At 35.3% G+C, this 118,554-nt stretch overlaps 18 protein-coding genes across 19 annotated transcripts; 10 read left to right on the plus strand and 8 right to left on the minus strand.

Moving 5' to 3' along the window:
* Positions 1-8,349: 8,349 nt before the first annotated feature.
* On the plus strand, positions 8,350-11,275 carry LOC145598735 (cytochrome P450 78A9-like). Its single transcript, XM_081655122.1, has 2 exons — positions 8,350-9,425; positions 10,363-11,275. Exons 1-2 carry the CDS (start codon positions 8,412-8,414, stop codon positions 10,972-10,974), a joined length of 1,626 nt encoding a protein of 541 aa, XP_081511248.1. The 5' UTR covers positions 8,350-8,411; the 3' UTR covers positions 10,975-11,275.
* A 1,570-nt stretch (positions 11,276-12,845) lies between these two features.
* Positions 12,846-16,203, minus strand: LOC145598243 (methionine gamma-lyase-like). The gene is made up of 2 exons (XM_081654574.1): positions 15,331-16,203; positions 12,846-13,579 (listed from the first exon to the last, which is right to left on the minus strand). Exons 1-2 carry the CDS (start codon positions 16,127-16,129, stop codon positions 12,999-13,001), a joined length of 1,380 nt encoding a protein of 459 aa, XP_081510700.1. The 5' UTR covers positions 16,130-16,203; the 3' UTR covers positions 12,846-12,998.
* A 7,556-nt stretch (positions 16,204-23,759) lies between these two features.
* Positions 23,760-29,027, minus strand: LOC145599263 (embryogenesis-associated protein EMB8-like). Its single transcript, XM_081655660.1, has 8 exons — positions 28,585-29,027; positions 27,134-27,262; positions 26,875-27,006; positions 25,709-25,851; positions 25,433-25,530; positions 25,247-25,341; positions 24,845-24,898; positions 23,760-24,241 (listed from the first exon to the last, which is right to left on the minus strand). The coding sequence occupies exons 1-8, from the start codon at positions 29,014-29,016 to the stop codon at positions 24,023-24,025; spliced, it is 1,302 nt and encodes a 433-aa protein (XP_081511786.1). The 5' UTR covers positions 29,017-29,027; the 3' UTR covers positions 23,760-24,022.
* Positions 29,028-30,456: 1,429 nt separating this feature from the next.
* LOC145599264 (uncharacterized) lies at positions 30,457-31,000 on the minus strand. Its single transcript, XM_081655661.1, has one exon. It carries the CDS (start codon positions 30,964-30,966, stop codon positions 30,484-30,486), a length of 483 nt encoding a protein of 160 aa, XP_081511787.1. The 5' UTR covers positions 30,967-31,000; the 3' UTR covers positions 30,457-30,483.
* Positions 31,001-35,101: 4,101 nt separating this feature from the next.
* On the plus strand, positions 35,102-39,705 carry LOC145599262 (rab GTPase-activating protein 22-like). The gene is made up of 5 exons (XM_081655659.1): positions 35,102-35,844; positions 36,807-36,942; positions 37,094-37,143; positions 38,041-38,094; positions 38,184-39,705. Exons 1-5 carry the CDS (start codon positions 35,660-35,662, stop codon positions 39,412-39,414), a joined length of 1,656 nt encoding a protein of 551 aa, XP_081511785.1. The 5' UTR covers positions 35,102-35,659; the 3' UTR covers positions 39,415-39,705.
* A 1,872-nt stretch (positions 39,706-41,577) lies between these two features.
* Positions 41,578-48,439, plus strand: LOC145598147 (protein HLB1-like). The gene is made up of 14 exons (XM_081654457.1): positions 41,578-42,118; positions 43,355-43,465; positions 43,650-43,719; positions 43,985-44,098; positions 44,372-44,455; positions 45,167-45,217; positions 45,366-45,395; positions 45,547-45,609; positions 45,727-45,792; positions 45,953-46,081; positions 46,466-46,501; positions 47,142-47,261; positions 47,748-47,933; positions 48,082-48,439. The coding sequence occupies exons 1-14, from the start codon at positions 41,784-41,786 to the stop codon at positions 48,190-48,192; spliced, it is 1,506 nt and encodes a 501-aa protein (XP_081510583.1). The 5' UTR covers positions 41,578-41,783; the 3' UTR covers positions 48,193-48,439.
* Positions 48,440-48,556: 117 nt separating this feature from the next.
* On the minus strand, positions 48,557-52,843 carry LOC145596657 (metal-nicotianamine transporter YSL1-like). The gene is made up of 7 exons (XM_081652876.1): positions 51,792-52,843; positions 51,527-51,699; positions 51,336-51,430; positions 50,285-50,422; positions 49,993-50,182; positions 49,740-49,854; positions 48,557-49,606 (listed from the first exon to the last, which is right to left on the minus strand). The coding sequence occupies exons 1-7, from the start codon at positions 52,153-52,155 to the stop codon at positions 48,672-48,674; spliced, it is 2,010 nt and encodes a 669-aa protein (XP_081509002.1). The 5' UTR covers positions 52,156-52,843; the 3' UTR covers positions 48,557-48,671.
* A 1,401-nt stretch (positions 52,844-54,244) lies between these two features.
* Positions 54,245-57,851, minus strand: LOC145597310 (metal-nicotianamine transporter YSL1-like). Its single transcript, XM_081653445.1, has 8 exons — positions 57,401-57,851; positions 56,856-57,247; positions 56,570-56,742; positions 56,366-56,460; positions 56,073-56,207; positions 55,794-55,983; positions 55,568-55,685; positions 54,245-55,352 (listed from the first exon to the last, which is right to left on the minus strand). Exons 2-8 carry the CDS (start codon positions 57,211-57,213, stop codon positions 54,421-54,423), a joined length of 2,001 nt encoding a protein of 666 aa, XP_081509571.1. The 5' UTR covers positions 57,214-57,247; positions 57,401-57,851; the 3' UTR covers positions 54,245-54,420.
* Positions 57,852-60,757: 2,906 nt separating this feature from the next.
* On the plus strand, positions 60,758-62,325 carry LOC145598391 (transcription termination factor MTEF1, chloroplastic-like). Its single transcript, XM_081654738.1, has one exon. The coding sequence runs from the start codon at positions 60,822-60,824 to the stop codon at positions 61,710-61,712; it is 891 nt and encodes a 296-aa protein (XP_081510864.1). The 5' UTR covers positions 60,758-60,821; the 3' UTR covers positions 61,713-62,325.
* A 4,349-nt stretch (positions 62,326-66,674) lies between these two features.
* On the plus strand, positions 66,675-81,614 carry LOC145596621 (uncharacterized). Of its 2 annotated transcripts, XM_081652823.1 has the most exons (23): positions 66,675-67,160; positions 68,459-68,713; positions 68,805-68,929; positions 69,055-69,099; positions 71,066-71,147; positions 71,260-71,328; positions 71,561-71,731; positions 71,817-71,882; positions 72,027-72,095; positions 72,515-72,586; positions 72,666-72,727; positions 74,086-74,364; positions 75,723-75,859; positions 75,978-76,072; positions 76,141-76,179; positions 76,256-76,315; positions 76,752-76,853; positions 77,455-77,503; positions 77,587-77,645; positions 78,459-78,523; positions 78,640-78,691; positions 81,021-81,134; positions 81,304-81,614. In XM_081652823.1, exons 1-22 carry the CDS (start codon positions 66,987-66,989, stop codon positions 81,084-81,086), a joined length of 2,193 nt encoding a protein of 730 aa, XP_081508949.1. In that variant the 5' UTR covers positions 66,675-66,986; the 3' UTR covers positions 81,087-81,134; positions 81,304-81,614. The 2 variants fall into 2 exon arrangements, with proteins under 2 accessions (XP_081508949.1, XP_081508948.1); XM_081652822.1 differs by having other exon boundaries at positions 81,021-81,614.
* A 1,691-nt stretch (positions 81,615-83,305) lies between these two features.
* On the plus strand, positions 83,306-86,276 carry LOC145598989 (uncharacterized). The gene is made up of 6 exons (XM_081655402.1): positions 83,306-83,460; positions 83,544-83,774; positions 83,877-83,956; positions 85,068-85,143; positions 85,477-85,599; positions 85,767-86,276. The coding sequence occupies exons 1-6, from the start codon at positions 83,347-83,349 to the stop codon at positions 85,911-85,913; spliced, it is 771 nt and encodes a 256-aa protein (XP_081511528.1). The 5' UTR covers positions 83,306-83,346; the 3' UTR covers positions 85,914-86,276.
* A 277-nt stretch (positions 86,277-86,553) lies between these two features.
* LOC145598454 (uncharacterized) lies at positions 86,554-87,999 on the minus strand. Its single transcript, XM_081654809.1, has 3 exons — positions 87,508-87,999; positions 86,994-87,321; positions 86,554-86,908 (listed from the first exon to the last, which is right to left on the minus strand). Exons 1-3 carry the CDS (start codon positions 87,910-87,912, stop codon positions 86,727-86,729), a joined length of 915 nt encoding a protein of 304 aa, XP_081510935.1. The 5' UTR covers positions 87,913-87,999; the 3' UTR covers positions 86,554-86,726.
* Positions 88,000-92,746: 4,747 nt separating this feature from the next.
* LOC145598388 (uncharacterized) lies at positions 92,747-94,083 on the plus strand. Its single transcript, XM_081654732.1, has one exon. The coding sequence runs from the start codon at positions 92,830-92,832 to the stop codon at positions 93,934-93,936; it is 1,107 nt and encodes a 368-aa protein (XP_081510858.1). The 5' UTR covers positions 92,747-92,829; the 3' UTR covers positions 93,937-94,083.
* Positions 94,084-94,228: 145 nt separating this feature from the next.
* On the plus strand, positions 94,229-95,647 carry LOC145598389 (uncharacterized). The gene has a single exon (XM_081654733.1). It carries the CDS (start codon positions 94,491-94,493, stop codon positions 95,388-95,390), a length of 900 nt encoding a protein of 299 aa, XP_081510859.1. The 5' UTR covers positions 94,229-94,490; the 3' UTR covers positions 95,391-95,647.
* Positions 95,648-97,784: 2,137 nt separating this feature from the next.
* Positions 97,785-102,346, plus strand: LOC145597522 (uncharacterized). Its single transcript, XM_081653711.1, has 8 exons — positions 97,785-98,088; positions 98,448-98,592; positions 98,683-98,851; positions 99,124-99,394; positions 100,777-101,039; positions 101,160-101,375; positions 101,456-101,564; positions 101,755-102,346. Exons 1-8 carry the CDS (start codon positions 97,938-97,940, stop codon positions 101,814-101,816), a joined length of 1,386 nt encoding a protein of 461 aa, XP_081509837.1. The 5' UTR covers positions 97,785-97,937; the 3' UTR covers positions 101,817-102,346.
* Positions 102,347-103,797: 1,451 nt separating this feature from the next.
* LOC145599428 (early nodulin-like protein 8) lies at positions 103,798-104,754 on the plus strand. The gene is made up of 2 exons (XM_081655813.1): positions 103,798-104,058; positions 104,337-104,754. Exons 1-2 carry the CDS (start codon positions 103,866-103,868, stop codon positions 104,699-104,701), a joined length of 558 nt encoding a protein of 185 aa, XP_081511939.1. The 5' UTR covers positions 103,798-103,865; the 3' UTR covers positions 104,702-104,754.
* A 738-nt stretch (positions 104,755-105,492) lies between these two features.
* LOC145597808 (putative N(6)-adenosine-methyltransferase MT-A70-like) lies at positions 105,493-111,825 on the minus strand. The gene is made up of 7 exons (XM_081654053.1): positions 110,598-111,825; positions 109,416-109,514; positions 108,398-108,481; positions 107,954-108,309; positions 106,882-107,098; positions 106,718-106,797; positions 105,493-106,178 (listed from the first exon to the last, which is right to left on the minus strand). Exons 1-7 carry the CDS (start codon positions 111,708-111,710, stop codon positions 105,890-105,892), a joined length of 2,238 nt encoding a protein of 745 aa, XP_081510179.1. The 5' UTR covers positions 111,711-111,825; the 3' UTR covers positions 105,493-105,889.
* Positions 111,826-112,166: 341 nt separating this feature from the next.
* LOC145596639 (oligopeptide transporter 7-like) lies at positions 112,167-116,746 on the minus strand. Its single transcript, XM_081652850.1, has 7 exons — positions 116,540-116,746; positions 115,929-116,446; positions 115,576-115,673; positions 114,066-114,635; positions 113,581-113,836; positions 113,076-113,258; positions 112,167-112,922 (listed from the first exon to the last, which is right to left on the minus strand). Exons 1-7 carry the CDS (start codon positions 116,568-116,570, stop codon positions 112,308-112,310), a joined length of 2,271 nt encoding a protein of 756 aa, XP_081508976.1. The 5' UTR covers positions 116,571-116,746; the 3' UTR covers positions 112,167-112,307.
* Between the last annotated feature and the right edge of the window lie 1,808 nt (positions 116,747-118,554).

Raw genomic sequence — 118,554 nt, forward strand, 5'->3', positions numbered from 1 at the left:
CAATAATCTCATACAATTGATAAAGTAAGAAAGAGTAATTTTTTTTGCAATAAGGTAAATAATGAAATGAAATAATTAGAAAGTTAGCATCCATCATGTTGAAGTCATGATTTAGTTTTTTTTTTAATTTTATTTCTTTTTACTTTTGTACTTGGGGCCTTCCATCTTTCAAACTGAGGCTTTTGCTTATTGAGAAACATTTGTGTCTTCATTTGGTTGGTTTTCTGCCACTGTCACGCCGAACCCATATATATATATATATATATATATATATATATATATATATATATATATATATATATATATATTAATAATAATAATATCCCAATTTAGTAATATGAATTTAAGTACTCCGTAACATACAGGTAGTATTTGCATAACTTTCATAATAAGTAGTACTTGTCAAAAAAAAAAAAAAAAAAAAAAAAAAAAAAAAAAAGAATAATTTTATAATAGCTAATAGTTGAATTCTTATCTAAAAAGTGATAAATTCTAAGTGGTTTGGCAAATAATCTATCAACTACTTCTAATGGGAATATTTCGGAGTACTAATATAATTATACTAAAGCATGTGATTTTTTTTTTTTTTGACGGGAAGCATGTGATTTTAGTTAGATACAGAGTATTTATTTAGATTAATTAGTAAATCAAAATTAGCAAGCCTAACATACATCCCTTTGAGATGTCAGATTCACAATATAAGATCAGTATAAGAGCTTTTTAGTTTTTACCTCTCGCAACTCGCAAGCACCATCCCATCGATCTCTCTGCAAAACACACAATAATTTCCCAATTTAGTAATTGGGGGTTTCATATAATAACTAATTCGTCTATAAAAATTTAATAAAAATAAAAAATCACAAGGTGAGAGTTTCTCACTAAATCTGAATTTGCGTGTGAATGATAATGAAGTAACTTTGTTATATAGTGTTAGAATTGCATAAATTATTTTGGAGATATACCATAATACCAATAAATTATTTTGGGGGAAAGTGTAACCGAAAACTTGAGTAAAGATATTAATTGGTAATTTAATTCGAAGTGAAGCTAGATGAAGGAGTAGGAAGGTTGAGCCGGATTAATGCTAAAATTAAAGAGAGAATTGGAGAAGTTGAAGCTATCAATACTAAAATTAAAGAGAGATATGGAAAGGCTGGAGTGAAAAGATGAAGTGAGTCTGTTGGCTTTTTGTGGTTCTCTTTTATAAGAAGACACGTGGCTTTCTTGGGTTGAAATAGAAATGATGGGGAAATGTAGTAGGATGATGACACGTGGCTTCCTTGGATTTTTGTGGGGGTTTGTAGGAAATTAAACATTACTCCATTTTTTATTTGTGCATTAATTCATAAAATTGTAATTATAGAGTAAAAGATTTTTGTGTATTATGGAGTATATATATTTTGACATCAAATTTATAAAGATTTGATTTATCATTTTTTTTTTTACAACGAGTTGATTTTAATGCAAAAAAAAACTATTCTTATAGTCATACCAACTCATACAAACAACAAACTACTGAAGCTATCATCTAAAAATAAAATAAAATAAAATAAAATAAAATAAACCCCATTTAAGCTCTCTATGACAAACAAGCCAAAATATATATAGTTCGATTAAAGTAATAAATTTATAATGATCTGGGGCATCGCCCTGGCCCATAACTAGTTTTAATCTATAACCTAATGTTGATAATTGGTTATTGTCGTGGTTACTACAATTTTTTCCCAAAAATTTCTCTCTCCTCATTTTTTATTAGATTTCCGCTCTCTCTTTCATAATAACCAAGCAATATCCACTAGGATGTGCTCTAAAGTAATCACCAAATTTATCCTTAGAGTACACGTGTCGCATTTACAATAAAATTTTTCTCGCCCAAAAATTTTGTTAGTTTTTTCATTTTAATTGACTTTTATTATTTTCAAGTCTTATTATTATAAATCCGTGCATTTGCACAAGGCAAAAACTAGTATTAGAATATATAAAGCAATAAGCAAACGCAAATAAAAAGCTATACGAGTATTAAAATAAACATTTCATTTTACGCACTTTTTAAATTTGATATAGAAATAACTCGATAACTCAACTCATTGGATATAGAAATAAATTTTTTAAAGTATTATTTCTATGATTCTAAATTGATCAAAATTGGTCTTTTTAAATTTATTTGTATTTTTTTGAAGGAATTTCTAAATTTGTCTAGGAAACAAAAAAAAAAAAAAAAAAAAAAAAAGAAGAAGTAACTTCTTGATTATCTTTTTCTTAACATTATGTAGAATCCGATAACTAACGACCTCTCTTTATTTTTTGGTGCTTAGAAAGCTACAAGGGCGGGTGATGAAAATCTACCCCAATCTCTTATGATTTCATGGAATTGGGTGGAAATTTCTAACTACCTCTATCTCTCACTCTCTACCTAGCCTCTTCGTGAGGAAGTACGCACCTAAGGATTTTATTTGTAAACTCTAGCTAGCTTCTACTACCTCCGAATAGCTAGCTAGCATAGGGACCAAGCAAAGGCCTTCGGTATTACATTGATTACAAGTTAGTTGTGTGCCTCATTGACCAATTATCCTCACGCAAATCCTATCCTATGCCAAGCTGAAAATTTTAAATAAACAAAATGGAATTAACATACCTATTACCTAGTAATTTAGGATACTAGGTCGTCTTCTCATATGATAATTATAGGTTTATAATTGTTAAAACCCTATAATCCTATTAAAGCCTACATTTGTTAATCATTATTCCTCGAATATACAGTACTTTAAATGGATCAAGTTGATCTATCAAAAAAAAAAAATACTACACTAACCATATTTGCAATATCAGATATGAAAGCTTCTCTCAAACCCAAAGATCAACTACATATTTTATAATAATACTAAAAACCTCAAATGTAATTGAGAAAAAAGCATGATTAGTCAAAGAATCTCATCGATTAGCAAGAAGATTAATTTTAGCCTTTGTTCTTTTAGCAACTTGACCTATATCAGCTATATGGCTTAATTCTTTAATAAGATTTAATCTTTCCTTGAATAGATTATTTAATTTTCAGAATTTAAGGAGGAAACATTAGGCCTGTATTGATCCTATGTTGTAGGTTGATAATTGAAATTACAAATATAATTATTCATCAAATTAAGATTTTATGTTGACCTAATAAGTTGATATACATATTGATATAAAATTTGACGAGTTAATAAAGTTGTACGTGAGGATGCTAGCTTAGCTAATTAAGGTTGCAACTCTATCATCACTACAAAGTAGTGTGTGGCAATGATGTTACAAGACTTCATTAGACAATGTTTGATGTCGTTAACCAAAATGTGCACTGTCCTAGAATTGAGTTTTTTTTAATTAGCAATTTAGCATCAACCATACATTTGATTTGGTATATATTATAACATTGCTACATAAAATAAACTAGGAAGATTTTATAGTTGGTAGCATTGCTTTCAACTTGGCATATAGATAATTGGCAGTCATTATCTTTGTTAGAAATTTAGCATCAATCTTTTCGTACAAAAAGAGAACATCTCGTATAATTGTTTGAATCTAGTTCCAAAAACAGTTATAATTTTTTCTTGATCGTTGACTTTGACAGTTTGACTGATCCAACCAAGAAAAATAAGTCGATTATTAGAGTATAGACGAGGTTTCCTAATCAGTCTCTTCTTCTTTTATGTTATATCATCATGCAACTAGAGCAATATGCTATATTTGTAAATTTCAAAATTAGATTCACTTGTTGTTTTAATACAAAATATAGATTAGTATCTCCTTCAATAACGAATCATAATGCAATGAGCACTAAGATATTCCCACTAGTTAAGAATCCCACTTGTTAGCAAAAAGAAAAATGAAGATAGAAATACAAAATAATATTTTTAGTTGATGACTCTTAACACACGTTAATAGAAACAGTCCACTTTATAAATTCAAGTAATTGAAGTTTCATCAATATCCCAAAAGCATATGACATTGAAAGGAATAGCCTTTAACTTTATAAAGTGTTTAGCTCTCTCTTCTTTTATCAATATGGGATATTACATGTGTTTTGTTTAGAAAAGTTACACTTCAATATAGGTTTAAGAGTAATTTCACAAGTAATAAGCACCAATCCTTGCCAAAATAGCTAGAGTTTGACTACATACAAACGTGATCATAATATTCAATTTTAAAATTTATCAACGTAATCACAAGAGTTTATTACAAGATAACAATATATCCCTAACACTACACACACTTTTATTTTTATTTGAACAAATTACAAGGGCATTACAGATTGTAAATTAAGGAGAGGAATTAACTTGTTGTGGCATATCATGTACATACCCTTAATCTTAAATTAATTACTAATTCAGGACGATCTCATTGGTACATCCACACGCACTCACAAGTCACAGTACAACCACCTATGTGTGTGGGTGGGCATTGTATTATACTACGTACTGGATTTAGCTAGACACCTTGTCGCTGGCTATCTAGGTTATACCTTAAATCTCTTATATAAAAAGATAAACAGTAGAATGAAGCTGGCCATTTGCCCTTTGGTGAGGTTCATAGTTCATATTGGATTCTATTATACTAAAACATCGTTGCTAGCTAAAGGGGAAAAGAAAACGCTAGCCTAATCATAATGAGTCAAACCAAACAACAAGTTGCGAATAACCAGATAAAAACCAAAAAGTAACGGTCACCCATCGATCGACCAGAGAGGCAAATACGAGGAAACCTAGGTTTTAATCAAAGTCATTATATGTTGTATCAAATTTTGAAACAAGTGCAAGTTGGAGACTTAATTGGGGTCAACTTTTCAAACATCTTGTAATTTAATTAAGGCTAGTAGGCTAATGGCATGTAATAAGAACATTAAAATATTACTTCAACTCCAAAAATTAATTTTGAAACATTCATGATCGAAAAGTATGGGTGCCCCTAAGTCCCTTCGTTAATTATAAAGGGCAGTCAAGCTTTCTAATCTAATCGAGTTTAGCTACTAATAATTAGTATGTAATTACTGTTTAAATATATTGATGATTATAATTGTAAAAAAATAAAATACTATGGATAATTAAATTAAAGGATAAAAAAATTCAAATATAGATGATAAATCGTTAAATTTATATATTAAACTAGTTATTCAGGTTTAACAATTAAAGTAGTTGTTGTAACAAATGCAACAAAGATATAGATATCAACAAACAATAACACAAATTTTATGTGGTTCACTAACGATTAGTTAGTTCATGAACCCTGCCCAAAACCTAATAAAACGAAATAGGCCCCCAAAACTAGTGTAGCAAAACCCTTGTCATAGCCATTCAAAGGAGGCTAACCGATTTAATGCATATTCTATCATAAGCTTTAAAAATTTCTATTGTTTGGTGTTGTGTTGATGAGAGAAAAAAAAATAGTGATGGTGTCAACAGTAGAGAATGTTGTGTGTGCGAGTAATTAAAGTGATAGATCATTGTGATCATTTATAGAATAGGACAAACCTAAAAGAAACACTTAAAACAGAATTCAAGACAAATTTAAATGATATACACACCACATAGTTTGTTCAAAATCCAAAATCCAATTATATTTTCAGGCCATATTAAATCGAATTATGGGGTAGCAAGCTACAAAGCCTACAATGACCACGTTAAAATTGATCAATAATATTCAACTAACGTGTCCATTGACTTGATTTCTCCATTGACCACTAAATGTACAAGTGATTATCAATAGTTAAGAACAGAATCAGAGCACAGTGAAAGTTTGAATTGACCACCACATGATGAACAAGCGATAGCTACTAACATATATAGTCATTTTCATATAATCATATTTCCTAACATATTATGTGTGTTGGACTCACAACATTAGGCTATGTTTATTTGCACTTTTTAATTTGCAGGTAGAAAGAAAAAGTAAAGGGAAGTTCTACTGTACTAGTTGTAGTTACTCGATCAAGTAGTTAGTGCGGTAGTGTAGTCAATGAATTATAATGAAATTTAAAATTATGTGTCCAACTTTAGGTTAAAATTTAGACTAAAGTGTAATTGATGAATGGGGGTAGTGCGACGGAGACGAATCAATAAGGTTAGGTCACCTTCTGTGTTAATAATGGTGGCTTTAGCAATAATATTGCCAATAAGTCTAGAAAGCCATTATCATTCGGTTATACCAAGCTAAGGTTATAGCTTCAACATAGCAATGATTCATCTAATTTCTCTGGTGCAGAATCGATTGTATCATCTATACCCTCGATCTTGGCCTCTTTCATATATAATATGGTACGAATATATATAGTTTTACAATGATCTTCCGTTGCACTTGATGTGTGTTCTCCTTAACTAAAAAAGAGAGCACAAGTCCTAAAACTAATTGATAATAGAATAAGTAGTCTACTTGGGTTATAAATCGAAAGACCTTTACTTTCTTTTTTCAATGCGGGACAAGCAATACAATAATACTCACACCTGCACTTAGCATCAAGGATTTGATCTCTACCTTTTTTTTTTATTGAATATCATTATATCAACACTAATTAATGATTGAGCTATTTCGGAAGGGAGGTTATATGCACAAGAATCAATTGTGAGAGGCTTAGGCAACATATATATAACACTATTTTTCACTCTAAAAAGGAAGCTGGATGAGATTTAATGGGTGAACTTACCATCATATGGTGGCTCTAATACCATGAAAAAGGATTAAGTCGACTATTATTCGGAGATATGATTAAAATAGGAAAAGGCAATAGTCGCAATACAATAATTAAGCCTTTAAACCACTCTATTTATCCCCCCACAAGAAGGATTTTAAAGTATTATTACGTATCTTGATGGATGAGACTCCTCCTAGCTCTCCTTTGTATTTACGTGACATGAAGATGTAATAAACCTCTCATTGTTTGCAAAGAATGAGAGGTTACGATAGGACATTGTTAAAGGAAAGTTAATTGTGCGACTAGCTGGTTAGCTAATTATAAGGTACATTTAAAGCAAACATTAGTGAATTTCGTAAAGGTCTTTAAGAATTTTCATATTATTTTATTAGGAGATTAAGGGGAGTTCATAGTGTTCATAGATTAAAGGGATTATCACATTTTCATAGTGTTCTAGGAGTCTAGTAGTTTGTGATTTGTTTGTTATACTTTATGTTTGAATTAGATGTACTTTTTTAGCTCTTTGAGGCTTGCTCCTCTCTTTCAACAACAACCACTGCACTAAAAAAAAAGGTGGACTTTTAGATATTACGTCAGTAAATATAGATGGAAACGAAGGTAGTCTACGGAAGTTGCGGAGATGAATCAGCAAAACTAACAGCTTCATATGTGTTACATGACCTTAATGGTTAATTAAGATAACATAAAATAATTATAATAAGATTAATAACCTTTGCATGCATATTGCATGACATTCATATCAACGCAAATTTAGCTAATCACTTTCCGTATGTTGTCGATCTTACTATTGTCAATGGCGGCGCTTGGAACACCTTCTCTAAAACTAACTTACCGTTATACGATTTCTCTAATTCTCTATCACTATACTCAGCTTCAAGCACATAACTAATTTCAACTTGACTCCTAACCTTTTTATGGTCTAACAATGCAAGTACTACTTCGTGCATATCATTTATAGTATCAACTACTAACTCACCAGATGCAAATAGCGATGGGTATACCGAAGGGAGTTTTTTTTTTTTTTTTTTTTTTTTTTTGGGGGGGGGGGGGGGGTATATGTAATCAATCATTTTAAGATTTTAAAATGAGCAAATAATAATAAATGAGCAGAAAATACTTAGGGCCAACCACAAATTCACAGTCTATGTGGCCAGTCAACATAAAGGCTACTTCGTTAATGTTATAGGAAATACTCGTTCAATGTTATAAGGGTTATTTGTCAATGTTACAAGAGCAACTTGATCAATACTACAGGATTATTCGTTCATGGGTTACTTTATTCTTACACAAGCGGCCATATAGTGTGACCAAACGCACAAAAAAAATGTTGATTATATTCCTTCTCATTTTTAAGGACAACTTGTCTTAACTCACATATTATATATCATGCGTTATCATCTTAATAGTAAGATATAAACATACATAATAGACCTTAGCTTTAACGTTTTACAAGTATTGTATAATAATTATTATCACAAGGAAACTTGTAATAATTTAATTTTCATAATTTTTGGAATAAAACTAAAAAAAATACAAGTGTCATCTTACAGCTATCATTTATCAAACTACAAATAACGTATGTATCAATGTAAATTGTCTGCCACTCCTCTCTATATAAACCCACCTCCTTACCTTTGAACTAAACCATAAATAGAAAGCCGCACAAAATACTCAACACATACACTACTCTCTAATACCTCCATTCACAACACCTTCTTAACCCCTTTTTTCCATGGATTCCCAAACTGACAGTTTATGGTTAATAGCCCTCGCTTCCAAATGCACCGCCTTTTCACCACAAACAATAATCCTTTTCCTTTTCACCCTCTTATGCTTAGCTTCATTAACCATGGTTTTGTTCCACTGGGTTGAACCCGGGGGTCCAGCTTGGGGTAAATACCGTCACAAATTCACTTCACAAACCACCCCATTACCCCCGGGCCCTCGGGGTTATCCCATCATAGGAAGCATGGACTTAATGGTGGGCTTAGCCCACCATAAGTTAACTTCCATGGCTAACATCCTAGGAGCTAGGAGGCTTATGGCCTTTAGTATGGGTGACACACGTGTCGTGATCACATGCAATCCTGACGTAGCTAAAGATATTTTATGTAATTCTGTGTTTGCTGACCGTCCGATTAAGGAGTCTGCTTACAGCTTGATGTTTAACCGTGCGATGGGGTTCGCCCCGTACGGTGTTTACTGGAGAACGTTACGGAGAATAGCCGCCACCCATATGTTCTGTCCGAAACAGATTCACTTCGGTGTAAGACAGAGAGCTGAAATCGCCTCACAAATGATGAACATGATTAATAATAATACTAATAATAATGTTGGTAAAAATACAGCAGCATTTTCTGTCAGGGAAATGCTGAAGCTAGCATCTCTGACCAACATGATGGAATCAGTGTTTGGAAGGCGGTACGAGTTGGCGACTGCCTCGCAGAATAGCGAGGCAGCAGAACTTAGTCAGCTCGTACAAGAAGGTTACGAGTTGCTAGGGAAGCTCAACTTGTCTGACCATCTTTCTTGGCTTGGTTCTTTTGATCCTCAAAGGATCCGTGAGAGATGCTCTCAGCTCGTTCCTCGGGTTAATCGGTTCGTCAACCGGATTATTTCCGAGCACCGAGAGTATAATAAGCATGAGACAGGTGACGAGACTAGAAGCCATGATTTTGTAGATGTTTTACTGTCCTTAAATGGACCTGATAAATTGTCAGATTCTGACATGGTGGCTGTTCTTTGGGTAAGTATTTTATCATACTTCTTACTCCTTACTTTATTATACTATGATTATTAATTCAAATTATATTATTAAGACGAGTATACAACAATTATATTTAATTGTAAAGTTGTGCCAATTGAATTTTATTAAGAAAACATAAAATAAAGGCTTATGTCAACATAATATACCCTAAGTATATTTCATAGTTATAGACTTATAGTATTATACTATACACAGTAGTTATATACTTATATATGCAATTGGAGGGTCGATCATCTTTTAAATTATACACTATTTTTGTCTTTAAAATGAATAAATCAACTTATAAATTTCTTGGTGGTATCTTTCTTTTTTCGGGATGTGGGATTGTGGGGACAACAAATTCGATCCTATTATAATAATGCCAGAATAAGATGTGCTATGGTTGCCAAAAAAAAGATGTGCTACCAGATAAACAAATCTAACGTACAGTAGCATTATTGTAGCTATTAGCCTACTACTATGTATAATGACGTTTACATTAAGAATAAACATTCTTCATATATATAGTAACACTTATTAGATCTATCTCTATTTAGAAGAAGTTTCCTTCCCCACTCTCATAATGTCTAGCCAGCTAATCCGCGTTAGGTTGACTCACAAGAGGTTGTAGATTGAATGGACAGTTTTGGTGGTGCTACTAAAGAAAATTAGGATAAGTTGCTAGTAACAATAATTAATTGATGTAATAAGTTGAACATCATTATTTATAATTGATGTAATGATTATTGATATGTGACAGTAACACATAAAGCTTTACACCGTCTTTTTTTCTTGGGCGAAAATTTTTCCGCCACAGGCACAAAATATTACTCCGTACTCAATAACACTTCATATGTGATTTCAAATTCAATAAATATTGTCTTGGAAAAATTTCTTATTTATCGTAATTTTGAATGATTTCGTCTACGAATGGCAGGAGATGATATTCAGAGGAACAGATACAGTAGCCGTGTTAATAGAGTGGATTTTAGCAAGAATGGTCCTTCACCCTGATATTCAATCAAAGGTCCAAGATGAATTAGACCATGTGGTCGGAAAATCTAGACCGTTGAAGGAATCTGATATTCCTTCATTGGGCTATCTACAGGCCATGATCAAAGAAGTTCTGAGATTACACCCACCCGGCCCACTTCTATCGTGGGCCCGTTTAGCAATAACCGATACAACCCTTGACGGGTATCATATCCCACAAGGTACAACTGCTATGGTTAACATGTGGGCCATAGCCCGGGACCCCGACATATGGGCTGACCCGCTTAGGTTTTACCCTGAGAGGTTTATGGATAAAATGGATGATTTCTCGGTGTTGGGATCGGATCTTAGGTTGGCACCATTTGGGTCCGGGAGGCGGTCATGTCCCGGGAAAGCGCTTGGGTTGACTACCGTTACTTATTGGGTTGGGACTTTGCTTCATGAGTTTGTGTGGACACAATGTGATCAAAATCCTGTTACTCTTACTGAAGTCATGACATTGTCCTGTGAAATGGCAAACCCCCTTAGAGTTATGGTCCACTCTAGGCGTAATTGAGTGTACGACTAAGACGTGAGAGTTTAATTAGTTAGTTTGGTTGATATTGTACAAAAGTGAGTAAAACCAAATTATACTACTAATTCGGGTGTAATGTGTAAATATACTCTTTAAGACGTTTACTAATTAAGAACAAGAGGTTTGCCGTGTAAGATTAAATGTAAGTTTCATAAGGGGACATAGAACTAAGACCGTGAATAACAGTTTGTAGTACACTCTCCGTATGTTTCAATTCACACAATCTAGGTGATCAATTATAAAGTGTGAAATTTATGCTTGCTCCGTATGAAATGTATTTTCCTTGATAGATGTATACAAAACGTGGTAAAATATTTGCACTGTACTTTTAGTAACTGTAATATACTTGCTCAATACGTGCTAAATTAGTTCATCTTATACTTGTCTCATGAATGCTCTTGACTACTCTGATTGGCAACAACAAATAGAGAGAATTTATAACAAAGGCGGACTATCAATCGCATGCAGTCTAGTACAATAACATTGGACCGCGATTAAGTACAATGTGGCATCATAGTTCATAACATGGCCTAGACATCATGGAGGACTATATATACATTGACTGAACGAAGTGTCTAAACACAATACATGCTTAGCTTGTATAAGGCTTGTTAGTCTAAAACTCCTAAGTACCATAATTTTGTAAGATAGTGACTGCCGGTTAGCTAGCCTCGTTGCTAAGTGAATTGCTGAATAATTGAAAATGATGAATACTACAATAGACAAATAATTGTGGCCAAATATATGTAGGGTACTATAGACCAAAAAAGGGCATTATACTAGGTAGTGATTCTTACAATCTATGTCGGCAGGAACTAGAAGAATGACAATTGACAAAATGACAAGTTAATTGTAGATGAATTGCCTAAGGAAGAGGGTCTTTAATCCATACTTTGCCTAGCAAAGAGGGACTTCAAATCTATATTCGAGTTAAAACAGAGAAACAACAAAAATATCGAATTTAATGTGTAAGGTTGTTTTCTTCTAAGCTAGCTTTCACCTTCAACTTTTTTGCACACCGGCAATGAGAATGACCTGAAATTTAATTGTACCTATTACAAGAGTAACTAGACAATGTAGAGACATGGTGGTAGGACGTTCATTAATTTCGGATACCTTGAATGCAAATTACAAATTGTCCGTATACATTCTCATTGTTTAATCACTCTGCCAAAAAATTCGGATATAAGAAATGATTCGACCTAATCTTTTAAAGCTCTTTTGTTTGGTTTCGCAATACAAGTTCCTGACCTCAAAGGTGTCCTAAGGTAACCCCTTTCAATAGCAAGGTAGTTCGATCGATTTCACATGTGTTTAGTGTTTTCATATCATGGACTGATGGCAGGGGATATTTACTCCTCATTTGATTTGTGATCGTCGTATATGGAAACATCTCCTTAGGATACACTATCAAATTCCACTCTAGATTTCTGCTGCCTAATCATCAGTAAATCGTACTTTTCATCATTATCGACTGGACTTCATGTTATTAAGCATAAACTTCTGATGTCTTATCAACCTAAAGCGTGCTCGACCACAGTGCATAATGCGATGGTGCTAAGTCAATCAGTCATGTTCATGCGAGTACGGACTTACACACTTTCTTTCTTCCTAAATGTCCACTATTTGGTAATGCAATTCCCCTATACTCATTTAGTCCCAACACATACCATTCATTAATCCATACATTGTCCTCGACTGCACGATTTTTCACTCGTCGCCTTGATGTATGCTTACAAGTTTAAGTGCAGGGGAAAAACAAGTAGAACTATCTAAGTTTAAGACTTTTGACAAGACAATGTAAGAACAATAATACAAGTAGAAATGCACAAAGAAAATAAAGACAGGACACATAACGAAATATGGCATTGCCACAGTTGAATATGCCATTTATATAGACAATATAGCATGAAACCAAAGTTACTTACAGCATCATACTAATTGATGAAAGTTTATTCAATTCTAAGGCAGAGCTAAGCAAGAGTGCAACAACACCTTTGTTTGGTTCATTTGTGGCGAACACTAAACTTAACATCCTGCAACTTACCCAACGCCTTCTCAAATTGGGCCCACTTCTGCTCGAGCGTGCCAGTATAGCCAATAGACATCCTAACAAGCCCCGGTGAGATGCCAGCGCGAGCCTTTTCCTCCTCACTCATCTCACTACTAGTGCTGCTACCGGAGCATGACATAAGGGTCTCATAGTAACCCAAGCTAACAGCCATGAAGCCGAACTGGGTGCAGTTTTGGAGCTGGTACATTAACCGGTTGGCGCGCTCTTCGGTCTCCATATCAACACAAAGGATGCCACCATACCCATATTGTTGGCTGCAAATGGACTTCAAAAGCTCGTGTTGTGGATGATCTTCTAGCCCAGGATATATGACTTTTAGGCCCAATTTTTTCATCCTTTTGGCAAATTCCAAGGCCCGTGCACAATGCTCTTTCATTCTCAGCCCTAAATGAGGAAGTCTTTCAGAGAGTTCAAATGCTACTTTGGCGTTCATTGTTGGGCCTAGTAGCATTAAGGCCCCTTGGTGTAAGTCCATCATTGAATTCACTAGGCTTGCTGGTCCACAGACAGCACCTACATCAAGTCAACCAAAATATAAGTACGTCGTATTTAATTTTTCAAAATTATACGGAGTACTCATTTAGCAATGAAAAACTTTAAACAACTAACATAATTTACCAATTTTCACTTCTTATAAACGAGTGCGATATGAAAAGTAATTAAAGAGCATTATATCGAGTAGCGATTTAATCGTCTTTTTACATGATGTTAGTCACCAAACTAATGGATATCTAATGTATCACCGACTAGGCGAATAGTTGTGCATTGTAGCCATTGTCACACCAAAAAAGGTGAAGAAATTAAAAGTTAAGACTAAGAGTAGTACAATGGTGACAGATTTGTCGTACCTCACAAAAGTCATAAATAAAGAGTGAATCAAATGAGGGAAACGTGACTACGTGAGTTAAAGCTTATCCTATACCCAAAGTGTTGGAAATTTTGTGGGCCTGATAGGTACAAGCCAAAGATGGGCCAGATGGCAATTTATATGACACACACCACAATTAAGGCATCTTATGATTGAGGTGGAATATGTCACTTTGCTCTCTTTAACATGGTAAATAAGTACCAAGGTTTTCCCTATGTTTCGAATTACCCCTTATATACTCTTGTTCTCAAATTAGTTTTTAAACTTTTCTTGTTCGTATATTATACATAAGAGTCGATAAATTAGTTGTGCGTAGAGTTCAATTTAGCCTTAAGCAATTGGAATATGGATTTGGGTGACTTTAAATGTTGTAGGGTGGTTCTTTAGCTAAAAAATTTATATGCACCCTTCTCATATATAAAAGCTTAAATGCATATGTTCAGGCCGTTTAGGGAAAAAAAAAAAAAAGAAGTGACACAGGTGCATTGGGAACGACACACATAAGTACATAACTTATAAGGGATGAACTAATCATCAATTTTTTGAATTATTGTTCATTTTCTCCGTAAATATGTAAGCAAGATACAAAGTGAGTAATAACAGATTAACACAATTCACGGGTTTAAGTTCTCTATCTAAAATAATTGTGTTTGTGCATGCATGTATCTCTGTTTGATAGAGCAGATACTATCATACTCTGTATTTAATCAATTTTACCTCTCTAGCAAAAATCAATCACGCTTAATTTACAATTAGTACTCACCTTTTTCTTTTGTTTACAGAATAAGGGTTTTTTAACAAAAGTCTTACGGAATATGTTACTTACAAATATTATCATAAACCGAATTAAAATCGCAACTTTTCTTTGAAATAAAATAAATAAAATTGTAACCTTTCGTATATACTCCCCCCTTTCTACTCCATAATATATAAAATCAAATTAACACAGTCGACATATAATTAATTAGGATTTACCGAGAAAAAGTTAACGAGTAAATGCTACACTACATTATTCTTAGCATATTTGAATTCAAAAAAAAATAATAATAATAATAATAAAATAATTGTTCTTAGTATATTTTCAATATAATCAACGGAATCTAACCACCCAAAACTGATCCGAAATCCAAATTAGCCCAAAAGATGAACTAGATATAACACTAAAAAAAATAATGTCCTATTTGGCTATTTTTTAACCAGTGCATGTCAAACCAACTTACCAATACTACTGTCTACATTAACAAAAGACAGATAACAATTTCCAATCAATAATCATGCAGTAAATTCCAATCAAAAATCATGCACTAAAATTGCGACAAAAATAGGTAGAAACAACAAGACACATGTATAATTAGGTAAATTAAAAAAATTATTATACGATCATATGACAAATTACCTGCGATAATATCGGCCCCACCACTAATGTACTTGGAAATACTATGCACAACCACGTCCGCACCAAGCCTAGCGGGAGATATCACAACCGGCGCAAAAGTATTGTCCACTACCACAATCACCCCTTTCTCGTGTGCAATCCTACACACCTCAGGTATATCCGCCACCGTGAGAGTCGGGTTCGAAACCGACTCGAAATAAACCACTTTACTCTTTCCCTCCACAATCGCCGCCTTAATGGCGGCATGATCACAAATATCAACAAACGTAGTATTAATCCCGCTAGTACGCGGGAGAAAATGCGTCAGCAAAGCGTGAGTACCACCATACAGTGTTTGAGACGCTACGATATGGCCGCCAGCGCCTACGAGCTGGAGGAGGACGGAGGAGATAGCGGACATGCCGCTAGCCGTGCAATAAGCAGCCTCCGTCCCCTCCAAGGCGGCCATAAGGCGTCCGAGGTTAAGGACGGTAGGGTTAAAATGACGACTGTATATGAAATAGTCACGGTCAGGTCCTAATTCACCTGAAAATAACCGCCTCATGGTTTCTGGCTCCATAACCGTGAAGGTTGCGGATGCCTCTATTGACATATTTACCCCTCCGTGTTCTCCGAACTCGTGGCGTGCGCTTGCTAGCGCAGCCACGGGATCTTCCTTATTGGCCGCGATTGCGGCCTTCTTGGTTATGATCATGGAGTTGTACCCATATTCTTCATTGTCGCTTGAACGTTTTTTGTTATTATGGTTTAAGATTGATGTGTTGTTAATTGAAGTGGTTGGAGGAACTCCTGTTGCCATTTTGTTAAAAATTCAAGGATGTTTTTTTTTTTTTTTTTGTTTTTGGGTTTGTTTTGTGTTTTTGTTTGTAAATGTAATGGAGTTTGAGTGTTTATATAGAGGGGTACAAAAAAAATATCAAAGGAGATTTTAGAATGATATTGAAATTGGGTTAGGAAAGTTATTCATATGTTACCATACGTACGTCAGTCATTAAAAAGAAATTTTATCTCTTACACTTTAATTCTAAGCTAATGACTAAATTTAAACACGTTATTTGCTTGGGATAAATATGAATATAATAATCATGATCGTTTTTTCTATGCAAAATTAAGACTACCATATTAATTTAGCTATGAAAGGGATTGTAATAGTGATTGTTATTATGTCCAAATACATTAGGTACTTGGACGTGAATTTTTATTTCCCCCTTAAACGATTTTATCTCTTTGTAATTTATCCATTTTTACTTTCTCGAAAAGAGGAAAAAAGAAAATACTAATACTCCTCCATACATTTTTTGGGACTAGCTAACCCAATTCATTGTTGGTGCCCGATTATATTTTTACTCTTTATATCAATGCGCGTACATATAATTACACTACTTTTTTTGTTCGACAAAATTCTTCCCACTCTTTGTAACAACAGAAAGGGGAAGAAAGTGAGATCTTTGGGTTTGCTTGAAGAGAAGGGAGCGTGCTTTAAAATTTTAATTTACTATTGCCAAACAAAGAAATTAAACTTTTCACCTTATTATTAATGAGATCTAAAAAATTATTATTATTGACGAGATCTAAAAAAGTATTATTACAATATCATGAGAATAATATCATATCCTATGTGATATTATTATTTTGATATTAGGAGATTACTTACTATATTTAAAGAAATAAAATTAAGATGCTATTGTGAGATTTTTACCAAGACAAGAAGTAAGAGCTTGAAATCTATTTAGGAAAGTTCCTAAAGATAATAGGTGCAACCAATTTTACATATATTCAGACTATTTCATATAAGAATTAGCTATTTTGAAGAGGAATAATATCACGATCGCACAATTCTACTAATCAACTTTCGGTTTTATTAAAACATTTTAAAAACAATCCAATGCAAGCTTCAAATTTGTTCATAATCATATGTAAAGCATTAACTGATTAAACTTTTAACATATAAGTGAGTGGTCAAAACATAGTGATTTTACTATTTTAGTGGATGCAATGACGTAAAATATTAATATAATAGACATAATTATCCAATGATTAACCTTGTGTTGTGGCTTAGGATAAGGTACATGCCACGTGGTCTAGTGTTGGAGATTTGGAAGAAATTGTTGATAAATGGATGATCCGACTAGATGATTTGGATGGGTAAATCACTAAATCGTAATCGGTCAATTGTAGTATATATCATAGTTGGAGCCCAATATAAGGACTAATATTACAAGTCAAGGTAGCTTTGGATCTTTGGTTTACATATGGCTTTGTAATCTTCAATTCTCTCATTTATTCCTGAAAATGACCAAAATTTTGTTGACCCTTTTAAAAAAAAAAGACCGGTGTGGACGTGGAGTGTTTTGTAACTACTATCAATTTAGTAATTCTCGCATGTAATTACTATTTTTATAGCATGTGTTTGGTTGATAATATATATATAAAATTGGAGATGTGAAATTTATAAAAATTGATAAATACATAAACAGAGAAATAACATTAAATCGGTGATTTTACCATGCATAAGCTACAATCAATTGTACATCGAAAAAATCGCTCAAATTATCTTGGTTGGGGTTACCAAATTATGAAGGTTTCTCTAATATATTGCCCTATCAACTAGTTGTAGTAACTGGTATATGTCTGTAGTGTTTATGCATGTGCACGTGAAATAACCAAGTGCTAAGTGGACGGTGGAGAATTGATGATTTGTGGAAGCTCCATACTTTGATATTGAATGCTCACTTTTGTCTATTAGTACCGAGTAGTAATACTCGATCAAAGACCATTCCAAAGAGGAACTTAAAAAAATCCCTCTTTTCAATAAAAGGTTATTTTATTTACACGAAAATTCACTCTCTCTATTGTATATAAGTTTGAATGTTTTTCATAACATAGAGTAGCATTATCAATAGGTAGTTTGAATTATTGATATATAGAAAAGTAAATGTAAAAATATGATTTATGTATGTGGGGTTATTTATACATGGTTATTTTGATGGAAAATATATATTGCGAAAATGTTAGACAAACAAATAAAAAAAAAAAATTTTAAAAAAAAAAGAGAGAGAGAGATCACTTGTGATATCTTACAAGGACAAAAAGTATGTTCTAACAACGAACTTGTGTGTTTAAAAAAAAAACACAACGAACTGGTGTATGGTAGAATGAGTGAATAAAGAAAGTGTTAGAATTATTTTGAAATGAGCATAATGAAATAATGAGAGGGAAGTTTAGAGTGTCGTAATTAAATGTGTATTTAACATTTTTAGATAGACAATATGTAACAAATTAGAGCTAAGCCACACGTATGTAAAGTGTTTCTGTTAGTTCATGACGAAGTGCAACTTAAACATTATTCCAATTGAGTGGGAACTATGGAATTTGTTATGGTCCCTTTCCTACATCACTAGACAAAAATGAGATAGTACTTGTACTTATCAAATTCAATACTCAATATACACATTTGTTTCACTGATTTTGCATGCTAAAGATTCAATCATCCATGAAAGTAGGGACGACATTCATAACTTTATTAGTATGTAGATGACTAGTGATGAACATCTTATCGCATAAAAAATACGTATATTACACATGCATTTAGGCGATAGGTTTTGTTCGTTGTGGGCTCTAGTGTATAATTAAGGCACACGACAAACTCAAATGGAGTGATTATTAGATCCTATCTTAATCTCATATTTATAACTTGATAAGATTATATTGTTAAGAATTAGCCAATAAGTAGGTGGCTAATGCTATGCAATTTTATCATTGGAAGTTCCATAAGTTATAACAACGGCTATCATCATTCAACAAAATTTAAGGGGGCTAAAAGTAAGATTTTAAAATTTTAATTGATAGTGCTTGTTTTGATTTGGTGTGTAGCTACTAGCTAGATTGAATGTGTGTGCTGACATCAGATAAATAATTAAATGATTTTTTAAAAAAAACATTAAATAATATTTTATTAATGCATAAAAAATTCTAAACAAGAAGATAAGATAAAAATAAAACGAATATCGTTCTTTTTTTTTTTTTTTTTTTTCCTTTTGTTCAGGGTCTCTTGTAACCGAGAAAAAAGCTCTAACCACTTGAATTATTTCTCACTGCACTCTGAAACTTGTTACCATTAATTAATAACTTAATTTGAAAAGATAAGCTAGCCAGTTAGGATGGTTAGGGGGTTTATCATAAGTGATAAGTCCTTGTCATCGATGATAAAGAGGAATTCGGCCCATTCTCTCCATTTCTCCCTACTTCCTATGAACTGCATTTAAATGATATCTTTGTTTTTTCTTCTTTGCACAATGCACACAAGAACAAGAACACAACTACACACGTGATTAGTTCTTCCCAAAAGAAAAATTTAAAAAACAATAATAATAAATTCCTTTTTGAAGGTGAGTTTGGTTCTTTAATTTTCATTTAAGAATTGCATACATTTTTAAGTGACTTATTATGGAATAGGTTACTGGATTTCATAAAAAAAATTATGGAATAGGTTACTTGCAACTATTGCATAATGAAATTATTGCTAGTTATTAAAAATGTATGTGTCAAAAATATATGCATATATTTTCAATTAAGAAGTTAAATATTTACTTTAAAATATACTGGTATCATAATAATAATAACAAATTCATGAAAGATTAACCTTAAGCAATTCAGGTTACTTCAATAGTTCAAAGTATATACATTACACCTTGATAGTTTTGATGATTAACCTTATGCAATTTATGTAACTTCGTCTTTTAGGCGAAAATTTGTGCACTCCCAGCCCACATGTCGAAATTATTTGTGTCAAAAACGTCATAATGTCATATACAAGTACTATTAAAAGAAATTAACATAATGCCCCCTTTCAACAATCACCATGGTCTAAATGTTTAATGTTTTTTAGGCGAAAATTTGTTTAATGTTTATGACTCTGTAATTGTTTACTTCACGTGAAATCTAACAACCAACATTACTTTTCTTTACTTCATATTAATTGCATATAACGATTTATATTTAGTAGTATTATAAACGAATGTACTACTAATCCTCGATGTATCCTTAATTTATTTTTAATATGGATCTCTGTTAGTTAAATGTGAATTTATTAATGTCATTTTCCCCTAACATAAATTGATTAAAATTTTCCTCCCCTTTACTCTTTGAATCTCTTTCACTAATATTATTCGTCTATAAGTTTAATATAAATTAAACATTAGGCTATTATTAAAGGGGTAGCATGAAAAATACAAGAGTTGAATACTAAAATTTTCTGATTAAACGCAGTTTTCTTGCTTTGTGTGATGTTTATATCTAGGGCGTGTATGACATCTAAATATTAGTAAATACTTCGTATTACAAAATGATATATTGACTTTACGTCAATTACATGTACACACGACAAGGTCGACAATAAACAAGAAGGGGCTTAATTTTATAAAAAGATTGTACCCACTTCACTATCTAAACATACTTATCAAGCTAGAAACGTTTTTGTGACCTTAGTGCTTAACTGCTTATTACTAAGCTTAGACAAGATTGTACTCAATTAAAGCTCAAAATATGCACGCAGCACATGCAAGTACATTGTTGTCATTGTAGCAATATTGGTTGCGAACTTCCTATGCGTCACATTAGCACCACATTTGATAGGAACATTGACGTGGCCGCCACAGCATAGTCCAAAATGTACAATAAAATTTATGAACAATTTGACTTGAATCTAATTAATAGATCCTTAATTCATTGCTAACTTGTTATTGTTCTTACTAATTTTTTTTTTTTAAAAAAAAAAAAAGTACTTGCAATATTCAAAAAGTTGAATGTTAATAGACTCTAATTATAATAATTATTTTTAAAAAATAGCATGTATATCTTGTAGTGCCACTTAATTTTTAAAGATATTAAAGCTTCATTGTATGTATTGCAAACTATTGACTTTTGCTCCTTGTATTTAATTATCAGGGTTGACCATACAATTTGAATTTACCACGTGACAAGATCAAGAAATATTTCATTATAATAAAACAAATGCAAGCATGTGATACAAAGACTACTATTTTTGGTTTTGTTTATAAATCTGTAATACGGAGTAGATGATGATGACCGATCAACATAAAACTATACTACGTATTTCGTATGTACCCATCATAAATTAAAACATAAATTAAGATGTGGCTTGTTGTATAAGGAATTGTTGACCTTGTCTAGCAATCAGCAAGATGGTTTTACCGTATTTTTAGTTCTTCACAGCTAGTTATTGGTCCAGAATAAAAACTCTTTTGCAAACAAGTTTCTATTGCAGAATGAAGCAACAAGCAACTGCTTGTTTTGATTGGCATGGGCCAAACACATTGCAGAATTGCGAATCGTATCCATATTTCAATCTGTTATCTCTACTCGCAGAGACAAATTTGGAAGGATTATCAAAACCAATTACGAGTAATGTTTCACATCATAACCATTTAACATGCATGTAGCACAATAACATGGTGGCGTATTTAAATGAAATTGTCACATTATTATCATTTTGATCTTCAGAACCTCTCCAAACTAAACAAAATAGTCATATTGTGATACAAACTTCAATACATTTCAGGGAAAAAAAATCTAACATTTGGTGATCATTGCAATTAAGCAAAGAATACACTATCATTACAATTAAGATGTTGCAATTAAGGAAAGAAAACAATTGGTTTCACAACAGCTAAGTATAACCGGCTGTGCCTCAGCTCGGCTGCTACCTAGCCACACTCAGCATACATCAGGGCCTCATACAACTGGCCAGGCAACGATGAGGGTTTCGGACAATCTCATAATAAGATGTTGCAAAAAGTCTACCACACACGGATCCGTCCATGGTGCTTCATTACCAGCAACCCAACCCAAATGACCACCATTGGGTGTAACAGTTAGCATATGAAACGGACTAACAGACTATACCTGACCCATTTCACAATTGTAGAAAGAGCTGAATTGAATTGATTGTGCTTTTCTGCTAGTGGCCGAGGAGTAAATGGTAATGCTACATATCATTAGAGGATGAAATTAAGTGTATAACAAAGCATGTTCAAACTAATTTGCATTCATTACTAATTTTCAATTTACATCTCTTCTAGCTTTAATAGCCTTACATTGCTTAATTTTACAAAAGAAAACATCTAAATAGATAGATTAACTAACTGTTAACCGATGTAACAAATTAGTAAGCTGCTAAGCTTAAGGAGTTGGTTTATTATCAATAACCAATGAAGAGTTTGACAACCCAAAAATACAATTAGCTAAGATAGCACCAAAAAACACGAAAATAGCTAAAGTAATAACAAAGATCAAACCAAATTGGCTAAATCTATTACTCTTATTAGCAGGAGGATTAAGTGTGCACTTAGTCTTGAATATCTTCAAACACTCTTCTTTACTTTTATAGCCGCTATCGAGATCCAGAAAACCCCAGCAAGTTCCTCCAGTACGGCATTTGTATGACTGGCACACATACTTCGGATCCATCCATATATTCCCACAACGCCTCGGCGATTGATCACCATTGTCGCTGTCATTTACGGACGAATTCGTCGGTCCACCTAAAACAACAACAATTAAGCTGAAAACCTACTAGAATTACAGATAATTAATGACAACATAGAAATTGTTAAAGAGGACTTACAGTTTGCCAAGATCATTACTATGATGATAGTAGAAAAAAGGGTGAATGATGCCATTGTTTATGTTACTCTGTTTTGAAAGAGGGAGAAAAATGGAGGAATGATGGTGAAGAAATAATGGAATTCATTACTCTGTATAAATTAATCAATCAGAAAGAGAATCTAAACATTTTTGGTAAAAGCAAATGCAAAACTTAGCTTAACCCATTTTTTCCATTTTTGTCAAAGTTTTGGAAACACTCTCTTTAATGGAGGGAAATTTTGGGCAATTTATACTTTCTGCTGTACTGTTCTGTTCTTTACAGCTCACTATTCAGACAATGTACCAAATTTATCCTTATTTAAAAAAAAAAAAAAAAAAAAAAAAAAAAAAAAAAAAAAAAAATTACTCCGTAAGATTAAGAGAGAAAAAGTAATTACAGAAAGCAGTGGCTTGGAAAGTATTAGCATGCTTTTTATTGTGTGTGTATTTGTTCATCTCTAAATACTTAAAGTATATGTCACTCGGACTCTTTGTTTCACCTCACGTACCTGTGTCGGACCCTTGACGCTCGGATATGAGCATGACACCCGAACACCGCATTTGTAGTTCAAAATCATGGAATTTTTTTTCGCAAAATAGCCGAGTCCGACACTTGGACACGTACTTGTGTTGGACGTGGGTACCCGAATCCAAGTAACATAGGCTAGAGTACAGCACAGTGAGGGTAGCCAATTTAAATGAAATGGTTACATCAGCATTTTAATCTTCATTAACTTCCCAAACTAAACAAAATAGTCATACTGTAATGCAAACTTCAATACATTTCCAAAATAATCTAACATTTGGGTCATTTGCAATTAAGCAGGGAGAATACACAATGGTTGCTGGATTTGTCTCAGCCAATAAATCATGCCTGGAGCTTCCTATAAGGAAGACTAGTGAAGGAATCGAACTATCTACAGAATCTTTGGTACATCTGAAAGAATTGAGCAATCTGATTTTACAGAAGCTATGTATTGCTAAATGCTAACAATCATTACAGCAACAGAAATCATTTAATCACCAGCTATACCTCGGCTGCTACCAAACCACCCTCGGTACACATTGGGGCCTCGTTCAATTGGCTAGGTGACGATGATGTTTCGGACAATCTCCTATCAAGATGTTGCAAAAAATCTATCACACATGGATCTGTCCACGGTGCTCCAAATGGAGCTTCATTACCAGCAACCCACCCCAAATGACCACCATTCGGTGTAACAATCAACAGACAGTTCTGATTTTCCTGATAGAGGAAAACAAAGTTAGATAAAGGACAGTTTGATCACCATTGTACAGACAAATATCCATCTTTCAGAGCTAAACAATCACATTACAAAAAAGCAAACATCAAAGTCATTTCCTGCACAGATCAGACCACCAGATCGGTGAAATCAACAATATTAGCTCAATATTATGTTCAATACTGGGTTATATCAAGGGGCTGCAATAAATAAATTCGAGTAGCAAATAGCAACTTTCATAATTTGAGGCTCCAGTTCCCATCCCATGATCCTAACAAATAGTAGATATGCTATTAGGTAGCATGAATATACTTGTATTTCATAGAAAACAAAGAGAACACAACCAGCTATCCCACCAAACTGTATGGAACATTCAAAATCTAACAAAGTATGATATTTCGTGGCAATCTACTTCAAAATACGCACCTCTTAAGATTCAGTGTATAATCATTAAACAAGGACCCAAAAATAACATCCAAATTACACGTAATCAAAGACAAGCGATTGATCATCTCTCTGTATAGGAGATGAGAATATGTGCAAAAACACACCAACCTGAGTATTTATTAAAGATTCAGTAAAATTATTAGCAAAATAACACAAACCTCAATGTCCTTGCGAGGAATACCCCTGGCTGGAGCAATGGGATCATTTGCAGCCTGCAAAACATGCAAATTATGAAAACTAAGATTGTTTATTGATTCCGGTAAAACGTAATCCACTACACTCAGGCCGCATATGCTTGACATAAAACTGTATACATTATACGCCTTATATCTCCCTTATCACACTAATTTAAGTACTTTCTACTCTTCTTTATAGCAGCATACTATACTTAAAGTACTTTGCAATTGCAGCAAAGGCTATGCATACATTCTGTTTTTTTTTTTTTTTATACCCTTTATTTCCGGCTTGTTTAAGTGCTTGTAAAAATAATGCCCTACACTTTTCTGTCATTCTGAAACGAACGTTTATATACAGATGCATACATGTTAACAAAACACTACCTGAATACATAGCAATGGTGTACAAACATCCTTAATTGAATCTGCACTACTTGAATGCAAGTAGTAGTCATCAGCTGACTTGAACCCAAAAGATACTGCAAGATGTTACATAGGGCAAGCAAATTAGACATGAAGAACAAATTGAATTAAGAAATTTCTACTTCTACAGATAAGAATCGTACTTACCTCGAGTCAGCCCTTCATCAAAATCCCTTACAGTCTTCGCATTTGCAACCATTGGTATGTTATACTCCCCATCAATGTCTTCAAAGAGAGCTGCATGCCTGAGAAGCAAGCAAACTGGTCTTATAAAAGAAATTTCTGACAAAAACCAACAAAAGTTGCTCAACATCATCGAATATCTCAAATATTATAAGTAACTATTATTTCCGGGAGAAGAGAGTATATAACTGTATATGTATAACAATAAAGAGACAGCTAAAAGTCGCAGGTTGTCATTACTTCTTGAATATTCTTCTAAGGCTATTTGCTAATGCTTTGTCATAAATATTATTAAAGCCTTTGTGGAAGTCCTCATCTGCAATTGGTAGATTGAAAGGGTTACATAGGCTCACAGCTCCAGCAAGGGTGCATTTATGAGATTCCTACAAACGGATAAACACAGTAATTAGAGAGAAACTGAGAATATTTAAAACAAATAAACAGTATTGCTTAAAAACACAGAATGGTGAGCGGCAATCTTAAGGTGCCTTTGCAAGTGAACATGATCTCCAGTCAAAACTGATTCATAACAAACACACATAATACTCATCTAAAATCTTACGTTTGATGAAGGAAAGTAAAGAATGCAAAATAGATGCACGGATGTACCTAATACTCTCATCAGCATGACAACTTTTGATACTAGTTCAGGTTTGTTTTTTTTTTTTTTTTTTTGACAGAAGGTTTGATCTTTTCACTTGAAATAAGGTCTGATTTTGCAGAGTGTTGGTCAGAATCTTTCTATTGTATGTTAAATATGTTTACACTACTATATAAGAAAAACATTGTCAAGTGGAATCTAGTTAAAATAATCTCAGTGTACATTTTCCATATATTTCATGTTCATAAATTTGATTAATACACAATTAGAGATATTTAACAATAAGTTAATGGAAATAAGAAGTTTAAGGTTGATGTGGTTTGAATCTTTTTAGTTTGTGTATCTAGTTCTAAAAAGAAAATTCACAAGTTTCTAAAATAAGGTGAAGAAAATATGGTCTTCCTCGATTCAATATATACTACAAAAGAAAGAGAGGGGGGGGGGGGGGGGGGGGGGGGGTTGAATAGAGAGGCCTACTAGTGAAATCCAATAATGTTACAATTACTGTGAAATTTCCTTAAACGATAGGTGTTGCAGCTATTATGCAATTGAAGAACTACATGCCAGCCCTATGTTTTGATAAATTGACTTATGTAGGTTATGGCTACAATTTCCTTAACCTCACCAAGGAATCTACATTATACATTAGATGCATTGTACACATCATCATGAGGAAATACAACTCTGATGAGTGTTAAACTAAAGTAAATAATTCAAAAATAACACAACAACAGTTATTGAAGGAGCTAATAGAGTAACTATATCATGTCAGTAATCTAAAAGCATATAATGAAATAGACCATACCTGACCCAAGTATCGCACAAGTATATTAGCTCCAAGAGACCAGCCGACAGCATATAACTTAGCTTCCGGATATCTACCACTGACGTGTGCAATCACTTCAGTAAGATCCCCAGTGAATGATGCTGAATAAAACTGCCCATATCAACACTTATATCCTTTCAATTTATGCAGTATCAACCTTTTTCTTTCTTTCACTATAGTTCCTTTTTTTGATAGAGGGAGAGGGAAAAGTGAACATGATGAGTAAGGAAGGAATTACCTGAGGTGTAGTAACGGGGCTATCACCACAGCCACGGCTATTAAAGACAACCACTCGCCAACCCAGCTTCCTGGCCCTAATCAACATATGTCTCACATAAGTATCGCCACTTCCTCCTGTAAGACCTGGCTGTACAATATGTTCATTACTCATTAATCTTTATTACCATGCTTCATCATTCTCAACACTCTTCTCCAACCTACTTAAGCAATAGTCCTTGACACAGCGTTCCATTAATGGGTACAATAAGAGTTTGAAAAAAGAAATTAAACTCCTTTTGCTTGATACTTCGGTCACGAACATTTAGTCCCTTGTTGATACTTCCACTCCATTTATCAGTAAGAACACTTCCTTTGCCAGTTTAAACATTTTTATAAATATTTCCTATTGATGCTCTCCTTCAATTTTTGTTAGCTAGGAATTTCTACAACTTGCTAGTTACACATTAATGATCCCCTTAGGAAAGATATTATCATCAGAAGCACATCAAGGTGAGAAACCGGCAGCCAGAGTTCTAGTTATTTTGTAGCAGAGTCTGTTTTGATTGTACACTTTAGCTTACATTCTAAATAAGCAAGTACCTATAATGTTTCCATATGACATTTACCAATAAGTCAATAATCTATGTCTAGAAAAGGTTGTCACATGCTAAAAAAGTCTGGACTAAGGTTGAGTATTTAGAGTTTGAAAATAAATCAACTTATAAATATGGGACTTTCAGTAACATTGTGTCATATCCTAATGAGTTGAAACAATGCGACAATTAATTCAGATACATGCACTAGTTTTCCTTCTTCATTAACTATGAACAAAGTAGCTTCTTACTTACCTTTCTCATTTGGTCAGTTTGCTGACTTTGCTCTCATTCTCTCAACCAATGAAGAACAACCCACATATAGAGAAAATAGAAATTCCTAGCTAACAAAGAGATCATTAATTGAGGACTAAGAAACACTCTCTTTTATATGTTTTCACCCACTTGGCAAAGATGGCTTTTGAAATTTGGGCACATAAACTTCCATTTTCAACACTAATCTTTAATTCTTTATTCTAGAAAATCACAATTGAAAGTAACTAAGACCAAATTCCACCTTAGTTCCAAATCCCAACTACCTTATTAATTCATTATACAATTGGGTGCACCACGTATGTCCCGTAAAATGTACTCGTAAATTAAAAACTCAATTTTTTTTTTTTTTCTACAATGATTGGTACACGCGGGTGTATAATAAAACTGGACAACCTCCAATTTCCCCTAAACTAATACATCGTACATCAAATATTTTAATAGTAATAGAATATTCTCATCTTAGGTAAGATAATCTTATACAAAATATATCCTAAACCTAAGATGAGAATATCTTCTCTATCAAATAGTTATAGAATCAAGTAATTAGATTGAATTAAATTGAAGATTAGAATTTGAAACTAAACATTAGAAATGAACTTACTAGCAAAATGAGAATCGGAGAGAGAGGAGGAAGCTTTTTATGATCATCGGCAACCCAATCAAGAGCAACAGCACCATCATCTTTAGTCCGTAAACACTCACGCCGGAACTTAACATCCGGCAACGACCGGTAAAACGACGCAAAAATAGTTTCCACGTGTCGGTTTGACCCGATTAACGGAAACGGGTTATATGGGTGCTCCAGATTCTTCTTCAAAGCGGGTAAATACTTGTCTTTACCTCCTCCGATGACTTCAAGAGATGGGTGGACTTGAACAGTTTGTGGGGGCCCATTTTCTGACATTTGGGTTGAAGATGACACGTCGGATTGGGTGACGTGGAGGCGGAGGTAACGGTGGGTTGTGGTGGTGAAGGTGGAAGGAAAGTGTCGGAAACGGAAGAGTGAATGAGCGTCTAAACGGGCCATGGACATGGGTGGTTGGTTTTGTGGGAAGTAAAAGTATAATGTAGTCAAAGTATCAAACTAATTTTAAAAATAATTGACGAATTAGCGGGCTTGGTTTGTCCACGTCATGCATTGATTCGATTTCTCATTTTTAATTATTGTTATATGGAATGGAATTTCATTTTCATTTTCATTTTCATTTTCAGTTGAAACATTTCAAAATTATGATTTGAATATCAGTCTTTTCGATAATTAACATGTATTCTATTTAATAGTGAAACTTTGACCAATGTTGATGATTGGCTATAACATAAAACTAGTATGTGACCCGGGCTTCACTCCGGATGATATTTTAAATGATTTCATTTTTATATTAGATGCTTTAAAAGTCTTGTTAATTTTTATATTATGGGTAAATTCGAATACAATAAATAAAAAAAAAAACTTATTTTTTAATTTATTTTGTTTTAATTTTATATTATAATACTTGTATTTAGGTATAAATGTGAATCAGTAGAACATGATTTATTTCTAGCTAAGATGATAATACATGCATGTTGTTTTCATTCAAAGAAGTTTTGGGTATGCATTTTTTACATAGTTTTTTTTTTTTTTTTTTTTTTTTAAACGGCATTTTTTACTTAGATCATTGAATAATGATTTGGATGAGTTGTTGAATGATGATGTGGCATAGTTACTGTGTGAAAAAAATACATGTGGCACATGCGCAAATTTAAAAACGCTTTTTAATATATAGTATAGATATACTTTTTTTTTTTTTTGAATAGTATAGATATACTTTATAATCATTTTGTAAGAACAAATTAGAATCATCTCAGTTTAATATTCAATTGCTATAATAAATAAATAAATAAATAAATAAAAATCGTTTCAATAATGCTCGATTGGTATTACTATTTTGGGAAGCATTGGGTACATACTCTTATCCCATTATGGCATTATCTAGCCATCAAGTCCCACCGGCCAGCCCATATATTTCACCACTCGAATAGTTAATTAAGGATTTTTATTCTTTGCAACACCCCTATCAAATGTGCTTGTTTGGTAATTGGCACTCCGTACTCCGCTGTTCAATTCAAAGTCTTTGCTTAATGACTAAAATCTTGTATTGGTGCAACATATTAAGGAAAATATAATTTGTAATTGGCATGACATACAAGTATATACTTATACTGGTGAAGAACATGATTTCTATCATAATGTAGAGATTGGAACAACAAAAATAAGATAATTAATGACATACGTAGCATAATTTATACTCGATCCTCGGCTTCCATTAAAGTTCAAATAGTCATTTTATTTTTGAAAAAATAAAGGCTTCATTCAACCTTCAATTTCCAAGAAGCCAAAACCATATACTCGTACATACATAAAACATAGAAAATGATACTCGTAACATAAATTAACTAAAACGGGAGATAGATTTCAAGCATATAGTCGAATTTAATCGAACAAATAGAGGAAACCAATCGATCACTTGTTGTTGTGATCAGATTTCTTATTCTCCAAGTACTTAACCTTCTCTTCAGGCTCCATAAAAGCAGTAATAGGAAAAGACTTTCCAATACCAACAGCAGTCTTGAAGTGAATCTTACCCGAACAAGGATCATCAACACTCATCTCACTTATTGTAATCCACATTAACAATTGCTTACTCTTAACCCCTGTCATCTTCTTCATCTTTCCTTTCTCTACATACGACGTTACTTCCGTTGCGTAGCTAGTCAAAGTCTTGCTCTCTTCGAAGTAATGTTCCGAGGGAGCCTTCTGTTTCATCCACACGAACCCGGTTTCGCGTACTCTTCCACACTCTACAAGATCCTTTAAGGGCATTACACCCTTAGGGAACCCCATTTCTTGTAGGAGCTCATGGGATTGCTTTTGGCACTCTTCTGCCCCGTACACGATCTCGGCCCCGGTTCGCTCGTCTTTCACTTGTAGGGTAGTGCTTGCCATTTTAGGGTATGTATGTAGTGTTTGTGTTTTGAGGGATGGATGATGGATGATGTGTGGAAGAGAAGAGGGAGGAGGGGTATTTCTACTAATATTGCATCAAGGTGGGATATTTAGTTGGGTAGGGGGAGGTTGAACAAATTAAAATGGTCGACTCATTAATATAAATGGTAGCTCACCTAATATTCAAATTTTTAGACGTAAATTGAACTTACATTTGTAGATTAATCAGCTTCCCAATGTGGGTATGTTTTCTCATTTACACTCGTCATTACATGATTTAATCACTAATATTCCCTCTGTTTTTAAATGTTTGTTTCAATTGGTATTTATATTATACGGTTTTCAATGTAATATTATAATTAAAATATTTCAAGTTACACATTATAAAATGGACAAACAAACAAAAGAAAAATATATAAGATTTTATATTCGACATGACTATGCTTTGAATTATAGAAAAACCATTAAATTTCCAAGTAATAGATTTCATGTTTTTTAGAATTTCTCAAGTTAAGATTTCAAATAAGACAAACAAAAGAAAACGAATGGAGTATCTTATTTTGACTAATTAATGTTATCTTCAATTTTTTAGTAACTAACCGTTATTTAAAGTTGATATATTGTAAATATTACACTTAATTATTTATATTCCTTTAGATATAGGGGTTGTTAAATATAATTTGAATTGTTACACATATGTTAAAATTAAAGCGTGCAAGTCTTCCACAATTATGAAACTTTAAAAAGTAATTTTGATTAGTTTAATACTCCGTAGGTTATGATCAGGATTACGCATTACGATACGGATATGATTGTGAAAGAATTGAAAACTAAAGTATGGAGGGAAATTAATACCGACTTCCGATTGAAAACTTAAGTATGGAGGGAAATAAATACCAACCAACGATTGGGGGTTTGTCCCAACAAACTAATAATTTGTTGGGCTTATATTGGGCCTCTACTGTAAAACTAGATTTTAAGAAGATGTCATGAATTTGGGCTGGACATAAATTTGGGATGTCGAGAATATAGTTCAAGAATCATGAATTTCATGATGGCTTTTAGATGTTCAGTAGATCAGGATCTAGAAATTGGAGACTTGAAGTTCCAACATGTTGAAGCGTACTTCAATGACTTATATCGATACTCTTGAAGGTTAACGCACTAATCAATACCTTTACAGCAGTAGCGCTAGCTTGTCCGCTTGATATAAAGTTTTTCACTCAATTTTATAGATGTAAGAAAAAGTATTAACTAAGACGCGTCTCAACAAAAGATAAAGGTGAAATGAACCTCAAAGTTTTGACATAAGATCTCATGTTTTGAATATAATGTATAGCATATCAGTAACAAAAGTCTTAGTTTAGTGATCATCATTTATCTCATTGGTTTAGTAATCATTTTTTATCTCATTGATTTATGGTATAATGTACAAGAACGTCATTGCTAATATGATATGTAGCTGTCTTGGAAATTCATGAAGTACATCTTCTTTCTTCATTAGATTTAGTTTTATGTCTTGTGCATGAGTTTTTACAAAGTTCCATAACTTTACTTATGATGATAGTTGTGTTATACTGGTATCCATGGGAAATAAGTTGGCTATTGTGAATAAACACCCCCAAAAGGGTTGTATCTCCTTTTTAAGACAATAATTGGATAAAAAAAATGTCTTCATTGTCTTTGCTACTTGTTATTAGCCTTCAAACTCGATCTAAAACCTCACTGGTCACAAGGATGCAATCAAATTGAAACACTAGGCGAATAGCTCAAAAAATGAACTCACAGCTTATGACTCACATATATCTATTTTGTTAACAAATGAAGCGAATTTGAACTAATTGTAAGTATAGATTTAAAAATTAGTTCACGGTGTGAAAATTATACTTCCTTTTGCTGTCCCCAAATAACAGTCTTGATATAAATATTATCCTTAATAATAGTACAAGTGTGTTTTTTTTAAACGAGTTTAACCACCTATGGTTAAATGGGCTACAAAACCCCAACCTAATCTAATGTTTTCGGTTAGATTCTTGTTCAACTCACTAGTCGACTAGCTCACCCTCTAGGCCTCGAGTCAATATACTATTCAAATGTTGAACACAAAAGGAAAAGAAAAAAATTCCAAGAAATGGGCCTAAAAATTTGGGCCAAATAAAAGACATGGATGGAGAATTTAAGCAAAAAGACACACAAAGCGAAAGTAATAAAAGGGCATCCTTGTACTACTACCGTAGATTATAGGGCTTCGGCGATCAAAAACAAAAAAAAAAACGTCGATTTTGAAGTCAAATATGGATGGAGTTGTTGGGCCCCTTTATCACTCATCATCTTTCATCATTAGATTTCCTTGTCAAGCACAAATTTTTACGTATGCTCTATTTTTAAATTAAAAATCTTATCAAAAAAAGCTTAAAAAAGAAAGAAAGGGGAACTTGATCCACTTGGTGTTTTGGAACTGCGCATGATAAAAGTGAAGTGTGTGAAAGGGATGAATTCCCCAATATATGCGCTAATTGCCGGAACTTATTTTCCTTCTAATCACTACCATGCTTCTATTCCGCCTTTAATTTCTTTCAATGATAACTTGTACTCCGTATACGGATTTTATATTTACTGTATATGTGAGGGATCGTGTTGTCTTATTGCTATTTCAATGCGTGTATACGGATTTTATATTTACTGTATATGTGAGGGATCGTGTTGTCTTATTGCTATTTCAATGCGTGTAATACTTACGATTATAACATTGGTCTAATTCTAATTTTATTGATTATATCATGTACTTGCTCCACTTCTAATAAACCCTTTTCATTTCTTTTACAAACAACTAAATTTAGCTTCTCAGTTGGTAAGAAGCTCATCTTTAATCTTAGATGTCCAAAGATTTCAACAAGCAACGGTACTTGGTGGAAATCCTAAATTTTATATCCTACCTACTTTCAAGTATTTAATTCGACTATTCTAGAATAAAAATAAAGGATGCAGAGCAATTTACCAAAAGATAATGTTATAATTAATTTAACAGAGTTGGAAAAAGGATATGTAACCACTAATTTTAGAATGGGAGATTGGAATTTGGAAATAATAAAATTAGATTAGACATATTAATGATATAAAAATACATCTCGGATTCTTGGGGAAAGAATTTTTGGAATTGAATGAAATGGAAGAATAATGAAAATTGGCTTATTAAAACTCAATGACAATAAGTTGAGTTAAGAAAGAAAAGGTTATATGTTAAGTGGATTTTTTTTTTTCTTTCTAATAAGCAATAAACTAAGTAGAAATGAAGGGAAATAGATTATTTTTTTATTTTTTTTTTTAGGAAGGGGAATAATCCATAACATAGTTTTAATTTTTTTTTTTTTTTTTTTTGGTTTTTCTATCCGGTTCACCCTTTGAGCTAATCTGGATTCGGAGATCAGAACACGGGTCCTCCCTACCAAGTCTAGTCCCAATCACCACTACACCAACAACCAATTGGTGTTTTAAGTTTTAACAAGGAACATGACACTTAAAATATAATGAATTCATCACTAAAATTGTTTACCACAAATATGTAAATTAAAAAATTGATATAATAAAGCCAAAGTGAATCTAATGAGATAACAATAATTTTATTTTTCCTCAAAAATTCTTGAACAATAAATCATACTACTCGTCTTATAAGTCAAAGTATTGCATATAAAAATGTTGTAATAAATAGTGTATAAGGGCCTGTTCTCATTGACTGAACTCAGCTGAACTGAACTGAACTGAACTCAGCTGAACTGAACTGAACTGAAATGAATATTTTATAAGAGAAGGAAATTAGGAGCTGAACTGAACTGAACTGAACTGAACTCAGCTGAACTGAACTGAACTGAACTGAACTGAACTGAATTTCAACATAAGAGAACAGGCCCTAAGTCAAAATATTGCATGTAAAAAGGTTGTAAATTGTAATTAAAAAAAAAAAAATCAAACTACAATTTAGTAACGCGTAAGATTTACATACAAATACACTTATTGTGTACTTCGTGTAGTCATACACAGACATTGAAATACACTCGTCTTATACAAGACATATCGGTTCTATCCTACACTTCATCAAGCGGGCAAACCGCATATAAATATGTAGTAACGCCGTGACGGTAGTAACCAACAGAGGAGTAAAGAGAGAGAAAAAAAAAAAAGAAAACAAAAAAAAAGATAGTGGTGTAGAGAGAGAAGTAGCAGTATAATTGAAATAAAGAGAAAAAGCGAAGAAAGAGAGAAAGTGAGTAAAGGGTAGTTGGGGTACTTTGGAAGGAAGAAGAAGAACAACAAACAACATCATCAACAACAAGGTTGGGTTTTTCAGTTGGTAATGGTGGTGATTCAATCCCACTATGCTAATTTCAACAACAATTTGACAATTTTACCCTTCTCCATCTCACATGCTGTTACTCCTCCTCCTTCTTCTTCCTTTTCTCAACTCATCAATTTTTCCGGCGACAACGGCGGCGGCGCAAGTGTTACAGTTTCGTATCATGTTCGCTTAGCTTCCTCCTGTGACGGCCACGGCTTGTGTAGCCGTGGCCGCCTCCATTTTCACTCTTGAAGATTTGATTGATCATCGATTTATTGAAGATAAACCAGATTTGGAAGTTAATCAGAGAGTATAATTATTCAGTTAGGAGTTTAATTTAGTAGTAATTAAGATTAAGATATGATTTCGGAACAAAAACATTTGTTGAGATCTCTCCGGCGAAGTCATACTTCTACGCCGTCGTCTTCTTCGTCGTCTTCTCCGTCGCCTTCTTCTTCTTCTTCTTCTTCGTGGATTCACTTGAGATCGGTGCTTTTCGTAGTTACTAATTCGTCTTCTTCTTCTTCCCCAGTTTCTAATGATCGGTGAGTTCGTTTTTTTATACTTTACTGATTTGATTTGAGATCGAGATCTGGAATTTTGTTACTAAATTGCTTTGCTTTGCAGTTGAATTGCTTACTTCAATTGTTGTTTGTTTTTAATTCGTTTCGTGTTGACCCGTTTAATTTCTGGAAATGAGCTTAGTATTATTACTTTGACCATTTTAATTCCCACCTTTGTATATTTTCTAATTATAGATTTTTATTATTTACACAATCATGAAATTATAGATATATGCGGTTGAAGGTTGCATAGCAAGAACAATAAGGCCCTTTTTTTGGTTCGGGTTCGGGTTTTATTGTATGGTATTCAAGTGGGGATGATTTGCAAAAGTTGATAATGTGCTTAGATGTCTAACCTAGTATAATCAGTTTAGTGTGATGAAGGTCTAATCTTTCGTTGTTGACCCGTTCTGTGGATGAGAATTGCTACACAAGACTCATTCAAAGATTTGGAACTATCACTCTTAGAAAGGTCAAATAATGTTTGACAAACAAACTTCACCAAATTTGTCATTGTGTATCTCAAGCTTTATGATTTTCCTATGAAAGACTTCTACTTTGGATTCAGTATGGAAATGTATGCGGAGCGTTAATCAAACCGTGCCAATGCCTTCAATGCCACCACCATATCACCACCTCACCTAACAAAATGACCGCTGTTGCATTGTACAAGTTTGGGATTGAACACTGATGTACTCCGTATCTTATTTGGACAATCAACCGTTCCTCCTAGATTCAAATGAACTTATTTTTGTAGTCATAATACTAGAAATTATAATTTTGTTAGTTGTGCTCCTATTAGATGTGGATAACTTTAGTTGCAAATCATTTTATTCTAGGGTGAGATATGCTGATACTTGAGTGATTGTATTCATCTGTAATGTTTGTATTCTGAAGCTAAGTTCAATCCTTTATTGATTCTTTTTTGTCTTTTTTATGTTCAGGTTAAGTCTTAAATCTCCTTGGTCTAGGCGGAGGAGAAAACACGCTCTTCTATCCAAGCAATGGAAACATTTATTTGGACCCGATGGTAAATTGATCAATGGTGGAGTGAAGCTTTTGAAGAGAGTGAGAAGCGGAGTAAGTCATTTGCTTAGTCAGTGGTTGAACTTGTGGTGCTATTTTCAGCTCCATTTTTGAAATACATTGTGAATTTATTTATTTATTTTATTTTATTTTTTTTATTATTTTTTTTTTTCCTGAATGCTCATGTTTTATATCATTGTTGCAGGGTGTAGATCCCAATATCAGAGCAGAAGTTTGGCCCTTTCTTCTTGGAGTGTAAGTATAGAAAGACTAGAAGTCAATTGTTTTGTCTTCACTTTTTGTATTAACCTCAGGATTGCTTTCTTTTACCTGATTTGATTTCATAACTAATTACTGTATCTGATTTATGTCCCCACGAGGCAAAAAAAAGCTGTATCAATGTCTATGTTAATTATGTCTCCACCAACAAGCACTTTACTGTCTCTCCAAGCAACTCTTACCCTTGTGCTTCTCATGATTATTTCTATAGATTCCCGCATGTTCATATTGTCATGTTTAATCCTATTGTCCCCTGATATCTGAGTCTGCTGGTTAACGCTCGCTAATTTTGACTGTGAATCAGTCAAATCAAATATGTATTTTGGTTATGGTATGAAAACAATAGTGCTAGGTTAATGTCAAAAAATAAATTTCTTAAGATTTTACTTACTTACTATAGTGAGTGTAATAATGAAATTTGGCAATAATTTTGATACCGAAGAAGTAATATGTCACTGTTTTTGTTCTGTATTTATAGAAATTATATTGCAATAATTGTGCTCCTTAAGATCTTTTGTTTTACAAGTGGTGCTCAAGGCTACAGTTTAGTTATAGTTTCTATGCGTTTGGTGGATTCATTAATAAATTACTATTTTTAGCTGTATCTTAATTACACCATACCTGACCTATACAACTCTACGAAGAGTCCTTAAGTTCTCAATTGTAAAGAGGCTCCCTTAATCTAATTCCAGCAACTGCAAAGAGGCTGTTCTTGTAATTCCATTGTCTTGGCATAGCTATCTGATTTTTTATCTTTGATGTTGGTTGTAGAGATTTGGTGCCTTGCTACGTGTATCAAATTTGTGGCTTTAATTTTTGATGCTGGTTTTTGTTTGAAGTTTAGTAACACTGAGTTCCTTTTTATTGGAGCAGTTATGACTTGAACAGCACGAAGGAGGAAAGAGACTCTGCTAGAAACCAGAAAAGGTACTTGGCATCCTTTGTATTTGTGATATTCTCCTTTATCCCTCACATTGCTCATGGATTCATTGCTTGATGTTTTTGCCTCTGATCAGGAAAGAATACGAAAACTTGCGAAAACAATGTCGTCGAATTCTAAGACGCAGTGCTGCAAGCTTCAAGGGAAATGACACTGTTGAAAATAGCAATGGTGGTAGTGGTGGGTTTTTCAGCCAAGTTTCGGACACTCCTGATTCAGATGACTTAAGCAGTGCAAGATCTTCAAATGGCGGGGATAACCCTTCAGACTCTGATGGACCTATCTGGGATCCTGAAATTTTACCCTCTGTCGCTTCATTTGAAGAAGCTGAAAAGATTGTGTTAACCTGTGAAGAGGGTTCTGGTGCCAGTTCGGAAACATCTGATTCTGAGTCGTCTGAAGTTGACAGTGTACCTTTTCTTAGTGCTGAAGAATTTGAAGGAAACGATCTGAATGAAAATACAATTTCCTCTCCTTCAAAAACCGGGGGTGGGTTGAATTTTTGCTCTTCTGAAGATTTTGCCACATGGCAGAGGATTATCCGTGTTGATGCTCTTCGAGCAAATCCTGAATGGATCGTATACAGCCCCTCTCAGGCTGCAGTCTCAGAAGCCAAGGCTGTGCAACAAGCTGAGAAAGTTGGCTTGAAGGAATACGATCACTTAGAACCATGCATGATATACCATGCTACTCGTCTCGTTTCTATACTAGAAGCTTATGCACTTTATGATCCCGAGACTGGCTACTGCCAAGGGATGAGTGATCTTCTCTCTCCAATCATATCAGTCATAGAGGAGGATCATGAGGCATTCTGGTGCTTTGTTGGTTTCATGAAAAAAGCAAGGCACAACTTCCGGCTTGATGAGGTAGGGATTAGAAGGCAGCTGAGTCTTATATCCAAGATCATCAAGTGTAAAGACTCACATCTTTATAGACATTTAGAGAAGCTTCAAGCAGAAGACTGTTTCTTTTTGTACAGAATGGTAGTGGTCCTCTTTCGGAGAGAGTTGACTTTTGAGCAGACACTTTGTCTCTGGGAGGTTATGTGGGCTGATCAGACCGCAATTAGAGCCGGGATCAGCAAGTCAGCATGGGGGAAAATGCGGCTGAGAGCCCCTCCCACTGACGATCTACTTCTCTACGCTGTAGCAGCATGTGTGCTGCAGAGAAGGAAGCTAATACTGGAGAAATACGACAGCATGGATGAAATAATAAGGGAATGTAATAACATGGCCGGGAATTTGGATGTCTGGAAGCTGTTGGATGATGCTCATGACTTGGTGGTGACTTTGCATGACAAAATATAACTACACCCTAATTTTGGGTTTGGGACACTGTTTTTGTTTCTTTTCTTTTTTCTTTTCCTGATTTATTTGTTGTATTTTACTATTTTGGTTAGGGGACCTCCCCTTAACCAATGTAGACTTATGTATCCATTAGATGATGCTTTGGAAAGAAAAAGCACTTCATAACTGATACACCTCTGTATGCTCCTTATGTATGGAATATGTCTTATGTTATACTGCCCGCGCTCAACTGAGCGATGGAGGCGGAATTCCAAAATCAGTGAAACTGGTAAGCTTTGTAGTCTTTCCACATTCCTTGATCCATTGATTTTACTATTACCTGTTTATGTGGATGAACATAAGCACCTATCCGTCTTCAGTATTTCTAAAATCTGGTCGGAAATAGTCCATAATCCATCTCTATTGCATAATATTTCTAGGATGATCATTTTTGTACTCTTACCAATACTATAGAATTATATTTTGAACTAGTAATACACATGATGCATCATGCTAATAAGATGAGGTAAGGTCAAACAATATACTTCATAAATAAATTTTAAAAATATACTTGGAAGATGATTTTTGTGGCTTGATAAACAGATAAGGATAGAGTAGTTTGTTTTTATGAATAAAAATGACAGACTGCCTACCTATTTTTGTATGCTCAAAGAGTCAAAGTTATAGAAAAATCTTGTCCAAAAAATTGGAAAAGGACGTGAATAAACAATTGAATTATGTCTCATTGCAAAATAAGAGTAGTTGTCGAAGAATATCATCACATTCACCACATAATCAAAATCTGTCATTTTGTCAATTGTTTAAAGCTAAAGATCTCCGCATATTTTTGTTCAATCAACTAATGCACTAATTCTTGATCATGTGATAAAAAGTGTCATATAAATTTAGGGTATTATCCCTTATATTTTCAATAAACTAGCAATTCTCATTCGATCATATGATACGATAAATTCGTCAGAATATAAGCTTCGTACTTGATTTGATATGCTCATCAACCACTTCTACTATCACCACCTATTCCCTTATCCCAATTCCAAATATGGTAAATCACATTGCAAGTGGATGAACGTTAGAATTCTCTTGACCTTATTTCACTTTTCCATCAATGATCAATTAATGAAGCGTTGACCTTCCTTAATACTCGGGACGATGGAATTGACTGGTTGTGATGGTGGTCATGGGGCTCATGGTTTGATGGAGTTCAGGGGTGGTGGCCTGGAGTTCGGGGTTAAATGGTAATTTTCTTAATGGAAATTATTTTTTTTTAAATGGAGAAAATTAGCTATGGCTAACACATGTTTAAGTTCACTTGTATAATTGTATGAATAATTTATTTTATTTTGTCCCAATTTATTTTGTTGAATTTTATGAACTAATTTTGTTTAAACTTTTTTCTAGAGGTAATTAACATCGGTCCGGTTCGTAAATAGGGCGTGTTTGGGCAAGCTTAAAAACCGAATTTGGCTTGAAAAAAAAAATTGAAATGCTCGCTACTCTTTTGCGGGTCTGGGCACACGATGTGATGTTACGGCCTGGTTCGGCCCAATTTTTTTCATACTTGTATTGATTTTTCAGAACTAATCTTATTTGTAATTATTTTTCTACACTTATTTTGTTTAACTTATTTGGTTCAAATATTTAGTATTCTCTTCTTTATCACCCCGTTTCAAATCCTCGATAGTCTCCTAAATAAAAAAACTAACAAACTCTAAAGGTGGGCACGACTATGCCGTGTATGACATATCATGTCAGCGTACCTCATGCTCAAACAGGTCGTGCTTAGAATGAGCAAAAAAATAGTCATGATGGGCCACTTGTGTTAGTCTTTCATAAATGTAGTGTTTTTGCTTGGCTATGTCATGTCAATGGACCTCAATATAGGCTAGAGGTAAGTGACCCAATCGGTTGTGCTCATGTTAGGCTTGTACTTCATAATAAATTATACGGAGTAAAAATGATGTCCATGCACGACCCATGATCCACCAGCGTGCCTCTCATATCATATTAAACTTGTGAAAGACTAGTGACAAATCGATTCATTTTCATGCCGTCCCTAACCAACCCTCGTGCTATGGTGCTACCCGGCCAGGCGGCCATGCCCATCTTCTAAGTTCTAACTAAGATCCATCATTAAGATTTTTTTAATTTTTTTTTTTAAGCACATATCCTTGCAATGTTAGTTTTGTGAGTGCAAAAGCCAAAAAAACAGTCTACTCCAGATCTCATTCCTTTTACTACACCTAGTAAAGTTCTGAACAAACCAAACACATCACCATATTTAAACTTCACCCTCACCTCTCTTCTCCTTCCATCTTTCTCTCTCTTCCCCATCAATCTCCAAACTCCATCAAATCTCCAAGCTTTCAACAATGGCGGTACCTTCCGAAGAATCCCCCGAACATCATCCCACGGCATTAGAACCAGCAACAGATCCGCAGGAAAATGGCGCCATTGAACAATCAAACGACGCCGTTGAAGCCATACTCGAGCCAGTTGCTTCCGACAAGGATCCGAAACACGAGGTACCTGAACCCGAGTCTCTTCCTTCCGGATCAAACGACAAATCATCGGGTCAACCCGAATTGAAGAAGGATGAAGGTAGTCGAACCTTCACGATGAGAGAATTGTTGAGTGGTTTGAAAGGAGATCAAGGAACTTCTAACAATTCTACTCCTGTTGCTGCTGATTCTGCCTCTCCTCTTAGGTTTTCTTCTTTCTCTCTCTTTCTATGATTTTTCAATGTTACTCTTGTTTAATTTCGATTATATTATATGGTTTCGGAATATGATTATGAATTTTATGACGGAAATAGTGGAATTGTAATTGATTTGTTGGGAATATTGGGAATTTGTCTTAGTTTTGGTTTATTCATCAGTTAGTTTGGAAATTATAATTTTGCTAGGGTATCTTAGAATTCAGCTTATTGATCATATCTCTGATATCTGCATTGTATCAGCAGTTGAATATAGGATATATATGTCCTGTTCTGAAATAATTGGTTGCAATTAGCTTTCGTGGTCGAACCTTGTTAACTTTTACCATTGTTGTTACTTATTTGGGAAGTTGATGATTATCTTTTTGATAAAAGATATATGTTTAGAGTGTGTCCGTTTGGGAATTTAAGGGTGGAAGTTAACAATTTTAGACCTTGAAAGGCAGGTGTAGCATATTATTGTAGGCTGGAGGAAGTGTTCTGCCTACTCGAGGACTTTTTGATCGAGGGATTTTTGAGGGGCAGTAGATGAGTTATCTTCAATTAGGGAATGTGCTCATATTCTACAGTGACCCCGACCTTTCACGGTGGGGTGTGTGTGTGTGCCGGGGGGGGGGGGTTGTTGTTGTTTTACTTGGTTGACTGTTTGGTGCCAGGGTGCCAAAACTGTCTATGGAGATAAAATGTCGGTGTACCACAGATGTTTGTGACGGAGTTATGGAGTGACCTCCATCGATTGCTGCTTCACGGTCTCACGGATATGGGGAATTAATTTAACGTCTGGTGCTTCTTTAAGTTCTTTTACATGTAGCAAAGAAATTCTGCGTGCAAAGTTATAAAATAGAAGGGATTAATTTCTTGTATTGATTGCTAACTAGGAAAGCACACCAGGAGGATGCACCTTTTAAGATTTGCACCGTGTATTAGGCCTAAGATTGCAGTTGAAAGACCTGTAGTTACCGGTTTACTGCCTTGTTGTTTCTTTTGTCACCTAATGAAGTAATTTCTTGCAATTAACATTGTTTCAAAACTCATCTGGTCCTGTGTCTTCTTTCCCCTTCCTATTTCATGCACACTATGTTAAACAATTCAATCCTAAACCCTAAAGGCCGTTGCACGAGTTAGATTAATAGACATATCGTGGCTGCATACTCATTTTTTTAAGATTCAGCATACGAAATATTAATAGCTATGGAGCTGAGAATTTTCAAAAATTTGTTTCATCAGTGAAGATAGTTCGTACCAGAACCATGCCGCTATGGAACTTATCAATAGTGTAACGGGTGTTGATGAGGAAGGTCGATCTCGCCAAAAGATTCTTACTTATGCTGCCAGGAGGTAAGCTATGCTCTTCTTGTAGATTACTTAGAGCTACCATGATGAATATATTTTTATTTCTTGTAACATGCAAAAACATATTCTGTGGTGATGTGGATAGGTTTTGGGCCTATTTGAACCTTTTCTCATCTTTATAATTTGTGCTCCTGAATGGCATAGTAATCTTATTCTGACCACAATGCAGATATGCTAGTGCGATAGAGAAAAATTCAGGAGATTATGATGCCCTTTACAACTGGGCTTTGGTACTTCAGGTTGATCCTTAAATCACACTGTCTTCTCTTGTTTTCTAATTACAACCGTGCTTCATTGTTTTCTTTCTGAGAATTTCAATTCATGATAGTAAGCAACTATATATCTTGAGCTGTCTTTGTTTCCCCTATAAAATATTTGATTGACAAGGAGTCAATGACTATGGTACCAGGAGTTGAATCTGCAACCATATTGTCTTTTAGGTCAAGAGTGGGATGCATTAGATCTGAGTTACTTTTCTGATGAGCTCTGTGAATTTGTGTTCAGGAAAGTGCAGATAATGTTGATCCTGATTCTGCCTCACCTTCTAAAGACGCACTGCTTGAGGAGGCTTGCAAAAAGTACGAGGAAGCTACTCGTCTTTGTCCCACCCTTCATGATGTATGTTTGCATGTTCTATTAAGTGATATTTAGCTGTTGATTACTAGGTCAGTAGGTTTTGATTCCACCATTTCAAACTTAATGTGCTCTGCACTGGGTGATGAACTGGTGATAATGTGGTATTGTGTCTCCTTTCATCCTAATTTTGGTTCTGGTAGTGGCTTGTGCTATGCAGCTTCTATACCAATCGTATAAAGTAAGAGATGTGGTATCTGAGAACTATTTTAGAGCAACATATTGCCATGCTGAATAATCTATCAATATATCATGCAGGCATACTATAATTGGGCCATTGCTATCTCTGATCGAGCAAGAATGCGTGGTCGTACAAGGGAGGCTGAAGACTTGTGGAAGCAGGTGCAATAGCGTTCTATCTTTACAATAGTTGCTTTGTCATCTGTATATGTGAATGTCTGTTGTGCAGTCTGCATCTATCATTGTTTTCTAATACTATGTTTTGACCATGGTTGATATAATCTTGATCGTTTGATGGTTAAAACAACAACACCCTGGTGGTCAGGCCTGTCATGGCGTTTGGCTTTCAGTAGGCTCCCAATTTTTGAAGATACACTTAAGCTGAACCCTAGCTCTATACACTGGCTATGGATAATTCAACTCTGTTACTGGCGCACTAAGAAATTTGCAGATTTGCTCTATACAATCTATTAGTATCATAATTTGCATTCCACCCTTCAGCAACATCCTTATACTCTTTACTCTGTACATATATAAGTGGTTTTCCTGCAGATTTACACACCCTTGCAAAAATTTCTCTTCTGTCTATGTTTTGCAACTTCCAAATCTTTTTTCTCTCTTGAGCTAGTTGAGTATTAAGTTCAAACACTTAATTTTTGGGGAAAGGTCTGGACTCAGGAGTGCTTATTTCTGGTCATATTTTCATGTTAAAATCTTCTTGTGTTTTTGTGATCGTCTTTTAGTCCCATTTATGTGTCATACTATTTCCAGAGGCCTCTCAGTCATAAATCTCTGAAGCACAGTGGTGACAGGCTTCTTCTTTGCATCACTGAATAATATAGTAACCTGTTGACCTCATTGTCTTCTTTTCAGGCCACAGAGTACTATGGAAAAGCTGTCCAGTTGAATTGGAATAGTCCCCAGGTAAATTGTCTTTTTGTTTTGGTTTATATCCAGTGAAGAAAAGTATGATTTTTTTCCGCTGTGTGTAACATTGAATTATTGGTTTTTAGGATTTCTTTCATATATTATCGGCAATCATCAGTGTGATAATTTCATTCTCCCTTTTCAGGCACTTAACAACTGGGGACTAGCGTTGCAGGTAATGTATATCATCTATCTATATGAGCAGTAAGAAGTAACTAAAGGATTCACCTTTTGGAACATTGTATATATTATTATACCATAGAAAGGTATTGGCAATATAATGCTCTCAGACTTTGGTATTTACTATTCCTTCTTTTGTGATACAGGAGCTCAGTGCAATAGTTCCTGCTAAGGAAAAACATAATATTGTTAAGACAGCAATTAGTAAGGTGCGAACATACTGCTTGGAAGAACCCAAGATAGCCAAGTGATTTTAGTTATGTGATTCATGAGTATTACTGAATCTTTGTCACTATATTGATTCCCTGTTTCACACCTTGATGCAGTTCCGGTCAGCAATTCAATTGCAGTTTGACTTTCATAGGGCTATTTACAACCTTGGCACTGTTTTGGTTTGTCCTCGATAATTCTTTTATTTTAACAATTTTTTAATGTCTAATGCTGCTTCATCTCTCTTATTATTATCTGAATATACCTTTGCATAGAGAAGGAACAGGATCAGTGAGCCTACTGTATGAATGGACAAGTTATATATGATTTTTGGTTTTGCAGTATGGTTTAGCTGAGGACTTGTTAAGAATAGGAGGGTCAGTCAGCCATAACGATGTTTCACCTAATGATTTGTATAGTCAGTGTGCCGTCTATATTGCAGCTGCTCATGCATTGAAGCCAAATTACTCGGTAAGCCCTCTGCAATTTTGATTTGCTCTTTTTTCCACCTTCTTAAGGGGTCCTTATGGTTTATAATCTTGAAATTTACTGTTCTTTATGATGGGCTATGGCTGCATATACCTTATCCTTCCTAGATTTGCTTTAGCAGGATTCTCAGTATGTTTTGTCTGTTCGACCTATTGGGCTCTTGCACTTCATCTTTTTCATCTTGGTATATTGTATAATCAGGATGCTAAAATATATTTTATGTATATGGAATTAATTTGCAAAATAGCTATGATAAGCGAGCATGTATCCCCGTTGCAACCAATCTCACTATAATTATTTACTCTTTGGCATAGTTCGTTGTTGAATTGTAATTATGACAGTTTTTTTTTTCCCTCCTGTTTGTAGGTTTACCGCAGTGCACTGAGGCTGGTTCGTTCTATGGTAAGAGGTTTTGTTTTGCATATACATAATTGAAAGCGTTTGGGATTCTAGTAACATTCACCATTAAGTTGACTGTGAGAGTTGTCAATGTTCATACTCCATTTCCTTGATATTGCATTCACTTTCCATGCTACTCTGACTCTCTGTCCTCCCCTCAATAGATATTCCCTATATTTGAATCAAATTACCAAATACTCTATGTTTAGGGAAATCCCCAGAGCATTTCTCATGGATGTGAAGAGAAAAAAATTAGGGAAAAGCTGACATTTCTTGAAAATTTTGTTTCTAAAGATTGACAACCTCCTATTGGGCTATGGCTTGTTGATAGATTTCTTTTCACTTCTTGCTTTCATGATATATGTAGTGTATCAAGGAAGGGGAGTTGTTTTAGACAGATTCTATAAAATTGCATTTCTATGCAGTAACATAAGATTGGCAGTGATAAAAAGGAGTGTGAGAGCTTAAGCTAATGACCTGAGAATCTGAGATATGTCTTATGGATAAGTCGAATTGATGAGCTACTTGCTGGTTTGTTTTATTCCCTGATATTAACACAAGCTTCACTTTTTTCTGTGTGTGTTTAATCTTCTGTCGTAATATGATCTAAAATTCTAAACCTACTGCTGCTTTTTTTTTACAGCTTCCTTTGCCCTATCTTAAAGTGGGATATCTGACAGCACCTCCACCAGGCAATCCAATTGCCCCCCACAGTGATTGGAAACGGACTCAATTTGTCCTTAACCATGAGGGTCTTTATCAGGTAATTTCAATATCTCTTGGCTGGGGGAAGTAAAGTGAATGTTTGCTTTGCCACTTCTGGATTTGGACAGGCAATAATGCTGAATTAATAGTTTATAAAAAAATTAAGGTTCCATGCTTTCTGCTTGAACATATCTGATGTTTCAGTCACATTGTGTTTAGAGCATTATATAGCCAAATACTCTCTGTTTTGTAAACCTGTTAATATTTGACGTTGGGATGTCTTGAAACAGAATGCCCATTAGTCTGTAAATATTTCCTAAGTTTTTTCTTTTGCTGTAATCATACATATGTAAAGTTGATTTTTTTTTGTTCCCTGAGAATATATTTTCATTATGTGAGGAGATGTATGACATACTTTTCAGCACTTCACCCCAGGCAGTTCTGGTGTGGGGTTATGGAGATATGTTGAGAGATTTAACCATTGTGCCATATTATGGTTTGCTGAGAGTAATAGTTCTCACTGAACCATCATTTTCTAATGCAGCTTGTACCTGAACCAAAGACGTCACGACAAAGTCTTTCTGGCAAGCCAGTAGATGCAGCAAATTCTAAAAATAAAGCTGTCAAAGTTGACATTCCTGATATTGTTTCAGTGTCAGCTTGTGCTGATCTTACTTTGCCACCTGGAGCTGGACTCTCTATTGACACTGTACATGGACCTGTTTACTTGGTTAGTAACTTTCTTCATCTTTTATACGTAGTATTTGAAAATTTCCATACATCTCTCAATTCTTTTTCCCTCTCCAAGAGTCAGAGTTGCTCATTTAACTATGATCATAACACGGTACTGACTACTATTTTGTCATTGGACATCTTAGGTAGCTGACTCATGGGAATCTTTGGATGGTTGGCTGGATGCAATTCGTTTAGTATACACAATTTTTGCTCGAGGTAAGAGTGATGTTTTGGCTGGTGTAATCACTGGATGATTAAATTAAGTTAAATGTATCAATTGTATTATCAGGATGCTTTATTTTCCCCTTTAATTGGGTTGTGTAGCATAGCTTTGTTTGATCACAAAAGTTAATGTATATTATGAAGAATTTCCGGAGGAAATCAATTTTACTTGTGTAGCATGGCACTTAGTATTTTGCCAAATATGTCTCTCGTGTAGCCTGTGATGGCGGAATTTTCATTTGATTCTCTAGTTTATAAAGGAATAATTTTTGGTGCTCACTTTTGAGTTGTGGCATATGTTTCTAGTTTATTTTTTCATGGTATTGTCCCCAGATTAGTTTCAATATGCTTTGCTGAAATTGAATGTCTTAAAATTCTGAGTTGAGACTCAACAGATACTAACATTAGTGTTAAATTCAGAATTATCTAAAGTTTGGAGTTAATTACTCCATTGTCACAAACTATGTCTATATGTATAAATAAATTTTTAAAAAAGCCTATAAAAATTCATCTAGGAGGCCGAGGAAGCCAAAAATTTCATACATATTGGAGCTTTAACTTTGGCTAAAGCCAAAAGAGCAGCGGGAAGGCTCCAAATCCCTTCCCCACAAATGAAACCTGATGCAACAACTGGAATCATAAAGTTAGCCTTCTTTGGGTTAAGTTTTTGCCATGAAAAGACTATTAAACTTCCAACACACATATCAATTGCAAAATATCCCCCCACCAAAAATGGCACTGCCATAACCATTGGAAGTGGCATCAATTTTCCAATCCTGGATGGTAGTAGGTCTCGCAGCAGATTTAGTCCTACTGCAATTGCAAAAAACCCGTAGCAGAGCTGCAAACAATGTTGAGGAAGTGCCGAGAATCCCTGGACCCCCAAAATTGCCATGTTCCTGTAAATTAGGGCATAAGGTGCTTTGTATTCTCCGGTAGGATTTCCCACATCGAACGCTTTGTAGAATAGGAAGAAGCTGAGAGAAGCTGCAATGCATCCAATTGCGGTGCCCACCGCTTGGCTGATGAGCATTGAGCGAGGGGATGATAGGGTCATGTGGCCTGTTTTGAAGTCTTGCATTAGAGTGCAAGAAACAAAGGCAACTGACTTGATAACACCACAGCCTACAAGCCCTACTACCAATCCGTTGTCTTTCCCAGCGAGGGCAACCAGGATGAATATGGCAACTTTCCCATAATTGTATGCCATGTTCTGATCTGTTAAACCAGCTCCATATGCATTGGCAAAAGATATGATTGGAGAGAGAATATATGCTACAATGACATAATACCATTTAATTTGGGGAAACATGATAGGAATCACGATGGTGGAGATGATGGAGAGGGGGATGTATCCAGCGCCAGAAATCCACATTGGAATCCTTTCCCTTACAAAAAGTTCATCTTGTTTATGGAGATCAGGATTTGTGTTCTGATTATTATCATCTGCAACAAAAACAAATCTTCTGTGCATTAAAATGGAGGGTTTTTACAAATTGGTACAGATGATTTTCTACATTTAACACAAAATCAAGGGACTTGTATTAAAGAAGTGTGAACTTCTTAAGATAGAATCTACCTTTACTGGGGGTCTGGTTTTTCGTTCTATCATGAATATTTTTGATGATGATATAAATTACTTTGAGGAAGATATATAACCCATCGCCAAAAATGAGGGCAATGGAAATGAATACCTGCAGATATTATCCTGTTAGAGATCAGTAATGGAATAGTCTAGAACCTCTTCATGTTTCCCTATTCATATGCTTAAAAGGTGTATGCTATTTGAGGTTTGTTGGTTTTTAAGACGGAGCTGTGGCAGAGAAAGTCACCTTGTAGCCACTGAGTCCCTGCATGCTGTAACCTGGTAAATCTGCAGGAAACCAATTTCCTTCAAGTTTATTGATGAGTGGCCACATAATACCCCATGAAATCACTGCTCCCAGAAGCAAAGACAAATTAACTAGATGAGAACAAATCATTCCTGTGCCGATGTAAGTCAGGCTGAAGTCAAAGTAAAATCTGCAATGATATGTGCAGAAAGTAAATCAGACAAGTCAAGCAGGAATGTGGTTGTATGGTGAATATAGGATTTCTAGTTTGAGGAGGGAAGAGAGAAATTACGATTGTTTCCAAGCTTGAAGGCCAAAAGTTGGGAACTGGCTGAATCCACAGTCCCCTGCTTTCCCAGTGAAAAACCACTGGAAAAAACCCCAGAGGAAACTGAATGAAAAGTACTTCATGAATCCTCGCACCTGCTTCCTGGGAACAATGTGCAAAGTTTTGATACAGTCTAAACTATAGGATTGAATTGAACTAATAAAATGTTCGGAAACTTTTAGATGATTTCTTTGTTCAGTGAAATTTATACTAACAGATCCTGCTTCATGAGCAGGATTTTGGTTAACAGAGTTGTAACCTTGAACAGGCTTTAGCTTCTACTGTGTTCATCATAGTTGGGCATAAGTGTTAACTCTTAAGTGTCAATGGATGAAAGACTTCAAAAAATAATAATAATAAAAAAAATAACATAAAAATCTCCAGTACAACTTAAGAGGTTTCACAATTTGATGAAATCTGGGAGACTGGGACAATGCTTTGTACATTGCTGGATGATACATCATGCATAGGGGGTGGACTCTGAAGCCCATCCACATTGCATTCTTTTTTAAGTTTAATTTAAGGCATACATAGTGACCTTGCCGGAGAGAAGGGTATCCACTATATGTGGATGGCTTCTACTTCTCCGGGAGGGAGGGGTAAATCGTTTAGGCTTTAGGTTTGGTCCCCTTGCGATCCCTCTTCTCTGTTGCTTATAGAGGTCATGCCCGAACTCTTAGTTAATAACCGAGATCTACCTCCCCCTTTGCTTGTTGAGGGTCACCACTTTGCCTTACCTGTTCTATGCCTCATGTTTATTGAGAGATAAGCACAAGTACATTGGTACTTCTTGTGCCAAGTGCCAACTAATAAATACAAGCAGTGGCAACTGACAAGAACTTTCTTGTTTTTTATTTTTGGCGGTTTGATGTATCAATCATGAAAGTGATTGAGCTACTTCAAACTTTCAAAGCATTTTAATGAATTTATTATCTAAAGTTTAATGAATATAACACCTAACAAATCCACCAAAACACCTTCAATTTTGCCAAACATAAGGAGATGGTGGATATACCTTGACAGTTTATCTCCCTTTGAATGAAATCCATTAATTAGAACTGCAGTTGCCAAGCCACTTGGGAAGGGCAATTTGTAGTCAACTATCAATATCTTCAAGACATCAAGATTGAACATTAGAGAAGCGATCATTTTCGCCATCGTTGTTTAGTCAAGTAACTAAGTGTGAAAGGAAGAAACTTAATTTACCTTCCGAAGTGGGATCAACACAAACAGTCCAACAAAACAAACAATCAAGTTATAACCAATCACCCAACCGAGTTTTAGCTCCATGTAACTTCCTGGGTGGTTCCCTGGTGTGTTTACTCCGGCAAGCTCGTAAGTTTTCTTGTTTAGTGCCAACAAATAAGCCCCGTATCCACCTGCAAATCAATCAAAGGGTGAACAAAGAATAACCGATGAGCTAAGTGGCTTCGTTGTTCTGAACAAAAATGACAGCATTGTATTTTCAGACCTGAAATAGATATGCTGTAGCAGGCAACAGCACAAGTCTGAATCATGGTATTTTCCTGTCTAGTGAAAGGCACAGACGAAAACGAGGTCTTCTGAAGGATCTTAGTCCATGATTGTATAAAAATGAACGCGAGAAGAGCAACCGAGACATTCAGGTTAGGACTCAAACCAGTAGTGAGGCTTATCCTCATTATAATGATGCAGTAGAGAACCCCTATGATTGTACTTGCAACCAAACCTCGTATCGTAATCTGTTTATTCCAAGGTGGGATTTTCTTCCTCGAGTCGAATTCGGACTCCTCCTTTTGATCCCCCTCCACCTCCAACCGCTGTATCTCGCTTTCTGCCCTCCTCTCATCCCCCATGTTTTCTGAGTGATGTTGGTCAGATCAGAAAATATGAGTGATAAAAGAGTGGGAGTTTTTGGAGTTTGTTTTGTGCAATAATAACTCTTCCCTACTAATATGGAGTATATGTATAACAACTTCGTTACAAAAGGACTATGATGTGAGACTTGGTGACTTTTCAACTCTATAAAATTGTAAAATTGGGAAAATATCAAAAAATTATGATAGAATCAAAATTCAATTCCACATGTCAAGTACTGTTGTATAGTTGACTCAACTGTGTGCTGTATTAGCGGGATTCTACCAAGCACTTGCCTGCTGCTCCTGCCGCCCGCTTGGCGGGCGGAGCGCTCGCTCGAGCCGAAAATGGAGTATTCCTTGCCTAGAACCCACACCCGTGGAAATAACGATTAACAAAAGATTTTTTCGATGCGAAGAATAGTCCCGCTCCTATAAAAATTATCCACTCAGTCCACGCTTTGAATAGCCTTAGTTTCTAGTAAAAAAGATCCCTCTTTATAATGAAGTTTTAAATAACTCATTGATAGTGGGCGGATTTCCCGGGGATCTAAAACCCAAATCCCTTTTGGGGGCCAAATACCTCCGATCTCTACCGCAGGTGCCAAAGAAGAATGAGAAAAAGCCCAAAAAAAAGCAAAAAAGAACATAACCTCCGATACGATGAACAAAATAAAACCATATCGAAGTCCTAATTGTACGGCTTTGTTCCATAGTTTTGGACAGGACAGGTGGGAACCAGGAGGGAAAGCGTCTGTTAAAGCAATATCGGGCAAATGCGTGTATACTAGCTTGTGTACTAGCCTGTTTAAGGAGGGGTACTTTATTTGGGCTGCTAAGTAGAAGTAGAAGCTATAGGCGAAGACTTTCGCGCTTTGGCGGTTGTGCTCCCCCCGTGGGTGGGGGTCGCGTCCTTCGAAAATCCGAATTCGAGGTTGGGGCGAATTCGGTTTTCTCAGGGCCGGCTACGGACTGCTATGTACATAATTCTCTCCAAGCAATTTTCTGGAGACACTGAATTATTGTTTGGCTCTGTAGTTTCTACAAAATTCCGGTTTCTCATCTCATGGCACGCACTTTGAAAAATGAATTAAATGATGTATACCGATACATTAATCAAAATAATTTATACATGGTGCACAATTAGGTATTTGAATTAAACCTCAATCAATAGATAATACTAGATTCTTTTGTTTTTTTTTCAGGAAAATCTCTAATAGATCACTTTTAATATTTTGTATGGTTGGTTTTTTTAACTTTATCTTTTTAGATTTTTCTAATTTTTTACTTTAGCCAATAATTTTATTTTATTTTTATTTGTAGAGCATTTTTAATGATTGAATAAATTTTAATACGTAGTACGAGGTACTCCGTATATGATTGTTGAGATTTTTGTGGAGACTTTATTTTATATGGAGTATGTCAATTTGTGTACACTACTGTTACAGATCAGAGTAGTCAATAGTACTTCAAAGAGTGATACAGATAGTAGGAGATATGCATGGGGTATACATTGACTATCTACCATCTATCTTATACATCATGAGATAGACAAATTTGTTTTGTATTTTCATTATTTAACACTATGTATATTGGCTTCATGCATGCATAGATAAGATTATTTCATATTGTATTAATGTATTTTATGTCAGATTTTAATATGGATATGAAAGTCCATATATATATATATATATATATATATATATATATATATATATATATATATATATATGTAATAGATCAATCCAATTTTATAATAATAAATCTGTGAGAAAATTCCCAAACCAATGAAAATCAAAGCCCTCCAAACACTACCTCCAAATTTCTCAAATCCTCATCAAACATCTCCAATTTTGCCAACAACATGAAAATCCATACAATACAAAGTTTCAAATTATCAAATGAATTATCACTCTAACTATTATGGTCAGGACGGTAGTTGTCCCGCCCTTCCCTGTTATATTCCTCGTCAAAATTTAATCTATGGACGAATAGTTTAACTACGGAGTATATATTTTTTTTCCCTGCATTATCATGAAGGATAAATCCTTTGAATTTAAACATATTATAGAATTCATCAATGCATAAGACACCAGAAAGTCTAGAAAATTACTGAATTAAGGATGAAATGCATTTTATGCTGCATCTAAAATTCTGAATAGAAAATGTGTACATTATTGTGAGAGTTAAAATAGAAAAAAAAAAAAAAAAAAAAAACAAAACAAAAAAAAAACATAAGTATGTGTGTTCCTAGTACAGAATGTCCTATTTCTTGGAAGACAAAAATGTCATGCAAATTGGAGGATTAATATTGGCCAAAGCAAGAAATGAAGCAGGAAGTGACCAGAGACCTTCACCACAGATCAAACCAGAAGCCACAGCCGGAACCATCAGATCGGCCTGCTTCGGATTAATCCTATGCCACACATACACCACTAAGCTCCCTACACACATGTCAATGGCAAAGTATCCACCTACTAGAAATGGCACTGCCATAACCATAGGAAGTGGCATCCATCTTCCAATCTTTGTTGGACATAGATCTCTAATTAAGTCAGCAAATATTGCAAACGCGAAAAAACCACAGCAAAGCTGCAAACAATGCTGTGGTAAAGCAGAGAAGCCTTCAACCCCTAAGATTGCCATGTTCCTATATATCAAAGCATAAGGAGCTTTATATTCGCCGTTGGGATTTCCCACATCAAATGCTTTGTAAAACAGAAAGAAACTAGGAGGTGTGACAATACATCCAATGACTGTCCCAATGGCTTGACTGATAAGCATTGATCGCGGTGATGATAAGGTCAGATGGCCTGTCTTAATGTCCTGCATCAATGTACAAGAAACTAGGCCCATTGATTTGATTACCCCTGCACCTACAAGTCCTGCCACCACACCATATTTCTTCCCTGCTAGGCTAGCTAACACAAATAGGGCCACTTTGCCGTAGTTGTATGCCATGTTCATGTCTGTTAGTCCAGCTCCATAGGCGTTGCAGAAGGCCAATGCTGGTGCAAGAATGTAGGCTACGATAACATAATACCATTTGATTTCAGGGAACAACATTGGGAGGGCAATGACAGTTATAGTGGAGAAGAAGAGGTAGCCACTGGCTGCTACCCACATTGGTATGCTTTCCCTGATAAATACCTCGTTCTGCCTTTCGATGCTAGGAGCTTTACTTTGACCAATTGTTTCTGCAATAAATAAAAAACAATACACTTTCATTTCAATCAGATCAATCAATCAATCAATCAATCAAAGCCTTAATCCCAAAAGTGGGGTCGGCTAACATGAACCAAATTTGATTATTCCGTGTAGTCATCAACATAAATCTTTCTCCTCCATTTCAATCAGATGATGTATTAAAAGGACTTGTCTGTAATTTACAATAGTAAAGCAGAAAGGTTACCTGCATTCAGGACAGCTTTCTGTTTCATTCTACCGCGAACATTTACAAGGATGATAATCATCACTTTGAAGAAATTATAGAAGCCGTCTCCAAATATGAGAGCGATGGAAATAAAGACCTGTCAAAAACATGTTCTTTGAAGAGTAAGGTACACTAAGATGGAAATTTGATGTTTTGGTTGAGCAAGTGATTAAGATGTTCAGGTGAGAAATGAGAGCTTAATAACCTTGTAGCCATTCAAACCCTGCATGCTTTCTTCTGATACGCTTTCAGGGAACCAATGGCCTTTTTGCTTGTTAATGAGAGGCCACATCAGTCCCCACGAGAGAACGGCTCCAAAGAGCAAAGACAAGCTAACAAGATGAGAACAAATCATCCCTGTTCCCACATAAGTCATGCTAAAATCAAAGTAAAATCTGCACAAAATTGCAACATAATCAACACATTTTTTTCTAGTAGTTAGCATATGATTATTGAGCTGAAAGATATGGTGCAGGAAGCTTACGTTTGCTTCCAAGCTTTCAGTCCGAAGGTAGGGAATTGAATGAACCCACAGTTCTCTTTAGCAGTGTAAAACCATTGGAAAAACCCCCAAAAGAAGCTCAGCGAAAAGTACTTTAAAAATCCGCGTACCTGTTTCCTGTACCAAATTAGAACCTGTCCTGTGAGTATTTTCCCATAGGAATCAAGCACAACTCAATCTACATCTGCAATTCCACTAGACTACAGAAAGGATAACTGCTAAGATTATTAAAGCATAAAGCAACTTGCCGCTTAAGTTATGAGTTATGTGCGTACTTTGCCATTTTATCTCCCCTTGTATGGAATCCATTTATGAGCACAGCAGTTGCCATACCACTTGGAAATACCAAATTGTAGTCGATTATCAGTATCTGCAGATACATACCGAAGTTTAGCTTTTATAAGCACATGTTGTCATATACAATATTGTAAGCTAGCAGTTTCTTTGGAATCACCAAAACAAAGGAATATCTTTCTTACCTTCCTTAGAGGGATCAACACAAAGAGACCAACGAAACAGACGAGGAAAAGATAAGCTGTCATCCAGCCAACTTTTAGTTCCTTGTAACTTTCTGGAGAATTCCCTTCCATGTTAACTCCAGCTAGCTCATAGGTCTTCTTGTTCAATCCCAAAAGGTAAGACCCGAACCCACCTGTTCAGCAAAGAAAGGAAAATACAACAGGATGATCACAATTCATAAATCTGAATTCGGGTTACAGCAGTAAGCATTAAAAAGAGATAAACAGATAGTGGGGGTTTCTGAACCTCCAATGGCTATGCTATAGCAAGCAACTGCACAAGTCTGAATCATGGTATTTTCCTGCTTAGTGAAGGGGACAGGAGAAAACCCGAATTTCTTAAGGACTTTGTTCCAAGACCTAACGAAAACAAAGGCCAGAAGAGCAGCAGAGACATTGAGATTGGGACTAAGACCAGTAGTAAGGTTGAGCTTCATTGCAATGATGCTATAAATCGCCCCAATGATTGCACTTGTCACTACTCCTCTCACTGTAATCTGCTTATTCCATGGTTGCAGTCTTGTTAGTGTAACCGCCTCATCTGATAATCCACCTTCTATCTCCTCTTCCCTCGCGATCTCTCTATCATCTTTCTCCTCTCCCATTTGTATCAAATCCCTCTCAACAGTACACAATTCACTGAAGAAACAAAAAAAAAAAAAAAAAAAACTTCAAACACAACACTACTTAAAACTACTGCTAATATATAACACAGTATTACATATATCAAACTTCAGAGCATGTCAGAAATTCCCTGGTGGTAAACAAAGTATGTAAACAGTTCTTACATACCTTAACAGAATTAGGATGACAAATTAGGCACGTCCTAAGTACTCAAATCATTATTGGTTCGTCTTTTTCCTCTTCGTCGATCAATCTACCCACTAATGCAGCAAAGGAAGGTAAGATCACTAAAGAATACCTACCTTTCTCACTTTATAAAGCTATTAAGTTCTTGAATCAGCAAGCTAAGACTAAGCAAACATGAATAATGTTCCTTCTGTCTGTCCTAAAATATAATATCTTTATGTAAATCTATTGATCTTTGACGGTTATATCAACTTATAGATAATTTTTAGATTAGTTGGTATAAGATTTCATTATAATTATAGCAATATTCTTGGTTTAAGAAGAGAATTGCCTAGGAAACTCATGTATAGACTTGACGTTGGAATTATATGCCTTAATAGGGATATTTTGTCGTGTGGTTACAAAGGAGTGTGGCCAGCACGAGATAAGGCTGGATGAGAATAATCGAACAAATGTAGCACACTCATACTCATCAACTAACACAATTTTTAGTCAAATTGTTCAAATCAAACTATATACTAGAGGTCATGACATCTCTATAGATATTGTGGAATAATAATACAGGGTCGCAATAATTGTCCATCCCACGAGTCTTGACTTATGGAGTATACGCCACTTTAAAATATCTCTGCGTGGTTACATATCAAGAATCAACCATCTTAAGGTTTCTTTGTTAATTTTGAATATCGAACTTTTTACTTTCCCAAATTACCCTTAATGGTTATTTATATGGAGTAGTAGTGAATGATCTTCGTCTAAAACCGTGAAGAATCAGGAATTAGGTTCATCTTCAACTGAAAGAATAGAACCAAACTAGTAATAATCATGTAATGTAACAAAAGATGAAAGTGATGTCTCAAAGATAAGCATACACTATGTAACTAAGTTACATGTCATATCTTTTTGTGGTTGTCAATAATTTTTAAATTAATCAAGATTCTGAATTATACATTTTCACATGTACTAGACCTTTTTGTTACTTCAAATTAACACTCTTCCACTATCAATGGCTTGGACAAACTCTAGGTGTTTTTTCCTTTTTTTTTTTATTTTTTTTTTTTACAATGCTACATTTTTTTGGCCTTTTTGTATAGGCCATTAGACGTTATTCGTATTAGTTGCCAGATATCAATCATATATTCATATATATGGACCAAATTTAAAAGTTACATTGTATTCCATATTCTTTTGGCAACTTTGCAATCAACACATCAATTCTCAAAGAAAAAATTTCAATATTGTCTAGATTGTAGATAATTCTTGATAGTTGATAAGACAGGTACTCATTCGAGACGATTTTTGTATTTTTTACATATTTTCCAAATTCTCTCTAGTGAGATTTTAAGAGTGCTCCATTATTGATAAAGATTTGCCTACACTTGGAAGACCATAGTTACCTTTACTTTACGCTATAGAAAAATTATGCTGGTTTTCAAAAACGTTAACATGGACCAATCTAATCACAGCAATTGGATGGGAGAAGCCAATTGCTACGATTGGATCCAACTACAATGGAGGTCCACCCTTCTCTATCCTACGAACAGATTGTTAAGTTGTAAGACAATCAAACAACTTATAACAAAGTAGATAACGTCCGTAAACTAAAAACCTTGATAATTTGAATTGACATGTACGTGTCAACATGTTATGATCTCTTTATTCCTTGAAATATGGATACATAAATTACACCAATGCCATTGAGGAATATATTAGGTACTACTAAGTTGGTTTGATTATGCCAAATTGCCAAAATAGGAGCGAAAGATGCGGCCGATTATAAGCTTTGAAAGTGTTTTTTCTTAATAAACATTTGAAACCTACGTACCATTATAGTCTGCTATCAGTGATATGATCTAAGAATTTGTCACGGGATTATGAGTGTACTTACATAAAATATTTTCTTTTAGGAAAAAACAATTAATTTGGCAGATGATAATGACATACAAGTGGTATATTGTTTAGCCAATTGGATATTATATTGTCAATTTCATCCCTATGGAAAAATAATGGATAATATTATTACGCGTATTTTATTATTACTTAAGACTAGTTGGCAATAGGAAGAGTAACCTACTTGGATTATAAAGTGAAAGTTCTCGAGTTTTATTTTTCAATGTAGAACACATAACATTCACACACTTGTAACGAAAATAATCTCTCAAACAAAGTGAAGGGTGAAGGATTCTTATTACAAGTTGCAACATCACCAGCTAAAAGCAATAATCTCTAAGCCCCTTTAAAGAGAAAATTATGACTGGTAAAGGTTCAAGTTGGTAAGAATTTGTTATGCATAGAACTTATGCTACTGCTGGATTCTTTGAATTTATAGTCCGGGGAAAAAGATATGTATAGCATTTCACGGCTTCTCTGCATTATTTGTAAAGTATTTTTTGATTGATGATTAGATATTTAGATTAGATGGTTGTTCAACAAGTATAAAAGGGAATTCGAATACTATCACTTCCAACTTTGTAAAAAAATCAATGCACCTAGCATGGATTCCATTATTATGGTGATATACATATAGCATTCTCCTTTGAATTGGGAAGGCTCGGGTAGCCTTTTTTTTTTTTTTTGACAGCTTAAGTTTATTCTCAATTAATTAGTCCAAATTATTAGAGGGATTATAGATTTGGATAATACTTTTCTACTACAAGTATGTGATGGAGTTTTGGAAAGGAAGCATATGACCAATTATAAAATGCAAAGTAGATAGACTTATTAGCTAAAAAGAAACTAATAAATCTTCGAAAAAATGATAGAAATTGTAAAAAAAATTAAAAAAAAAATTAAAAAAAAATAAAAAAAAATTGACAGAAATATACAAGCACAAAAATATTACTAACCATGCTTGGATCCCATAAATTCACACAATAAGTACCGGCTCGGATCAAAAGCACACTTAAGGTAATAAAGGCTAATGTGGTCAACCAAGGGTTCGGGAGAGAATTAGGGTTATTGGATTATCCTCCAAGTATACTAATTATTTCATGTTAGATCAAAAGATGAACTTGAAAATGAATTTCATGTTTTGTTTTGTTTTGATCGATTTACACTTTACCTATATACTCACTTTTCATGTCTTCCCTTATCCTCATACGAAATCCACCCATTTCACCAAAACTTAGCTTCAACTACATCCGGATTTCAAGATTTGATCCATATTACATACGAGTACCTGACTTATGATAGATAAGTCTCCCGATAAGAATCTTTGCATACGATGACGCTTAAACCCAAAATCTCCTTTAAGCAGTATCAACTATCAAGCTGTACCACTCGAGTCGACCCTTGTTGGTGAATAGAGCACTTAAGACTCTAAACTCGAGCATCATCAACTTTGTAGACTTGTAGTGTTATCACTCGGACACTCACTTGAGTCACTCCCAATGCTACTCCAAAGATGATACCACATCTCACCATCACCTCCCTATCCCACCCTCAACCCTTGTTCATCCCCCTCACTCCTCCCCTTAAACCCTCACAAACCCCCTCACATTCTCTCTCCGCCGCCTCCACCGCCGACACCGGCCTCCAATTCCGCCGGAAACTCATCTACCTCGAATCCCTAAACGTCAATTCCCTCAAAGCCCTCCGCCAAAACCCCCAATTTCGTTCTTCTTCTCTTGAAACCCTAAAATCCGTCGAAAATTGCCTCCTTTCTTTCGGAATTCCTCGTTATTCTCTTGGCCGGATTCTTGACATGTACCCTCAACTCCTCACCTTCGATCCCCACCTCCATCTTTACCCAATTTTCGATTTTCTCATTAATGAGCTTCAATTACCCTTTCCTGACGTCAGCAAAGCCATTATCCGTTGCCCTAGGTTGCTCGTTTCTAGTGTTGATCTTCAATTGCGTCCCACTTTTTTGTTTTTGCGGAAATTAGGGTTTGTGGGTGACGATAAAATCGATTGTCATACCTCTGTTTTGTTGGTTTCCAGTGTTGAAAATACCCTAATTCCTAAAATGGAGTTTCTGGAAAGTTTAGGGTTTTTGGAATTTGAGGTGGTTAATATGGTGCTCAGGTCACCTGGGTTGCTAACGTATAGTATTGAGAATAATTTTAAGCCGAAAGTTGAGTACTTTGTGAAGGAAATGAAGAGGGATTTGAAGGAAATTAAGCAGTTTCCACAGTATTTTTCATTTAGTTTGGAAGGGAAGATAAAGCCGCGGCACCGGTTGTTGGTGGAGCATGGGTTTTCAATGCCGCTTAGGGATATGCTGAAGGTTAGTGATGGTGAATTCAATGTTCGGTTGCTTAGGATGAGATTGCAGCTTATTAAACAGTTGTAGTAAGTTGCATTCCCCTTTTTGTACATTGTACTCATAGACTTGTAGTTAGACTTATATTGATTTATATGTTTTGTATGGTCCTTTTGTATATTTTGCCTCAATTAGAAAGTTTTCCTTTGTAAAATTGGAGCAATGCACTATTTTGTGTATCAATATGCTTTGTATTTTGTAATTGTGCTTATATATTACATTGAGTGATGGTGATACGCACGATTTCTTAGGTGTATAATACTGGTGAATTATGAATGTGTGCTTATAAATCTTGTTACTTTGTTTGACATCATGGATGAAGCTTATGTAGTTATGTATAGTATGAGCATCCTTACTTTTATAAAGACTCATTTCTTGTAGCAAGATCTATGTAATGTTAATTTTAATGCCTTAAGTCCTGAACAATAATATGTTGATTGCATTTCATATGACTTGTGCTCAGTTTAATAAGCTTTAGGTTGTGAAGCCTTAGACAACTCTAATTGTAATATTCATCTGTCTTTCTCTTCCAATCTGTCCAATTGTCCCAGATCTCATCTAATTCTTAGCTATTTTCAAGCTTTACATCCATGACATAGTGTCCAAAAGCTAAAACGTGAATTATTGGTCTATTACTGCTTGTTTCAAATGTTTCTTGCTTAATACCAGCAAGATGGCCATGTTTAAGCGTTGTAATATTCAGTTCAAATACATCTCTATCTTCCATTACTCTACTAAGATTGATCCTGTTAGGGAGCTTTACGGTACTCCTTCCTCTTTCAACTTGATGGCTTACCCTTCTTCATGATTGGTTGCATCCTCGAAGAAGGCTGCTGATGGAGATTTACATTATCCTCTAGAAAATCATAGTGTGTTTTGTGATGTTGGTTTTTTAAGATCTACTTCCTGTGAACTATGCTGGATTTTTTCTTTTACCTTGTTGGCATTGTTGGAGAACGGGAGAACCACATCTTAAGTTACTCTCCTCAGTTCCTTTCTATTTAACTGGGTGTATTTTATGTAGATGTACCTTTATTTGGTTTTTTAGATATTTATGATTGGAAAATGCTCTCTATATACTCTGCTGACTATAGTGTTGTGTCATAGAGCCTAATTATATTTATCATGTCCAACTTAGATTCAAATTGCTTGTGCTAGTATTAAGTCACTATTATTCTGGAGAGTATTGTTATGAAGTACTGTATGAGATGCTGAACTAATACTTTGGTTATTGGGAATAAATTTATAGTTGGAGTGATCTTGCAGAAAGTCCCCATGTGTTGTAATGAGGGCTCATTAATTTGGGTATCAAATTAAATGTCGATATGAAATTTCTTAGTCATGTCCCTTAGACTCAATTCCTTTGTTTAATACTCTAATATAGGTCCTTTTTTAGCATTTTGGTGATGCCAGAGTTATAACCCGATTAGGGTTACCGTAGAGTTAGTTCATCCATTTATATACTCTACAGGGGGTTTAAAACGTGAATAGATGTTAATCATGTTATCTTCGATTGGCTTAATATTAGTGTTCTATTTAATGATTCTGGTTGTGCTTAAACTGAAGTAAACTTGTGTGTAAGACCCTCTATCCATGGTACTAACTACGGATTACTCTAGATTGTGGATCATAGTTGTACTCTGAAAACTATCTTTAGGTCCTGATTGGGTATGATTGTATTTGGGAACTCAAATATGAGTATAAGGTATTCATCTTTGGCAGGTCCTCTAATTATGAGTTTCCAGTTTTTTCAAAGTTGTAAGATTCACAGTGCAGGGCATGCAGGCTGGTTAAGTTATTACTCTGTATTTTCGAAGGTTATTATTCAGTTATACTGTAGTATTTATAAGTCTTGTAAACTTGTAATGGTTGTTGGCGGCCAAAGATGAACATAGATGGAAGGCTGAAGACATGAACTTGTGTCCAGAAAGATTGAAGACATGTACTATGTAGTGGTATTGGGGCTTGAGTGCCTCGGCGATGTAAAGTTGCAAACTTGCCTTTTTGGGAGTAAGCCTTTCTCAATTGTTTGAAAATCTGGCTATAAATGATGCATCGGTGATGAAAATCCCTATCCTACCATGTTAGTATTATACGAAGTAGTGTACTAGTATGTATTTTAACTCCTCTGTATAATTGTATTAAGGAATTCTGTTGTATTTATTTTTAAATTTTTAGTTGGAACTTGGAAGTGGTCGTTGTACACCCTCAACTTGTATCGGTTTGTAACTTTGTATTGTATTTTTGTATGTGCATATTTTTCAAGTAGAAACACACAACCTTATTATTTGGTAATTGGCCATATTTTTAATAACATGGGATTTTTTTGTAGTCCATCAATAAATAAAATGAAAACAATATCACAAACTTTTAAATAAATCGGATGTACAATAAATATTGTACATCCGTTATAAAGTTACCCCTAAAATAAGCAAAAGTTACCCTAATATGGATAAATGTTACCCTAACATAAATAAATGTTACAAAGTATTTATACTTTATTGATAAAAGTTACCCAAAAAATTGTAAAAGTGACCCTAAATTTGATAAAAAGTGACCCCCGATGTACAGTAAATTACTGTACACCGGATGTATACAAAAGTTATTCAAAAAATATATGGTTGGAAAATGGCTTTTAAAATGGGTAAAAGTTAACTGATTTATGTACTCCGTAGCATTGGTTTCAAAAAAAAAAAAATTGTACTCCGTAGCATTATCTCAATGGCTTTTTTTGTTTCGTTTATTTTTTATTTTTTTTAAAAAAAATTTATTTGTTTTCTCCATTTTTAATTAATATGCTCATAAATTACATTATACATGAAAGAAAATTACCTAAATTGAAATGTTAGCGGTTATAATCAAATTTTAAAATAGTGGTATTGGTAGGGTAGTTATTAGTGTTTACAAAAAAAATTTAAAAATAATAATAAAATAAAAAAAAAGTGTGATCAACCCATTTTATTTGTTTTTTCCATTTTTGTGTAAATACCATCTCACATGTTTCGCAACACAATCAATACGGTCACAAACACACACCACAATAACTTACACCTTTCTTTCATTTACCTTACAAACATTTAAAAAATTAAATAGTTTTTCAAAAGTGTAAGCTATTTAGAATCATGTGTATGTTTTCAACATCTTTTTCCCTTAGGGGCCGTTTGGTTCACCCGGGGTAAACGAAATGGAATGAACAAAGGGAATGGAATGAAAATACTCAATATTCTCTATGTTGTTTGTTTTTAAAACAAAGGGAAACAACCCCATTAGCCCACCACCACACAACCACCTAATTCATTCACTTTCCACCTTTTTCAGCCACAATCCATCCACCAAACCACCAGCCGCACCTACACCACCCTTTGCCGAACCTTTGCCGCCCTTCACCGCCCTTCTCCGACCTCGCGCAACTCTCTCTTCCCCAAAAATCAACCCAGAAAAACCCTAGAAACATCCCAGCCCCTAGAAAAACCCGAGAAACCGTCTGACCCTCCCCCACCCTCGAAACCCTAGCAACTAGAGTTTCGAGGGTGGGGGAGGGTCGGACGACGGTTTTGAGGGGAGAGGGAGGGATTTCTAGGGGTTGGGGATGTTTTTGCGTGAGGAGAAGAGAGTTTTACGGGGAGGGGGAGAGGCAGCGAGGTTGTTGGAGGTCATCGGAGAGGCGGCGAAGCGTGGGTAGTGCGGTGGTTGGGTTTCTCGGTGGTGTGTGTAGGAAGGTGGTGATGTGGTGGTGGTCAGGGAATGGGAATGGGAATGGGAATGTGAATGGAAACGTCTAGAGGGGTATGGTGGGGACTTAGAGGGATTTGGGGTAATGAAGAGGGTAAAGGGAATGGAAAAAATAGTCTAACAAACAACAACAAAGGGAATGAGGGCAGTTGATTCTCATTCCCTTTGATGATTAATCCCAACCAAACGGCCCCTTAGTCTTTTGAATAAGTAGTCACTCGTACCTTGTTAACTTAAACACATTAGCTTGAAATGAACCTGTGATGACTCTGATGAGTAAGCAAGCAACAATTAAAGATATGAAATGGAAGAATAAATTGAAATTAAAAGGCATATATGACAATTTTAGTTATAAAATATAGAGTAATAATGCATGATATTAAGTTGCTTTCATCTTTCAATGAGAAATTCAAATATATGTATTCCCCTTGTAATTAGAATGATGACCATAATTACAGGCAAATTGTAAGCAGTCAAACTATTATAATTGTGCTCGATCTTTTATGAATGTGCGAATCTTGCCAAAAGACATTAATAACACACGTGAAGTTTTTAATCAGATCCCGCGATTATTGGTAAAGGTAAAATCCACACTTTTATACAAAAGTCCATCTATTATGAACTTTAACGACTTTAAAAATAGCAATAATCATTACAGGCTAGAAATTTTTTGTCATTAAAAACGCTCACATATCTCTGCAAAGTTCATGCTAGACATTCAAAAATCAAAATCACAACCTCTCAAAAGTCCAATAATATTTCTACTATAATATTATTTAATCTATACATCTCACTATTAGAAGATATCAAACCATACAATTATCAAAACCTTGGAATCATTATAGTGGCGTGAAACACACACACACACCCTAAACACAAAACACAACATTACAGCATCATTAGCTTTTCCCTTTTAAGCAACTCATTTTACAATCCCTAAATTCACATTAAAAAAATCACCTTTTTAATGGCCCAAAATCACCCAAAAAATAATTTCCATAATTATCAATATTACACCCTAAAATTACAAGTTTTTATTTTTTATTCCAAAAATCCCTAGAATTTGCCACGCCAAGTTGGCCAAAAATTGGCATTCACGTGTTAAAGAAGAAATCAACGACCTTTCTTTTGACACGTCAAAAGTACTTCTTCCCTAGCCCTTGGATCTGCTTAAATATCAGTCAACGGGGTCCGTTTTCCTTAGCTTATTTACATACACAATTACACACCCAAATAAATTATAAATAAAAATTCATAAATACAATAAAAGCTGCAAAATTCCCAAATATCGCATTTTTTGACGAACTCCCCAAAAAAAATTATTCAAAATTAAATTAAAAAAGTAGGTGGTGCTCCTGCTAGTAAAAGAAATCCCAGAATCTTTAATTTTAATTTTAATTTTTTAATTTTTGGGTTTGAGATATTCAATTTGTAGGAGAAGAAGGGGGAGGAGAGAGAGTATATAAATACCCCGTGAAATTCTGAAAAGAGGTTTTAGTTTTTGGTGGTATTGAAATCCAGTAAGTGGTTTTGGAGTTGGAAATTGAGTGGTTTTCCGAGCGGTTTTAGGGCATGGGGAGGTCCGGCCATGGTATACGGAGTTATTCTGTTAACTCTAATGACTATAAGCTTCTAGAAGAAATTGGATTTGGTGCAAGTGCGACGGTTTTCCGAGCGATCTATCTTCCGTATAATGAGGTCGTTGCTATCAAGTGTTTGGATCTTGATCGATGCAATAGTAATTTGGTTCGTTTTCTCTTTAATTTTCTGTTGACTACTGTTTTTTGATCGATCGTTATTTTTTTTTAATTAAATTGGGAATTTTTTGATTGATTTTGAGGTTTTTAGTGTAGTTTTTAGTGTAATTGCTTCAATATTGGATAAATTTATCGATTTTATTGTTTTGCAATGATCTGTTTTGCTTTTTCTGCATTGTATTTGATTTAATTTTGGTCTGATATACTGAAAGTTTGGAAATTGTGGCTGTGAATGCTTGAATTTTGGTTGCATGCATGGAAATTGGTTTTGTTTTGCAGTGTAAATTAACGGTTTAAGCTATGTTAGTTGAAATCAACAATTTTTTTTACTCTTTGTTGTGCTTATTAGTTACTTGTATTTAATTCCTCGCAATCAAGGAGGTTTAATTGTTCTACGAAATGACCTTTTATAACAGTTGAATCGTTCTCACGCACTCTATATCATTCAAGCTCAGTAGGGATGTTTTGGATATTTCTAATATTAGCAGTACTAAGGAAAGGTGACAGTTTTTCCACGGACATTGAAAAATAGTGCATGTGACCATCCTTTCTGGAAGAAGGGAATGGTGAGAAACCACATGCACACAAGGCGCTTAAGGCGAGGACAGAGTGAGGGAGGGAGGGAGACTTTCCTTTTCTCATTAACCATTTGTAAATTCTTTTAATTAATCCCTTCCTCTTTCTGTAGGTTATTCAATTTTCTGTTAGAGGTTTTTATCTGGGTCAGAGACGACGCCAAACTGATTCAGTAGGGTTTAAGGGCTAACCATAATGATATGTTAACTCCTGATGTTTATGATTTGACACGCGAACTTATAGCATACTAAATCATCATCTTGTGTCATACCATGAAATAACATAAAACCTGCTTACCCCTTCGAGTGCCCAGAAGCTTCTGTCTTTACCTTTTGCACGCAAGTCGTATGTTCCCTTGAGCCTTGATCCATAAGGGAACTACTGTTCTGCAACTTCATGGGAAAATTTGGCAAGACGTTTGATTTAGTCCATTGTAATCGAAATTTCAAATTTGGAACGATTTGTTATTTTAATGAATTTAATCCTAGTAATAATTAATAGTCTGGCCTGTTTATTGAAAACTACCTTAATTAAAAAAAAAAACCCCTAGTCCATCTTTTTTACAGAATAGAGAGCTTTACATCTGTTGGTTATTGAACATCTATAAGAAACAATGGTAGTGCCTACAGCATCTTTATTCAGGCAAATGAAAGCAAACAGTTTGCATATGTTAATATCCATTTCATCTTAAATAATGTCGATCTTATGCAGGATGACATTAGAAGGGAGGCACAAATGATGAGTCTGATTGATCATCCAAATGTAGTCAGAGCTTTTTGTTCATTTGTTGTGGATCGAAATCTGTGGGTTGTTATGCCATTCATGGCCGAAGGTTCTTGCCTACACCTGATGAAGACAGCGTACCCAGATGGCTTTGAGGAACCTGTGATTTGCTCTATATTGAAAGAAACTCTGAAGGCTTTGGAGTATCTCCATCAACATGGACATATTCATCGTGATGTTAAGGTTATTTACTAATGCTGTATTGATGAGTATGCAGTGCATGTTGAAAATAAGAAGATATTGACTTTATTTCTTTAATTCTACTTTTTTTCAGGCTGGAAACATTCTACTTGATACTAATGGGCTCGTGAAGCTTGCTGATTTTGGTGTTTCTGCTTGCATGTTCGATAGTGGTGATAGGCAGCGGTCAAGAAATACATTTGTTGGAACTCCATGCTGGTGGGAGCTGTTTGCTCAACTTTTTTTTAGTTACCATTTGTTCTAGTTTGTGAAAGTTTTCCATCTGCTCATTTTTGAATTGGCGCTATGCCAGTATAAATGCTTAATTTATATTCTGTTTTCAGGATGGCCCCTGAGGTTTTGCAACCAGGAAGTGGATATAATTTCAAGTACGTCTTTTTTTTTTTTTTTCCTTTATTTATTTATTTTTATACTTCCTCCGTTTTTTTAGATGCATCACTTTCTATAAATGGAAGTTTCAATTTAGATGCATCACTTTCCTTTTTAGATAATAAATGCTCTCTATCTCTCTCATATCACACGGGCCTTTTTTTTTCCCTCTCTATCCCTCTCTACTCCATAAATTGCTTAGGAGTACGTGAATTCAAAAGTGATGAATTTAAAATACGGAGAAAGTATTATATTTATGAAAGTTATTAATTTCTTTGTCAGTTTTACTTGCAAGTAAACCATCATTATTTTGTATGGTTGGGATGTGTTTTTTCAATTTAGTGAACTTGGTGAGTTGTGAGTCCATTTTTCATTCAAGTATTGATAAGAAGAGAGATTTTTTTGGTACTCTTCAGCTGTCCAGCTACACTGCTATGCATAAATATAGTAAAATGATAGGAGGGTTTAAAATTGAAGCCGCCAGTCCACCTCATAGAAGATACTTATGGGTAATTATGGTGCTTGAATTAATATGTATGAATAATTGTGCACCCCCACCCCCTACCCTACACACAAACACATGCACACACAACCAGGAAAATAAAATAAAAATCAATGCGAAGTCATCTCAGGTTTTAGTCTCTAGCATATATTATGATGGATCAGATAAATCTTTCTCAAGTTTCAAGAAGTTTAAATACTCCCAAAGCAAGCTAAAGTATAATTGAATTCATGGCCTCCTTTTCCTTCACTTTATTTTTATCTCTCCAGTCCCCACCCCTATCTCTTATAAGATTCTCTTTGTGTTTCTGCCTTAAGCAACTCCTAACTGAGTTTAATAGTAATATCCACAACACTCCCCAAGCTTGGCCGATGTGAAAAGTATCCTAGATACCCCTCTAAATGAATTAATATTTCCATATTGACTTTCACATGTGTTGATGCACAACTTTCACTATTAATTTATCTAATCTAATTATCCATTCATTGAGAAAAATCCAACAATTTCTCCATTTCTAAGTGCGATTTGTAGGGGAAGTATGATTTTTTGGAGAGGAAAGACAGAGAGATAAAAATGTGGTCTCATGTGATAATGAGATGTCGAGAGAAATCATCGCCAAAAGTGTTGGTGTTGCACCTCATTATGTAACTTCTAGAAAGGGTAAATGTTGCTCTTGTAAGAATATAGAGGAGGTAATTTCTCTCTCTACCTTTTTCTTACACCCGCCAGCCTTTTCACTCCATCTCTCTTACTTCACCTACTATCTTTTTACACCCACTCTACTTTTTTGAAGTATTATTAATCTACATATATACTGAGTTGTACAAATAAATGGGTAGTATTAATAGGAAAATTTGTATGCAGTAAGACATGTGATTGGTGCAAATGTCTATGAAACAAAGTAATATAAATTGAAGATCGCTAGATCAGACATATGAAGTAAGACACCTGTTGAAGTATCCACCAGAATGTAGGACTGGTTTACTATTATTTACAGCAAAGATGCTCTTATGACTAATCTATGCTCATTATGCAACTATTGACGGACAAATGTCAAAGTTTCACAACCAATAGCTGAAAATTGCCAGAGATACCAAAGAGGCCGTAAAGCAATTGTTTTGAATTCAACTAAGATTACTACAGTAAATTCACAAGAAGGATTGCTTGATGTTTCAACTAAGACTACTATAGGACTGATTGTAAAAGTGAAATCTTTTACCTTCCTTATGTATGACAGAAGTTACTTCAATCTGCTCAATTGTAAAGCCTCTAAGTACCATTCTCGGGACCAGATGGGCATTACCCTTTTTTTTTTTTTTTTTTTTTTGAGATTTGTAATCAGCATGAGGGATTAATTTAGAAACAGAATCAAGTTTTTAAAAGAGGAATTTTCTTTTTAGGGTGCATAAGTTACTGCTTTGATAATAATTGAACATGTTGCTGAGTGCATTCTGCTTGTTCAGGGCTGACATATGGTCATTTGGAATTACTGCACTTGAGTTAGCTCATGGTCATGCTCCCTTCTCAAAATATCCTCCAATGAAGGTTCTTATGTGATTACTTAATTTCTATTACTCAGCAATTTTATGGTCATTTGGAATAACTGCACTTCAGTGATGCTTGATTCTGAAATTTTTCCCCTGCGTGTCAATTTTAGGTTTTGCTTATGACTATACAGAATGCTCCTCCAGGACTTGATTATGATCGTGATAAAAAATTCTCAAAGGTTATTTGTTTCTTCATGTCAGTAACTTTATCTATTGTGTTTCTTTCAGTAATGTTGCTTTATGGTTAAAATACGTCTGAATTAGGTTGTGGCTTGTATTGTTTACAGTCATTTTGAAGTTTTCTTAATCAATCAACATGGGTGTTGTTGGGCTCCTTTATTAACCTGTATTACTAGTCTTTTGTTCAATGCTGACATTTTTCTGATTAGAGTATTTCTAGTTGTTGATCAGTCTTTTAAAGAAATGGTTGCAATGTGCCTGGTGAAAGATCAAGCAAAGCGACCAACTGCTGAGAAGCTACTCAAGCATTCTTTTTTTAAGCATGCCAAGCCACCTGAGCTTTCTGTGAAGAAACTGTTAGCAGACTTGCCACCATTATGGGATCGTGTGAAAGCCCTGCAGGTCAACCTGTTAGATCTTTGTTCTGTTATGTTTGGTAGTTGTTTTGATGGTGCAGGAGTTTATTTTGGTTTTTTAAATTCTGCAGCTTAGAGATGCTGCTCAACTTGCTTTGAAGAGAATGCCCTCAGCAGAGCAAGAGGCTATATCACAGGTACGGCATCTGTAGTCTGTGAATTTTAGTTGCATCTAGCTTTATATGAGTTATGATATTATGTTTCTCTTTCACTTTAATTAATTTTCAAATGGTTTGTCATCTTATCAATAGCATTAACTGTTTTGTGCTCTTTTACGCCAGAATGAATACAAGAGAGGTGTTAGTGCTTGGAACTTTGACATTGAGGACTTGAAAGCACAGGCTGCACTGGTGAGTACTCCCTATGACCTCCGCCCCATAAAAATTGCCCCAATTTTCATTTTTCTGTCTCTGCTTGTCTTTCCACTATGCTCTCTCATTATAGTAGGAAAAAGACAATATATCCTACCTGCTTCTATTATGCTGATGTCTTTAAAAAGTTATGTGAAAAAATCATTTGGGGCAATCTAAAAGGATAGAGGAAGCAATATCTTTGTTTTGTTGATTCACCATCACCATAATAATCAATACCAATTTAAGGACAAGGTGACTTACTTCTCGATTCCAGGTAGCACATCATTAGTTAGAAAATAAATGTATCAGCATATCGCTGCACTGAAACTTTGGCTTGAAACTGATACTCTAAACCTGTTTGTCACTAAACTTGGACATCTTTCGCCTTGATCTAAGCCATCATGTTTGTCTTTTAGGTGCAAGATGATGAGGATCTGTCAGAAATTAAGGAAGCTGATGAAAGTGTAAAATATGCTCATAACAGTAAGGTATTAGTCATGTGAGATTTTTTATTAATTATATAGAAAGTGTGATGCTTATCTTGTAATTGTCTGTAACTTTTGTCAGGATGCATCAGACTTTGGATCTGTTTCAGGAAAATCTATTCCATCAAACAATTTTGTTCGCAGGTATTAAGTTTTGAGGATTGAATATTTTCTCTGAGTGAATAATTTGGGATTTTATTGAAAAGACCTAGAATTCGAAATACGAAGTACGAAGTAATTGCATCCATTTCTTAATTTGTTGAAAACTGAAGATTTCTGCCATACTACTTTTGAACCTGTTAAGTTAACCTGTATTGCACTTTTACTATTGGAAGGATTTAGATTGGGTAATCAGAGTATGAATGTCAATGGTTTTAGGTATGTTAAAAACTACAGAAATGTAGTACTTTTTATTTTTGCAGGTGGGAATTTGTCAGATATGTGAGAATGATTGTAGATATTGTTATTTTCTGTGTTGTTAATGTTGTCATTATTGGCCCTCCAATATCCGAGGGCATGTTGCACAATAAATTATGTTAACTGCTGTGAGAAAATTGTTAACTTCTAGAAGATCATACTGTTATGTTATGTAGTGATTAGTCAATGCAGGCAACTGATCTTGAGGTATCAGGATAATACAGTGATATAACCAAAGGGGGGGATCAGGCAATTGATTGATTTTACTGAGGGCATCCTTAATTGTAATATTATATTCTGAATCTGGGTAATTGGGACTAGGAGAAAATTACCATGTGCCCTAATATGATTGCTGATTGCTATAATGACTAATAGTGCAATCAGCTGCGGTCATCAGATTTGAAATCTTGGGCATGAAAGAGGAAAGTGAAGATATTAGAAAAGGTAGACTGTGCAAGAAAGAAGGGGGCAGTATAAGGGACGAGAAAGGGTTGAAATCCTAGTAAAATATAGTAAAATAAGCTGCATTTATTTGCTAGTAGCCTGAAATAATTAAGGCTGATCTTTGATACTAATTTGGGCTAGAGAGTTATTTATGATATCTACTTCTTATTTATCTATTTACGTGAGCTGTCAGCCTGTCACAGTCATGGATTTTTTGGATGCATTTTGAATATGCATGCTGCGTAAATGTTGAAGTTGTAACATAAATTTCAGATATTAACTATGTTCTAACAAACATAGAAATTATATTACAAGTACCATTTCCCAACCTGTGTCCAAAAATCCAAATTTATTCGACCGTTACTTTGTCCCAATGTTTTGGGTCATGGTGAGTCTAACATTATACATACCCGCATCAATAACATTGTTCAAAATAGAGGGAAGATTAACCGTGAGAGCTTAAAAGCATTTCATATTGAAGTCAGATCATAACGAGGCTGGTGCCGAACAAACCTTGATACGTCATGGGGACATTGGGTTATGGAATTTTGTATTATGGAATGGTAGTCCAATCATGGAGCTAATAAAGTTGATTTTGAGGTGGATATTTTTTTTGTGTGATTAACACCTCACTGTTGCAGAAAACAAGGTTATGCCGATGAGGCTGCTGTTACGCCAACTGAAGATGGTATGTGTAAAGTCGGAACTGGAAATGAGTCTGATGTTGGTGGTCATGGTAAAAATATTCTAGAGAAAGATGGAGCAGATCTCGGGTCGGGAGCACATGCGTGTGAGGTGGACTCAGTACAAGTAAAGGCTAATTCTCAAGTAGTGAAAGGTCGTCAAAGTCAGAGTGGGCCACTTGTGCCTGGAAATGTGGTAGGTCAGACATCTACAGACAGGGGCCGTTTTTGTGAAAGGTTGGTTTTAGTTTCTTCCAAAATATTGATGATGATGCCTTTCATAAAGAAAGGGAAAGGAGAAAAATGTAAATAGTTTATTTGCAACTTTGCTTCAACGTGAAGCTTAAAGCATAAACACTTATCTTGATGTACTTCCTCCGTTCTTTTTAATGCAACATTTAAAATTTTACACAATTCAAACTTACTATTTTGATCATCTTTTGTGATTGTATGTTTAAAAAAATATAGCCATGTGGGAACTTGCTAGATTCGTTTCGTTATAAGTTTTTCAAAGTATCAAGTTTTTATTACTTTTACGATAATTAGAGATATCACAGGTATAAAATGTGCATTGGCAAGTGTGATATTCCCAATGTTGCAGTAAAAAAAAAAAACAGCGGAAGTATTATGCATGCAAGGTTTAATTGTGGATGTAATATTTTTTTCCCCTCCATTTCATTTTGATTTTTTGCTTAAAATCTTTAATTCCAGCTAGTTGCAATTTGAGGGAATATTTTTAATGATTCACGATATGTATTATAATAAAAAAAACATAGTCATGTAGGGTCTTGTTTAATTTCTTTCAATGTGCTTTAAAAATATCATTTAAACTTTTCATGTAGAAGGGGTTTGACTATTTTCCCCTGAAAGCCTGGGGCCTTATACATCTTACCAGGCAAACTCCATCAACACATTATACTGTGAACATACATGTTTCATTGCCAAAAATCCTTTTGACTGCTAACATTTAAAAGTAAAACAGCATCGAGTATTAAAGGGTTATTTAAAAACAATTCAAAAAAAAAAAAAATCCCCTACACTCACTTCTCCTTGCCTAAGGCACCTCTGATCACTTCCCCTATCCTCCCCATTATCATTGGAAGACCAGTACTGCATCCCATCAGTGCCATTAACTACTTTATAGGCTTCTTGAGATAGAGGAAAAGGAGTGAAACAGGAACTTTTTTTGGTGATGGAGATGGTTATAGTTGAGAGATCAAAGACATAGAGAAATGAGTTTCAGAGGTTTGTTTCACAATGGCATTAACTTTTTTTTATTAGTGTGGGTAATTTGTCTTTTAAACAACCACCTTCAGGGTACCAGAATGTATTCAAATTTGCAGGGGCATTTTGGCTTTTTTGTAAAATCTATAGGGTACCATTGGAAATTTCCCTTAAATTTATCCTCTTTTTAAAGGACAAATTGTATCCATCTTTTCCCTCCTACGAGCTGTATGTTCATACAACCTTTGTACGTTTCAAAAATTGTTTCAGCAATGTAGTTGTGCTGCATGTTAGTTCATATTCCATTTTTTTTTTTTTTTATGTTAAGTTCTGCAGATTTGAAACTCTGGCATATTGGTTTTGATCAACAGGCCTGAGAATGAAAGTCACTCTATAGCGGAGAAAAGTAACCGTGGTTCACGCAGGGCACCAAGCTTTAGTGGCCCACTGATGTTACCAACACGAGCTTCAGCAAATAGCTTGTCAGCACCGATTAAACCTTCAGGAGGTAACACATATCTTATAAGCTTGCATTATTTTGTTAAGGAAATGTTTTGCTGGCATTTTTGTGCTGTAATCATATCTGCATTCATTTTCCTGCAAGTTTGAAATATTTGTGGCTCCAGGATACAGAGAATCTTTAGACGAAAAATCGAAGGCGAATTTGGTTCAAATAAAGGGCCGCTTCTCCGTAACATCAGAGAGTTTAGATGTTGTTAAGGTAAGGGTCCACAATGATGCATGGCCTCTTTTTAAATGTGTGTGACTCTGACACTTATTATTTGTTAGGATATGACATCTTCTTCTTCTGCTCGGAGATCTTCACAGGTAAGTTAACTCCATTGTATGACAATTTTTACAACACTGATGTGATGCCTACCTAACTTTTACCCGTCCTTTTCAGGGCTCACCTTTGAGAAAGTCAGCAAGTGTTGGCGATTGGATTTCTGAATCAAAGCAGACCGTAAGTCTCATATCTTTGTATCTTGAGATTTTATGATTTCCCCAAGCATTCTTCTATGATATTTTTTATTGCTTCGAGTTTTTAAGAAAATATCTGTTAGCTATGTGTGCTTTTATGAATACTGTAGTATATGTTTTCTTGTCCAATGCTGACTATTTTTGTATAAAACACACAAATATATGAACAAAATAATTGGAGGTAGAGTTCTATTGATGTTGCATTTTTAGATGATATCGGTTTTGAAATATTTTACAATTATATGGCTTAGTAAACACTTAGGCTTAATTTGATGGACCTTATAAATAACAGTTAATCTCAGTAAAAGCTGTATCTGAAACTTAATTCTAGATTATTCTAAACATGATGACCTAGATATGTTGTTTTCTGCTCTGTTTTCCATTATCAATCTTTATTTTTTTTTGTGAAATATTGTCAGATAACCCGTCAACCTTCTGGAGACGTAAGCAGTTCTAATGTGTCTGCATCGCTTCTCTTGCCTCACCTTCAAAATCTCTTTCAACAGACTGCAATCCAGCAGGTAGAGGATGAAAATGCCCTGATTTTTAATCTATCATTAGTTGTATTAAATTTTGGATGCATTTGATGAATACCAACGTACCACAACATTTCAAGCCTTTGTTCTGGTTTATTTTTTTCAGACCAATTTTACATTAGTATTACCTCAGTTCTTTTTTTTTTTTTTTTTTTTTTTGGTTCCATTTGACTTTTTCTACAGTTTATAATTCAAGAATTTGCTTACTTATAAAATATTATAAAATGTCCCACATGAATATGCCATTTCCTTTATTATTCAATGAAAACCCTATGGTCTAAGACTCTAAGCTTCTTACTTTATAAGTAGAATATATTAATTGGGTCAAACTAGAAAGAATGGAGGGTAGTTAATTTTGTGTAAGGCTCATTAACTTATATATTTTTTAATCGAGCACTCTTGTAGAATATTCTCTTTGTATATAAAATATATCAGAAAATCTCTCTTTCTTTTTTCTTTCTTTGGGCGTTTGGGGTAGAATCATCATAAAATCTACTCCGTAGTAAGAGCTCAACCATTGTTTATATATTTATATGTACTTGAAAGCTGAAAAGGTACTGAAACTTGTTTTTTGAATAATGATCAGGATCTGATATCGAGCTTGTTAAATAGCTTGCAATCAACTGAAGTCGAAGGTGAGTGCAAATTATGCCAGTTGCTTCTTGTATAACTACATATTGGCTATTAAGTGAGGCCCTCTTAATCTGTTTTCTTGTAGGTTGTCAAAATGGAAGGCCTCCAACAGTGCCACTATCTGGAAGTCCAGAAAATGGAAGTGTAAGTTTTGAGAGCTATTCTATTGTCACCCAAACTTCCAGACTTTTGGTGGAGCAACTTCAATTCAATTATGTTGGAACCTATGTTAATATTAAATAATGTAACCCTACTTTATAGTTTGCTTTCATATTCTTTTCATGTGATTACAGATACTACATCCGTTCCTCTTTTAATGTTACTCTTTCTGTTTACATCCATTCCTTTTTGTTTGTTACACATGTACATCCCTATTTTGGCAAAGTTTTCCCCCTTACCCCTCCTGCAACACTCTCTTTCCTATTTGTGCCTACACAAACTCCACTCAAGTACTTAACAGTAATTTCTTTCCTACTTTTTCTTGCATTAAGCCCACTTACAACACTCTTTTTCCTACTTTAAATTATACATGCCCCCTCACCTAATCCCTCCCATACTCTTCTAATTATGTGTATCTAAAATAACTGTATCTATTCAAAGGCAAGATAGTTTTACTTAGCCTTCTTTTGAGTAAACCTTGTTGTATTTGGCATGATGTCAAGTAGTGAAGTTTTGCCATAAGATGTGGCACAAATCTCTTAAGAGCAATTTCATGCTTCTTCTTTACTATATATATGTATGTCTGGAGATCAAGTAGCCACTCTGATATGAAATTTGTTGACTAGAATGAGATGTTGCCTCTCTCCCTCTCCCCGGGACAGCATGTATCTAGCAATTATGAAGCTGTTATTAAATTATCTTTGTGCAGCATGATTTACAAGTCTCTTTGATATCTCAACAAAAAATTTCTTTGCCTTGTGTTATCATTGCTAGTTTCTAATATCATATTGTTTACAGGTTGAGACAGTCGCTTCAGAAAGGGAACGATTACTTCTTAATAAGATATCGGACCTTCAAGCCAGGTTGAGTGACCTCTTATGAGTTTCGTTGTTTATAAATGTCATTGCCCTCCTCTTATATACGTAGTATATTTTCAGAAGGATTTTTTTGTATTTTCCTTATTCGATATGTTGTGCAGGATGGCTAATTTATCTGAAGAATTAAATGCCGAGAAACACAAATATGTGCTGGTAAGTTATATTTTGTTTGTAGTTTACCCTTCAATTTTGTTTGTCAAATCTGGGATTAGCTGGTGTTGATATAAGTATATAACTAGTACTTTAAATTTACCCTCCCTCTATTCCTCCAAGATTTTCTTAGATAGTAGATATTGTAGATCAGATACTAAGGAATGGAGGGAGTATGGTGGTCTCCTTGTACTTTTTGGGTTTTGGGATAGGACAGAGAAAGTGGATTAGAGTTGATAATCGTCCAAATTAGGTTTCATGTGTAGTGAGGCAAGCAAGAGTTAGGGGGGGGGGGGGGGGGGGTTAAAGCACGAGTGAAACTAAAGTCAGAGGCTTCATGAAATGGAAAGAAGATCTTTGTGGAACATGAGTGATACCCAAAAGGGAACATATAGAATGCACGAGGCCATGTAATTTGCTTTCACTCTGTAACTTTTACTTCCTCTGCTCCAAATTAGTTGACATGTATTCCTTTTTTGGGAGATTTCTTTTTAGTTGACATGGTATCTTTGGCAAGTTTTGTTTGGTTAAATTTTAATATCACCCTCACTCCTTAACCCCTCTTTCTCACAGTCATTACCATGGCTTATTTCCTCTCTCTTCCCTCATAGACACAATTACCCATTTTCTATGCCCTTCCATCTCCATCGTACTTCTCTCTATTTTCTCTGCACCTGGTTTCCCTCCTCCCCTCGTCAATCGTCACCGATATTCTCTCTGTCTCTCTCCTTTGAAGAAGCATTTTCTGGTGGTTAGGGCGAAAATTTAGATCAAGGAGACCGAAAACACCCAATCTTTTCCAAAACTTAGAACCAAATTGACGCATCTTTGTGTTCTCTACCTCCGCCACCGCTTTCCTTTCCTCCACTTCCAACATAGAGAATAAAAGCTCATCAAGGCTTTGAGCATCAAAGCCTATAATTATTGAATATAGCCCTTTACGAACGCAATGTGTGCGTGAGTTTTTATTTTTATTTTGGCATTATTAATTGCAAGATTTACTGCCCAATTTTTACTTATTAATGAAAATTCCTTAACCAAGAATCCAAGATGATAAAAAATCATGTACTCGTATCCCTACCTTTTAAAATGTTTGAGATAGCTCTTGTAAATAGTGTTGGGATAATTTATGCCCTCTAAAGTGATTATTTGCTTATTTGCCCTCATTAATGTTGATTGCCTCTTTGGTCACTTTGGAGCATATTATGTTAGTTCAAGCGTGTGCAGAAAGGGTTGTACACTGTTCATTGAATATATGAGCTTTTTTTTCTATAGATTATTATAAACTTTAGTAGCTATGCTTATAATCCTTTCCCAAAAAAAAAAAAAAAAAAAAAAAAAAAATAAATTTTTTATTTTGGCAAGGTTATAGAGACCCAACTGAAAAGTATTAAATATAGTAAATTCCTGCTTTCCCTGTTCAATTGGCCATAGCTTTCAAAGATTACTGTATTGGCTTTGGTGTGGTGATTTTGTTACCACACGGATATGGCCTTCTGCATTTATTGGTAGTCTGACCTTGTGAATTGCAATTGGTGCTGTCAGTTGGAGCTTTACTTTTCACAAAACATGAAGTTTTGACCCCCTCTGTCGATTCGGCCTGTATTCCTCATGCATATTGATGCATTTAAAACAGTCATACCTAGACACGGTTTGTGATATTGTTCTTTATTATGCTATCTTAAGCCTGGGCTAATTTTACTTTAAACCTTAGCATTTTTTTCGAGTGATGATTTTGGATACTCTGATAGTTGGTGGGCTCAGTGTAAAAATTATTATGCTGGAGAAAACAGAAATTTTTGTATTACTTAATTCTGGCATTGTCTATTTTCTCTGGTCTGTGGTCTCTGGGCTGTGGTTGTGTGAGAACCGAGAAGTCCTAGGTTCTACTAAATAACTAAATAATGAAAATGTGGCCCCTTTACTTCCCCATATTGCTTCTTCTCCAAAATCAAGGAGTTGTATTCTTGCTGGTCCAATCATTCTGAAATTGTTACAATCCAATTTCTCCTAATATTTAATTTGTTAACTGATAATATAGCCGAATCACATATTGTATCTTTTGGCGCATTGCTCTGGCCTGGTCAGTGACTGAGTGAGAAGTCCCTAGGTTGTGAGTGGCTGAATTGTCATGCAATTTCTGCCAACATTTATTTAAGTAACTTGGGAAACAGCTGTTGAATTGCAATCAGTATCTTTCAGCTCATTGCTCTATTGAAGTTGTAATTATAGTGAAAGGTTTATATAATACACTTTAGACTGAATGTAATTGATTGCTCCATGGAACATCCTAATCTTATAAATTAAAGGTGTATGCTTGTTTGCATTTCAGTTGCAACAACAGCTATCTGCAGTCTCCAGTCAAGAAGACGAAGATGGTATCGAAGTGGATACTTGAGGAAGCAACGTTAGTTTCTTGTACAGTGCGAGTATAGTGTATATTCAGGTAATAGGTCTTGATCTCACAAACCTATCCTTTGGCATGCTACAAGAGTAACTCAAGCTGGTGCCTTGTTTTGGTGAATATAGAGAGAAAATAGCTGCCGGTTCTCTGTTCTGGGTCTGGTTTCCATCCTTAGTTTTACAAGTATTGTATCCGAGCTGCTTTTTTGCAGATCCCTTGGCTTCTTGGAAAAAGAATGATGACGACGACAAATGATGACAACTAAAATTGTATTCTTGATTTATTTGTTCAAGGGATCTACATGAAGCTGATTCTGTTGAGTCTCAGTCTGAGAGGAGTGTGTATAGGCTGTTTCAAATACTCGGGGGTTGGTATTGATTTGTATTTTATTAAAATTCTATTTATTTTTTCTTCAATGGTTTGAGTAGAGCACCATATTGAATGCCTAGGAAATTAGAATAAGTTTTATGTGTATCTTTATTTTATATGGAAATTCTACCTACACCATTGTAGTTTTGACAATTCTATTTGGTACCAGAGAGAGAGAGAGAGAGAGTCAGATACCCCCTTCCTATTTAACATTCCTGTAAGTGCAAAGTTGGAATGACAAGCCACCACCATCACCCTCAGTGGCTGGCTGGCAGCTGCCATACCGCTTTTCGCTTCTCCCTTAAAGCCTTACCCTCACCTCAAAAAGCTCTGCAAACCCCCTTTTCTTCCACCGTTGTTCAACTCTCTATCCAAACAAAAGTCAATTTTTCCCTGCAAATCCATTTTCCAAATTAACACTGCATGCCTCCCTATCGTAACAAATTTTCCCTCTACTCAACCCGAAGAAGCAGGTTCTGTATGTTAATAGTGGATACCAGTGGTTCCTTCAGTTCTTCCATTGATGTTTGTTGGCTTCCTGGTATTTAGGTATCAGCTTTTGAGATTGATCTTTTGGGAATTGTGTAATGGTCTTTACTTTCAACATGATCAATGTTACTTGTATTATACTTTGAGGTGACTTTTTGACCGCTTCCATGGTTATCAACTTCTATGTTCATCTGTTAGACACATTCAGTGACTCAACACCTTGTTTGCAGAAAAAAACATAAATTTGGCGATTAAAAGTAGCCTCTTGGTTTGCGACTTTACAGTAGGGCCAAAGCAAGGCAATACAAAGTCATGCCAAGGCATAACATCTTAGTACATGATAATGAGGGGTGAGGTAAGGCATGAATGAGATGGTTCTGGTTTCCTTAGGAACCTTAGACATTACCTTGATGCTTAACAAGATTAGTCTGAAAAATAGTCTTTAGATGCTAAATTTGAAGGTTGTAATACATGTAATTGGACCATATTAAAGATTTTAGGCCAATTGTAAAAAACTCAATTGATGGTAGGGGATACATCCTAGGGTTCTTTAATGTTGTTTGAAACCATATGTAGTACAGTTTTAGACATTCGGTTACATAATGGCTTGGGGTAGCTTTAACTTAATGAAAGTAGGCGTGAGTATAACTTGATAAATTAAAAAAATAAAGGCAAATTGAACAATTTTAACCACCTAAATGACCTTATAGGTTCTCGTGGGGTCCATGAGAACTGAGAAGTGTCTCATTCTCTTTCCTTTTCGAGCTTGGAAAAATCGAAAGTTAACCAAAACTAACGAGTATAATCCACACATTCGAGCCAATTCCAAAAGAAAATTCTAAAGTTAAAGTGAATATAGAGATTGTTCACCGAGATCATGAAAATTTATTTGGAACCACAACATGTCGATCAATACATGTATAAATTCCCGAGAACAAACTATCTTTTCTTATAATTTTTTAACACCCATCTATCTCACATTTTATTAAATTCAAGTCAATTAATCAGTTACTCCGTAAAATATAGCAATAAAAAGTTGGTCAAAATTTGAGTAGCGCTAAAGTTAAAATGTAAGGCATGTTCACTTTAGCTTAATTCAGTTTAGTTTAGTTCAATTCAGCTCCATCAGTTCAATTCAATTCAGCTCCATCAGTTCAGCTCAATTCAATTTAGCTCTAATCAGTTCAATTCAGTTCCTAATTTGCTTTTCTCTTAAAATACTCAGTTCAGTTCAGCTCCAATCAATTCAGTTCAATTCAGCTCAATTCAGTTCAGTAATGTGAATAGCCCGTATTAAAAATAAAAATTAAGAAATCATATTTCCGGCAACCGTCGAAAATGAAATATGAATTCGGAACCCTCCTGAGCATCCTAGGTAGCTCCAAACTCCAAACAAATGATCTCTCTCATCCTCACTCTCTCTCCTCCTTCTTCACTTTCTCCCTCCTCTCCCTTTCTTCCTCCTTCCTCTCTTCCTAAACTCAACAATGGCGGAATTATGCTCAATCAGGTATTTATCTCTTCAATCTCCATTAACACTTTTTACAGAAATATCACCAACTTTTAAAATGGAATTTCTGAATTTTCTTGCAGAAGAAGAAGAAGAATCAGCTATTGCAGCTGAGAAGAAGAGGAATATGTAGGGCTGAACTGCAGCAAGACGCGCCTTTTGCAATTGCTATCGGCGCGTGTGTGTTGAATTCATTGCTGTTTTCTGACACCGCCGTTTCTTCGCCGGAGGATGAAGACGCCGCCGTCAGCTCCACCGATGCTAGGTTTACTGTTATGACTATCATTGGTTTCATCCCTTACTTCAATTGGTTGGTAAGCTCTTACTTTTCTAGGATTTTTGTGTAATTTTCTGCAAATTTTGGGAGCTTTATTGTTCATTCTAATGGCTGATAATGTGAAATTGAATGTTAATAGAGTTGGATTTTTGCGTTGATGGATACCGGAAAGCGGCGCTATGCTGTTTATGCACTTGTATATTTAGCCCCTTACTTCAGGTTTGTTTCCTCACTTGGTATTTGAATTAGTGCAGCTCCTTCGCTTTTTAATTGCTTGTTCCGAATTTAGTTGTCATGTTACTAGTTCATACTTCGTATAACACTATTTGTCAACGACTCAATGTGTTGATCTTGGATGGAGGGATTAATAAAAGTATTGGATATTTCATATTTTATATTTGGCTTGGCTTTAAGTCATCACTTTCCCAGCATTTTTATGAGCTTATTGTGTTATTGCTATGTTAACTTTGTAAGAAATGGTTATTTCATCATAGTTTTCTAGTGTATTACTAATGTGTAGTAGTAGCAATGGTGTTAAACTATATTTGTTGGTCAGTTGACTTAGAACCTCATTAAGAGTAATACACCCGCTTATAACTATGTTCTCCAAGCTTACATGCACTAGCCCCTCTGAAATTTTGCTCTGAAAACAATAGGTTAAAGGAATACTCTGGTGCAATTTTCTTAAACCGACCTCTTGCTCTATGTATGAGTTGAGGTTATATTGGCCTATGTTCATCAAGAACAAGTGATGAAAAATTGCGAATGTTCTAATTTGTTAATTACTTCGTAGTTTGTAGCCGATGTAAATATATACTTCAAATTGGGATCTATATATCGCTATACACTTAACTTCTGCTGTTTTGGATCTGTTGCAAACTTGGAATTGTGTCTCACAAGTGTCCAGACTCCAGAATTTGTGCTATAGAACCTCTGTGCTGTCATGCTATTAATGGACTATCTAGAATCATTGACTAATATACTGCTGATTGCATTCAGCATTGTTTGGTAATTTTGGATTCATGGTGATCCAAAAGGAAAATCTCAAGGATTTATTGTGATTTCTCTAATATAATTAGACTGATTTATTGTGATCTCTCTGTCAATCGAGTTGACTGATTCTAATCTTTTGAGGACCAAATATCACAATATACTTGTAGTAAATATTGTGGCCATGATTGTTTATGCATTTCCTTATATTCTAGACCTTGATTGTAAATATAAATAAACTGTTAGCTTTGTAGCATTTGTTGTATTTGATACTTCTTACATTCTTACAAACATAAGGGCATGTGTTCTGTACATAAATTTTCTCTTTGCTACTTAACAGGACCAACCTCTCACTATCTCCAGAGGAGAGTTGGCTGCCAATTGCAAGCATTGTTCTCTGTGTTATCCATATACAGGTATTTTGTGACTGTATAAGTGTAGTTAGTAACAGTCGCTTTCTACTGTTGACCTATATCAACAATTCTCGCATATCCGTTTTATGCTTAGGAAGTCAGAATCCACAATAACATCACCCTTCCACAGCCCTTCCACTCTTTCCATTTTGCATAGTTCTGTTTTGTAATTTATATTTTCTGAATTCATTGCTGGTATATTGAGTGGGTACAGGAGTGTGCCCATATTGTAGTCACTTACGTTGAGTAAGAATATTTTGGTTATTGCATTACTAGCATGGTGTTAATTAATTTTTAAATTTCTTTACTTAATGTACCAATGTCTCCATTTCACAGTTAGAAGCAAGTATCAGAAGTGGTGATCTTGATGGTTTCAACTTCTTTAATGAGGCAGTAAGGCGTAGTGGTTTGGCCAAGAAACATGGTCATACTAAGCATCCAGAAGAAATGCAAGAGGAGGTAGCTACTGATATTCTCACTCTCTCCAACCCTGAAGCTCTATTAATGGTGTTACTTTTATATTATATTGGGTGTCTCCAAAGCGATTTCTTATAATTCTTTTTTTTTTTTTGAAACCATTTCTTATAATTCTTAATGGTTATTCTTATTTCTGACAATTATGTCAGGCAAGAAGACAAGGAAACATGAAGTTACCATTAGGTCAGCAATCTAGGGATGAGATTAGAAAATGGAGAGTCACTAGAAAGCCTTCCCAAGATATCGAACATGTGGGTGATGATGCTGGTGATCAAGATGATAGAATGCAACACTAAGAAAAAATGGATGATAAGGGATAACACACGGACTTCTTCCATAAATAAAATATGAGCAGGTTGCCTGAAGACTGGCCGACTGGTTAGGTGCAAGCTCATGTAAATCAAGACATACGATTAAGAGAGTAGGTTGCCGATATTGAGTAGTGATAGCAGGCATTTCCTTTGTGTGCAGGCATCTTCTGAGAAATATGTGGATGCTATTTACTTGAATTTTTAATTCACATTTCTGTAGGAATACAAGTATTTTTCATGAATATGGCTCATAGTTTCTTCCTGTGATAGTTTTCTGCTGTCATATCATTGTATCAATAAAATGTTTACTGAAATATTAATTTGGTCCTTGCTTTCTGGGCTTTGACATGATCTTGTGTTGTTTAGTTTTTACAGTAAATAACAATTTCATCATAGCAGATAAAAGTCAGTCTAAAAAAAAGGGCCTTTGTTATTGCAGGACCTAAAGATGGATTATGCAGGTGCAAGCAACTTAAATTGCTTTTTGCTGTGCTTGTGGAAAATGATTAGATTCCAAACTTCCAAAGCATAATAATAACTGGCTGCTGTCAAATAATATTGACAACATCCATCTGCTGTCTGGCTTCTGTGCAACAACACAAATGCAGACAAATTCAGAATTCGAAATTTCTTTTGTCATTTATGATTTCTGCTCCTATACTACAAGTATTAATGGTTTAGACATTAATAATCAAATATTCTCAAATGCTGAAGATTTAACAGCCTCTGAAAAACAATGTGCTGTTGCGGGTGACATGAAGTATAACAATGTCAAGTCATTTGATTTGTTCCTCAGACCTAATCTTTCTCAAGAGGAAATGGACTTACAAACCTGGATTTAAAGCAGAAATCCAAGCTAACAGCAGCAAAAGTGAAAATAAACAGATCCTGGAACACCAAGAACGCGCCATCCACAGCATGTGATAGGAAACTTGCCGAGTTGAACTCTAAAGGGGATCCTCCACTCAATGTAGCAAGACCTGGCATAAGAGGAACAAAGTTCTGAGAATTCCTTGAAAATCTTATCATCCACATTAGTAATTACAAAACATGTCAATTAAGTACCTTTGACAACGGCGAAAGCTCCAGCTGCTCCGGTTTTAAGATGAGTATCATCAATATCTCTTCTCACTGCATACCGGAAAGTGACACCAAACAATGCACAACTAGCAAAGGTGACTCCTAATTGAAGCAACAACTGAGGACTGTCTGTCACCCTTGAGAGATAAATTGGGACAGCAGCAAGGGTTCCAACCAAGGCACATACTGCAGCTGCTTTCACTGATTCTAACCTCTCCTCATTTCGGGTGATCTCACCCTTCTCCCCCAAAGCTCGTTCCGCTTCTTCAACCATTGCTTTTGCTTCTAATACCTCCTTCTGACACTCTGCAATCTTAAAACAGTTACACTGTCACAAAAGAGTACAGCACAATTTCGGCAGCAGAAATATCAGGTTCATAACAGTTATATTAATTCATTTATATTCATATTCATATTCATATTGACAGATTCTTTGATTTTCAAATAATGAATAATCAATCCAATGCAGCAGTAAATTGTAAATAAAAAAGAGTGAGACCTCAGCTGCTCGAGTTTCGAGTTGATCAATATATTTCCTCATTTGTTGAGCTTCAAGTTCTTGCCTTTGAATATCAGCAAGTTCTTTCCTAGCAAGCTGTACTCTTTCAGTAGCCTTATTAAGTTTATCCAACATTTCCTTGTTCTCTTCTTTATCAAGCAATTCTTCAACTCTTTTGTCCACTATATTAGATAAGGCATTCTTCAAGCTGCCGCCGCCATCCTCCTGGTTTCCCGGAGTGGAGCTACATTTAACCACCGTAATCTTTGACTTAAATGGCGTAACGCCACCGGTAAATTGTCTGCTAAAGCTTAGATAGCTCGGTATGATTCGCCGGAAATTATGAAATGAAGTTTTAGAAAGAGAGAGACTGAGCTTTGGGTCTAGAGTACCTGGCAAAGCCATCCCGCTTTTCTTTGATTTTTGACGCCAAACGAGCGGAAACTTATCTTGTGTGGATTGAATGATTGATTAATTGTTTCTCCAATTTGTTTCCAGCGTTTGGGTTTCAAAAGAACATGTGGTGATTGTGGTATACTTTATTATCTACAACTAGCCTTCTAGCCGTGCAATGCACAGGTTATTCATATAAAATTGTACTAAGAGATAAGTGAGGAAATATCAGTAAGTCATTATAGAATATAATATGTAATCGGAATCATGATTAAAGAATCGGAAACGAGGCTTAAATAGAAGGTGGAAGGGCTAAAATTAAAGAGAGATTAGGAAAAAGTTGAATTAAGGGGGAGAGATGAAAATGAAAAGATGAAGTGTGTATGAAAGATGAAGTACTCCCTCCGTTTTTTTTATATGCATCACTTGGTGATGCGCGGAGTTTTAGGAGGGTACTACGAAATACTTCCTCCGTTTTCTTTTACTTGCAACACACCTTTTAAGCACGCAGTTTTAGGAGATGATTAGTGAGGGTAAATGAGCGATTTTATCAATATAATTTTTACATGAAAATTAGAATAGGGTTAAGTATCATTTGTAAAAATTATAATGAAAAATTTGTCCGTTTACATTACATAAACCCGACCTCAAAACACGTGCCACAAGGCTGTGTTGCAAGTAAAAGAAAACGGAGGAAGTATAATATTGTGAGTGGATGAATAATATATTATAGTATAAGTAAGATGGGGACCATGAAAGAGAAAGAATGTGAGGGAAAGTAGATATTTATATTATATAAGTGGGGACCATAAAGGAGAGTGAAATGATAAAATAATTTAAGTAGGGTTTAAAGGAAGAGAGAGAATTGATAAAATAAAGTATAAAGTTTCCAAATAAGGAAGTGATGCATTTAAAAAAAAAACACTCATAAAAGGGAAGTGATGCATTTAAAAAAAAAAACACCCATAAAAGGAAAGTGATGCATATAAAAAAACGGAGGGAGTATAAGTTTAAGGAAAGAATTAAAAAGAAGACATGGTGTATGCATTTAAAAGAAATGGTGTAAAAAAAAAAAATTAATAGTGTAAGATGACATGTGGCACTATGGTTAGAGAAGTGTAATAGAATGGATAGGGACATGTGTCTTTCTTAGTTTCTTGGTTATAATTTTTAAATACTAAAGTATAGAAGTATAGATATAGATATAGATAATAGCTACATATATATATATATATATATATATATATATATATATATATATATATATATATATATATATATATATATATATATATATATATATATATATATATATATATATATATATATATATTTTATAGAGAAAAACATGCCTACATATACATAACCCTTTTATTTCTTTTTCTCTTTTTTAACACAATTACATAACCATTTTTAAAATAATAAAATAAAAATAAAATGGACTGCTAACCATCTAGAACTAATCCTCGAATCCGGATTAGCCCACAGGGTGAACCGAGTAGAACACCAAAAAAAAAAAGGTCACATTTCATTCCTATATTGAATTTCATATTTTTACTCCATTCATTTACTTAATTTTACTTCCTTAGTTTCAAAAGTATTCTCAATTTTCATTTTGTGGGTTTCAAAATGATCTTTCAACTTTCTAATTTCTATTTTAATTTTTAACTTCTCATCATTTTCCTATTAGCTCATCTTGTGTGCGGCTGACCTCACCGTGTAGCCGCTTGTAAAATAACAAAGTACTTCAACACTTAAAGTCATTGATCGAGTAATCCTTGTAACGTTGACCAAGTAACCTTTATAACACTGACAGAATAACCTCTGTAACACTAACAAAGTAACCCCTGACTCATCCAACACATTCAGTTCATTTTTTGAAAAATATCAAAAATTGATCCGAAATCATGTATTATAGCATTCAATTTTGGACAATTTTCCACTTATTTTGACCCGGAAATAAAAATTTCCGAGATGCTTACCATGGACCCTAATACTCCGCGGGAGCCTATTTAGTTGGGTGCAACCATCCAATATGCCTTTAAACAGTCAATTTACCCGTTCGTAACTTGCACCGATTTCGTGACCTCAAGCCTACCACGGACTTTTATGACAACATATAATGGTCATATATAGTTCCAAATGGCATTATATGACCCTAAGATATATCCCCTAAGGTTTCAAGTCTTTTCGTCGCCGGGCCTGGTAACCTAAAAAATTCCTCAAAAAGCGTGAATTATAGCCTTCAGTTATGAAATTTTTTGACCTTTTTTCGCCCGGAAATAAAAATTGTCGATATGTTTACCACGGCCTTAATACCCTCCGGGAGTCCAATTAGGTGGGTAGAACCATCCAATTTGCCTTAAAACGATCAATTTATCCGTTCGAAACTTGCACTGATTTCGTGAACTCAAGCTTACAACAGAACATTTTTGACAGCATATAATGCTCATATATGGTTCCAAACCTCATTATATGACCCTAAGATGTATCCTCTAGGGTCTCAAGGCTTTTCGCCACCGGGCCCCGTAACCTCCAAAAACGTGGATTATAGCCTTCAATTTTGGAATTTTTTGACCTATTTCGCCCGGAAATAAAAATTGCCGAGATGTTTACCATGGTCCCTAATACCCTCCGGGAGTTCAATTGGGTGGGTGGAAGCATCCAATTCGCTTGAAAACGGTCAATTTACTCGTTTTCATACACGCCTCTTGTATTGGCTATAAGCTTTCATGGGCCTGTACGTAGCCGGATAATGGTCATACATGGGTCAAAAGTCCTTATATGACCCCGAGATGCATCCCATAATGTTCTGTGACATTCCGACACCGGGTCCTGACACCTCCTAAATCGCTCCGATCTCGTGTATTATAGCCTTCATATTTTGCTTTCGTATATCATTTTTTCACCCGTTGAGATTATGCATCCAAGTACTTCCAAGGATTTCCAAAGGGCTTTGGGAGTCATAAATAGTGGCCAAAAATCAGTATGCCTTGTCCTTAGGTGCCTTGTGCACATGTATGTCTTGTGCACATGTTACACAGCCCCTTGTACCATCCAACATCCCAACACCTAGGCTTTGTCACTTGTCTTAATCTCGTACTTAGCATTTTTTAGCATACGAGATGCATCGCTAACCTCGTTTTTCAAAATATAGGTGTTTTTAGGGAGGGGGGGGGGGGGACGAATCAAAGTGACATAGGGCTGAATCTCAGTGTATCGTGGCAACAAGGCCACTCTGCTACTTACAATATCCCGTCGCGTATTTAAGTCACTTGCAAAGGATTCAACCCGCCACTCGGTAGAAATTGTACTTCAAGGCGGCTCTCACGGCTCATCCACCGCACGAGCTTAGCTTACAACACGTGCCTTTGGGGGCCTAAACACCTACTGTAGGACGACAATTGGGCAGCGAGCGCATACGTCGCTTTTGGCCCGAATTATGACTTAGAGGCGTTCAGTCATAATCCAACACACGGTAGCTTCGCGCTATTGGCTTTTCAACCAGCAAGCGCAATGACCAATTGTGTGAATCAACGATTCCTCTCGTACTAGGTTGAATTACCATTGTGACACTGTCATCAGTAGGGTAAAACTAATCTGTCTCACGACGGTCTAAACCTATCTCATGTTCCCTATTGGTGGGTGAACAATCCAACACTTGGTGACTTCTGCTTCACAATGATAGGAAGAACCAACATCAAAGGAACATCGATCACGTGACCCCTAAAATACTAACAAAATAAACCTCATTATGACTGGCCACATAATGTGAGATCAATAACTAATACTTCCTCCGTTCTATTAATATTGCAACAAGGAGGAAATTACGCATTCCAAAACACATTTTATATGCTAAATATCTATAATTATATAAGAGTAAAAATTATAAAAAGTTGATATTGTGAAAGTATTTTATGATACGAATCCAATAAGATCCGACATGACTATATTTTGCTTAACGTATAAATCTATATTATATGGTCAAACAAGAGTGATGAATAGTGCAAAAAGTCCATTGTTGCAATATTAATAGAACGGAGGAAGTATATGAGTGGGATCAATCATTATTCATCAATTTATAGATACGAATTATGATTTATTTATACTCATGTGAAATAATAACCCTAAATGCAATAATTTAGGCTTATAAATCACAATTAGGCTCCTTGTCTCAAACTTGCAATCAATGAGAAACAAGAGCATTGCCATTAAATTAATCATCTAAAAATTATACTTCCTCCGTTCTTTTTTACTTGACTCGCTTTAACTTTTATACTATTCACCACTCATCCTTTGACCATTTTTTGTAAATAATACTCCCTCCGTTTTTAAATACTTGCTCCATTTCTCCATGCGCGGAGTTTTAAGCGAAATTAGAGGAAGTATTGAAATATGGAGGTAGTGGGGTTGGTGGAAGAATAAAAAACTGTAAAAAGCAAAAGTAGTGGAGAAATTGGAGGAGAGAATATGAAATTAGTAAAATATGATATTTGTTGGATCCACTAGATGAGAGAAATGAGTTAAATATTGTAAAAGCTTTCCAAATAAGGAAACAGAGCAAGTATTTAAAAACGACCGAAAAAGAAAAGTGGAGCAAAAATTTAAAAACAGAGGGAGTATGTAAGGAAAAATACGTTCATGTGGAATCTTTTTAAATTCGTCTTAGTACTATCATAATATATAAAATTTTACATCAGCAAACGAGTAAAAAAGAACGGAGGAAGAACGGAATTTAGTGAAATTAATTTAATCAAATTCTATTCTTAAAGACAAACTTAGTTTTCTCCTTTCAAGGCGATTTTAAGGGGAAAAAAAAGGTTAGCTTTTCCAATCTGACTCACTAATTTATTCATACTCACACAGTCACACGGTCACACTTGACTTCACACAGCACAGTGAGTGGTCAGTGAGCTCCTCTCTGAAACAATGTCAACCATCATTTCCCCCAATTCCTCTCTCCTAATTCTCAACCCTTCTTCCAAATCCAAATCCCAACCCCAATTCCAAATTTTCTCTTTCAACAATCCCTCCAATTTCTCCCCTTCAATCACATCCCAAAATCATCCCCAATTCACCCCAATTCCAAAAACCCTAACCCTAACTAACCCCTCAAAACCCCGAATCTCCGCCATCTCCGCCACCGCAAACGACGCCGCTAAACCTACCGAAACCCTAAAAACCCGCCTCAAAAATGGCGAAACCCTTTACGGTCTCTTCCTCTGCTCCTTCTCCCCCACCCTCGCCGAAATCGCAGGCCTCGCCGGCTACGACTTCGTCGTCGTCGACATGGAACACGGCTACGGCGGCATCCCAGAAGCCCTAACTTGTCTCCGCTCCCTCGCCGCCACTGGAACTCCGGCGATTCTCCGGTTACCGGAATCCACCGCAGCATGGGCCAAAAAGGCCCTCGATTTGGGCCCTCAAGGGATCATGTTCCCAATGATTGAATCCCCAAAAGAGGCCCAAAAGGCCGTTTCATACTGCCGTTACCCGCCCAATGGAGTCCGTGGGGCGGCCCATTCGATTGTCCGGGCTTCCGGGTACGGAATCGACGCGGGGTATTTAGGTAATTGTGAAGATGAGTTGCTGATCATGTGCCAGGTGGAATGCGAAGATGCGATTGAGAAAATCGAGAAGATCGCAGCCGTTGAAGGGGTGGATTGCGTTCAGATGGGACCGTTGGATTTGAGTGCGAGTATGGGGTATTTGTGGGACCCGGGGAATAAGAAGGTGAGGGAGAAGTTGAGGAAAGCTGAGAAGGAAGTGTTGGAGGGTAAAATGGGAAAAGAGAAAAATGGTGGTGGTGGTGCCTACTTGGCGGGGTTTGCAATGCCGCATGATAGTCCAGAGCAGTTGAAGTCACGTGGATATCACATGGTGTCTGGTGCGGTGGATATACTGTTGTTTAGGAAAGCGGCGGTTGAAGATGTTAGGAAGTTTAAATTGAGTTTGGAGATTGGTGATGGTTCGTCCGATGTTGATGATCCAACGGCTGAGGGTGTTGATGCTGATGATAAGTATTGGAGTGAGTGATCTTAGTTTAATAATATTGTGTTATTTTTTCATATGATTGTTATTTAGCCTGTCATTGTTTTAGATTAGTGGAGTATTTAGCTTTAGCATAATTGAACAAGTTGTTAGTAATTGGAACATGTCAAAATAAAGTTCGATTTTTTGGGATACTCTTTTTGTCTCTATTTGTTAAGTATGGTTTAATTTATATCCGTAATATGCATAGTGACAATTTTAAGCCTTTTTTGATGAAACAATGTAATTTGAGACGGGTCATCATGATTCCAAATAATAAACATTAATTTCATCGTTGTTCAGGCACCTTTACAATACTTTGTTAAGTTTAGCTACGTTTTGATCTTGATGGATTGTTTTAGAGTGAAAAGGTTGTTAGCAAGTAGTGTCATGTCTTACATATTGTCCAACACGAAATGTGTCATCTTGATAGCAAATGAAAACAACATTTTCCTAATTACTACCACCACGTTGTGCCTAAACCATATTTTTCTTGTAGTTGCATATGACAAGCATTTTGCGGAGTGCTTACCTGTTACCTCAATTTTTACAATAACATAATGCATGCTTTAAAATTAACATCACTTTCAAACTCCTTGAGTGATATTAGTAGGATTACCACCAGAATTCTGTCCACAAAACAACTTGTAGTAAGAATGGCTACTTCAGTTTCTCCATCAATTCCCTCCCTCAAATCGCGTCTTAGAAACGGGGATTGCCTGTATGGTATCTTCTTTGACAGCTTCTCTCCTACTATTGCTCAAATTTCTGGCCATGCCGGTTATGATTTCGTTGTCATTGACATGGAACACGGCTATGGTGGGATATCGGAGGCTCTCTCCTGCCTGAACGCCCTTGCAGCTTCTCAAACTCCAGCTATCCTCAGATTGCCTGAGTGCTCTGCCATGTGGGCTAAGAAGGCTCTTGATTTGGGTCCTCAAGGACTCATGTTCCCCATGATTCACACCCCTGAGTTGGCCAAAGAGGCCGTCTCTTACTGTCGCTATCCACGGGCTGGTATTCGTGGGGTGGCACATCCCATCACTCGAGCTTCCAAGTATGGTCTTGACCCAACATACCTGGACTGGTGCGAAGAGGAGCTGCTCATCATGTGCCAGGTTGAGTCAGAGGAGGCTGTGCAAAAAATCCAGGAGATCATGGCTATCGACGGGCTGGATTGCATTATGCTTGGGCCAACTGATCTGAGTGCTAACTTGGGTTACATTCGAGACCCTGGTAACGAAAATGCTGTGAAGATGGTCCAGACAGTGGAGGATGCAGTGTTAAGCATGAAGCCTAAGGGTGACAAAAGGGTTTATCTAGCTGGGTTTGCTATGCCGCATGATGAACCTAGTGAGCTCAAGAAGCGTGGGTATCATATGGTTTGTGGCGCGGTTGATATTGTACTCTATAGGGATGCTGCTGTAAATGATGTCCTTAAGTTCAAAACTGCAGTCTAGGTGGATACTAATCCGAGTATCTACTGTAATAGCTAATGCTCAAGTGTTGTGGGTTTAGTGGTCAACCTGCTTGTATGCTTTGGTGAACCAATTTTCAGTTTTTACTTTTGTACATAATTAGTTTTAAAAATTTTGTTTAAAGTGCAAAAAAGTCCTAAATGTGAATGCCTAAAAGGTATACTGGCAACTGGCACATCAAGCAGGATCAATAAATAGCACTGCGTCGGTGTACAGTATACTAAATTATTGAATAAATATCTCCCATAACTCGTGCAAAGATGACAATATTACTGTTAAAAATTAAAATTAAGAGAAAAGGATCTTTAAGCAATGTACTTTGGTATACACGCTTTTAATTGGAAATTCAATTACGCGGTGGAAGACACCACCAACTAATAACAAATTAGGAAATTTTAATTTAGTTTCTTCCCCTTTTAGTACCAACTAGGTTAAATCCCGTGCCACGCACGGTAATTTTTAATACTTAATACTTATCATTAGTTTAACACTATTATTTAATTATAAAAATTTATACCTAATTGCAAAATAGGATGAAAGTTCTTTAGTTACAAAAAATATTTATCACACTAAAGAAAACAGAGAGAATAATATATGCACGACTAATAAAAATAACTATGAATTTCATTATAAAGTTATAGATAGCAAACTATTATATTGTATAAAAAAAAATATATATATCTTTGTTTGAATGTGTACAAATGGAATATACTTATCAAATAGGAAATGTAATATTATTGTATTTTGTATTAAAAACTTCTCTAAAAAGCTTTGACCAAAAAAATAAAATAAAAAAAAAAAAAAACTTTTGGAGGGAAAATTTTTAACCAGGAGATGACATGTGTCATTCCTGGTTTCGCCTTTAGTATAAAGTTATAGTAAAAATAACTATGAATTTCATTATAAAGTTATAGATAGCAAACTATTATATTGTATAAAAAAAAATATATATATCTTTGTTTGAATGTGTACAAATGGAATATACTTATCAAATAGGAAATGTAATATTATTGTATTTTGTATTAAAAACTTCTCTAAAAAGCTTTGACCAAAAAAATAAAATAAAAAAAAAAAAAACTTTTGGAGGGAAAATTTTTAACCAGGAGATGACATGTGTCATTCCTGGTTTCGCCTTTAGTATAAAGTTATAGATAGATTTAGTGAGTTTGATACATTCATTATTAGGGGATAATCGTGGGTGTTTATCATACCAAAGCTAGTATGCCTTAGTTCCGTTATTGAAAGTTTCATTTGGCCTTTATGAACCATAACCATATTGTTAATCTTATACAAATATTTATTAATTTTTACTGTATTATTATAAATAAGTTATCCACCAAAAAAAATGAATGCAGGTAAAAATAAGTGAAAAAGAGGCAGAAATTATTTTAAGTTTTTTAATTGAAACAAAATTATACAATATATGTTATTTTAGTTCTCAATATTTGAGTAGGAATTTAAGTAAGCTTTCAAACTAAGGGCATGTTCTCATTGACTGACTGAACTGAACTGAAATGAATATTTTATAAGAGAAGGAAATTAGGAGCTGAACTGAATTTCAACGTATGAGAACAAGCCCTAAAATTAATAATTTTTAGTAGTAGCATTTTTTTAGGGAATCGAGTACTGTGCTTTGGTAAACACGCTTATTATTGCAAATCAAGCTCCGCCAAAGTTAAAAGACTTTTGGGGGAAAGAGTTCATACATACAAGTTTCGAACTACCCTTAGTATCTCATCTCGCTACTAAATGGGCTACCAAATTGGCTACTCGTTTAACATGAGAAATAACAAAAGCATAAAAACATTAGCTAGAGAAGTAATGCCATCATAGAGAAGCCAAAGAGGAGAGTAAACATTTTTTAAAAGCATGTGTAATTGATTTAATTATAGTGCATTAGTATTTCAATTTTTTAGCTAACTTATTTATTTATTTATTTATTTTTGTGTCAAAAATAACAACTAACAACTATAAGTCAATAAAAATTGCAAACATGTATACACGATTATACCATTTATTTTCCACAGTGTTCTAATATTTTCTCGAATATATTAATCTATCGGCTAACATAATAACCTATCAGCTAGTCTATTTTTAGACGATTTTTCGATCACCTACTTTAAGAACACTCTTATATGCACTAACCTTGTTACAATATTACATCTTACATGGCTCCTTCCCTCTCTCGATCAACAACAAAATTAACAAAGCTAATTAAAGCTTTCTATTCAAGCCAAAGAAAAAAAAAATTTGCATGAGATAAAGTATTTATGAAGCTAATATCACTTTAATTCTAATCTTTATAAATTAAAATCCATGCATTGAAAAAAAAAAAAAAAAGATTATAAAATAATTACACACCAATTTCTGTTCATCCTTTTGCCTTTTACACTCCATCTCTCCTTTCATATTGGCACTCTCACACTCACTCTCACAATAAATTCCCAATCTCATTCTCTTTCTCTCTCCTCTTTCTCTCTTTCGTGAGTGTATTGCAGAAATCAGATCAAGAAAAGCTTAACATTAACAATGGAGATTTTCTACATTCTGGTGTTCGGTGCCATGGCTGCTGTTGTTGCAGCATTAGAGCTCAGCAAAAACAGCAAAGATCGCATCAATACTTCTTCTGCTTTCAACACTTTCAAGAACAATTACTTGCTTGTTTACTCTCTTATGATGGGTATCTTTCTCTCTCCTCAGATCTGCCTCTCTTTCCCTTCACCCCATTTAATTCTACTTTAGTATTTTTGAATGATCATTTTATGTTCTGTATTTCAGATCTTGGATATAGAATTGTTTCAATTTTTTAATTTTGAATGATTATTTGAAATGGGGTTTATGTATTTTGTCTTTTGATATGTGTAATTGATCTATTATTGTGCGTTTGTATGCTAATTTTAAAATAAATTATAGTAAGACATTCTCTGATTAGATTTGGTGATTGTCATTTAGGGGTATATTATATATTGTAGATTATTATTTAGGGTTGATTTAATTTGTAGTGAAATAATTGAGCTGATTTTAAATTATTGTCAACAGCTGGGGATTGGCTACAAGGCCCATATGTGTATTATCTATACACTACCTATGGTTTTAGTAAGGGAGACATTGGGCAGCTTTTTATTGCTGGGTTCGGATCATCCATGTTGTTCGGGACGATTGTCGGATCCCTTGCTGATAAACAGTATGATTATCTTACCCCCTTTGATGGTGTTTGAGCTATCTTAAGCTTTGTTGATGGTTTGACTGATTATCATCGGGTTTTCGTTTTCAGGGGTCGTAAGAGGGCATGTGTTACTTACTGTATTACTTATATCTTGAGTTGCATGACCAAGCACTCCCCACAATACAGAATTCTGATGGTCGGGCGTATTTTGGGAGGCATTGCCACTTCCCTTCTGTTTTCGGCCTTTGAGTCTTGGCTTGTTGCTGAGCACAATAAGGTTTGAATTGTACTGTCATTTTGCTTTGTAGTAAAACTCAAAACTTGCAGTTTCTTCAAACTTAAAAAGTATTAGTTTTTGGAGAAAAATTGGTAATCATCTATGTTTAGCTGTTTTCTGGAGAGAAGTGTGATTGCAATTGTGTATTTGTATTTGACATGGTTAGTACAAGTTATGAACAAACTGTTGTGAACCAATGAGCTACATGCTTATGTATTATAATGTGTTTGATTTATTTGTTTGTTAATCTTAATCCTTGTGGGTTTATGCAGAAAGGATTTGAACAGCAGTGGCTTTCTCTGACTTTCTCTAAGGCCATTTTCTTTGGCAATGGCCTAGTTGCCATTTTGGCTGGATTATTGGGCAATCTGCTTGTTGATACTCTTGGGTTGGGTGCTGTTGCTCCGTTTGATGCTGCATCCTGCTTTCTTATCATTGGTATGGTAATCATAATAACTTCATGGGGTGAAAACTTTGGGGATTCTTCAGAAAGTAAAGACTTGCTCACACAATTCAAGGGTGCTGCTGTTGCTATTGCTTCTGGTAAAGTGCTTTTTTCTTTTCCACAATCTAGTTCTCTAGTTTATAATTAACTAATTGTTATGATGCATCATGATCAATAATGGTTGATTCAGTCAGTCAATGTGAAGTATTTTTGTGTATAAGAGATGTATAATTGGTATTGCTATGCCCCTCAAGTTGCAATTTATTGCTGTGACTGGTGTGTGAGCAGTTTCTTATTTTGGGTCTTCATGTGTCATAGTAGCCAATGATGGCAGATGCTTTATTCATGTATGGCTTCTATTATTTGTCGGGAGAGGAAGAAAGTATACATTAACTATTTGAGTGCAATTTTTATCCATGTAATGAAGCCTCAAACTGTGTGCATATTAGTCCTGAATCTCCTGACAGCAGCAACTACATTACAGAATAAACTAAACTAATATCATGACACTTGACAGTATTGGAGAAATGTTCTTTCTTTTGCTTTTTTTTTTTTTTCATCAAACTGTCAAAATCAATTTTTAATTTTGACTTATGTACCACAGTACCACAGATGTATTCTTCTTATGATTTATCTTCTACTCTAGCCTGTTTGGTAGGTAGTAATAAAATTGTATGGAAAGTTTCATCTCAATGAGCATGGTAATGCAACCCCTTCTCCAAACTTCTACTGTCCTTGTTAAATTTTCAATACCACTCAACACCTCCTATCAAGTGCTAGTGAATTTTAATTAAATTGATAAAGAAGAGAGGTAGTCGGGGTGATGTACAATTACCATGGGCATTGACATAGGGCTTTCTTCTTAAAAAAAAAAAAACATACAAATGGCATTCCCATTAACACCGTTTATAACAATTACCAAATGGGCTGTTAGTTCTTCCTCTAGTTTTACCCAACTTCTTTTTATGTGGAGGACAACACAATTACCAAGTCTTTTGAAATGACCTTTCTGCTATTCAAAATATCGTTGTGTACATAATCATTGAGATCCCATTATCGACAGGAATCTCTCTATATTAGTTTACTGTTGATTGATTCCTTCAAAAATCCAAATCCGGTTCCTGGATAAGATAACCAAAGGGCACTATTCATATTGTGCCTTGTTTTGATATATTGTTGTTTATATGATCATGGCATTCATGTCTTTTTCATTCTGATTCATGAAGGGATTAGTGTTTTTGTGAATATATCATATTTTGCACCCATGCATTTCATCCACAAATTGAAGGAGTTGTTTCTGATATGAGTTTGACATGTATAAAAAGAAGTATGAAGATTTGGAATACTTGTTTTTAATGTTATGCTCCTCTATGCTTTCCCTCAGCTACCTGAGTTGCCTGATCATCATTTGTTCATTTTGCCCCCACTCCCCCATGTACAACTTGGAAGTGACTTATAAATTCTGCTAATTTGGTTACAGATGAGAAAATTGCGTTGCTGGGTGCAATACAGTCCTTGTTTGAAGGTTCCATGTATACATTTGTGTTTCTATGGACTCCTGCTTTGAGCCCAAATGATGAAGAAATTCCTCACGGTTTCATTTTTGCAACATTTATGTTGGCCTCAATGTTGGGAAGCTCCCTTGCATCACGATTGCTAGCCCGTTCTGCCAAAGTTGAGAGCTATATGCAGATTGTCTTTACCATATCTTCTGCCTCACTCACGCTCCCAATTGTGACCAGTGTATGTTGTTTCTAAAATGTTTTGTACTCTATAGATTTCTGATTTCTCTTGTCTTGTATTTCTGTGATAGCCTTTCTTGCATGTATCTAACCTTGGTGATTAATCTGTTCATGAAAAAAGTTCCTGGTAGCACCATCCAATGTGAAAGGTGGAGGTATGTCATTTGCCGGCTACATCCAGATGCTTGGTTTCTGTGTATTTGAGGCTTGTGTGGGGATTTTCTGGCCATCAATCATGAAGATGAGGTCACAGTATATTCCGGAAGAGGCACGAAGCACAATCATGAACTTCTTCCGTATTCCTCTGAATATCTTTGTTTGCATTGTGCTGTACAATGTAAGTTGGGCCTTGTTTCCCTAGTATTCACTTATTTTAATGGAAGGATGAGTGCTAACAAATTTGTTTTGTTTGGTCAGGTTGAGGCATTCCCCATAACAGTCATGTTTGGCATGTGTTCCATTTTCCTCTTTGTGGCGTCCATATTGCAGAGGCGGCTTTTGGTCATTGCTGATAGTCAAAGACCAAGTGAGTTGTAATTTAGATTGATATAATGTTCTTTTCTCCAGATTTTCTTGTCATTGTACACCAGGCTTCATGGTAGTCACTGGTTACTTTTAATACTGGAATTACTGCAATCTTGAAGTCAAAACTTGGTATTTTTCAAATGGAATTTTGTGCTTAGAGCTTTATTAATGAAGAATCTATATTGATGCAGAGCCACAAGAATGGACAGATATGAAGGAGAGGGATCCAGAAGACGAGCCATTAAATGCTTGATTTATTGGTAAAGTTTGTAGATTGGGCAAATTTCACTGCAAGTGATTCAATGTTCACAGTCTACTTACTTTTTGTTAAGAAATAAGATTATTTTATACGGAGTAATTCTTCAAAGATGACTAATGAGGTGAGTCAATGACAAAAACTTGATGGTCGTCATGGTAGCTTACTGGTATACTGTGGACAAGGCTGGATTCTTCCCCATGTTGCTGCTGCAATATCTGCTATTAGTGCTCCGACCCCGTCAGAGATATAGTTGGGCACAGCTGGTAACTGGGCAAGAATCTGCTCTTATTTTTGAGTAGCTTAAAATCATTGAGCATGTTGAAGTAGTAATAGGTCTCTAATTCTTCTCTTATATGTCCCATACTGTATACCTAGTAGTAAGTGTGGTTTATGGCAGTTATTGTTTACTACTGTAGTATATGCCCATATGTATTCATAGAAGTAAAATGTTGATGAACCCTTTTCCATATTTTATACTTTCCTACAGTTTATATATACAAGCATGTCTATTGTCTTTATGATTATTGACAGTATAGTAACTATTGTGGAACCTTTTCCTTTTCTGTCATAGGCCTCATAGCTAATCATCTAGATGGACTAGATCTTTCCATTGTTGATTTGTTGCTTACTATCAGTGTCTCCAAATGCAGATCTTTAGAGGAATGAGTAGATAGAGGGATAGTTAGTCCCTCAATCTTCCCTCAAGTGGTTGGTCGTTCGACCCCCCCCCCCCCCCCCCCCCCCCTCTCTATTCCTGTGATAACTTCCTGATTGAAAAGTTGATGGAAAATATACGTAGTATACTAAAATAATAAACAAAGAGACAATGTGGACGATGCAAGAGTATTATTGAATAGCTGAAACTTTGAGAAACCATGTGATTTGGCACATGAAAGAAGCAACTTGCATTTGTTTTGGATAATACATTGAAACATAATGCAAGTTTGGAACTAGCCAACCTTAGGGGGTTACTTCTCTAGATAACTTAGAAAACTACCTGACTCACGCGACTGCCATTATTTAGCTCCAAGAAGTTAATCAATTTTTTTTGTTAACCATGTCTCTGTCAACTTTGAAAAGTTTCCACAGACTTAGGTAAATCCTTCATAACCAGACCGGTTGAAATTTTTTTTTTTTTTGCATCTAATTTGACGATCTTGGTAAAAATCTTTGTAGATGTCTATATCGTGTCAACTGTCAAGTACAAGGTTCTCGATGATGACATATAACATTCAGCTCGTGCTTAAGCACTAGTGTAATGAGGCTAGAAGGATGTCACGAGCATTCCTATCATATACCATCCAACACTAATGCCATTTTGCAACGAGACCGTGCCGATGAAAAGGTGCTGTATAAATAAAGAGTGAAAAGCTGTCCGTATATTCTACTAAAGTGACTCTAATAGTCTAATTGTTACTCGTAAAATTTTCCACTATTCCCTACTTGACTACTTGAGCATTCCTTTGATAAATCACTTACCAAGTTCCCATGTTAGCTTGCTGTCTTCGAAGGGTGCTAACCCAACTGGCCCATGTGCAATTATCTAGCTTATCATTGATTGATTTTAACAAAAGCCTCTTCATTTCAAGAAAGTCATTTTCTATCCTAGCACTTCCTAATACCTTTCCACTAGATCTGGTCTTTTGAAGTAATATATAAAAAAAGTCAAAGCCGAGTTAGCATTACTAATTAACCATCACTCAATTAGCAGAGGTTCCAAATGCCAACTAGGGCCATAGCGAGTCGAGTTCAAGCTTGAGAAGGTTAGAATCCTTAGGCTTGGTTTGTCATTCATCTCGATGGGTCATGCCAACATTATTGGAGTTTTATTAGTCCAGTACAAGATGAAGGGTATTTTAGTAAAACAGCTCACGCGAGCAGTGTCTTCTTTTGAGAAACCAATCTGTCCTACCGCTGGCATTTCTCCCTCCTAAATCCCTTATTATAAAATTGAATCAATTATAAACATGAGTGAACACATTGAGCAACTTTACTTTGTGTAGAAACTAAAGAGTTTGAAACTTGAAAGAAGAGAGAAAAAACATGTTGAATATAATGAGTCCAAAGTGCTTATTCTTCTACACTTTGCAGCTTCTAATCTTATTGCAAGCCAAAGTGTTCTGTTTTCAGCACAAAGTTGGAGACTTAAGCGCTTGGAACATCCCTACTGCTGCTAATCCAGATGTCTACGTCAAATGGTCCAATAAAACCGGTTTCAGAGTTGGCGATTCTCTTAGTAAGTCTATACTACTCCCTCCGTCTCTAAATATTGTTTCCTACTTTGATTTATATTTATAGTGAGACGATCACCATTTATGTAGTATCAACATTTAGAGATAAATGAAACATTTTCATTAGGTACAATTAAGAATTAACTTATTCCAAAAATAATTTCTTTGATCTCTCCAATAACTAAACGGTCCATAACTATATGATGGTCTAGTAATCGGAGAGAATCCTCGTAATGCTAATTAGTGTGACTAATAATAACAATATGATGTTGCGGTAATGCAGTGTTTTTGTACCCACCAAGCCAAGATTCAGTAATACAAGTAACACCACAATCATACAAAACTTGCAACTTAAAAGATCCAATCTTGTTTATGAATGATGGAAATTCATTGTTCAACATAACACAACCTGGAGATTTCTACTTCACAAGTGGAGAAGCAGGACATTGCCAAAAAGGCCAGAAACTTCACATATTTCTTGATGGAAAAGGCGCTATTGCTTATGCACCATCAGAGGCAGAAACTGCAGCTGATGGACCTTCTTATCAGCAAAATTTTGGGTCTATTCCAACTGCATCTGCATCTTCTATCAGATATTCTGCAGTTTTTGGTTCTTTGATTGTTTTTGCGATCTGGGTTCTTGTTTAATTCATGTAATTGAATACAAAGAGGCATATTCTTCAATTTTTTGTCGGTCGATTTTTTTTTAATTATATATTATTGGACTTAGGGTCCTACTTTTGATTTGTATTGATTCTTTTAATGACATTGTTATAGTGCATAATCATGCTTTGTTTTTGTGTTTGTCGGTGTAATGTCTATGGTTTAGATGTATGTGTAAAATACTTAAGTGGCTAATTTTCAAACTCAATAAAAATTAAAACTACTAGTATAGAGCAAAAATTTGAGAATGGAGAAAAAATTCAAAGACTTTATTTTTATTTTATCATGTGAGTGTATGTATGAGACATTTTGATTTCCCAATACAGAGGTGTTTTAGATGAGTACTTGAAAGTCCTTTGATTCATTTAGCTTACGAAGGACATAATTTTAAACTTTGATAATGGATTATAAAGATAAAAAAAATAAAGTCAGTCATTCTATACATAACAATAAATAGTAGCTAAACAAGATGTAAAGAAATGTTTGACCACTTTGTAGGTTATATTTAATGATGGTAAGATGATCTTATACAAATGCTTCAATGCTCCTCAACTTTAAATCACCAGACTAATCTCATTTACGAGATTTTAGCCAAGTAACTACTGATAATTCATAATTGTAGCAAGTTTACTAATTAATTTGAACTTGATCTCATTCGATTATATCAAATGAGCTTAACATGAACAGGGTTATACTCGAAATTATTCCAGCAAGTATTAGTTATAGGTTGTACCAAAAAAAATATATTAACCTTATAAATATAGTGTTATACACTATCAGAGGCTTTTACTCTAATATCTCAATAATGGGTACTTTGGAACATCCCTAATTCATTATAACTGATCTACTGAAAAACCATCCTTGGTCAAAGATAATGTGTGTATAGCCTCAGCTGCTCAACATAATATCTCAAAACCGAGTAATGTACAACAAAAATATTGCTAAGGATGAGATAGGGAACCACTTGGGCAAGGATCCTAAATCAATATAAAATTATCAATTTTCTGTATTTCGAAGCATCATCATATTTCTCCTAATCTTAGTGCATTTCTGGTATTGCTCAGAATGCTCACACAACCATCTCCTGTCTAAATTCTACTCCGTACCTAAAAACTCAATAGGATATAGGATGCTTTCAAAGAATACAAACTACTGAAAATTGAGAGTATGAGACTAATCAGCTTTTACCATCTCAGCATCTTGATTGACCAGAGGCTTTTCTTCTGAAACATAATTTATTTCTGCAGCTGCAGCCTGAGTAAACGATTGTGGTGCGGGTGTAGTTTCAGCCCCTGAAAAGGGTGTTCTTGGTTGGGTACCACTAGGGTCTACATCCAAAGTGGAACTCCTTGGAGGTGATAGTGGTTCGATCTCAACATCTGGATATGCAGCTTTAAACCTAGCTCTTAGTCCTTCATCTACCAAGCGATTTCCACTGAGCTGATTTCCAAGTGACAACCACCTACATTCAAAATTGAAACTTTTTGTCAAGCAAAGATAGCAGGCAATAATGCTGTAAGCTGAAAAGTATCAAACCACTAGCCAGCAATTCATTGACTGAGATCAGGCAGCTAAATGTTCATATGGAATCATGTTCTACACACTGTTTTCGGGATTGAGGTCCTATGATCAGAGGGGATACATGGAATTGGATCATGTCACTGAATCGAGTCTTCATAGATTGTACAAATTCACTAAATATGAAAATGCTGATCCAGAACATCACTAATATTTTATTTTTTTGGAATATTGAGAATACTAACATGCACAATTGTACAGATTGAATTGTTTTTCCTTCTATTATTGAAATTGAAAGATATCATAATTATCTACCAAACTAAGCCTATTCCCCAGTACTCCAATAGATATGTATTCCATTGATGTCCTTCAAGAAAACATCTGTTGACTGCTGATCAACAGACCATTGCATATACACATCACAATAAACAAGATGCACTTTTCATCACATATAACAAAAGCTCAGTAGACTAAGAAGTTTACCCAGCATGAGTATTATGCATCCGAGCAAAGAGTTCTAGTTTTCTTGTCCTTGGACTTATCCTCTCAAGCAATGGATACATCTGCATATATATCACATATTAAAACATAAAAGCGAAAAATTATATGAAATCTGACAAGTTAGTCACAATTCACATCAAAATCACCTCATCTGGTTTACGACTAGTCTCCCGAACCTCCGCTACAAGTACATCAGTGTCAATGTTCCTATTGACCTCGGGATTTCCTTTTATTCCAACGAGGCAATGTTCTTTGCTGTGATTAAGCCAATGACCTGTCCGGCCCGTTCTAATAATTCTCTGAAGTTGATTAGTCTTCACCCAAATTATCTCTTCAACACGTCTATAGCCCCACAGGTCCAAACTGCAAGAAGATTTAAAGCATCAGCTGTTTGCAGCGAGCAGTGCAAGATAACATGTAAATATCAAGAGTCTTTGGACAAAGATTCCAATACTTAGACTGATTTAAGGATTAATACCAAAAAAAAAAAAAAAAATCCCTAGTGTTCTCATTAGATCCTTTTATGCTGCATTACAATCAAGATTTCAACTATAACTCCACCCATATGGAAAGACTTACTCTTCCAAGGCTCTATTTAACAAAAACAAAATGGAAAGCTGGGAGCTGAAAATGTAGCCAAACTTTTGAGTGACTCTTTTCACTTTTTTCAAATGCATAAATTTACCCCCAGCCTTAATTCTGCTACACTGATAACAGGGAGGCTGTTATTGATTGACCTATAGTCCCATGGGGTGCAATTGTCTACTACTCCACAATGAATAAGAAGTGTAGACAAAAATGGACATAAATATTTATATAAAGATGAGGATTAAAATGAAACAAACTATGCTAACTAAAATTTTAAAAGCTACCGGAGCAGCAAATTCATGTAAATTTGTTTACTACACATATATATTATCCACTCACAGTATCTTATTAGTTTAAACTAATTCAAGTGCATACATGACACAGCTAAAAATCAGAAAAGAAATGCAGTCAAATGGATGATGTTGGCCATCATTGTTTCCATCCTAGCCAACAAAAGACAAAATCCACAGAACTAATCCAATCACATTATGAGTACCAAAATAACATCTAGCATAAACTAAACCTTCAGATATGAATAGAAAAGCTAAAGTCAAATCAAATAATACGAGCAAGTTGACCACATGAAGCAACCTCAATCCATCAATATAGTGGAGAAAAACAGGTACATACCATTCACGACCAAGTTCCATTGCACGTCCGGTGACCCATAAGAATATCAAACCATCAGTCTGCAGTGCAGGAACATTAAGAGTACGCATTTCATCATCAGCCATTGTCCCGTATGGCAACTCCATATGAATATCCCATGGGGGATCAGCCATGATAACTCCAAATTGTCCCAAAATGTCCATTCTAAAATTCCGGATATCACAATTGATCCACTGTGGTTCACCAAGTTCTACTGCTGAACAATAATGTGCTCGCTGAGCCTTTAATGGCTTGGATGGAGGAAGAGCTGCAGTCCCCATCATCATTGGTGACACATCTGGAGTTGGGTCGAGCTCATAGTGAACATATTTGCACGTCTGGAACAAAAACCAGGTACAGTTAACATGAGCTCTAAACTACAAAAACTTGGAAGGTGAGGGAGATTCGAGGAGTGAAGAGATTTACCTTCATGTGTCGGCATGTATCAAGGAAAGAGCAATCTCCCAAATTTATATCTGTGTGTGGAGCAATTATTCGCCTAAAATGAACCTGAGAAATGCTCAAATAGGATAGAGGGTTAGAAACTGTTGATGTATAGGTTAATAACATATCACATGGCTAACAAACGTCACAAATCTGTCAAAGAGATAACATACAACCACAAAACATGAGGATAGTATTTTTTATTATTCATGTGCAGATAGGAAATCAATGTATTCTTGAGGAACATCAAATAAAACTATAATGCGTCAAAAATAAACTAGCACTGTTCTACTTTCACTAATCCTTTTACACTTCTTTAAATAAAATTTGTGTATGGTTTTATTAGAAACAACCACACAGCAGTAGGGTGCATTCTTTTTGTTTTAAACCTCCTCAATTATCTCAGCTAAGAACATCAGAACTGAATTCATTAGCCTCAACCGAACATATTTAAACTGATCTAACTTGTACCCAGCTGTAAAAGGAACTTATTAATCTGAACTGAATTACTCAAAACTATAAATTCTATTAAGGAATCGCCAGACCTGAAACTCGACATATTTAAAATGAAAAACAAAGTGATAGGGTGCATTAATCTAGACCACAGCTATAATGTTCCAACCTATGCCTATGTGTGAATATGCGTGTGTATCATAGTTCTTTGGGAGTCGGCCTAACCTCAAGCTGAGATGTGATTAACAACTGCAACATGTGTTGGGTTATGCAACTAGAAGGAGTGTAGTACTTCATTGGGCGTTAATTTAGTTGGCCAAGCCTCAAGCAGTAACATGTGTACATGATAGGAAGAGAAGGGGGGGGGGGGGGGTGTTTAATCTTGGGATAGCTAGCAATAGATTCATAAGAAACATAAACACTAGCTTGGGCAGTTGGGTCGGCTATACATCTCAAACAACTTGTGACGCAAACTATACAGCAGCAGTGCAGCACGGGCTGCACAGCAATCAAATAAATTGGACACAAAGCATGAAACTACAAGTACCTTTTCACATGCAATGTATGATCCAGATTTTTGTCGACAGTCCTCTTTCGTCAAAGATGCACAGTACTCCTTAAGTTGAGGTCCACCTTTTGTCTTAAACTGAAACAAGACATCAATAACCACTAATTCATGAGTCAACCAACAAGGATACTTTGTAATTAGAAGTCAGGATTATTGACAAAGAAAAAACAATCAGAAAAAGAAATAACTGTGCAGAAGTCACACTAACATAGAGAGCATAGATCTTAAGGCTTAGAAAAAGGTCTGGTATTAATCATATTCCTAGTGCAGCAGAGTAAAGCTTGACATACAAGCATTACAATATGTTTAAAATAAGGGCGTTTTCACCTAAGAGGCATAGGAAAAAAAAAAAAAAGTAATAAAATAGATAGCAATGTTTCGAGAAGCCTTGCAATAAAGGAAAGTTCAGCATATAGAGTTTAGGTAATATATTACAAGAAAATTGTTTCAAGAAGCCTTGCAATAAAGGAAAGTTCAGCATATAGAGTTTAGGTAATATATTACAAGAAAATTGTCAAACCAATGTTCATGGCAATGGTCTTCATATCCCAAAAAATTGTTTTACTATATAAAATTTCATTGCCACCAACTTATAATCTCATAGTGACACAATATGTTACAGAACTTTACAATAGTTATGGTGTATTGAGCACCAAAGCACTAGACAAGATGTTTCTGTGTCTACATCACAATACCTGAATAATACATCATAAAGGCCGGTGGTGCATAATAATACCATCCATGCTTAAAAGCTACTACGCTATTAATCAAGTGATACACAATATCATGCATACTGTAGGCAAACAATGACCTATATAGTCTTACACTTAAGTGTTAAGTTGTTGGATGAATGCCCTGGGTGGCTGCATAGGTCATAGGGGCATGAGATTTCACAACTCACAAAGGTAATCAATTAGCTGCCAAATTCTAACAATTCAGATCATATAGTTCAAAGTTTCACATCTTGATACATTCTATACTTTTCAAGTGCATTTGCAAGTTCGAGTGTACAATAAACTCACGTTCATCATCCCTATAGTCTAGGCTTCAAAATGATGTGATGAAATGATCCATAATCAAGGATGTAAGCAATAAGAACAATCTAAACCATAAATGCAAAAGTAAAAATATATCAACAGAACAAGAAAAAATCAAATAAACCTTCGCAGCCACGGCGGTTTCTTTAGCAGTAGGCCGGTGAATGAGGTCTAAGAGCTCCTCTCCAGTCTTAGACTTCTGCATTTCCTTAAAAGACTTCTTATTCAATAATGCTTCAAGATCCTTCATTACTTCCTCCTCCGAAACCTGTTTGACAGGCACACCAGAATTACCCACACCCATCGGTGCATTCGACCCGAAAGGCGGCCTGTGCTGAGGCGGCACACCCATCCCTCTATGCATCCCCATCATACCCATCCCCCTAGGACCACCACCACCTCTATGACCCATCATCTGCCCCGGAAACATCGGCGGCATACCCTGCATATGAGGATCACCCGGCCACATTTCCGGCATCCCAGGCCTCGGCATTCCCCTAAACATCGCCGCACCCTCCTCGCCGCCATCACCAGGACCATCACTAACCACAACTTTATTCGCATCAACAATGTCATCACCCTCAGGCAACTCTTTAGCAAGCCTAACACTATCAATATTCATGACCATAACCCCAGATTTCCCACTCACCCCAAATTCATCCAATTCAACACCTCTATTATCCTCCGCCAATGACCTCAACGCCACCTCAACCGCGCAAATCGCACCCGACTCACCGCCAACATCGCGCAACGCCGCCTTCTCAACCGCCGTCACTTTCGGACAATTCTCCAACTTCCGAAGCACCGTCGACGAGTCAATCGCATCCCACGGCTTCCTCTCCAACAAACACCGCGCAACCATTGATCGAACCACCGACAACGGACTTCCAGAAGCATCATCTTCCCGGCGAGCTGGAGGGTCCGATTTCAGGACCCGTTTAGGAGGCGGTTTGCCCCGATTATCAAGTGGGTGTTTTTTGAGGTGAAGGGGACGAGGAGTGGTGGGGTTAGGGTTTGGGGGAGGAGAGAGAGGGGTGAAGGGGCGATGGTTGAAGGTGGAGATTACTTGAAGAGAGAGATTGAGGGAAGAGACGAGGTCGGGAACTAGGGTTTGGAGTGAAGCAATGAGATCTTGTTGTTCTTTGTGGCGAGTTTCGATGCGAGCTTCGAGCTGTTGACGCATCTCTTTAATGGCGGATATGTCGTCGCTGGAAGTGCTCTCTGCTTGCGTCTCCATTGTTGCTGCTCTCGTAGTCTCACTGTAGACTGGATGAGGTTTTTACAAGGATGAACAATTGAACATCAACCCACTTTTCTTAGTTATGTTTTGCGGGAGGGCGTTTCTACAATTCAACTCAATATCGTTTAACTAACGACTTAACGAGTGCTTAGATCAACTAGTAAAAGAATTGTTCTACCTTCTACCTTAAATAACATTTAGGTTTGAAACTTGGAACCCAAATATATTTGTTGAAAGAGCTTTATTTCCTAATTAGAGTCAGGCCCAACTCAAATTCAGATTAGTCCGAGTCTAATAGGCTCTAAATTACCGGATATGCTTGCATAAAAACACACTATAAAGTCTATAACCATGTGGTTTTCTCAGGCTACAACTTAACCCTTGCATTACATTTTTATAACATTTTAATACAATTGCACCATAATATGAATATTAGATGCCAAAACTCTCTAGTAAAATCAAACTCTTTTATCCACAATTTATTTCAAATGTTGTAAAAAACCAAGTAACTTTTCAATGTACAATATGAATATTGCTTCATTAATGAAATTACAAAGAATCAATATTTTCTTACAATTTACAATGTGCATGACACTAGCGGTATACAACAGGACAACCTTGAACCATAACACCTTTCTCAGTTGGACAAGATGCATAAGGGCACCCATCAAGATCATTTCCCCACCAGCTAAGACTCACCTCCTCCAACCCCAAGCAAAGGTACAATGCCACCCCCATGAAAGCCAGACCAGCATCTAGAGCACCCGATAGCAAATAGTTATGGCGCTGCCACCAGTCAGGAGCATACCTAAACGCGACATATCCAGATAGGAAACCTACAAGAATCCATGTAGTGTAGTTCACTGCTGTTGCTGGTGGCATCATCCCTGTTGCAGCGATTAGGACAGGCATGTTGATAAGCCTAATCCATTTTTGGTTAGGGAAAGCCTTTGTAGCCAACCAAACAAAGACGGGAGCAATGGCTCCTCCTAAGAAAAACCAATTAATTGCCTCATAGATGCCTTCATCTCCAAAGATCCTGCGAGGTCCAACCAAGCCCCATATGACTGAGGCATCGTAGAACACTGTGTCACTAGGGCATGTCCACACGGTATTTGTGGAAGTCTTTTCACATATATCCGGGATAGTTTCCATTAGCCACCAGGCCGTGCCAAGGTAGACTAAGGCAGAGATGAGAGTTCCAACTACCTGAATTAAGAATACAAGTAAAGATAAGAGTACTTAAATAATCACTAGTTCTGACTACCTGAATTAAGAATACAAGTACAGACTACAGTACTTATTATATATATAATCACTACCTAGTTGAGATTACATATTGTTATGCCTTAGGAAGATTACCTGTGCCATGAACATTGTTCTAGGAGGAATTTTCATATAGTGGCCAAGTTTGAAGTCTTGCAGGAAGGCAATAGCTTGTGTCATACTAATGTATCCATAAACCTTGAAGCACATATTTGCCACTGGGTATCCAGGGTAGATGTATCCGATAATATACTCCGTGATGATGTTCAAACCAGGGCTCTGTACATTGTTGATCATTAAGTATTAGAACTTGATGAAAAAAAATTACCTCCAGAATATTTCACATTTACGATTTTAGAATGACCCTGAAGTATGTAATTAATGTCTTATGGTTAGAAGATTGAAATAACACTAGCAAATCTATTACAAAGGACAGTGTGGCAACTAATTCCGGATGGAGTTATTATGTATTCCGTACCATATGTATGTTATTATGACTCTTATGAGCAAGCATTTCCTATTAAGCTATTGTTGTACATTATATTGGACAGTAGTATAAGGTTGTAATGAACAATATACAGCTTATAAAATCAATGTATACCTGATTTGTGATGGCAGTTAAAATTCCAATAGGAAGTGTGAAGATGAAAGCAATGCCACAAGCAAGCAAGACACCCCACCACGGAAGTTGGAGCTGATCTTTGTAATACTCACAAGCAAATATGGTAGCGGCAATGTTAACCACCAAGATCACCCAAAACCACCATTCGGGAGCTTCCTTGTATCTTGCCATCAACTTTGTATGTATGTCCCTTTTCTTGTCCTTGAAGCTTGCTCTGCTTTGATCCCATATTTCCCTATATAAAGGAACGTTTAATCACTTTTATGTAAATAAGTACTCTCTTAGTCGAAAATTAGATGTCACAAACTCACTGTATCTCAAGTCTCAACCTCTTATAATCCACACCATAATATAATTATGTAGCAACATTTACTTGTAATAGTTGCATACCAAAAAAATCCAATTATGACTCATGAACTAATTTTTTTTAGGAAATGTGACATGAGTGGCAGCAATGTACGTACCTGCCATGGAAGAGCGCGACATGTACAATAGTAGCACTTAATGCAGCGAAACCAACTCCATAAGTCATAGCGAAAAAGGTGCTAAGGTAAAGAGGACCTTGTTTGGCATAAGCCTCTTGGTTGATATGAAAATTGGAGTCTACTATAGCAGAAATATTGTAAATTGAACCTGATGCTGTGAAAAGACTATCTGAAAATATGGGGAAAGTTTTTGCTTTGTAAAAGTTAAACCAGTAGCTAATTGGAGTAAGCACATACATTACAAGCACAAATCCAGCTGCCACATTGGCAGTGGCAAACCATGGGCTTGCAAGTGGGCTTCCAAGGTAGGATGAGATTGTAGACCAGTCTAGCCCAAATGCTGTGATTCCGAGCCCATATAGACCGGATCCTAGCTGTTGGGCTAGAATGGATTTGGGCCAAAACCAGCATATCCAAGAAAGGGAGGTTAACATTTGGAAGAGGTAGCCTGGAAAGACATAGTATGCAAAGCTGCAAGTGAAGGCTATTAGGAAGAATTGGGTTCGAGTAAGACCGCCTTTGGACCGTTGCTCTTTCCCGTGTAATGCCCTGTTGCATAACTTTGTGTACATTAGCTAATAAAATAAATAAAATGTGAAAGGTTTGCAAATACAAGTGCAATCTCAATTTAAGTACTTATACTACTAAAAATTTGGAAATTTAGTATTCCTTGTGAATTTGGATCATATATTGTTAAAGTATAATCTCAATCCAAATAGAAGATTAATGTGTCAAGTAACATTCGTATGAAAAAAATCTAACTTATTCTTTAAATTTTGATCATGTTAAAGCAACAATATAATCTTACAAAATACTTGGTACTAATGTAAGTAGCACTCTAACAAGACTAGACATCACTTTGCTCTAAAGTAGTTAAAGTGGCTTGTGAAACTGGATCTTTGTTGATTGCAAGCCAATTGGATGCAACTACACAAATTGCATGATTGTCAGAATTTTTTTAACTCGCAAGGGCCCATTGATCGTGGTTCACAAACACGTGATTTACATAGACATGCACTGGCCAAACTTGTTTGGGCCAAATATGGCCTACAGTTCATATTTTAGACTACTTAAAAAGTAAAGTAGTAGTTCAGTTCAACTCAGTTCAAATTGTATTGTATTATACTCCCGTAATTTACAAGATTAATGTACTCCGTATTAAGCTATCCTTTACTTCAGAACTTTGTGCTAACCTTGTACTAACCCTATTTTATAATATATGTGATGTTTTTACTTTTTATGCTATTGCTATTTATATTGTATTATACTCACGTTACATCTATTGTGATACAAATTTAGTACTCCGTATATCATATTTTCAATAGAATTTTTTTTTTTTTTTTTTGAAGAAATATTTTCAGTAGAATATAAATGGTGACGCATTGGCAATAATGGCAAAATACTTAAACATTTATATATGTCAAAATCTATGACTAATAATAGCGTGTAACATTTTAAATTCAGCACAAGTAGTTAGCTAATAATTTACCTGAATAGGGAAACTTGGACAAGATTGGCAGGCCACCACATTTCAGCCGGCTCAACCAAATAACGCCGGAAAATTCCAGCCCATCCAAATCCCAACACCTACCAATCCATCAAAAAGATGATCATATTAATTATCAAACCACAACCTTATTAATTAATCATTCATACTATCTAATAATTTCTTCATTCTGTCTCGTATTAATTACATTTAATAGTACTAACAAGTTACGTATTATATATAACAAGCAAGTTGAACAACTATCTAAATCATGTTGCAATTTATAAGAAACGGGACAAGTTGTGTCACTTAAGTTTATTTACTACAATTACAAATTACGGAGTAAATGTTCTTACCTGAGTGGTAAGAATAACGATCAAGGAAACAAAAAACGTAATTTGTTTCTTGTAAAATATCTTAACAACGGTAACAACATGAATGGCATACACACTTCCAGCACCAGCATTAGCAAAGATGGTAATAAGCACATGTTCCTTGACATTAAAAGGGCCCGGATTTAACGAGAACTCCCACCGCGTCCCTCTCAGCATCGGGCGGCTAGGCAACCTAGCCGCCATCCATTGACCGAGAGGAACGACGGCTATTTGAGCCGATATCGCGGTTATACTTAGAGGTTCCTTACGGTACCAGAAAAACTGGTTCAAAAACGAGAGTACAACACAAGACAACGTCCCTAGGGCCCACATTCTAAAGGTTAACACCGGAAGGTCCGGATCGTCTGTGGTTGGGACCGTCATCGCCACCTGCTCCACCGGCGAATTCTCTTCCTTTGATGATAATAATGGATCATGTAATTGGCTTTGACTTTCTTCTTTATTATCATCTTCTTGTATCTTATCTTCTTCTGATAAAACTACGAAATGGAAAAAAAGAAAGTCAAATAAAAATATGATCTAATAAATAAACCAACAAGTATAAAGACGAGAAAAGATGGTAAATTAATTACTTAAGGGGGTGTGAATATTTGGATCTTCCATATGTGTGGTGTGGCAAGCTAACTTGGTAGCTTGCAGTTTTTTTTCTTTGTTTGCTTGGTTGTTGATAGAGTAGAGATGTGGTAGGGATATGATATTATTATTGGAGTAGTTTTGGATACTTTTTTTTTTGGTAATCAGAGAAATGCCAAAATTGATGCAATTACTATTATTATTGAAACTTGAAAGAGCAGAAGAATAATTAATATTGCCTGTAATTTGACATAAATGATGGAAAGAGGTTAGATGAGGGTTGTTCTTCAGGGTGCATGTTGTCCCACGTGACATTTAAAGATTCACAAATTTCATTTTTTTACTACTGTGGATCTTTCAAGGGTTTGTTTCATTTGGTAAAAAGGTATAAAGTGTGAAAATGATGGTTGATTTTAATTTATAATCTTACCATATAGGCTTTTACCGGTTAGAATTATCATCTCCTCCTCCATCTTTATATACTGTGATAAATAACATTTCTATGGTAAAAAATATGGTGGTTTGATTTCACATTTGAACTTCATATCCTTGATTTTTAATTTATTGGGAGTTTTTACTTCCCATGCGCCCATGATATATTTTGGTGTTGGTTAAACAGGATCATTGTCTCCATCTCGTGTTTTTTTATTTGTCACTCTTGATATGATGATATCATGTCTAATTGTATAATTCTCCCTTAACCTTATAAAAGAATTTGCTTTATCTTTGTTATTTTTATCAATGTGTAATTAATGCTCATATGTATTGTTCAATACTGTTATGTTGAACACTCATTCTCACGTGTATGATCTTTTTTTATTTTTCTTTTTAATTCAGTCACATGTGATGTATCTTGAGTCTAGAGTGCATGTTCGATCACTCCCTTACATTGATTATTGGCGATTAAATCTTAGGGTCAGTAGAAATATCAATGAACTAAGGGTTCGTTCTCCTCTAATACTATGTTAAATACCAACTAAATTAAACTAATTTAATAGGTAGTCAAAGTAACATTTAATTTAAATTCAATCAAAATTAATACTCCGTAGTATTATTAACAACAACCCCTCCATGCCATCAAAAAAAAAATAAAAAAAAAAAAAAAACAAAAAACCTACCATCCCTAAAAAGGAAAAATTAATACTCGTAATTAAGTCCTAATATGAAAATTACATATGTATATATATAAAATAAACTTTTTTTTTGACAAGATATAAAATAAACTTAAAATAACTCCTAGTATCTATTTTTCAAGTATCAACTGGAATAGTTGACATTATTATTGGATATTTGGATCCGTAGAAAATGGTCCAAACATGTAAAACCTACACTACCTAACAAAATTTTTCAAATTACAAAATAAAATTGGCAGTACATGGTCATGGGGTAAGGTTCCCATCAATGAGAATGAAAATATAAATGAATTTGTTCAAGACCATTCGATTATAATTCGAGTAGATATTCTGATAAGATTGACAGTTTGCCACAATGACACATATTAAATTATACATTAACTTTTGAATCTTAATTAACCTTACCCCACAATTATGGCCCAAAGGAATCTAAATTAACCTGGATTCCAAATCACACATATCATCGTGACTCATCAGTATCTCGAATCTAGTATAGCACAGTAGACAGTAAAATCTACTCTGTTGAAGTCTTATACGTCTCTTTCACCTTCTTTATCATGAAGTATAGAGCATGAGTGCCTTCTTGTAATTTGCTTCTTAGGGGCCCGTTTTCATTGACTGGACTCAGCTGAATTGATTTGAACTGAACTGAACTGAGCTGAACTGAACTGATCTGAACTGAAATGAATATTTTATAAGAGAAGGAAATTAGGAGTTGAGCTGAACTGAACTGAACTAAACTGAGCTGAACTGAACTGAGCTGAACTGAATTTCAACATAAGAGAACATGGTCTTAATAATTTGCTGTTCAAACAATTAGTTATTAGCCCTAACATTGCTCCGTATCAGTGTATTCGTGTGTAATACTCTGTACGATTACT

Source organism: Chenopodium album, chromosome 20, assembly GCF_948465745.1.
Source record: "Chenopodium album chromosome 20, dcCheAlbu1.1, whole genome shotgun sequence".
NCBI lineage: Eukaryota > Viridiplantae > Streptophyta > Magnoliopsida > Caryophyllales > Amaranthaceae > Chenopodium > Chenopodium album.

What these genes read in the sequence shown, in the direction of transcription:
- LOC145598454 (XM_081654809.1), bottom strand. Translation starts at nt 87,912, where the DNA reads ATGGCTTTGCCAGGTACTCTAGACCCAAAGCTCAGTCTCTCTCTTTCT. An exon ending in TCGAAACTCGAGCAGCTGAG is followed by an intron (nt 87,322 to 87,507) that starts GTCTCACTCTTT and finishes AACTGTTTTAAG; the next exon opens with ATTGCAGAGTGTCAGAAGGA. An exon ending in AGCTTTCGCCGTTGTCAAAG is followed by an intron (nt 86,909 to 86,993) that starts GTACTTAATTGA and finishes CTCTTATGCCAG; the next exon opens with GTCTTGCTACATTGAGTGGA.
- LOC145596639 (XM_081652850.1), bottom strand. Translation starts at nt 116,570, where the DNA reads ATGGAAGATCCAAATATTCACACCCCCTTAA. An exon ending in GTCGCGCTCTTCCATGGCAG is followed by an intron (nt 113,837 to 114,065) that starts GTACGTACATTG and finishes TCCTTTATATAG; the next exon opens with GGAAATATGGGATCAAAGCA. An exon ending in TAACTGCCATCACAAATCAG is followed by an intron (nt 113,259 to 113,580) that starts GTATACATTGAT and finishes AACAATGTACAG; the next exon opens with AGCCCTGGTTTGAACATCAT.
- LOC145596621 (XM_081652822.1), top strand. Translation starts at nt 66,987, where the DNA reads ATGGGGAGGTCCGGCCATGGTATACGGAGTTATTCTGTTAACTCTAAT. An exon ending in CAAAATATCCTCCAATGAAG is followed by an intron (nt 71,148 to 71,259) that starts GTTCTTATGTGA and finishes TGTCAATTTTAG; the next exon opens with GTTTTGCTTATGACTATACA. An exon ending in TGAAAGCACAGGCTGCACTG is followed by an intron (nt 72,096 to 72,514) that starts GTGAGTACTCCC and finishes TTTGTCTTTTAG; the next exon opens with GTGCAAGATGATGAGGATCT.
- LOC145599428 (XM_081655813.1), top strand. Translation starts at nt 103,866, where the DNA reads ATGTTGAATATAATGAGTCCAAAGTGCTTATTCTTCTACACTTTGCAG. An exon ending in CAGAGTTGGCGATTCTCTTA is followed by an intron (nt 104,059 to 104,336) that starts GTAAGTCTATAC and finishes GCGGTAATGCAG; the next exon opens with TGTTTTTGTACCCACCAAGC.
- LOC145597808 (XM_081654053.1), bottom strand. Translation starts at nt 111,710, where the DNA reads ATGGAGACGCAAGCAGAGAGCACTTCCAGCGACGACATATCCGCCATT. An exon ending in ATGGAACTTGGTCGTGAATG is followed by an intron (nt 107,099 to 107,953) that starts GTATGTACCTGT and finishes ATCTTCTTGCAG; the next exon opens with TTTGGACCTGTGGGGCTATA. An exon ending in CTAGTCGTAAACCAGATGAG is followed by an intron (nt 106,798 to 106,881) that starts GTGATTTTGATG and finishes ATATATATGCAG; the next exon opens with ATGTATCCATTGCTTGAGAG.
- LOC145598989 (XM_081655402.1), top strand. Translation starts at nt 83,347, where the DNA reads ATGATCTCTCTCATCCTCACTCTCTCTCCTCCTTCTTCACTTTCTCCC. An exon ending in TCTGTGTTATCCATATACAG is followed by an intron (nt 85,144 to 85,476) that starts GTATTTTGTGAC and finishes TCCATTTCACAG; the next exon opens with TTAGAAGCAAGTATCAGAAG. An exon ending in CAGAAGAAATGCAAGAGGAG is followed by an intron (nt 85,600 to 85,766) that starts GTAGCTACTGAT and finishes CAATTATGTCAG; the next exon opens with GCAAGAAGACAAGGAAACAT.
- LOC145598388 (XM_081654732.1), top strand. Translation starts at nt 92,830, where the DNA reads ATGTCAACCATCATTTCCCCCAATTCCTCTCTCCTAATTCTCAACCCT.
- LOC145596657 (XM_081652876.1), bottom strand. Translation starts at nt 52,155, where the DNA reads ATGGGGGATGAGAGGAGGGCAGAAAGCGAGATACAGCGGTTGGAGGTG. An exon ending in CTTCAAGCTTGGAAACAATC is followed by an intron (nt 50,183 to 50,284) that starts GTAATTTCTCTC and finishes ATATCATTGCAG; the next exon opens with ATTTTACTTTGACTTCAGCC. An exon ending in AGGGACTCAGTGGCTACAAG is followed by an intron (nt 49,855 to 49,992) that starts GTGACTTTCTCT and finishes TAATATCTGCAG; the next exon opens with GTATTCATTTCCATTGCCCT.
- LOC145598389 (XM_081654733.1), top strand. Translation starts at nt 94,491, where the DNA reads ATGCATGCTTTAAAATTAACATCACTTTCAAACTCCTTGAGTGATATT.
- LOC145599262 (XM_081655659.1), top strand. Translation starts at nt 35,660, where the DNA reads ATGATTTCGGAACAAAAACATTTGTTGAGATCTCTCCGGCGAAGTCAT. An exon ending in TCCCCAGTTTCTAATGATCG is followed by an intron (nt 35,845 to 36,806) that starts GTGAGTTCGTTT and finishes TTTTATGTTCAG; the next exon opens with GTTAAGTCTTAAATCTCCTT. An exon ending in TCTGCTAGAAACCAGAAAAG is followed by an intron (nt 38,095 to 38,183) that starts GTACTTGGCATC and finishes GCCTCTGATCAG; the next exon opens with GAAAGAATACGAAAACTTGC.
- LOC145598391 (XM_081654738.1), top strand. Translation starts at nt 60,822, where the DNA reads ATGATACCACATCTCACCATCACCTCCCTATCCCACCCTCAACCCTTG.
- LOC145597522 (XM_081653711.1), top strand. Translation starts at nt 97,938, where the DNA reads ATGGAGATTTTCTACATTCTGGTGTTCGGTGCCATGGCTGCTGTTGTT. An exon ending in TGCTGTTGCTATTGCTTCTG is followed by an intron (nt 99,395 to 100,776) that starts GTAAAGTGCTTT and finishes ATTTGGTTACAG; the next exon opens with ATGAGAAAATTGCGTTGCTG. An exon ending in TTTGCATTGTGCTGTACAAT is followed by an intron (nt 101,376 to 101,455) that starts GTAAGTTGGGCC and finishes TTGTTTGGTCAG; the next exon opens with GTTGAGGCATTCCCCATAAC.
- LOC145598243 (XM_081654574.1), bottom strand. Translation starts at nt 16,129, where the DNA reads ATGGCAACAGGAGTTCCTCCAACCACTTCAATTAACAACACATCAATC. An exon ending in TGGGGCCGATATTATCGCAG is followed by an intron (nt 13,580 to 15,330) that starts GTAATTTGTCAT and finishes GACTTGATGTAG; the next exon opens with GTGCTGTCTGTGGACCAGCA.
- LOC145599264 (XM_081655661.1), bottom strand. Translation starts at nt 30,966, where the DNA reads ATGGCAAGCACTACCCTACAAGTGAAAGACGAGCGAACCGGGGCCGAG.
- LOC145598735 (XM_081655122.1), top strand. Translation starts at nt 8,412, where the DNA reads ATGGATTCCCAAACTGACAGTTTATGGTTAATAGCCCTCGCTTCCAAA. An exon ending in ACATGGTGGCTGTTCTTTGG is followed by an intron (nt 9,426 to 10,362) that starts GTAAGTATTTTA and finishes TACGAATGGCAG; the next exon opens with GAGATGATATTCAGAGGAAC.
- LOC145599263 (XM_081655660.1), bottom strand. Translation starts at nt 29,016, where the DNA reads ATGTCCATGGCCCGTTTAGACGCTCATTCACTCTTCCGTTTCCGACAC. An exon ending in CTCCGATTCTCATTTTGCTA is followed by an intron (nt 27,263 to 28,584) that starts GTAAGTTCATTT and finishes CATATTGTACAG; the next exon opens with CCAGGTCTTACAGGAGGAAG. An exon ending in CACCATTGCTATGTATTCAG is followed by an intron (nt 24,899 to 25,246) that starts GTAGTGTTTTGT and finishes CATGTTTTGCAG; the next exon opens with GCTGCAAATGATCCCATTGC.
- LOC145597310 (XM_081653445.1), bottom strand. Translation starts at nt 57,213, where the DNA reads ATGGGAGAGGAGAAAGATGATAGAGAGATCGCGAGGGAAGAGGAGATA. An exon ending in AGGGTTTGAATGGCTACAAG is followed by an intron (nt 55,686 to 55,793) that starts GTTATTAAGCTC and finishes TGTTTTTGACAG; the next exon opens with GTCTTTATTTCCATCGCTCT. An exon ending in GAAAGCTGTCCTGAATGCAG is followed by an intron (nt 55,353 to 55,567) that starts GTAACCTTTCTG and finishes TATTTATTGCAG; the next exon opens with AAACAATTGGTCAAAGTAAA.
- LOC145598147 (XM_081654457.1), top strand. Translation starts at nt 41,784, where the DNA reads ATGGCGGTACCTTCCGAAGAATCCCCCGAACATCATCCCACGGCATTA. An exon ending in ACAACCTTGGCACTGTTTTG is followed by an intron (nt 45,793 to 45,952) that starts GTTTGTCCTCGA and finishes TTGGTTTTGCAG; the next exon opens with TATGGTTTAGCTGAGGACTT. An exon ending in CATTGAAGCCAAATTACTCG is followed by an intron (nt 46,082 to 46,465) that starts GTAAGCCCTCTG and finishes TCCTGTTTGTAG; the next exon opens with GTTTACCGCAGTGCACTGAG.